The 144179-nt window shown below is 36.4% G+C and overlaps 1 protein-coding gene across 4 annotated transcripts; it reads left to right on the forward strand.

Moving 5' to 3' along the window:
* The first annotated feature begins 5050 nt into the window (after positions 1-5050).
* Positions 5051-102760, forward strand: ETV1 (ETS variant transcription factor 1). Of its 4 annotated transcripts, none has more exons than XM_053609555.1 (14): positions 5792-6324; positions 6423-6609; positions 6739-6870; positions 7662-7749; positions 9140-9187; positions 18247-18300; positions 53889-54018; positions 57112-57300; positions 61246-61493; positions 78222-78288; positions 80088-80158; positions 89923-90092; positions 95333-95434; positions 100839-102760. In XM_053609555.1, the coding sequence occupies exons 3-14, from the start codon at positions 6826-6828 to the stop codon at positions 101058-101060; spliced, it is 1434 nt and encodes a 477-aa protein (XP_053465530.1). In that variant the 5' UTR covers positions 5792-6324; positions 6423-6609; positions 6739-6825; the 3' UTR covers positions 101061-102760. The 4 variants fall into 4 exon arrangements, with proteins under 4 accessions (XP_053465531.1, XP_053465530.1, XP_053465532.1 ...); XM_053609557.1 differs by having other exon boundaries at positions 6423-6582; XM_053609556.1 differs by lacking the exons at positions 5792-6324; positions 6423-6609 and adding an exon at positions 5051-5188.
* The last annotated feature ends 41419 nt before the right edge of the window (positions 102761-144179 follow it).

The following is a 144179-nucleotide window of genomic DNA, read 5'->3' on the forward strand; positions in this document are numbered from 1 at the left end:
TTGTAACAAATGTTTGTTACGTTTAAAAAAAATTTAATTATCTTTTACTTCCCACTTTCAGAGTGACCTCATGACAAAAGAGGGATGTGTGTCTTCCCATGCCATTCGTTTTATCAAAAAATTCAGAATTCATAGGAAATATAATATCTATAATATAGAGTAAAAACATAGGTACATACCATACATTCTCAAGGGGGTGGTAGTATTGACCTTAAATGTTGAAAATTGGTTCTTAGAAGGATGGATTTTAAATATCACAATGGTCTGTGACCCTCCCAGGACTACAGGACATACAGACAGGAAGTATAACTGTGGCCTTAAAATGTAATGGAAGGAAGGTGATTAGGAATTAATAATGGCTAAAACTTCCCTTTCAGGGGCAATACTAAAAAACAATATGCAGTAGAACCTCCATAGTTGACCACCTCCCTGCACTGACTACCTCCTTAACTTGGCCTAATTTTCATAGAGTGGACAGGCACTACTGATGTACAGTGGGCCTACTTCTTCATGTTGACCACCTCTGTATGTTGACCAGTTTGTTGCATTCCCTTTGATGGAACTTACAGAGTTTCTACTGTATATTATATGTATTCATATGTTTACATGTATACGCACACATCTGTATGTACATTTTTTTCTTTTTTAATAAAAACAGGATATATGATACTGTTTATTCTGTCTTCTGCTTTTTTCCTTTGACGTGCTATGACACATGCAAATCATACAGAGGAAAGGTATGTAACATAAATAAGGAAAAAAGGGACTGGGAAAAAGTGTGGAGCATGGCAAAATGGAGAGCACATACTTCTTTACAAGGAGCTCCAGCTCGTTTATATCAGCTCCAGCTGACGGTGGCTATGTAAGAATTTAGGCCCAGTGTTATTATATTCTCTGGTTTTTCAAGCAGTACTGGAAGTCTGGATTTTTATGTGTAATCTGAATTTTAAATGTTGACACTGAATTTTCCATGAGGGTCAGCATTCTGTGAGTCAAGCAAAACATGTCTACACTAGCATACATAGCAAGTCAGGCTTTGGACTTGGAAGTCCAACCCAGGGTTTCTCAAAGAAATGTTGACAGACCAATTGCAACAAAACCTCCTGCCATAGAATTCCCAAGTGATTTGCTTCCTGCAACCCAGCACAAGCCTACTGAATCAGAAATGTTATGTATCTATCCAGGAATTTTTTGCCTTTTTTGAGACAGAGTTTCATTCTGTCACCTAGACTAGAGTACAGTGTGTCATCATAGCTCACTGCAACTTCAGACATCTCAAGCTCCTCTCCTGCTTCAGCCTCCTGAGTAGTTGGGACTATAGAAGTGGGTGAGCCTGGCTAATTTTTCCATTATTACTATTTTTTAATTTTGTAGAGATAAGGTCTTGCTATGGTGCTCTGGCTGGTCTTGACCTCCTAGGATTTAGCAATCCTCTTACCTGGGCTCCCAAAGTGCTAGGATTATAAGCTTCAGCCACTCTGCTCTGCCTATAGTAAAGTGATTTTTTTACGGAGAGTGTCTTAAATAATCTCAAATTTGAGAATCAAGGGTATAGCATGCTTTTAAAAAATTACATAATTAATTTAGAATTCCAAAATACTTGGTTAAATCTATTCCTTTATTGGTGGGTATTGAAGTTGCTTCTAGACTTTTCTCTTTATACATAATACTTCATTGAATGTCCTTATGTACTATTGCTTTTAGTTTTGTAGGACAGATTTCCCAAGAGGGAATTTTTGGGTCTAATTTTAGTGTTTAATAGATACAACACATTTTAAGATCTAGTCCATATTGTAAGCTTACTTTAAAGGGGTTACAAAAAAGTCACATTTCACCAACGATATATGTGAATGTCCCTATCCTAAGATCCAAATCTATACATATTACAAACTTCTTCAAACTTGATGGGTTAAAAACATTCTTTTTTAAGTGTAAAGTATAATATCCTGACTTGTCGTGCATTTAAGAATTTTCATCCATGTTTAAAAGCTGTTTGCATTTCCTCTACTTGAGGGAGTTTACAGATATTGACCAGCTGACAAAGGCAGTGCTGAGAGGGAGGGAGGGAACATCTAATTCTGTACAATATCCATTTCTTTGATGATTTACCTTCTTCTTAGACTCCAACCTTCTCCTAAATTTCTATTTCTCTTCCCATAGAAAGCCCATTAAATCTATTGATTTTATTTCACCATTCTGTTAGGGCTATATACATTCCTTTAGAATTCTTTTCACTTGTTCATTTCCTTTGCTAATTTTGCTATTTAATAGCATCCCCTTTTCTTATCTATTTGATGACTCTCTGTGCAAACAGGCCTTTAACAATTTGCCTTACATAGTACATAGTATTTTACTTATTTATTTATTTTTGAGACAGAGTCTTACTATGTGGCTCTCAGTAGGGCGCTTTGGCATCATAGCTCACAGTAACCTCTAACTTTTGGGCTTACTCGATTCTCTTGCCTCAGCCTCCCAAGTAGCTGGGACTATAGGTGCCAGCTATTTTGTTGTAGTTGTTGTTGCAGTCATCATTGTTTAGTTGGCCCAGGCTGGGTTCAAACCTGCCAGGCTGGGTGTATGTGGCTTACGCCGTAACCACTGTGCTACAAGCGCCAAGCCAGTACACAGTATTTTAAAAAACAAATGATAACTCCTCTATTTTACTTAATAAGCTATGCAAATTTAATAAAATTTCATTTTATTTTTAATCATAGTAGCTATGTAAAACAAGCAGTGCCTTTTTACTGTTTCCTTTTTAAAAAGTGCTTTTAGAAATTCACTTTAATAACATGCATTTTCAGCTTGATGCCATAAGTTAACTGCAGAAAAGTCACTAATGATTATTATATGTCTTGACTAAACAAGAGCAAAGGAACTATAAAGATTTAAATAGCTCTATACACAAGTTAAAAACTCTCCAAACTTAAAAATGTACTTTTTGGGGTGTAGGGTGGGGGCACTCTCTCTCAAGAACTCTTATTTCAAAACCCAAATGGGATTTCAAAATACAAGTAAATAAATGTCAAAGCCTCTTGGCCTCTGCTCTGCCATTCTATGCCTGTACTCCTGCCAAAATGAAATTTTCCATTCAAAAAGGGCTGGCATTTGCCAAACTGATTTTTAAAGACATTCCCCAAAGTAGTGGAAACTTTGTGCAACTTTTTATGTTTCTCTCTTGTAGATAGAACAGCTGTCTCTGTAGATATTTCCCACCACAATAACATTTTTTGAAAAACATATTTTCAGCCCTTCTACTTTCTTCAGCAACTGGTCTATCGGTTTTTTCCCAGTGCTAAGCATAGAAGATAAACAGCTGCCACACTAAAAGCTGAGTGAACTCAGTATCAAGACACAGAAAGGACGGAAGAGACACTGTCTCATTAAGTGTCAATGCAGAGAAAGGGCAGAAAAGTGGGGAAAGGAAAAGAGGCTGGTTCAATTGTTCGCATGCCAAGAAGGACACATTTATGACAAAATTTTATGCTGTTTAAAACTGTAGTGAGACTAGATGCTTATTTACATGACATCATTTTCTGTTACTCTGAAGATCAAATAGTTGAAAAATGTAAGTTCATTTACTATATTCAAAAAAGGAAAAATGTGGAACCCTTGCAATACCTAGTAAAACCGGAGACTTAGTAGCCCAGGGCCGGAGTGCTGGGAGAAGAAGGGTCACCGGGAGTTTATGGGGTCTCTGAAGGAGTTACAGGACTTTGGAAATGGAAACTAAAACTGTCGGCCAGCGAAAACCTGAAAAATTCCTAAAAAACGCTTTTAAAAAACCAACAAGACCCTGTGGGATAAATCAAAGTAGAAATGAACATTACAGAACGTTACTTGAGAAAACTAAAATCCTTCTGCAGCTTCAACAAGACTTGACCAAGCAGCCAGCAAAAGTTCCTATCCTTCCTTTCTCCTCATTCTCAAATCTCTTATTTTTTGGCACAGCCTTTCTCGTAGGCAGTGCACCCCGGAATTATCCCCCATTAGAGCCTGTCTTTAATTTCGGATATAACTTTTTTTTGTTATCTCTTCACTACTCCCAAGCCCAAAGCTCCTTTGCCCTTTCACATCTAGTATTTGTTTCAGCGACGAGACAAAGCGGAGGTAGCGAGGCAGAAAAAAGTTTTGTGGTTTGGGAATTGGGCCTTTGTTGTGTCATTTCCCTTGCCCCTCCACGCCCCCAACCACGTGACGAAGAAAGGCAGGAATTTTGTGAATGGAGCCGAAAGGTGGCTGATGAGGCGGGCGGAACCCCGCCCCCTTCCAGAAAGTAGCCAATCTCGTAGCGGAGCGCTGCGGGGTCAGCAATAAACAACAATGGGCTGGGGATTTACAGTTCGTTATTGGTTGCTGGGCGAACCTCGCTGGGACCTAACCCTAAGCCCCGCCCCTCGTGGTTACCCTGGATACCCGTCAGGCTCCTGCTTCAGGGAAAGTCTTTGCAAACTGTTGCTCTGATTACTGGAGCTGTGTGATCCCAGGAGTGCAGGGTGGTGGGACACCTTTGTCATTGGCTCTACGCCTGGTTGCACCCTCAGAAAATACCCGAGAACCTCACTGTTCCAGTCTCGGGGGCCAAGCTGCGCCCGGAACCCCTCCCTGACCCGGGTTAAATTGCAGTTCCCGCTCAAAATGCCTGCCTGTAGGTGCGCGCGCTGTGAACTCTGATTTCCCAGTTTCAGAGAGCGCGCGGTTTGTGTCCTGCTGTCCACAGTTATTGGTCATACATGTGTTCTTTTTGTTTTTGATATAGATCTTTCTCTTACTCTGGGCCCGGAGTTGAAAGTTGTGCGCTCGCTCACATTCCATTTTAAAGCGTCTCCATGTTGCATTTAAGTAAGGAAACTTCCAAATAGAAATTGAGAGATATAGCAAGTTTCCCAACAGGCGAAACGGCTGCGGGAAAAGGGCTTTGGTCGCTAGCTCTGGTCGCCGCCAGAACCAAAAGTGAATTTCAACGCCAAGGCGCTCCTGGTCCCATCCCCGGTTGGACCATGGATTCTTGAGTGACGCCTTACGGCTCCAAGCCTCATAGGAGGGTTAGGACAAGTGGTTTCAGAGACACTGCTCTCATTCCATAACGTCCTAGTCATTGTTCTTGAAACTCGAGCCCTCTCACCGCGCGTCCCCAACCTCGGGCTCCGGCTGTTTAAAAGCTGGAGGGGAAGTGAAAGCGTCAACTACAGTAAGTGACACCCTCCGCCTCTGTGTATACACAACAAAAGCTCAGGAAACGTGCGGGTCCCTGGGATATCCGAGCCCCTCCTCCACTTCCCTCCCTTTCCCCACCTCCTCCGAGCGCTTGAAGTTCCTTCTCCCAGTGCACAGGTCGGGACAAAATTGGTTGATACGCTTTTTCTCACCTTGATTGCTCTGTATTCTCCCACGTCTCAACGCAACCTCTGCTTTCCTAATAGACACTTTATTTTCCTGACCCAAGAACGATAGGATAGAATTTAGTTGAACTCGGCTGTTAAATGTTTTGATAAACCATGATCCATAAAGTGGTGATGGATGTTGAAAAATGGGAAAAGAACTTGGGCCAAAAGCTTAGTGGGAACGGATATGGAGAGAGAGAGAGAGAGAGAGAGAGAGAGAGAGAGAGAGAGAGAGAGAGAGAGAGAGAGAGAGAGAGAGGAGAGAGAAAGGGAGAGAGAGAGAGAGAGAGAAAGGGAGAGAGAAAGGGAGAGAGAGAGAGAGAGAGAGAGAGAGAGAGAGAAAGAAAGAAAGGAGAGCGTGCCCGAGAGAGCGCGCGCTGGGTTCCCGGTCCAGGTCAGAGTGGAGGGGCTGGAGGTCCTGGGTGGCGGGAGAGTGAGGAGGTGAGAGCTCTGTGGATCGCGCTTTGGTGCCTGAACCTGAACCTCACAACAGTGCTTTAAGGCAATCAGCCCAAGAGTGGACCAAGCACACCAGTAAAGAGAAGCGGCGAATGGTTTCAGTATCCCCAGGCGCCTCAACAATAAGCCACCGGTTAGGGAGGAAGTTGACTTCCTTGGTGGTGTTCCCAGGCTGCGGACCCCGCGCCTGTCACTCGCGCACTGGCTAGGGCAGAGGGGCGACGGAGACCCGCGGGCAGGGGCCGCAAGCCGCCTGATTGACAGCCCGAAATCTGATCTTGTGAAAGAGACGCGGAGCCAATGGGAGGCAGCGATCCATCAGTTTGGCTTGGAGGCCCCTGGAGGAGAAGTAGAGGAAAAACCACCGAATTGAGCTCTGTCAGAGGCGCTTTCGGCTTCCAAGGGGAAGTGCTGGGCAATAATTAATGTTTTTATTAAATTTGGAGGGAATTTTTTGCAGCCGTTCGCCTAGCGTGGCCTTCAGGTGGGTCTTTCCAGCAACTTTTTATGTCTCTCCAGATAATTGCATGGTTGTGGGTCGCAAAAACTATCCTTATGAAAGAGGTGTCTCCGTCTCTTTAGTCCCGTTAGGTGCAAAGCAAGTCTCGTTGATCGCCATTGCTAGTTTTGCACACGTTTGCGAATCTGAGCTGCCTGGGGTACACCGACCGCGCAGGGAAACATCGAGAGTGTAAATAAATACATCGCCTCTTGCACGGATTTTTGTTACTACCGAAAATATGTAAATTGTGAACTCTCTCGGATCCAGGTGAAGGAGGCGGTGTAGGGAGGGTTATTTTTGTGAATGGGACTGTCGGAGGGTAATTAGCTATGCAAATTCAAGAGCTTCATTCATGATTTTTTTTTTAAGCCTAAAAGCCATCTTGTTCCCCTCTAGGTTGATAGAAGTCCAGATCCCGAAGAAATCTGCAGCTAAATGCTCAAAATATAAAGTACTGAGCTGAGATTTGCGAAGAGCAGCAGAATGGATGGATTTTATGACCAGCAAGTGCCTTACATGGTCACCAATGTGAGTGATCAGTTTGAAAGTTGCTGTTTATAAACTTGACTCCGACGGGGGTGGGGAGGGAAGAGGAGAAGGGAGGGGGCAAGGGGGTTGGGATTGCAGATACTTATCTGCTTTGTTGCCACTGTAGGGCGACTCTGCTTCTAGAAGCCCAGTCTTCAAAATGAGCTTACCTTTCAGTGATTTGGATAAGGCATAGTTTTGTTTTTAAGACCCCTTTTTCTGATTAAAGTGCCCAAGATGAGTGGAAGAGGAGATGGAGGGCAGCAGCAGCTGCTGCACTCAAAGTTTTTGGCTGGGTTTGTCTGCCACATTGAAAAGAATGAAGTTGAGACAAATGCTGACGCTTTTTGTTTATATAGGGTGTTTTTGTTTCTTTTTTCCTCCCTCATTTTCTATTTTTTCCCCATTTCTCCTCTCTTTTTGCTTTTCGGGGGGAGGGCTGTCCTAGAGAGAATAAAATCCACTGTATTTTAATCTAACACTGATCCAGCCTATGAACAACTTTAAGTGTAATGCTTAATGTTGTTTTGATGCTGAGATACCATGGCTGTATGGCTGATAAATAGTAGTGTGTTAGGATCGGTACTGGAAAACCACTCTTCCTGGCTGCTAAATTCTCAGCATAAGCCTTCACTGTGTAATAAATGAAGAAAGTGAATATTAGAATTGATAGTATGGACTCTTATTTTTCAGTTAGAAAGAGGATCCAGTAGATTTATGTATGCATATGTATGTGTGTGTGTGACATCTGAGGTTTACAAATTTAAAGGATTTTATCTTTCCCTTTGTAGAGTCAGCGTGGGAGAAATTGTAACGAGAAACCAACAAATGTCAGGAAAAGAAAATTCATTAACAGAGATCTGGCTCATGACTCAGAAGGTGAGGTTTGATTTGGGGCTGAATCCCAACTCTTTACCTACACTCTACCCTCATAAAGAAAAGGAACACTTCACTCTTATGTTAAAAATAATAAACTGTTGAAATTACTGAATTTAACTACGACATTTACTTGGAGCAATTTACATAATGTGACAGTTTGCACTAGAGAATATTTCATGGTCCTGTCACAAACTAATGGAAGAAGGAAATAAAAACGAAACAGTAACATCCTTCTTTTAATTGTTGTGTTTAAATATCATTGTCCATGTGGCATATAATTAATCCCATACCCTAAGATAACAATTTAAAAATGTCCAACACAGTGGGGCAAATTCATCAACTATGTACACTGTTTACATTAAGTTAAACCGCATTAATGACTTGATTTCCCATCCCCTTTACACTTAAACCATATGCTATTATCATAATTTTTGTAGGTAATTTTGATGACCATATTATGAGGTCATAATGTCTTGTTTGGAGCCCTTAAAGTGTTCACAGAAATATAGTTAAGGCCTAATTAGTAATTATAATACAATTTGAGAAATTAGGCTGCAGGTTCTATGATCTGTTGGTTGGAGGACAATATACTATAAATTATTTCAGACATAAGGAGGCCTTCATAAAAACTTAATATACTTATATTTAATCATCAAAGTTCAGTTGCAGTTTTAATTAGCTAGGCTGAATTGTGAGACTTCCTCAAATCATGTTTATTGGACACTCCTTCACTCCCCAACATGACAATACACAGTTTTGGACTTGATAATTAACTGGTGTCAAAGAATTATCAGCCTTTGACTTTGGTAAACCTACCCATGTAGAAATTTTCCTCTAAAAACTTGTATTTTAAATAGTTTCTTTTAGTTTTGACACCTTAAACTTGAAAACATAGTACTTTGAAAATTATACCATGTAGTCCTACATCTTTCATGTAGGGTCCAGAAGATATGGATAAAATGCTTTTCAGTTTTTCTAATCTGTCTCCTAGTATTATTTTAGCAAGAGAAGAAAATGTTTAAGGAAGGTTTCCCTGAATAGACACACCTTCTTCTCAGCCTTTTTGTGAATCCTGGTTTGTGTGTGTTGGTTGGTGTCCCCAAGCTTATTTATTAAACCATTTATTAAAAAGGAGACAGAAAAGATGAGTGATTTTATTATTTACTTGACTAAAAGAATTTCTTAAAGTGTTCTTTTATGAATATGCATCAAAAGTAGGCAGTATTATTGAGATATTTAAGTTATGAATCCTATGTTGTTCTTATATTGACTTAAGGAACCTTCTTATATTGACTCAAATTAAGTTGATATTTAATACCAATTTCATTTCCATTTAATGAAAACTAAAGATCTGTAAATCTTATGTTTATGTCTTTGATTTGTTTTTTAGAACTCTTTCAAGATCTAAGTCAATTACAGGAAACATGGCTTGCAGAAGGTAAGGCAAAATTCTATAAAGAGGGGAAAAGTGACTCTAGAAGGGGGAAAAAAAAAAGTCCTGAACTTGCTGTCTTAATGTTCAGCCCAATTAATTGAGCTCTAAAAGAGCCACCTCCTGTGTCATGCATACATTAGAGCCTCTGATGAGTTTGTCTTTGGGGACTCTGGGGCTGTACTACCCAGTGTCATCACAAATTACCAGGAGAAATTGCTTCCAGCTCACAATCACATCTGCTTTTGGCAAGAACTAATGCACCAAGACTTCAAGTTCTAAGCCTCTGTTCAGATTTTAATTGCAATTGATCAGGTTTATATTATTGTACCTCCAGAGACCTCCTAGAGCCAGAACCCGGCTGGCTTGCTGTTTCCTTTAGAGCAGCGCATATCATTATTTGGTGTTCTGGTGGAGGACTTTTCTGATGGCAGAAATTAGTTTCTCTGGGTTCATCAGGACGGGATGCTTCAAGATTTAAGTGCAAGTGTCTTCTTTCCACCTTGCTCACAACACAGAACGTTAGGTGTGTATCCAATACTTAGGAAATCTATGGGTTTAAAATAAGTCTGTGGGGGATTTGAGGATTTTTAAAATGTTTTATATGTGTTCCTATTCATGTAATGTTTGTTGAAGTTAATCTTTGCTATTTTATCACTTTTATTAGAATTTATTTAATACAGTAAGGAGAAATTTAAAGTCATTTCTTTTATTTTGGGCTATTTTTTGATAAAATTTTGTGGTACAACCTATTTTACCTTGTATGGTGGGCAACTTTGTTTATAGGAATAATGAGATACTGCTTCAGTAAAGCTTTATACAACTTCAGAAATGCCTAATATTGAAGGACTTTAGTGGGCTTTCATAATTTGAAATTTTTCTGTGGATTTGGCATTAAAAATGTGAAATATTAATTTTATGTTGTGCTTTGTAGAAAACATATAAAGAAAACTGTAGATATTTAAACATTGAGTGTAATCGTGTTATATTTGTGTTCACTTTGTATGAGAAACATGCAAGTTTTGGATCAGATTTTTAAGACGGTTAAAAGGAGAGAGAGGGTCTCCTTAAATGGAACCCAGGTGCAGTAGTTATTTTGAGGCTGTCCGATGTTTTTTATCTGACGGTCTTGAATGCAGTTGATCAAGTTGGTGTTAGCATGTAAAATAAGTTTCTTTGTTTTGCTGATATTCCAAAGCTCCAAAGAGCTTTTACAGTCTTTATGAATCTTTTGAGTTTAATTGCTTTCCTAATAGTCCTTGGAAAGGGTGATTGTATTTGTTTTTTAATGAACGGTAAGTATTAGTGAAAGCTTTGGTTATATTTAAAGGTCATTTTGCTTGTCTCTGCAAATGAAACTTATTGCAATAGATTACTTATTATTGCAGTATAAGCCTTATATTCCAACATAACTTTCTCATGAAAAATTTGCACAGAAGTTTTTATATTAACTTTTTCTATTAGTTTTGCAAAGTCAAAGGTTGTGAGGACATTACATTTATGAAGAAATGTATTCGCTTATTTGAAATAACTGAAAATATGTATTTTAATTGTTTTGGAAGGTTTGTTGGTTCTTAAGATGTTTAAATCTCATTGATTCCAAGTCAGTGCACTTGCTGGCAGATTTTGAATGTGCATAGCAACTCTGTTTCTGGAATTTTAAAATGTGGAATCTGTGACAGATTCTTACCATTTTAAAATCAGTTTCAGTAATTTTTTTTTTTTTTTACTTTTGACTTGTTTTGTGTCTTATATCTCTGATAAGTGAATCATGTATCCAAGTTTTTTGTTTTTTTTTAACTCTGCAGAGAATAGTTTTACCTAGGATTATTAACATACCTGTAAATCAAATCTGATGATTTAATTTTACATAAAATAAACGTAGAAAATTACAGATGTATTTGGACAAATGCAGACTTCTACTTAGATGAGAATACCTGAGCTTAATTAAGTTCAAGAGTTAATTGTAAGTGTTTTACTGAACAGATAGGCTATTATTTACAAACTATGGATAAGATCGTATTTTAGAATAATTTGAGTATTTTAAAAGTAGTTTATATTAATTTGTCTAATCATAAGCAAATAGTTGTTAATGTGATGTTACGAGATCTTAAGAGTATTTTTTCACTGCTGTTCATAGAATCCACATTAATTTTTGTATGTCGCAATTAAATATAAATATATTATTTTGTACTAACATTTTACCTTGACTTATCCCACGTCTTGAACAATATTAGCTAAGAAGAGATCCAAAAATTACCCTAGTTTATTTGTAGCTGGATTTGTCCATTTATGTCCTTTAAACCATCCAGAAATTAAAACATTGCCAAATTGGCAAACCGTGAACCGTTTACATATTTCTTTTTATAATGCTCCAAAGCCAAGAAAGTGACCATGGAATTTTAAGGCATTTTGACCCTTTTAAAAAAGATCATTGGCAATTAACCAAGTTTCTCCCATGAGTTAGAATCCCACTGGGAAGTTAAATAGGTCTAAAAATTTTATTAGACATGAGAGTCAAGTGAGTTGTAATGTGTAACATGATGGTCATGTTTAAAAAAAAAATTATAGAAGTCCCTGAATACTTGGAAAATGATATGTCTTAGCATGTTTAACTTGGTTTTTGCTGTAAGAATTTTTATAAATTTGACCCAGAGTTCAATATATGGATTAGTCATGGGTAAATTATTATGGATTATGAAATGTGTTTTCTCTCTGAGAGGAAGTTGGAATAGTTAAGGCAGGACTATTTGAGGGTGGGGATGTAAAGTGTTTTCAGTTCACTAAAGAGTTCTCTAAAAATACACTTGCATTCTCCCTCAAAGTTAATTTCCATACAGGGAGACAGGGTTCTGAAATAATATTTCTAAAGAATATAACTTTATATCACTTTCCAAGTACTGACAAACTGCAGTTTAAAGGCTTTTAACATCTATGCCACAATTTAAGATAATTGTTTTTTTCTGAAGAAAATTGAAAAGCTAATGTTTTTAGTCACCACGGTAGCAGTTAAACAAATTGTGGAATGTGCCTATTTTAAATTTTGTTCTAGTTACTTTATATTATAATTTTACTATGTGCCATTCCTTATTGATTCTTTGCCTTTCTAATTAGAGTGCTACTGACAGAACGACAATTGCAGTTATTTGATCCTGTGAACTAACGAGTTTAAATATCAATCTTCCCAACATCATGGCAATGTCTTATTCTTAACAACCTAAAAGTCATAGTCAAAGTGGAACCTCTTGTATGTGTGAGACAGAAATAGAAAGATATACAAAACCGAATTAAGGAAGGATCGCTTTCTTCTAAATTTGCTTATTACAGTTTACCTGCTAATGCAAGTTGAAGAGACATCCTAAATTTTAGCATACATCTCATATAAATACATAGTTCCTCTTTTGACTGTTACTTTGTTGTGGGTCTAGAATATTCTTTTAGGTGCCCTTTCATTAACAACATTAAGGAAAAAGTCAACAGTGATTCCCTGTCATTCGCGTAAAATGCTTTCCAATGGTGGTGTAATAAGTCAAGTTTAATACTGCTACCATAACTTCGAGTCAAAGTTTTATCTCCAATAACAACGTTCCTACACCAAAGGTTATTACCTCATGTAAAAGGTCTTTATTTTTTTTTTTCCTTTTGATGTAATGTGACCTTCAAATAATAGTCAGGGTTACTTAAAAGCAGAGATGTCATTACTTCCTCCTCAGTTCACTTCAGTGGCTGATGCTAAATTTATATTCGAAGCCATTTTGTATCACGTCATCCATAATATACAATAATCATAATGCACTCATCTTATTTTTCACAAATTCTACTATTTTCTTTTTTAAATGGAACATAAACGTGGATATATGCTCATAACCCCAGTGGAGTTAACTGAGGAGTAAAAACTTTAAAACTGATGTTATTTTATGTGGTTTACATAAGACAGGAATTGAGAATTAAGCATTATTTTACAGAAGTCCATACAATTCCTTAGAATCTAGCGACAGTCATTTCACATGTTGTGGGGGTAGGGAAGAGAGGGGATCACCTCTCTTTGTTGTGCCAGGAAATAGTCTAAAATATGACAGAAAGAGTATCCTTTTGAATTTAATGTAAAGGTAGCAGATAGAGTAAGGGTATTTTATTTCTGAATATTCATAGTAGTTAAATAAATGTTTTTTAAACCTATGTTTTATTTATAAAATAGAAGCATTTTTTCAAAAAATAAAAAAATAATTTTAAAAAACAGATGTGGTGTAGGATAGAGTAGTTTATACAGAGGGTCCCAATACATGAACTATTGCTGAGGTTTTCTGGTGCACTTATAGGAAATGTGTACACTTTCTTGCATTTTATAATATAACTTTAGAGAAAATATTTGGCTAGAAACAACAGCTAGTTGGCTGAAGTTCTCAAGTCATTGCTGGTCAATTCTTAGTTAGAAATTGAAGCTGATTTGAGATTCAAAACAGCTCAACCTTTACTGTTTCCTTTCTTTTAGAACATACAGAAAGAATGTCTTCATCAAGTATTAAAGGCATTTCTGTCCTAGGGAAATAGTCCCCTTTTTTGTCTGTTTAAATATGTTTACACTTCAGGATTAATTAGTGCTTTTACATTGGTACAATCATTTTAATGTTAAAAGCGGATGTGGTGTAAAACCAGGCTTAGTGGAGTCATGATTATTTTGTTCCATGGCCTGTAGCTTCATTTTAGGATTAAACAGAATACCACTGTGCAAAGCTTGATTTTTCTTTCTGTTTTACTTTTATGTCAAATAAAATTTAACTTTCTTCAGAGCCTTTGATGCAAAGAAAAAGGTTACCAAGGGCGGCAATTATCTACGACATTCTTGGGGTAAAACAATTTGAATCATTGGCCAGAAAAATAAGGCATTTCTTCAATAGCTTTTGTTCTCCTTTTCGTCTTCCCATCCTTCTTTTTTTTCTTTCTTTCCTTACTCCCTTAGTTTGGTACATTCAAGTTACTGTAACAAGTTACTGTGTAAAGCAGGATGGACTATGTTCCTGTATGTGTGTTTGTGAGTCTTTTATACACAGATACTGTATAGTGTATATACAAGCTTGTCACTTATTTAAATACGTTCCTTTAAAGGATACGAGCTCCGAGATGGAGCAGTAAAATCGGTGTATTTATACTGCAAGTTCAAGTTTACTTGCTGTAGCTCTCTGGAAGGGTGTGACATGAAAAGATTGTGGTTGGGCCACATGGCTCATGCTGGACTGTGTTTTTGTGAATGGAGGCAGAGCTCCAGTTCTGCTTGCTGGTCTTGAGGAATAGCTGAGGAGATCAGCTGTCTCATTCATGGGCAGAAAGAATGACTCATACATCTTCCGCCTTGTTTGGCTCCAGGTCATTGTTACAGTGGATAGAACTGGTTTTAATTAAATATTAACCCCTTTGATACTTGATGTTTGTTTTACTTGTACTTTTTCTTCTTTCTTCCTAGCTTTAATGAAAACCTGACAGGCAATTAGTGTGTAAGAATAAGGAATTTTTTGCTTGCTCGCAGCCAACTTTGGAAAATTTTTAAATGCTTACCTTTTCTTAAGTAAGTATTATGGTTTCCAGTGAAAGTTAAAAATAGGATAAAGGCCAACTCGATTTAAAATTGCCCACCCCCAGGGCAGCATTAGTTAAGAAAGATATTAAATTTAAAATATTAAAATTAAAAAAATGAGAAATTGGTGATTCTGTGACAATATACATCATGATTAATATTTTTATGAATTTCTTTCCCATAGTATGTATGGCTATGTAGCAAAAAGAAAGTAAAAAATAAGTACTTTAGCTAATAATCTAGGCAAAGCAAGTAGCTAAGAGTGCAGATATACCCTTTTAAAGCTGAGATCCAGAGACTAGATGGCAACTTGTCTATTAATGAGCAATGGACTGATGGAGCTGCTTCAGCTATTACCAATAAAACCCACATGCTTCATCTTCTTGAAAGCCTTTTATTGGTCTTTTGGTATGTACTTTCTCCCCTTCTCGCTTCTTCCTTTTTCCCTTCCTCTTTAATTACACATTTTCATCCCTCGAAAGTGATAGTTTCAAGTATAGTTTATAATAGGTAGTAGTAAAAAAAAAAAAAATTCCTTTTTAGGCTGACCTCTATTGTTAATTTGCAGCTTTGGAGTTAGAATGGCTTGCCACACTTTTTCAGGCAGCTGGAGTTTGCTCTTTCACAGAATTCCTCTGAATTGAAGAAGAAAAAAAAAAAAAAAGGAAATGTATGATAGAGTGTGGCAATACTTTGTCATATTTTCCTTGCCTAGTTCCAACTCATGTTTTTAGTTAACGGCCTTCCCTTTACTCTAACTTGAAATTAGAGGTATACTTCAGCCTTTGTCTATTTAAGTAGCATGCGGCTTCATTTGGTCTATTCAGTTTCTAAAGATTAGCTTCTGTGAAAATGTGAGTCATATGTTTTTTGTTAAAATTCTGTAATATGTTCAGACGTAAGTGTGAAGTATTTATTCAGTATGTTAAGGAGTTAGAACAGAAATAGAAATTCTTTTTCTTACTCTTTTTACAAATTGTTAGTATGTAGCTATTTTCAGTGTATTTGTGAGGTAAAACTTCTAGATTCTTCTAGTTCTGAAGTTTCGGCTTTTTTTCAAACACATATTGTAACACACCGCCCCACACCCATCAGTGATTGTTAGGGTGCCCCCGCAGTGACAGATTATGGAATTGGAAATTTGTCTTAAGACATTCTGAAAAACAATTCTGGCTTTTTGGATATTCATACCAGCATATTCAATTACAAATTTACTTTTGTTATTTACCAGCTATTTTTAACTATTCCTGTAAAGAGATATTACATTTTTATTAGATTCTTGTAAATGTTGGCTTTTTAAAAGCATAGCAATTGCTGTGGTTGATACTTTTGCATTTCAGTAGTTATATCTGTTTAGCTGTTGGTTCAGAGGGAAAACCAAAACGTGGATACTATGGAAAAATGTGCAGTATTTGAATCTGTTTACTTGCTGTTATTTATTAAATATGTATTAAAAACACTTGTAATATTTTTTCATGTGAAGACTTAAAGTGTTCTCCTTCCTTATTAAAAATCTAAAAGGAAAATGTTACTACAGTTTGAAAAAATACGCTGTGTTAATAAGCTGAAAGAATTCTAATGTACACATTGTAAGTGTTTCTTTTTTTTTTTCTTCTTCAATAGAATTTATTAAAAGTAAAGACATTAAACTGGGTATTGTAATGATTGAAGTACTTTTTTGTGAATGACTTAAAAGAAAAGGGTGGGTGGTGGAGGATTGGAAAAAAAAAAAGTAACATTTCTTGAGTAGCTGGCATTGTGTTTTGACTATTTCATTTAATCCTCACCAAAAAATCTGTATTATCACTATTAAACTGAGGAGTAAAATGCAGTTCAAAGACGTTCAATAACGTACCCCAAATTACACAACTAGCATGTCATAAAAGCGTAGTTTGAAGTTTGCTGACTTTTACGTTGTTACCCACAGTATAAGGTATATTGGAATATGAAGAGAAAAAAAATTTTCAGTATAGGCTGATCACCTAGGCACCAGTAATAACTTGGAAATGTTCTTAATAATTTTACTTGGTGGCAGGAGAGAAGAGTGTCTTTAAGAAGGCTAAATATTGGTTAAGAAATCAGTTACTAGAAAACATTTGAATGTCAAACTGAATATTTTAACAACAGGCAAGATTATCATTGACTAGTTATGCTCTTTATAATATACCACAAATTTTATTCAGCTAAATATTTGTTTTTAAATAAATACTGTTAGATAAACTGATACAAAGAAACTTTAATTCCATAGCTATCACATTTCTTTTCATGTAATTTTTTAAACATAGAAGTCCTTTTTAATATAGATTTTTTTTATTAACTCATTCAGATACTAACTTTGAAATATTTTCAACGGAGACTGTATATTTTAATAAGCATTTTTCATATGGACTAGGATCATTTAAAAAAATAATTGACATCATTTGTAATATTATTTGACTAGACAAAAATGTTTCCATATTATATGACACTAGTAAAGTAATTCTAACTAATCAGATCATAGCTAACGTTAATGATGTTGATAATCCGTTATATTTTTATCAGATCAAAAGTAATCTAACTTCTATTTTATGTAGTATGTCTGTGTGTTTGTGTGTATTTGTGAAAATTCATTTTATTAATATTCTGTCAGTTTGAAATACTTTATTTTGACATCTAATAAACTGTGATAGAAACATTTTAGAAGTGAAAAAATGCACTTGTGTTTTGATTGCTGCTGAATGCATTAAGTCCTTGTTATTTAGTATTTTTTCTTTACTAAAAATAGGGAAGACAATTGACATTAGAACTGATGAAACAGTGATATTCTTTTTTTTTTTAAGTGCTGAACAATCTTCAGGAAATATTTTGCATAAAAAGATGGCAGTTTTGTTTATTTTCATTGTTATGAATTTAATTATTGAAATATATTACTTTATTATATGCGACCCAAATCGAGGACATTTCTTTCATCTAAAACTTTGTAGCAGGTTGGGCAAATTAAAGGCAAACATTTTTAATTATGGTATAATTTGCATGAGATGGAATATACCAAAAGCAGACATTTCTAAGAAAGCAGAGTGATATGTGTAGTCATTGTACATCACTTAAAAAAATTGTGATTATTTAGAGGGACTGCTTAAGCACTGATAGTGGGTGAATTGAAATACCTTTTCTTCTATTCTTGTGAAAAAACAACAACGACTACTCTGCAAGAAATAGAAATCCTGTAGCTTTTATTTTGCTTCTCTTTTATTTCCATCTGTCTGGTGAAAGAAATTTGGAGGGGCGACACCTGCCATCATCATATTTCTGACATATATATGTTTTATGGTTGACATCAGTGATCCCTTTTCTTTCCCCTTCTAAGTAGCGCTATCAATACCATTTTAAATAGGAGCTTATTGGCAAATAATCATGGGTTTGATCTCAGCCTACAAAGACCTTGACAGATTTTGCTTGACATTCCTTATGCGTTGGCAGTTTCTCTTTTAATTTTTTTTTTTTTCTTCTTCAGCTCAGGTACCTGACAATGATGAGCAGTTTGTGCCAGACTATCAGGCTGAAAGTTGTAAGTATAGTATGAGCCATCTCTTCTATTTTTCTTTGTCTTTCTTCCTTCTTTCCTTCTTTCTCTTTGATTGGTTTCTATCTCTAGTGTCTGTTCTTGCATTGTGCCAGCACCTTTTTAGCTTACAATCATGAGATGATTTGATTTGTCAGGTTGTAACATCAGCAGAATCCTTCTATTTTGAGCAGAATCCTTGTATCCTGATATCTGAGTGGAGCTTCCACAGTAGGCAAGGAAGATTTGATTTGATTAAAAGGTGGTCCTGTTCTTTGTATTTGGTAAATATCTTTGGAAAGGAAACAGGGTGTGATTATGAATGTGCAAGTGTTTACTTCCAGTTTGCCAATATGTCCACAAGGAAAAGTTTGGATGCTGATGGGAGATAGAGTTAAAATCTCTATCTATTGTTCTTGTATAATTTATAAAAGATTCTGGACCAAAAAATTCATTGGCTTATTGTATGATTTTACATTGGTGAACTGTCACCTGCTTTGATTTTAATTTTTAGCTTGAAATTTTCTGCTTCCTGGTTGCAATAACACAATTGGAAAGAGAAATTGGCTTCTCTTAAGGTCCCTTGTATGTTCCCTTAACTGTCAGAGAATGCATAAGAAGTGATTCATGGAATACTCACCCTTCTTTAATCGCCTACTGAGCATTTAGCCTGTACAAACATGGTTGCCTTGGGGTTTACTGCTGATATTTATACTTTGCCATTCTACCAGCTAACTGCGGCTGTTGACCTGAGGAGCAAATAGTAAGGAAAAGGTTATAAATGCCATCTTGATTATGAAACCAGCCTAATGCATTTTTTTTTTTTGTTAGGGACATTTAAAGCTCTAATTTGTTTCACTTTTTTCAGACCATTGCCAATATCAGAGAAGGCAATATCAACAGTAACAGGCGATGCTTACTACCTTACAAATTAGCAAACCCTTATTTTCATACCTTAATATCATAAACCTAATACAAATACCTGTATGACTTCAAGCAACAGATGTTTGTGGGCTGTGTTTTCAATATTTATGTTTGGTATCTTAGATTTCCCAGTTGTGAAACCCTTAGAGGGTTGTGAAAGGTATTTTACAGGTTCTCTCCAATGTTATGTTGTAGTTTCGCATGACTTAAAAAATATTGTGATAAAATACACATACCATAAAACTCACCATTTTAGCTATTTTCAAGTGTATCATTCAATAGTATTAAACATATTCATATTATTGTCACCATCTGTTTCCAGAACATTTTCATCATCCCCAAACTGGAATTGTGTCCATATAGCAGTAACTTTCCAGTCTCTCCCACCTCCAGTTCCTAGTAACCACTGTTTTATCAAATTTATTTTTGAGCTAAGAAGAGAACCGTGTGTGCCGTTTGATGCCTGAGTCCAGGTATTTGACGTATACTTTTAAGAAGCATATTCGGCAGTGATACAACCTTAATTAGAGACCCTTAGAAACACTCCCAGAAGGACAAGGCTAAGATGATGTGCGGGCAGGACTTCCCTTCTTGATTAAAATGTGGGAAGAAAATGGTCCTATTTCTAACATTCCCCTTCCTGTGGGGCACTTGAATTCTTTCTGAAAGCTCAACCTGTCCTCTGAGAGAATTAGTCTCATTGAGTCATTTTACATCTGAAGAAATTGATGACAATTCCAATACTATACCCAATGTCACTATAGAATAAACTACCCAGAGGTAATTTTTAAACTTTTCTTGTTGACTTCTTTTCAGCTCTTCTTATTTTTGTGTACTTCGTGTCTTTAAACTGTCTTCTCTTAGCCACATGGGTGTGATTTTTTTTCCCTCTTTCTTTTTTTACTCCTGTGAAGACTCCTTCTCACTCTACTCATCTTCTTCCCTTGGGTCTCTGTCTCCAAATCTTTCCTCTTATTTTACATGCTTCATGCCTGCACCTTCTCATAGAACTTTGTGTTGATGGAAATTGCCTACATCTGTGCTGCCCAGTACAGTAGCACTAACTACATTGGCCATTGGAGGTATGGCATGTGGCCAATGGCACCGAAGAAGTGAGTTGTTTTTTTTTTTTTTTTTTATTAAATCATAGCTGTGTACATTAGTGTGATCATGGGGCACCAGGTTCACAGACCGTTTGTCACATTTTCATCACACTAGTTAACATAGTTTTCCTGGCATTTTCTTAGTTATTTTGCTAAGACCTTTACATTCCACATTTACTAAGATTCGCATATATCCTTGTAAGATGCACCGCAGGTGTAATCCCATTAATCCCTCTCCCTCCACCTACCTCCCCCTGCCCTCTCCTCCCTTTCCCCCTTCTCCCTATTCTTAGGTTGTAACTGGGTTATAGCTTTCATGTGAAGGTCCTACATTAGTTTCATAATAAGGATAAGAAGTGAGTTTTTAATTGCATTTACTTTTAATTATTTTAAATCTAGATGTGTGTGGCTTTTGGCTACTGTGTTGTTCAGCACAGTTTTGAAAAGCAATGATGTCTCCCCCGTGCTTATCTCCGACTGTGGTCTCCCCTCGCACCTGTTTAGGGGTTGTCCTCACCTGATGACCACTACATTAGAAAAAGGCAATATCTCTGGACTCTGCTCCTGAGCCTTCAGCTGCATTGCCACAAAACACCATTTGCACACTAACTCCAGGCTTCCATACGGTGTTTCACGGACAGTTCACGTTCAGCAGGGCCGACGCTGAAGTGGTTACCTTTCCTGACATTGCTCTCCTACTTCTGCTCCCTTTCTAAGTTAATGGCAGCACCCTGCAAGCTGAAAACCTGTGACTTATCCTCTTCCCCTCACTTCTTTACCATGAACCTGGTAATTGCTAACCAAGTTGTTGATTCTACCTTTCAAAAATATCCCAATGTCATGGTCTCTCCTCCATTCTTATTGCACCGCTTTAGTTCACAGCCACATTCTGTCTTAACTGAGCTTTGGATGAGCCTTTTGACTGGTTTTTCTTGTCTTCGATTTTTCCTCCCTTCCAGTTCACTCTTTGTGGCCTTAACACAACTGCTGTCTGGCCTCGTTTATTTTCTCCTTGGACTTCCTACAGGACAAAGTCCTAATTCTTCAGCTGTACAAAAAATTGTTCTGTTCTCTGGGCCCTTACCACCTTTTCAGTTTTAACTCTTACTGCTCCAGCATGCTGTCCTTTCCTGGTCTCTGCACTTTTTGTTAGTTCTCTAAACAGATTGAGCTTTGCCCGCTCGTTTTGCTTTGGAAGTTTTCCCTTTTGCTTTGCAGTTTGTTGAACCTCCTATTTTAGATTCAGCTTAGACTTTACTACATTAAAGTCTTTCTAGCCTTTTCTTGCTACCTCGTCTGTTCTACAGAGTTCGCTGGACTCTCCAGCGTCTTGTATATTGTATTTATTATGTGTTTTAGGTACATATGTGTATTAGATAAGATTGTGAACTTCCTGAGGATTCAAGGAGCATGTCGCATTGAGCATGCCTTGCATAGCATAGAAACACGATAGGTTTAAATTATCATTGTATTCATGATCATCTTCTTAGCACATATTTCCTCCCTCAGTGTCTTAATTTCCTTCTTAAGGTAGAAACATATGATCATGCCTTAAAACGACAGAGTCTCATTCTAGAGAAACTTGCTGAAACCATGAAAGTTCAGCTAAACTTTTTGAGAAGGGTGAAGTTTTAATAAAGTAGTGAATACCTACAGTTTAAAAAATAAGGCTTTCCGTGAAGGCTATGTTAATCAGCTTGATGAAAATATTTCAAATTGTATATAAAACCAGCACATTGTACCCCATGATTGCATTGACGTACACAGCTATGATTTAATAAAAATAAAATAAAATAAATAAGGCTTTGAGACTTGCAAGTAAAACACCAATTATGAAAGAAACCTAAAGTGGAGATGTGTTTTATTTCAAATTTTCATGTACATGAAAGATAATTGTTCTTATGGTGACCCACTAATTTCAGTCTTCACTGAAGAGAGAACAAGAGGGAATTGATTTAAAAAGATTTAAAAAGAGGAACAGGGCATGAAGATTAGATTGTAAGGAGGATCTCTGGGTGGAGAAGGTTATCAAATATTGGAATTGAGAAGTTATGTCGTCTCTAAAATGTACAATACAAAATGTTTGATTCTTGTCTGTTTGGGGCTGCTTTATGCGATCAGAGGGCTTCTATATCTAGAAATAGAAACTCCATCCTCCCTGTGTGGCCCGTCTATAAATTCTACAGGGCTATGTTTTCAAATGAGAATAATTAGATTCCCTTACATGCCCCAATGAAATAAGATGCTTCTGTTTTTGCTTTTATTGCTTTAGTCCTTTGGTAAATAAAAGTTAGGAGAATGACATCAAAATTCTGCCCAACACAGGATTATAGAACTCACATTGACTGTAGCATATTTAAATATAAGCGGAAGAGTGGAGAAGAAAGCATCTAAAAATTGTGATAATGAGATTAGACCACAACACTTGGGAACTTTCTAAATATTTTCCTGAGTATTCTTTATTTTTATTTAAAAAATATTTCAAGCGGAAATGTGGATTCCAATGATGTTACATTATAGTTTGCTACACTTTGGAGGATGCTAAACATTGAAGCAAGTATAGACATTAAAAATGAATGAAAACAAACAACTACCTATAAGTCCATGCCAGGAAATGAATGAAGGCTAAAAGAAACAATTACATGGTTTTAACAAATTGTTTCTTAGCAATAAGTCTTTTAATAAATGACATTTGCTGGAAAAAAATGGGATTACTTCAGGATATGCTATAATCCAGAAAAAATAGAAGTATATCACATTAGAAAAGAGAAATTGAAGAGTATTTCAAACTTAGATGAGCCTTATCTTTTTGAAGTAGATACAAATTTGTGTATCAATTGCATTTTTGTAGATGTACTTTAAATTCAGTTATATCAATAATCTTATATTTTTAATTGTACTTTCAATTTATTTTTATCATTCATGTCTTTCAGTTCACCACTTTTCATTATATTCTTCATAACAATTAAGTGTTGTTTTGTATTTTGTTTAGGAACAAATAGGAAGCTATTTGTTTTCTTTTGGTCTTCATTTCAGTCTAGCGATTTACATGACAGATAATGGTCACATTCGCATTACTTCACATTCTCCCCAGAAGGCTCCCAGGAATATAGACAGGATCATGTAAAATTCCCAGCAGTATCGTGACTCTACTTTTTTCTCTTATACTGGAATGCAAGTCAATTAGAATTTATGAAAGTAAATCTTTTGTAACTTCTATATTTTATCTGATATATATATAATATGATATTAGGGTGCATTTTGAAGTTAATTGAGACAAACCATTGTGTGAGACTCAACCATTGAAAGCCACTGTTACAAGGGTGACACTTGAGCAAATGAAAATCATAGCTAGGCAGCGCCTGTGGCTCAGTGAGTAGGGCGCCGGCCCCATATACCGAGGGTGGCGGGTTCAAACCCAGCCCCGGCCAAACTGCAACAAAAAAATAGCTGGGGGTTGTGGCAGGCGCCTGTAGTCCCAGCTGCTCGGGAATCTGTCTCTACAAGAAAAAAAAAAAAGAAAGAAAGAAAGTCATAGCTATATTTTTTTAGAAATTTTTTTAAAGACTAGGATTTTGACTCTTTTTTGGTAATGAAAGTGAAAAATAAATACTTTAACAGATTATGAATCTGCTTCTTAAAAAACTGGAGTCAGATAGGTCTACGTAGACTCTGAATAATTAACTATGTTAAGATGTGCTATGTTAAGACTACAAAGTTCTGTTCACGACTTTTCTTAATGTTCTGCCTTTCTACTAATCTACCTTCCCATATTTTGTTTCTTTTCGTACACACAGCGAATACTTTATAGTAAAGTTTGTTTTTTATTGCTCATTTTGAAACCTTTTCTGACTGATGAAGTTTTTAGATATGATTGGTCAGGAAGACTTGGTTACCAAAAAGAGCACACAAATTTTCAAAGAATTGGTATTTCTGAGATTTAAGAACTTAAGTTTGTTTCTGTGTTTTGTTTTCATCTCTAAAGCATATTTTGAAGCATGCTTTAGCATGTCACCATAGTCATACTCCAACTATTCATTTCAAGGATAGTCATGTGCTTTCCCACTCCCGGTAGTAGGCCTGAGATCTAAGCCACAGCTAGTCTGTGAAGCTTCTGTTTCATATGTGGATGCTTTTTACTGTTGGTTTGTGTGCCTGTCTTTTGCTTCTTTTTTGTTTTTAACAGTTTATATATTTCATTAAAGCAGTCTTTTCATAGAGTAGGAAAAAAATACAAATACAATTTTCCCCATTCCTACAACTATGCATCTCACAACCCTCTCTGGAGGGAATCACCCCTCCACCCCCACCTTTAGTTGTCTCCTGTACTAAATAACGTGCTTGATAAAGAAACTGCATAGTTTTTTCTTTCTTTTTTTTTTTTAATCAGCTTTGATTTTACCTATTTGCCTGTGAAGATAGATAAACATTTTGGGTGGGTTTTAATTGTTTTACTGCCAGTCATCAGCTGTGTAATTCTACTTGAGTCCAGTAATGGTATTCAGACCATGAATGAGAATCATTGGGAAGCCTGTTCAAAGGCAGCTTCATGTTTTCTATCCTGCAAGAGTTTGACATGTTAGATCAAGAATTGGGCTGTCAAATCTCCAAGGAGCTATTAGATGATTCTGATGCAGGCCTTCCACAGAATACAAGGTTACCCATTTTGCTTATCCTGTCATTTACTTAGTTGTGAAATAAAGACAGCAGTATCAATCTTTTGCACTTAAATTGTAAAATAGACCCTGCTATTTTTACACATGTTCATTATATCATAGAGGCAGTTTCTGAAAAATTTTATGTACGTAATATATTATCATTTCATTGTGTAACTATATTAGGAAATTTAAAAACAAGTTTATATATGATATTCCTAAATAGTTTCTTTCCTTCCTCATCTTGCTAGAAAGATTATTCTCTATTTTCTCTCACCTTTAGCTATGAGAAAATCATTGTTGATTGTAGATCTCCGTCATCCTGGAATAACGTCTAGTTTAGAAGCATAACTCGTAAATTGTAACTCTTCCTGTGGCTGATTACAGAGGACCAAGACATGGATGGCTTTACCCTTTCTAGGGAAGGTCATCAGGTACTCCGCTTTTCCATTGATGCAGATATGTCACACTGCCCAGCAGTCACCTTTGCAACAAGGCAAAAACTTTAGTTTGGAGCTCAGTTGTTTCACAAGGAATACATTTTGCAAATCAAAATAGAAATCCAGTTAAAAATAGGCTTCATCTGGTCAGAACTTTTGTTTTAGGATAACTTCCCAGGAATCTTATCAAGTGCAAGAAGAAACAAAATCTAAATCATAGCTCTTGTGTTATGTCACTTAACTTTTATTTATCTGTAAGTTGACAGGATAATAAACCTCTCAGATTCAGGCCACATTGTGATTCTGTGACACTTTTTCCGAACCCAAGAGAGAAAGGATAAACTCTAAGCATGAATGCATACTTGAATTCAAAAGTGGTCTTTATAAAAACTATCTTTAGGGGAGAAATGTGCAGGTCGAAATAACTATTAAGGATGATTTTCTTATAGGTGGAAAATTTCATCAGTCTTAACTCTTAGAAGGTATGCTCTACTGGCTACTTCTCAATGCTTTGGTTTTATTAGTTCATCTTTGTTAAGGTAGATAGGTCAGACTTCATGCCAGAGTGAAAATCAAAAGACAAAGCAAAATTTAAAAAACCTGCACAACCGGGGTTTGCTGTTTCGTAATAGCTGAACACTAAAAGTCTGCATCTCAACCCAAGACTTTGGCTCTTTCCTTCTTATTTTACTTATCGTTTTATTTTGCCCTTAGGGTAGCAACATAATCTAGAAGTTGAATTCTGAAACAGTTAAAAGGAAGCATGTTAACAAATATTTTTTTCACTCACTTACCTATATTAGTAACAAATTACTTTGAGAAAAGTAATCCATACTATCTTTGGTTGAAACTTACCCCACATTAAATCCCACATTAAATCAGTATGCAGTTATGCAGTGACTGGACTTATTAGGTGTATAACCCAGAAATATTTATTGAAAAAATCTAGGTAAGGGATGGGGGTGAAAAATTATTGCAGAACCAAATATATTTCTTGTTCATTATTTTAAATTCATACACATACACAAACATATCATGATGTATAAAAGTATAAACACTCCATTTAGTAGTATCTGAAGCCAAAGCTAAAGCAGTCATGGAGATAAATGTATTTTGGGACTGTGACTTCATATACTATGTACTATGTAACTTTCTTGAAATGAGATATAAAGAACAAATAATCTGAGCTAAACAGGTGTATGTGGACCTTTATGTCATAGTTATATGTTTAGTGTTTGTTATGGATTTATTTATATCATTATTTTTTTTCCCTTTTTTCTTTTTATAACACCAAACATCTACTTCAGGTGCACAAAACATTTGCTTCTGCCTGTTATTGAATTTTCTCCTGAAGTAAAAATGTTGGTTTGATATTGTTGGCTTTTTAAGTCAAATGAATTATATCCCAGCAAGCACAGTATCTCACAGTAGCTAAGGGTGGTGTTAACTCAAGAACTTAATTATCAGGAATGACTAGATGAAAAAGTCTGTTTACGCAGTGTCTTATAAAGCGATAAGATAAGAAAAGTACTTTTCCAAAATGTTTTTGTGTGCAGCCCTTTGAATCTTACTGCAATCTAGGGTTTAGCAAAGAAAGTGGGTTCTTTTTTCTTTTTTCTTTTTTTTTTCTGTAAATGTGACATTATTAAAATATACACAGATTTGTTTCATAGTTACTCCTAGTTGTTGGCTTTTCAGTCCAGTTATGAGTAACTTTTGGATCCTGCAAGAGAGGTGTGAATGTGATGGCTCTTTTATCTCTTATTGTAGGAGATTCTTGAATTCACATTTCTGCTTGCAAAATTGACATGATTGCATTCTTTTAAATGAGATCCATATCCATTATCTTTATTTTTATGATTTTAAATATGAATGACAAGTCTTAACAGTAACATTCTTATTTTACACACGAGTTTAACTTAATAAATTATGTATTTATTGACTTCATACTTCTGTACAGTTGTAGTCTGTTCAGATGTTAAGTAGGTTTCTAAAACTCTGGAAGTTTATGCATTCAACAAATATGTTTTGAGTCCCTATTATGTGCCAGACTCTGTTTTAGGTCCTGGTGTTTCTGATGTTCCCTGGTGGTGGACAAACCAGAAAAATATCTCTGCTATTATGGAGCTTATATTCTTACGGCATTTAACTGGTAAAACCAAATTGTATTATCCCATGTTGAGTGATGTGAAATTGTATGAAGGTTAGTGTCTATGCATAATCATTGTGTATTCAGACTCTGATCTGTTAAATTCTGAAGAAAATGTGCTTAGGTTTTGTCTCTTTGATTTTATGTTTATTTCCACAAAATTCACTCCGTTCACAGGTGTGGGCACTGGATTTGCCAATGAATGATGACTATCCTATCTGTATTCACACCACTTTGGCCTATGCTAAATTCCTCTGACAGGGAGCTAAGAAGAATACCATATGGCTTTTTTAAAATTAGGTACTTTAATTTTAATTGTTGCTATATGCAGAAATATTGTCTGACTCCCTTGTTAATATCATATTTGTTTTTAAGATTCACTTAGGTTGGATGTGGTACCTCATGCCTATAATCTTAGCACTCTGGGAGGCTGAGGCTCATGTATCACTTGAGCTCAGGAGTTTGAGACCAGCCTGAGGAAGAGTAAGACTCTGTCTCTACTGAAAAAAAAAAAAAAAAAGAAAGAAAATTAGCCAGGCATTGTGGTGGGCACCTATAGTCCTGGCTACACAGGAGGCACCTTCCTCTCAAATAATGCTGTGATATATTTTCACTGTTACAAAGCGGTCGCGGCCCACAGGTTGAGAACTGCTGCAGTAAATGCTCTATCTGCGTCCTAATTTCAATCCTGTTTGGATTGGCTTGGAGACAATGAGTCATGTTCTACTCATATTTGTATGAGTCACATGTTGTATGTATTCATTGAATTTTGAATTGAATTGGATGAATAGCTTCTTGAGTATTTAGAATATTTTTAACATATTCAAGCACAGGTGGTTTGAATTGTTTGAAATCTAATGCAAATATCGGCTTTAATTTTCCTCTGTTCCATTTTTCTCCGAGGTTTAATGGAAAGCTGTTTGCATTTGTGTAACATGAGAGCTAAATCTCAGCTATCAGATGATAGCCCTCTAATAAATATTATTTCATACTCCTATCTCACATTATATTTCTCAATCTCTATTTAGGAGAAATACTCTGAAATAACTTGATAATGCTCCCATTTTACATAAAGAGGAATCCAGGGCATAAAATAATCAAATAACTAAGGCCTGTGAAGACTGACATTGCATAGTTCAGATCTCCAGCTCACAGTTATGTGGTTTATGGGGATCTTCCTTTGCTGACAGCCACTACTCAGACTACTAGGAAAAGACTCAAAGCTGTTTCTGCTCTGAAAAAGAAAAATCTACTGGACTAACGAAGAATATTTCTCATGCAGGACATTGCTAGTATCTGAAATTTTTTCTTACCAAGTTATCATGGATTGGGAGACCAGGAGAACCTTTGAATAGAGGTTTGCCCCAAGAAAGATGTTCTGTGAACTCGCTTGAGCTAGACCTTTAGGAAAACAAGATAGAACTGTCCCCCATCCATGTCAAGGCTACAGTGCTTGTATTTCTCTGCCTCAAAGATTTATTTACTCAGAATTAGAGAGATGTTTATGATAACATGGTGCATTTGCATTGTTTAGGTACAGGTTTTCACTACAGAGAAGTTTTAGAAATGGCATGTTTTCCTCACTGGACGAGAGGAAGGATCTGGACAAGGAGGATAGCGGTAGCAGCAACATCAGCGGAGTTATTGGTAATCATACTAGTAGATTAGTAGCCTTCATGGAGTCCCCACTGTGGTAGTAAATGTTCCTGGAAATCGCAAAGCTGCCCTTTGAAAAGATACTATGGATTAATGATATCACCAACTTTAAAGATTAAAAACTGAAATCCGCCAAAGTTATTGGTTTTTCTGATTTTAAAAAAAAGATTGTATGCTTTTTGTTGGTGTTGGGAAAAATAGCAAATAAGAAAAATACGAACCTAGATACGTTCACTTATTAGTGACCTTTTCTTTATCAAGTTCTCTATTAGCGATGTTTGAGTAAGAAATACTTTTTGCATTCATTTTCTTGTTTAAAAAAATACTTTTAAACTCTGCTACCTCACTAGCATAAATATATATTTATTGGATGGAGGGATAAATTCAATGATCTTTATGCCAAGTTTTGTTTATGTGCTTTATCAATGTTTAGTGTATCTACACATGTAATTTTTAGTTTACTGTTAAGATTTTTCACATGAATTATCATCAGAATCTATAATGTGTATAAATGTGTACATTTTGCTTAGAAAGAAATATATACTCTGCTATTTGCCTTTCCACCTTACGTTTTCAACACTGACAGTAAGTCCTAACTCGTGAAATGCTTTTCTTGGAATTCCTTCCAGCTACAGAGTTTCCAGCAAAAGTTTTGTCAAATACTGTCAAGGCTACAGGACCCAGTTAAAAATGGCCTATTCCTATCAAAATGATACTGCAGTGAGGCTCTCAGTGGTGTTCACTTTCCCTTTGAAATGGTGGTCATGCTGTGAAGTGAACTTTTACTGCCATTCAAGGTTGTTTTTCTCTGTTCTCAGGGACACAACAGCCTTATTATGTTGATTTGATTTGACTGGCCAGTCCTTGGCGCTGGGGCAGAATGTCAGGTGATGCAGTTGTCTTCACTCAAGGGTCTGTAGAGCAAGCCAAATAACTGGGTGTCACTGCTCTGTTTTTCTGGATGCTTTTGCCTTCCCGTGACATTCTGGGTTCTTGTTTTCTTTAAGGATAATCAAACCCTATTTTCCTTTCTGAAAGCTCTATTTTCATTCCCTGTTTTATTGCAGATTAAAGGCTGGTGCATTAGAAGGTTATCAGCTAATCAATAAACTTCAGCCATCTCATCTTGTGATAAAGCTGTTCCATTGATCAAAGTGGAAATTTAGGCCCTTGGCTTTTAAAGGGCAATTTCTGAAGGTTCAGATAACGGGCTTGTGGAACATACAGACCTGTGCTCTTGTGCATAGGTCTATGTGTCAGGTGGATGTGAGAATTATTTGTGGGATGTACAAATAAGCACACCTGCATTTATAAATTTTATGTAAAACAGTACATTCTTACTTTTCTTATTTTTTATCAAATTCTGATCATCGGTAAATCGCTCTCTCCTTGTATATGTCCTGTTTTTGTTGATTGGTATTAAAATGCCTCCTAAGTCCCCATGTAAAATTGTTGTAATTAAAAACATAGGAAAATAGAAATGAATGATCTGATTACAAAATTAGAAAAGATGGCCTCCTGTTTTCATAGTAATTATAGAGTCTTAAGATTGGCATCTTTATTTTGGTAAAATGCAGCTTGTCCTTTTGGTTAAATTCCTATCATGGCTCTTTTTCATTATGAAAACTAAGTTAAACCAATAAACATTCTCAGTGCTAGGCATTGTGCAGCATTGTTTAGGTTCTGTGGACTGAATAACAAATGCCCTACTAGCAGTAACACTAATCTTTTGTATTTGCTTAGGATTTTAGAGTGCATAGGCCATGTTCACGGCCCACATCCCATTTGCTTTTCACAGCGACCCTGGTGTGGACCTTGAGTGGACAAGGCTCCTGTAGGTTTCATATGCTTCCCCAAATCCCATAGGTATTGAGTGGCAGACCAGGGCTCACTCTGCAGCATTCTATCTTGCACACATTCCAGTGAAATATGCTAACTTGTCATTCATTAAATTGCTGTGAATGTATAAGAGAATAAAATACATGTGATAAGTATTTTTGCCACATGTATGTATACGTATGTGAATCTGTACTACGTTTGTATAAAGCAATAAAAGAAAATGGAAGACTTAACAAAAATGTTTCTTGTTTATAGGATTCTTGGAATTTATAACATAATGCATATATGGAAAGCAGGGGTGGGGTAGTTCCCCTCAGTTCTCTGTTAACTCGATGAAAATCTTCACTTCATGCTTTGAATGGCAGAAGTGTGGTTAACTCCTATACAGTCTTCAGCTTCAGGAATCCTGAACGTTTGCTTAACAAAATAATGATGCTCCCAGAAGACAATTTTTATGTTTTGGTTTGGACACTTTATCTTTGGGCAACCCATAATTAGGCCAGAAACATTTGCTAATATTTGCTGAAATTAATTGAACATCACATTTGAAATTTTTTCTGAAACTAGTTTTTAATTATCATTCATAATACTAATAGTATTGATAATTGTAAATGCTAAGGCTATATAATAAAAATATGATGGGATTTATTAATACAGCATACTGTATAACAGGAGGATATTGGACCTATGCTACTTGAGTTCAAATCTCTATTTACTAGGTGTGTAACCTTGTGCAAACAACTTAAGATCATTGCGCCTCAGTTTACTCTTGCACAAAAAGGGGATAACAATATTATCTTCCCTTAAAGTGACTTGAGTACTAAATGAGTATATATTTGTGTATGTTTGCATAATGTGTTTTTATGGAATATATAAATAATATATTTGGCACATACACAACACTATATAAGCTTTTATTCTATAGATACAAAAATATACAGATAGATGAAATATGCAAACTGTCATTCATATTGTATTGTGAAGTGCATTCTTTTCTAATCAGTTTTTGTTTTATTTTTTCATGCTTAGAAATTGAGTCTGCACCTCCCAACTTTTAAGATATATCTATACATAACTATAAAATAGTTGTAAGAACAACTTGACCTTTTACAGACCTCTCACACTAAATAGTTCAATGCATAAGTATAGTGACATTGTCCCAAGGAACGCTAAAGTGTTTTTTTGTTCAGTCCTACTGCTTCTCTGACCGTAGGGCTTTCCAAACCAAAAGCTGAGCTAGAAACATTCTGATAGTCTTAATACAGGCCCAGTTATAAGATCAGTTAACATCTTATGTTTAAGATTATGGGTTATGAATACTGGTTGATCAAGGACACTCTAATTTGTGGATCTAGCAAAATTGCTTGCATCTTCAATGTTTTAGTTGATTTTGAAGTTGATGTATTCATTGAAAAGGAAAAAAGTGTTGATTTTTCAATTAAGATGCAACCTTTACAATACAAAGCAATAATAATTATAGTGTTCACTCAGCCTGAAGAAAAAATTTCACTACTTAAATAGCAATAATCAAGATGAGAACTACATTAGAAGGGTGCTAATTTTATGATCATCCGTATTTAAATAATAAAAATGAATCCACGGGACCCTTGCTGTAACACTACTTGCAATGAAGTGGTATTTGGCTTTAGATATGGCCCTCTTGAAGCCCATTTTAAAGTAATTGGCTGCTTAAATTGTGAATGACCACAGATCATCCTTATAAAAGAGCTACTTCTCCAGTGAATTAATTATTAGGTAGTGGCTGGGCTTCTGTAGGACCGGATATGTCTGTCACAAAGTATTTCACAAATATTAGCATTATCATTATTATATGTAACAGATTCTTATATTTTCAACTTCCAAGGAAAATAAAAAACCACAATAAAACAAATTAGATTTGAAGAGTTTCAGTAATTGTATTCTGCATGTTAAATTTAAGAAAAATAGATTCTAGATGTTTCTTCTCCCAAATGGGGGAAGTAGCCTTACGAGATGATCAGGCACTGAAGTAAAGATCTTGAAGTAGCTATTAGCTCACAAGGCCTTTAAATCTAGTTTTATGATTTACCATTTTTGTGATTTTTTTTTTTAAGAAAGCGTCTCAAGCTGTCACCCTGGATAGAGTGCACTGGCATCACAGCCCACAGCAACCTCCAACTCTTGGGCTCAAGTTATCCTCTTGCCTCATCTTTTCTGTTTTTAGTAGAGATGGGATGTTTACTCAGTACCATTTTTGTGATTTTAAGCTAATTACTTTATTGAGCTACGTAAATAAGAGAGAAAGTCAACGGGTTGATGTAATGATTAAGTGAAATATTTTATGTCAAGAATTTGATACATAACATTGAATAGCTCACTAGCTCTATGGGAGTAAGACAATATCAATACGTATTAATATACATACTGTTTTGAAGCCAGTTTATATGCTGTAGTAACAGTAAAGAAGATTTGGAATAGTAATGTCAATAATACAGTTAAAAATAATTTACGATGATTGCATATGATTGATTTCGAAATGAAAGAGTTTGGTTTGTGATGCTGTTCCTTATACTATGTGCTGGTGGCCTATCTTTCCAGAAAAGATGCAGTTATTCATTATAGATTGTTTTCCAAAAAAGTGACCATCAGCCTCCTTTCCATGCTGCTCTATTACTGACTCAAAAGGAGGAAATACTACAGATGTAACAGCATATACATTATAAATTTGTGGACAATTCTGGTCTTTCTAAATACGGTGGGTTGATTGTGTATAGTGCTCTATATAATGTATATACATACAGTGGGTTGTTTGTGGGTTGTTTGTGTATAGTGCTCTAAATAATGTATTCATGGCTCTCAGTTGATCAAAATAGTTACAGAGAAAGAACCATTTTTAAGGCAGGACTTTAATTTGAGGACCATTTCATTTTAGAAATTATATAAATTGTTTGCAGAATTATAATGCCAAGATAAAGATAGACAAATACTTAACTATTTATTTATATCGGGCATATAATTCCTATGCATAAAATAGGTGGAAAAAAATAATGTGATTCCTGTCTTCAAAAAGCATACTGGGAAAATAGGAAGAAGGGGAAAGGTGTGCTAAGACTAGTTAAGGTACAGTGGAGTGGGAGTTCACATAACACCTAAGAGTGAAGATTCTGCAGTCCTCCTAGTTTTACTCAGTGCCCCTTCTCTGTTCTAGCTAGATGACCTTGGTAAGTCACTTAATCTAGCTAACTGCCATTCATTTCATTTGTAGTTAGGTAATGTTTTTTTTATTTTTAATGTGATAAAACTTCTGTAAGTTGACCACCCAAGGGATTGCTACAGATTGGTCAGTATATGGAGGTGGTCAACATAAGGAAAACTAGGCCTACTGTACTGACATGTACGTGTGGAACATGGCCAGTCTATGAACATTGGGTCAACTTGAGATGGTTGAAATAATGAGGTGTCAACTCCAGAGGTTCTACTGTAGTTAGTACAACAAGTAGTGACAGAGCTTCTTAGAACCTAATCTTCCCTGGTGCCTATAATTTTAATATGTCTGTGTTCACCACAGGTCAGTTGGCTGTTCAAGGTTTGTATGATTTGCCCAATGATGAAAAAGAGAAGGTTGGATAATTACTTTGAAGTAGTAACAAGCATTTTCTGTTCCTCAGAGAGATTGGAGCAGTGTTTAAATGTGCAGTAGGTGGCAGGGGGGACAACGTTTGGTAGGTCAACGTAAGTCAAATTTTATGGGTTAATAAAAATCAATTGGACATATTTGAGGTTTATCTGAAGAACAAATAGGCCAGCTTGGCAATGTCTAAGAGTGAAATTAGATATCATGTTATTGGGAAGGAGAAAACAGTGAGAAAAAGAGTATAGTACACTATTTTTCTGTAAATGGATTTTAGCACATAGGCACACTTGTACTTAACCACCTATGAAACAAAGGTGAAGTCTCCGACAGTTAAGTTTGTGAACTCATCCTAGACAAAGTGCTACTTACCTCATTGCTGAATGTCACTAGGGTCACCTGTGAAGTCCTCCCCTGAGGAAGCCATGCACTGACACCAGTGCCTGGTCCACCCTTCAAAGCAATTTTGGAACTCCTTTTTTCTGGAATGGCCATCAGAGTTGTTGTTGTTGTTGTACTAGATCTAAAAATTAAGTTTGAGAACTCATCCTAGAAAAAGCGCTACATACGTCATTGCTGAGTGAATACCACTATGGTCACCAGATGACCAAGGAGAGTACTTTGAAGGTGACCATAATAATATTTAGCAATGAGGTATATAGCACTTATTCTAGGATAAGTTCATGAACTTAATTGTTTGGCCTTGTACTTGTTAAATAATGCATGCGTATCAGAAATTGTATAATTATTTCAGTGGACTCTATGTAGTAATTTGAAGAAATGTGCCCTGGCTAAGAATTTACCCATGGACCATATGGGAAGTGGAGAATCAGGCTTTATCTGACTTAATTTTTTCCCTATGCACACCCTGAATTTACAAAGCTCCTATTTACTTCAAAGGGGTGAGGAGGAGAACGCAAACCAGGCCTGTCGTGGTTGTGATCAGACGGTTGTTTTGCAGGTGGTATCCATGTGTTTCTCCAAAACTCAGCTTTTCTGCTTGCACACTTGGAAGGAGAGCAGAGTGCTCTTTCATCTTCAGATTTTTCTAGCTTTTTGGAACTATTATTTACAAAGGAGGGCTGTATAAATCTTCTTTGTGTGTTTAAGTGCTAATATAAGCTGCTGACTATATCAGCTGGCTGCAGTATTTGATGCACCTTACACCTGGAGTTACAGCAGACTCGTTGGCAGGACTCAGTGTTCTAAAGAATTAGATTATAATTCAGAGAATAAAACAAAAGAGAAGTGTAAAAAAGAAATGCCTTCTACAGGCACGCTTTCCGCATTCCACTGTGCTGCCAAACAACAATGCTGTCTGTCGTCATTGCCTGTGACCCTCTTTGATCACTTTTCTATAAAAATGATTATCCCTATAAATAATCCATTATCCATAGCAAATATTATAATATCTCTTTATTCAAATGGACATGGTGCTAACATCTAAAAGTCTCAGATGTTTACATTGTAATAAGTGCCTTAGGTTGACATACCAGTATATACCTTATAATTTTTAATGGTTTAAAATAAGGCAGTTAACTATTAGAATACTTGAGTGTTTGGATATACTATGTCCTTTAAAATAGAGACCTGCCTTACTGAAGAGTGATCACGTTTTAAATTTCTTTTAACATTTGGCGGTTTTCTTTTTAGTCTCTTTAAAATGCTAAAAACCCACAGAGATTAGTAACTGATATTTATTTAAGAGAAATCTAAGTGATAATAAAATCAAATGCAGAACTTACTTCCCATTTGGTGACTCTGTATTTTATGAATAACAAGGAGACTTGCCTTGTGCAAGGAATAGTATGATTTGATCATTTAGATGTTACTACAAAATGCTCTGCCCAAGATAGGAATGAAAAGATTTATAATGTTCAAATATTATGTCCTCCATGCTGCGATTTTCTGTTTCCAATAACACCTGTACACCATTGCTACCTAGTTATGCTCTACATTTTATGCTCAATGTTGTAATCTAATTTTCCCTTATCTGCAGTTAGCAAGTCAAAGTAAAGAATATACATTGGAAAGTTGCCATGACACTATTGCTATGGAATCCACTTTAGTAACAAGTGAGGTGTCTTGGTTTCTATCAGACAGAGCTGGATTCTTGAAGGATCAGAATGATCTTATTATGTGGAGGTTTTTTCCTGTAATGTAGCCTCAAAGATGCACTCTTATAATAGTGTAATGGGGAGACTAAAGCCCATAAAAAAGAAACAGGAATCCTTCGAACTAGCAGCTGAGAAGTTACATCAACTACTCTACGCAGTGTAATAAAAATTTAAGGATACTTGTCTACCTACTATGGGATGCCCAAAAAACGTATATGCATTTTAAGAGACATTGTCTATGTTTGAACTTTTTGTTCGCCCTGTTCAGAAGTGTCTGGATGCTGATAGTACCCCCATGAGCCCCTCTTATAATTACAGAAGTCAAACATTGTTACCAGTATATGTCAATGCTATGATTTTAATAGTGTTTTCCTTTCTTAAAATGTGTATACCTTTTTTTTTTGCACTCTATGTATTTAAGAAGCTTTTTTGGATTACTATAAATGCCATCCAAAGTGTAAATTAAGAAAACTTTTTAGGTTACGGGTGTATTAATGAATAGTTGTATAGCACTAGATTTTACAGCTACTGTAACTTTTGTTCATCAGTATATCCTATCAACTAAGTCAAATATGATTGTAACTTTGTATAAATACATGTTTGTACAACTTGCCTACGGAAATCAGATTTCACAAGCTGTATATCCAGGATTAGTGTACTTCTCAGTAATTGCTCATTCTAAAGACTCTGAAAGTGCACCAGAGTAACTTCCTAACTCCTTATGAAATGCTGTAATATGGCTTGGTTTGTTTGTGACTGGTTACCGCTACTGAATTTTAATTAAAAATTAGACATGTCTTTTAGAAAAAATAAATTTAAGAAAATCACAAAAATTATTGACATAAGGCTAACATAATTATAAAATTCTTTGTAAGAATCAAAATTATAATTCTTTATAATTATAAAATTATAAAATGATTTTCTTGGGATTATATGTGTTAACTAAGAAAATGTGATCAGTGTATTCACTGACTTGTACATTCGCTTTCTACACTCACTGCAAAGTAAAATCTAGATATCTTACAAGGTATCTCTTCACTGTTTATTTCACGGCCCTGGTTAAGTCTACCTAAGGCTTTCTTACTTGTTTTCCTTTATCAGTACATAGCTTGTTTTGTTTCTTTTGTATTAGGGAAGTCTGGGTTTTTGTCTGTAGACATCCTTATAATTCATTATTCAGATGTCATCACGCTTGCCCTGTAACTGTTTTTAAGTTAATATTTATTGTTAAGAAATGACACAAAGGGCTTCGTTAGTTGAAAAATGTGTCCCCCATCACAGTATTTATTTTTGTATCTCATACATCTCCTTTTCCTTTTGGGGGAGTCTTGATCTGATAAAGGTAAATGAAAATTTTTTAAGATAGGTGAAATATACTTTGGGTGGAAGCTTTTCTTTAAGGGTGGTGATTCCTCCTGGAAACTCCTCTAATCTACTTTGAGTTAGATATTACCAGGAAATTTTAAAGGACAGTTCCCAAATTCATTTGGGGTAGAAATTTTAAAACTTTTGTGCCAAATTAGTTAAGATGTGTTCACAGGATTTCCTCAAATTAATGAAGATGTGTTCATAGGATTTACCCCAGCTAGTCTTAACAGCTGTAACGATTGAGGTCAGGTGACAGATAATTTCTTTTTAAGAAGGTGTTTATTGTCAGGAAAATTGCAAAGTTTCCTTTGTAATTACTATATCTTTGTTATTTTGGCAGCCTGTAAAGTTTTATTGGCATTTGCTGAAAGGTACTTTTTTTGGTCCTAGCCAGCTGGCTTTCTTTTTTTGGGCAGACTCTTTCCTAGCTCTGGTATTCAGAACATATTTTCAGCTTTGATTGTCTACTGATTTTTCTTTCTTTTTCTTTTCTTTCTTTCTTTTTTTTTTTTAACAAGGAGCCAAGTGACTAGGAACATCTGAACTGATCTCAATCCTGTCTTCAGTAGGGTGACTTCAGACTGCCGCAGGTGTACTTGAAGCATTTGAGGTTGCTACCTAACATGTCATTTACGTGCTCACTTGGTCACTTTCAAACCGTGCAGATCACAGGTTCTTTTCACATACTGACTGGAAGAAAACTGTGAAATTATAAATTAAAAGTGAAGATTCAGTAACTCAAAAGAAAATAGAATTTTTCAAGCAGTCAGTTTTCACCAAATTCTTATTGAAAGATCCTTCCTAAGGGGTAAATATTAAAACCGATAGTACACAAACACTGGAAGAAATGGAGTAATAATGGAATTTTGCTGGACTTATGAGTGTAGTGTATGGATTTTGAGTTTTAGTTGCCTTAGTGGTAGTCTCTTCCCCACTCCATTCGCCAGGCACTATTTCTCTTATCTCTGGTCTTTTTTGGAGATTGTAAATCATGCTATTGCATGTGAGTTGAATTCTAAATTTGAAATTAAACTGCTTTAGTCCTAAGGGCCCCAGTAATAAACTCATTTAAGCAAGTGTTTGCATCACTAATTACTAATTTTATTGCATTTAAAATACTGCTGGAGGAAATGGTTTGGTTATATTTTATTTCATCATATATTGATTTCACTACTTATTCTTAGCAAATAAAACTTACAAATCTTAGAAACATCTTTCCAGTAATTATTATGCCAAAGCAATGACAGGTATATTAGTAATTGGTAGTCTTCTGTGGCAATCCAATATCATCTTAATTTTGTTTCATATATTACTATGGCCCATAGTTAAAGTGATTAATGTAAAATTTTAGGTTGGAGCTTCTGTTTGTGATTTAATGAAAAAAAAAAAAAAGAAAAGAAAATCAGGGGTGGCGCCTGTGGCTCAGTGAGTAGGGCGCCGGCCCCATATGCCGCCGAGGGTGGCAGGTTCAAGCCCAGCCAAACTGCAACAACAACAAAAAAAATAGCCGGGTGTTGTGGCAGGCGCCTGTAGTTCCAGCTGCTCGGGAGGCTGAGGCAAGAGAATCACGTAAGCCCAAGAGTTAGAGGTTGCTGTGAGCCGTGTGACGCCACGGCACTCTACCCGAGGGCGGTACAGTAAGACTCTGTCTCTACAAATAAAGAAAGAAAGAAAGAAAATCAAAGATCACGTTTATCACTTTTAAAAAAGATATCTTTAAGGCTGGGCATGATAGCTCACGCCAGTAATCCTTGCCCTCAAGGAGACTGAGGCAGATAGACTGCATGAGCTCAGGAATTCAAGACCAGCCTGAGCAAGAGCAAGACCCCATCTCTTCAAAAAATAGAAAAACTACCTGGGTGTGATGGCAGGCACCTGTAATCCCAGCTACTTAGGAGGCTGAGACAAGAGGATCACATGAGCTCAAGAGGTTAAGGTTGCTGTGAGTCATGAGGACATGGCACTCTACACAGGGGTATTGAGTGAGATTCTTGTCTCAAAAAGAAAGAAAGAAAAAAAAAGATATTTCTAGATGCTACTGCCGGCATCCACTGTTCTCTGTTTTATGGTCTGCTTTCTTTTTCTGTAACACTGTATCAAAGGATGTATCTAGTACTCTTTTTTTAGCTGTTTATTAGAGATTTACACCGTTTGTGTGCAAAGAATAGCACTGTGGGATTTGTTCTGGAGCGCTGAAGGAGGCGGGGTATTCAGGGTGGAAGGAAGTCCACCATTTACGTGTGCTTGGGGGAGGAACCTGTCTGCACAGCCACTCAGTGGCCAGGGCAGAGCACCTTTGGTGTCTGGACATTCTGTAGGCCCATCTGCCGTGACATTCCTCAGAACTTCTCACTGGCCTGAGAAACCCCAGGAAGCACTGGGATCTTCCAGGGCCTGCTCAGCCTGGAATAACAGACCCTGCCCAGTCTTTTCCAAATACATGTTGCCCATGATTTGAAAGAAATTGCAGAATTGTTAGACAGAGAAGTAATCTTTAGTTTTAAAACTTTGCAGAGCTTAAAGAGTATTCATCTGAAAGCTGAGTGGACTATTTCTGTAGCAGAGGTGTTTTCCATATCCATAAAGGTCATAATTAGGTGATGGATTAAGTAGAGCAGGTTTGAGAGGTGAGGATTTGGATGGGCATCTCGATTCAGGAACTTCATTTCAATGTATTAGATCTGTTTCTCAAATAGCCGCAGCTTGTTCAGTTTCGTTCCTGCCAGTTGGATGTGAAGTTCTGTATGTTTGGGCTCACTGTGCAGCATTTGTTTCCAAAAAAAAAGTGTCGTGCTGCTTTCCATCTACTGGACCAGTAGGGGTAGGAAGATCTGATTTGAAGCCAATGCAAAAATGCAAAACTGATTAGATTTGGATTGTTCATACATTAGATCTTCCTTTCCCTGTTCTTATCCTTTTCCAGATGGAAGAACCAGTTTCCTCTCAGGGCACTTTCTTCTGGCAGTTAGACGGTGAAGATCAGGATCCTTTAGTAGGACTAATACTGAAGTATCATTATATGGAGTTTGAGTTTTAAAATTTAGAGGCATGAATCAGCACATTTCCGCATTTGTCTCTTTATTTTTCAGTTAACGATGCTTGTGATGCTTTTAAAATTAGGAATATAACGTTGCCTTTTGATTCTGCATTTCGTTTTCCTGATATAAGAACACTTCACCTGCCTACATCCCCTGAAAAACAGGTGGTCTGTGTAATCAGGTTTTAAAGCATCAGGTTTTTAAAGTGTTAACTGTTTTACATGTGCCTCTTTGTAATGTGCATTCTTTGCCCTCCTTTCTTAAATACAGTATTCATCCCCAGTGTTGCTTTTTCATGATGATTAAGGGTCATCATCATGAATATCACTGAGGCAGTGTAACACTCTCTGTCCCTATTACTAAGTGGCCTGAGAATGTTAAATGCTCATGGAATTCTGGCATCAGATCTTTATCATTTTTCTCTTCTCTCTTACATCAGTAAGCAGGTACTTACACCCAGGCATTGCATTTTAGATCTATTGAAAAAGATCACTTGGTCTAATGCTTTCAGTTTGCAGATCAGGAACCCAGAGAGGTGTGCCCAGAGAGGTCACACCATTTGCCCCATGTCACACAGCTAGTAGATTACTTGACTCCTAATCACATTCTATCAGGTCATACTGTTTGTTTTTGCCTTCTGTCAGGATATCTTACCCTAGTGAGTTTTTCTCCATGTTCTCTCTCTCTCTCTATATATAGCGTTTAATATAGATAGATAGATAGGTAGATAGATAGATAGATAGATAGACAGCTGTTAGTGTTATATATAGCGTTTAATATAGATAGATAGATAGATAGATAGATAGCTGTTAGTGTGTAGTTGACTGATAACAAAGAGAAACTGGAAACAGTTGAAATAGAAAAAAAGTAGTGCAGAAACATCTGAGGGCCAGAAGCTTTGTTTCTACTACAAGTCATGTGGTCTTCTGTATAAAAAAGTGGTCGGAGTAATAACAGTAATAATAAACATTTACTGGGTTACTTACCATATGTGCCTGGTACTGTTGTAAGTTCTTGTATGTATTATCTCATTAAATTCTTACATACATCCCACGAGAAAAGTCTGTGATAATCTCCATATTACAAAGGGGGAAACGGAGTAACGTGGACCTCACCTAGCTCACAGGAAGTCCTGTTGGTTAGTAAGCGGCAAAACCAAGATTCAGCCTCTACGTCTTAATAGCTCTGCTTTCGTCTGTCTGGGACTTTTGTGTGTTCTCCTCCCACTGTCCTGCTGTCGTGCCTGATGGCTCTGTGTCTGAGTAATAACACCACCAGCAGCTCACTTTAGGGAGGACTCACTTTACACTTCACCCAGAGAGCCTCCTCTCAGCAACTCCACTGGGCAAGTGCCATTATCATCCTGCTTTAGACCTGGAGAAACCAAAGCACAGAGAGGCTAAGTGGTTTACCCGGGTTTACAGCTTTCAAGTGACAGCAGCAAGATTTGTAACAGGACATATTTAAGTACCTGCTAACTTTGCCACTCTGTCTTATTGCCTGAGACTGAGTACTTGAAGATCTAACCCATGAGTGTGGCATGAGTTTTTTAGTATTTATTTTTGCCAACTAGAGGTGATGCATGTGTGTGAGTGACGCGCACATTCTCATCCACACGTGGACACACGGTCGCTGGTGAGTTCTTAGCTATGTGTTAGATAAGGGCTGGGATGCTCATACGCCAAGTGGATAAGTGAGTGAAGTGAATTTAGCGCAAATGACATGGGGAGTGGTTGGTGGGGACTGTGGCAGATAGGAAAACAGGTCCAGGCCAAAGGGCAGCTGATAGTGGCTCATCCAGCTGCTGTCTTGTTTTTCTGGCTGGAAAGTGGACCCATTGTTTCTGGATTTTGTTTTTTGCTTGTTTGTTTTCACCAGTGAGGCCAGAATTTTGTGTCTTTAAATCAGAAAAAAAAAAAAAAAAAGATTTTGAAGCTGATTGTTAAGTGCTCCCAGATAACTGAAATTATTTGAAAGTATTCTGCGAATGGAACGGAAATGTTGGGGGCCTCTGATTTAGATCCTTGGGACTGGAGGAAAAGAGACCTTTAGAGAGGGCGAGTTGGCCACATCTTGGTATTCCTGCTATTCTGAGAAGAGAGGAAAGACAGACCCAAACCCACAACAATTACCCCTTCTGATCTGTCTGGTAAGATGTTACCCTGGTGTTTTGCATGAGACAAACTTGAATTTCAGTTTGCTTTTGCCTCGTGGTGCTGCTGCAGCCATCAGAATGATCTCCGCTTCTGATTTCAGCTCTGTCCTCAGCACTGTTTTCCAGGTCTGTAGAAACTTCTGGACTTTTTAAAAACTGCAAGCCCTTCTTTATTCAAGGACACCCCTTGAATAGCAAGACCATGTAGGAATCTTTGCAACAGACTATGCAAAGGTTGTGACTAGTAAGAGTTTGGTATTCACTCCCCGCCATCCCCAACTCCCTGTCCTCAGAAAACAATCTCTTCTGACATTCTCTCCTGAGAAATGAGTCTCTTCTCTGCCACTCAGGCCTGGTTTTTCAACTTTTCTGCGAGTCCCTTGCAAGTGCTAAGCATCTCCTTCAGGGAGCAGGTGGGAACATTCGAATGACTTTGCCTTTCTCCATAAAACCACTTTATCTGCTTTACACATTGAGCCTTCAGTACAAAAGTTTCTGAAGCTAAAACAAACACGGGCTCAAGCCCGAAAACATGACCAAATCTAATGTCTGCTTCAATTCAGACATTAGAGACGAGTCAGCAGGGGCAAGAGCCTACCTTGCTTCGTCTTTCATTGCTACTAACTGACATCTTAACGTGTTGCCAGAATAACTTCCCTGGGCAAGCTAGGTATGGGGTCTCTGTAAACTGATACCGTTTCTTTAAAAACGTAGTTGTGTTTTTTATTTTTTTTTAATAGCTGCTTTACTTAAAGAATATTATTTAAGAAAAAAATAAATATCGACTTGCTGTGCTATGGTCTAAATTCCTGTCTCAGAACTATTATAGGGGAATGTATTTTCAGATGCTGCAAATAATGAGAAATCATGAAACCTAGAATCAGGGTCCCTGTCCTTAAATGTGTTTCAGTTTGCATTTTGATAGCAGTTTAGAAATGTTATCACTTGTTTTGTCACAGACATAATTCACATCTTTCTTCAGGCACTGTAAACAAGAGAAATGGTTTAATGGCCCCATAAAGGCACTCTGCTGCTGGCTGAGACTCGGCCCTTTAGTAATGGATGTTGGTGTGTGTATACGGTGGGGATGGGGAGGGCTGGTCAGAGGTAGATGAGGTAGAAAGGAATCTTTGAGAGGCTCAGTTGCAGCTGAAGTGCCCTCTGCTTTTCTGTATCTTGGAAGATGGATTTACAAAGCATGTGACCCTGTGGTCTTTATTTGTATACACGCCTTCCCCTTTGCTTCTGGTATTTAACTGAGCACTAATTGAGGTCACTGCCATCCATTTATCGCCTGAAATTGAAGTGATATTAACTTACAGTGAATGCTTTTCATCTACTGAGTGTATTCCTAACTACATGTATTTGTATAAAAGGCTGCATGCATTTTTCATGCCATGCTGGTATCTGGTCTTAAATAATCTAATTTATGTACACCATTTCTTTACCTTTTAACAGGGATTTTTTTTTTAATTGCTGCTGTAGCCAAGTGAATTTTTTAAAATTTTTTTTCTAAGCACTTTGGTGTCCCAAAGCATGATTTATTTCACTTTTTTAGTTACAGTTTTTAGACAAGTATAAAAAATTCTCTGTGTTATACATCACTCTGGCCTAAGCAAATGCCTTGGAATTCCTCAGAGCACATACTTTTGTAGTTTTTTAGAGTCTTAATTTGTATCATTTTTTATCAGCTAGTTTGTGTATACCCTTGTAGAATTGGCTACAGAAGGCAGCACACATTGAATTTTGAGAGGCCGAGGAAACAAGAGTTAAAAGATTAAAATGAAGTGTCCTTTGTTGATTAGTTTAGCTGTCTCTTACAAGTGTCACTGTTTCATCCAGGTTCTGTCATGTTTTCTTTTTCCTTTTTTTCATTATAGACTATATTGTGGAGCAGACAGCAATACATTTTTCTCTCTAAAAGCTCAGCTGGTAAATATTTTACGTGTTGTGAGACTTACGTATGGTCTATGGCAGGACTCAGTTTGGCCCTTGTAGCTCACAGTAGCCCTAGATTATATCTAAATGAATGGGTGAGTGAATATTCTACTAAAATTTCATTTACAAAAACAGGCGGTAGTTTGGATTTGGTACGTGGGCTGTAATTTGCCAGGCCTTGTTCTAGAATAACATGCAGAAGATTATTCTGAACAGAATTTTTGAACAGACCCAAAATCTCAACGTTAAAGTACGGATACCATCAGGGCTCTGTATTCCTAGCTGGGTTCCCTCCAGAAGTACAGCTATGATTCAAGGACATGGTTCCGTTTAGAGAAGAATTAAAAATATTTTGTGTTTCTCTTCCCAGGGTATTTGTTTTATATTATACTAACAGAAATTGCTACTCTATTTCACCCTTAATGATGAGAGTTGGGAGGAAAACAGAGTGAAAGGTCAGAGGCCAGAGAACTTCTCATTGTATTTATATTCCTGGTCCACATACAGGAGACCTTTCCCTCACTTGTGACATTTTGGCTATCAGTGTGTAGGGGAAGCTTTGGATGTTGGATAGCAACAATTTTTCCTTCAGTGGAATATGAGTGGTGTGAATCTGGTCACACTAATAAATCAAAAGAAAGAAGAATGCCTAAAAGCAGGCACATATTCTCTGAGAAGAGTTTTGCTTTGATGCAAGTGCTAAGAATATATTGCTAAGGTCATGGATGTAAGTGCATGTGTTTTGACATACTAGAATGAATCAAACCTTAAAAATACTGGCAAGTATCTTTATTAGGGAATTTTAAAAAGCCTGAGTAAAGCTCTAATTGGACTTGGATGAGCCTGGATGGCAACACTGTGTCTTGCTATTCATCTTCATTCCACGACCCCACATTCCCTCACTCTCAGGATCTGGTATGGTATCTGTTGTGTAACAGATGAATTAATGAAAAAATCAATGAATTAATTCCTGAAGGAATGAATGGATGATGAAATATTTCATAAATGTTATAGTGGTGCTCATGCATGAAGGAAATCATCAGTGTGTGCATGTAAATAAATTTGAATTATACCCTCCTTGGTTCAAGAGTTACATACAATCAAAACCGCAGGGCTCTAATTCTTCAACTGTTATAATTTTGTGTTAGTCTTTAGTTAGACATGACTCTTCCCGTCTTTATGCCATTAAAAAAAATCTATAAAATGGGAATAATACTATATGTTCTTGTTTTGAATAGTGAGACTCTAAAGACTGTAATGACTCCTCAAAAAACGTAAGATAACTGTGTAAATTTGAGAGTGTTATTTAAAAAAGCATTATAGTTAGTGTTTTCTGTTAGGATTTCAAACTTAACCAGAGTTTGTTCAGTTGGTACCTACAGTTAAACATGTTTTTAAAATTCACAAGATATAATCTTCTTTGTAGAAATAGAAACAAAAACATATATGGCATATAGATTTCATTGTTCATTCTCTGGACTAACATTATTCTGTCAGTTACATTAATAATAAACAGGATCTGTTTTTAATTTAAGGACACAAATAATGCTCCACTGTCATGATTGTTTTGAAATTATTCCCCTATGAGCAAATTTTAAATTCATTATCTTCATCTATATTTCAGGTATTCTCTTGTGACTTTATATTCTGTATTTACCCTCAAACAAAGAAGGGTTGTATATAAGTATTATTGTTCTTGGAAAGCTGAGGGCATTTCCATGGTATAGTAGAATGATGATGACAAGACTGTGTCCCTTTTCTAAAATGTAGGTGGCAAAAAAATGGAAGCAAGATGATATGTCATAGTTCATAGTTCTAAAATGAAAACAGTTACTGATTTAACAGACACTTCAGGGTGAATACCATAACCTCAAGTAAACTTTGGGATTAAGAAGTGGTTAAGTTTATTTTGTAAGTGCATTTTTTTTTAAGTCCTGGTATTTTGGAACTCTTAAATTTAACTATTAGAAGAACTCAGTCATCATTAGTCAGCCTTAAGATGTGGTTTTAAAGGTCAAGTTTCCATCAAAGGAAAAATGCAAGACACATCTCTTGAGTGTGCTTTCTGCCTTTCCTCCCCCACGACTGATTGTCTGGAGGAGTCATGGATCATAAAAGTTTCCATGGAAAATGTGTTTAAGAAATGCCTGAGGAAGACTGCATAGTTTATAGATCATTTATCTGAACGGTCTGGAGTGAAGGATTGGGGATGTAATAACATTTTGAGCTATCACTTCTTTGCAAATGAAATGAAGGAGTTAACTCACTTGATTTGATACACTTGAAGAAAGAAAGATTCACTTTAATTAAAACTACAAACCATGCAGATGCCTGTAGTTCTCTGTTCCAGACCCAGCGAGGACTGTATGTAAGTGAAAGGAAACGTACCTAGCAGCCTCGGCAGCAGGCTGGAGCCGTGTTCAGCAAAAGTAATTTAATTAGTGTTGATCATGACTCCAGATGATGGTGATTTGATAAGGAATAATTTAGTACTTAACAGCCTTTTACATGCACCAACTCCATGTGGGAAGGTAAAGCAAATTGCACAAAATGAATGTGCTGCTTTCACTGTGTCCGTGCCAATGAACTGGAAAACCGCCTGTTAGAAGACTCACACTCTCAGCCCTGAGACGGAATACCCAACGTGCTTTCAACTCAGCCCCCTCCGAGGGGATCTCTGTACTACCCTTATTTAAGATTAAAAAAGAAAAGAAGAAAAGTCTTTTTTTTTTTTTTTATAAAATAGAATGTCTAGGAAGTAAGAAAGTTAAATGAGGACAATCACAAATGTAGCCTGTGGTTCTTGTGTGAAAAGTTGAATACCTTTTGGTTGGCTTTCTCTTTTTTTCTCACATGCAGCAAATAAAAAAAAAAAGTCCTTGCCAGCTTAGATTCATTAGATTACATATTTGGCTTGTGATTAGAAAATACCACTTTCAAGAGCTCATGATGGATAAGAGGCCCACACACATGGAACACGTTACAGAGAGAGGAGGGGCACTCTGTACTGCTCTAAGAATCTGCGATGTTGGCATCTAAGATGACAAAAAGATGATGTTGTTAGATGTTTTTAAAGAAGTCTTTTAGGCAAAAAGATGACATTGTTAGGTGTTTTTAAAGAAGTCTTTCAAGTACCGGATCTATTTGAACACACTGGATCCAGGTATTGCCAAACCCAGGCATCACAATGGACTCAAAATTTGCCCAAGTATGAGAATCACCTAGAAATTATTACATGCTGTAGAATCCTCATGCGTCCCAGCCTTAATACATCAAAATTTCTGCAAGTGATATCTTGGTTTGTTAGGGCTGCTGTAACAAAGTACCACAAAGTGGGTGGCTTACACAGCCGACATTTTTTGTCCGATAATTCTGGAGGCTAGAAGCCCACTGTGAGGTGCCAGCAGTGTTCCCAGGACCGTGTGAGAAAATGTATTCCTTGTCTCTCCCAAGAATTCTGGGGGTTTTCTGATAATCTGTAACATTGCTTGGCTTATAGAAGCTTTACCTTTAGCTCTGACTTCATCTTCCCATGACAGTCTCCCTGTGTGCATGTCTCTATATTCCAATTTCCACTTTTAATCAGGGCACCAATCATATTAAATTAGTACCCCACTTAATGACCTATGTCGATTTAACAAATCTTCCAAATAAGGTCAGATACCAAGGTGCCTGTACTTCATTCAACATATGAATGTGAGGGGGACATAATTCAACCAGTAATAAATGGGGTCTGGGCGTCCATGTTTTTTCGAAAACTCCCTGGGGAATTGAATGGTGAGCTGGGTTTGGGGCTCTTGTGTTTAAAGAGTTAGCTTGCCTCTGATAGCACTTTGTCCTCCAATAAACTAAATTTTTTGTCCCCTAAATAATTTCCCCTGTGAAGTTGAAGCACGTTCTCAGATGTCTGCTTGACCAGAATTTTCAGATATCTTAACTTGTATAGATTTCACTGATGCCTCTCAGATTTCTTTTAACTTTTTTATTATATATTCATTATAATGCAGAAATCTGAACTGCATGGCTTGATGAATTTTGCATAAGTATATATCCATAGAACCACCACCTAGAGCAGACATAAATCATTTCCAGCATGAGACGGTTTCTGTTGCCTTTTCCTAGTCAATAACACACCCATCTACCAACAGACGGAGATTCTTTCACTCTCAGTTAATTTTGTCTGTTCTTGAAAATCTTGCACTGCATACTTTTTGTGTTGGGCTTCTTTTACTCAACTTTGTACCTGTGAGATCATATATATTTTTGTGTGTGTCAGTAGGTAATTTGGCCCTTGTTATTCCTGTATTTTATTCACTTCGTTGTATGGGTATACCATCCTTTGTTTGTTCATTCTCCCACTGATGAGTAGTTGAGTTTTTCCAGTTCTTGCTTTAAACATTTTCACACGTTTTGGTGAACATATGCACACCTTTTTCTTGGATATATACCTAAAGGTGTAACTAATAGATCATAGGGTAGACTTATGTTGCTTTAGTAGATGTTGCCAAAAAGTTTTCCAAAGTGAATATAATTATTCATATTCTCAATGACATGTATAAAAGTTCCCATTGCTTTATGTCTTCACCAAAACTTGGTAATGTTAGTCTTTTGCAGCTGGATCATCCTGATGGGTATACAGTGGTAATTTCACATGGTTTTACTTGCAAATTCCTGATGAGTAAAGATTTTGAAGACCTTTTCTTATATTTTTATTGTTGATGTTCATTTGTTGTTTTGCCATTTGTTGTTTGCATAAGCTCTTTTATGAACTGCCTGCCTTTTGCCCATTTTAAAATGGTCATTTGTCTTATCTTATTGATTTGTAGCAATTCTAATATGTTACATAGGAACTCTTTTTCAAAATCTTCTATTGCAAACAACTTGTAGCTTGTGACTTTGCCCTCTTTTAATGGTGTCTTTGGAAAAAAGAGTAGTTCCTAATTTCTATGAAGCCCAATTTGTTAATTTTTTTCTTTCATGCTGAGTGCTTCTTACATTCTGTTTATAAATCTCTTCCTATGTCACAGTCTCCAAGAGTTAAAATATACTAATATTAAACATAATAGTCTCAAATACATAGTATGCCTGACATTTTGATAAGTATAAACTTTACTTTATACTGCATATTTTATAAACTACCAAGGTCTTAATAATTTTTATTCATATAAATTCAATCAGATTACTCAGGTATAATGCCCCTTTTTACTTCACTTGAATGGCTTATATGTTGCTGCTACTTTTCCTTAAGAAAATGTAAAACCAGATACTTAATACAAATACAAAGTGCTAAAACTTGGATAAATACTTTTCGTTATATATGTTCAAATATGCGGTAAGTTCAGTAGAACCTTCATAGTTAACCAGCTTCCTACATTGACCACCTCCATAAGTTGACATGATTTTCATAGGTCAGACAGGCACCACAGGTATTTTATCAGTATGGTAGGCCGACTTCTTTATGATGACCACCTCCATATGTTGACCAGTTTGTTATAATCCCTTGGACAGTCAATTTACAGAGGTTCTGCTGTAATTAAAACAATCTGTTTAAAAAAGCAACAAAGCATGGTTAATGCAAAGTTTGTGTCATTGAGCATTTGTTGCTAGTTACTATAAGATGTAGAATGCGCACAACCATTCTCATAAAGAAAGAATATTCTTATAGAATACTGCTTTACGTTCTTTGTGGGGTTTTTGTTTGTTTTACATTTTAAGAGCTTTTTATCCTGGAAGTTTAGGGCTTTAAATAAATGTAAAGAGTATAATGTAATAAACCCCCCACGTACCCTCCCATCACTTTTTTTTCTAGTTCTTCTTTTTCCTATTTACCATTATTCTATTTCAATATACAAATATCCATTATATACCATTAATAATTAGATCATTAAAGTTAACATGGCAACACAAAATATGAAATACGTGGAAATAATTCTTCACAAATATATAATGTTTCTACATGGAAAACTAGTTATTATTGAAAATATAAAAAAGGCACATGTCTGTATATATTGCAGAATTATTATTAATGATTTTTTATTTGTTTCGGTATTCCTTCTGTTATAACTTGAGTTATTGTCTTTCTGGGGCCTCTCTGATCCCTTTTTTACCATTTTTCCACCTTTTTCTGATTTGATTCATTCACCCACATGCATAATTTTTTTTAGAATATTTCAGAAAATTCCAGACATCTTATGATTTATCTGTAAATACTTCATGAATCTCTAACATTAATCTTTTGTTGTTGTACCATTATCAAGCCATTATTGCATCCAACAAAATTAACAATGACTTCATAAACTCCCTAGTACCTGGTCTATCTTTAGATGTCTTATTTATTGCATAGTTGTCTTCTTATAGTTGGTTTGTACAAAGAAGAATCCAAATTATTTCTCATAATTGTTTCTTGAGATTGTTAAGCCTTTCTATGAGAACTTAGTAAATAATGAACTTCTGATTGGGTAAAGTTAATGCACGTGAGCATTCCTAACCTGGGGATACATTTAATTTTGTTTCCACTTTTTTCTTTCTACTGCAAATAGGCATAGTGAGCATGTATGCACACATACAAACATTACTTTAAGAAAATACTTTGAAACAGAACATACCAGTATAATTATTCTATTATGATTTAAGCATTTTTAGGTTATGATTTAGGTGAAGTGTGCATATTTGGCAAATTGGTTTTCTAGGGTATTTCATATGGCTCTTGGGTGCCTTTGAATATTGCTATCAAAATACTGTTCATAAAGAAACAAATAGTATTTGTTTTCCTGAAGCTTAGGAGTTCACGATATTAAATTTTATATTAAAAATTATATATGACATTCAAGCTAATACAAATTTATAATACTGTTTTGGCATAATCAAGATCGAATGGCATCATAAAGTTTTTTTTCATATCTTTATATAATGCAGACTTCACATATTTTATTTTAATTACCGTTTTTAAAGGATCTGGAATAAAGCTCCAGCATGTGTATCTTTTTGTTGTTGTTGTTGTTTATCTCTGATTAGTTATACTTGTGGATCTTGTACATAAAGACATAAAAACAAAACCCATTTTTATGCCTATTTTTCTTTCTTTTATTTTTACCAGTTTCCCATTTGTATTGACACTTTGATTATTCTGATAGGATCTAATATGTATTTTTTTAGTTTCATATAGAAGAATAAAAAATACATAGAGATTTATCTGTTAGTTTTAAATCTATGAATCCCCCATATACATTTTTCTTCTAGTCTTCCTATTTTACTGTAACACCTTTGTGTTACAATAAACATAAATAAATAGAACAATAGTATAATAATTAGTCACAGAAAATAAGTAGAAATGTCATTTGATATTTAATAATTGTTTTATGGCGGATTACATGTGACAAACAACCTTCACATATTTCATCTTCACAGTTCTGGTAAGTAGGTAGGCACCTGCTATAATTTCTAAATATTCTATTCTATTCATTTATTTTGAGACAGAGTCTCACTGTATTGCCCCAGGCTAGAATTCTGTGGCATCAGCTTAGTTCACAGCAGCCTCAAAGTCCTGAGTTCATGGGATCTTCCTTCCTCAGCCTATAGTCTCAAGTAGCTAGGGCTATAGGCAGCACCACATTGTCTGGCTAAGTTTTCTGTTTTTAGTAGAGACAGGGTCTCACTCTTGCTCAGGCTGGTCGTGAACTCCTGCAATCCTCCTACCTCAACCTCCCAGAGGGCTAGGATTATAGGTGTGACCCACCAGGCTGGGCCTGTTTATTTATTTTGGAGACAGGGACTTACTCTGTCACCAAGCTAGAGTGCAGTGGCATCATCACAGCTCACTGCAACTTCAAACTCCTTGGTTCAAATGCTCCTCCTGCCTTAGCCTCCTGTGTAGCTGAAAGTACAGGGGTGCACCATGCACAACTAATTTTGTTTTTTTTTATTTATTGCAGAGACAGAGTCTTGCTATATTGCTGAGATCAGTCTTGAACTCCTGGTGTCAAGGGCTCCTCCTGCCTTGGCCTCCCAAGGTGCTAGGATTATGGACACAATCGCCCGCACCCGGCCTGATCTCTATCTTATAGATGAGCAAAATCCTCAAAGATACTCAGTTTCTTGCTTAAAATATCATCAGTTACCTCTGGACCTGCACCTAAATTTTATTTATCACAGTCTAGGTGTCGTTCCCTTAAACCATAATTGATTTTCCTTTCAGTAATCATAAAGTAATATTCTGGTTTTCAGTTTTGGTTCTTGGTTAATCAGTTGCATTTTTTCTGCTTTAATTATTGAAAATCTTTCTGAAATGTTTTCAAAACGTACTATCTTGAACTGAGCTTTTAGCATTGTTAATATCAGCTGAGCAAATTACAAGTGATTCATTTTACTTTTAAGTAATGCAAGAAAATTCAAGCATGCATGTATTACAAAGCAAAAAAAGAGTATACAAAGATTCTCAAGGACTTTTCTACCACTGACGTGCATCGAATGTGATTTTTCTTACATATAGAAGGTTAATATGAAATGTTAGTGACATTTTATATGAGAGAAGTAAAACAAAAATTAATATGTTTACTTCCTAACTGCACTAAATTTTTGTGGGTATTTTTGTTCTGTCTTCTAGTGGCTTTTCATGGCCTGCCACTGAAAATCAAGAAAGAACCCCACAGTCCATGTTCAGAACTCGGCTCTGCCTGCAGTCAAGAACAGCCCTTTAAATTCAGTTATGGAGAAAAGTGCCTGTACAATGTCAGGTAAAGCAACCAGGTGTATGGGTATAAAATGCGGTTTTTATTGAAACAAAAAGTCCAGAAGGATATAAAATCTGAAGTCATATTGTATGAGTTACATTTTTCGTATGTAACAAGCTAATTAGGTAATGCATTTAGCAGAACCCTAAAGAACCATTTACCATCCAATCACACAGTTTTAGACTCATTTTAATGCAATAATTTTCATCCAAATTGTTAGCTGCTTTTCTACTGTAGCGATGCATGTTGGGTTTGAAAAGGGGTCTTATTTGGCACAAGCAGCTTTTGAAAGGTCCATTAGAATGAATGCATTATGCACTTTAGATAGTTTGTCGGGGGAAAAAAATGAAACATTTGGCAGGTCTAAGCAGTACATTAGTTATCTGACAGGCTTTGCAGATGATCTATAAGATGAGTTCACAATTGCAATAAAACTAGAATTTCATAAGGCTCAGCAGAGGCTATTATCTATTAAAAAGCCAGTTGTTCTTCTGGTGATAATAAAGGGTGGTACAGTAAAAGTACATCGTTCCTTTGTTAGAAAATTTGATAAGATATATGTTCATTAAAAACCCTTCGCAGTAAATTGCATGCTGCTATTTTTTATAGTGGCCTTTAATTGCATAAAGAAAAAGTTGGCTCTCTCTATTAAATATTATTGCTCTCAGTTACAGTAGAAACTTAGTTCGTAACAGGAATTAGTTGGAAAACTTATAAAAATGATTGCAAATATTTGCACCGTTTTATAAGTTACATCAGTTCAGGTTCATAGTATGCTGTAATCCAAAGGGGTCTTCTGTTTCCTCCTACATTTGCTACACACGCTCTCTTGGTCCAAGATACACAAGATGAAAGTAGGTGCCATGGTGACAGCTGACCAAGGAGCCTCTATTCTATTACTATTTGTTCTTGCAAACTTTTGTATTTGCTTTTCTAAGAGCTTCACCAAAGCCTAAAATCATGAGTTAGCTCAATTGAAACTGCAAAGCTTTTATATAAAAAAAGATCTTTTACAGAGGCTATTAAAGCCTGCTGAGTTCAGATAAGACAGTGTTGATCAATCCGAGTTTTATTTTATATTTTGGTTTTATTTTTGCATGTTCTTCTTACAAGTACAGTGTATCCACAGGATAATTATTTAACATAGCGAGGAATTTCTAGTCAATGGATTACTTTGATATAGAACTGTTATTGCGTTTTATCATTGATCAGAATTGTGACTGTAAAATCAACACTGTTTTGTAGCACATATCTGCAATCCATAAATTAACAGTGTAGGAATTGTCTGAATATTTTGAGTTTCTCTTGGGGACCGATACTTCCCACATTAATGTATGATATATATTCTGGTCCTTCCATCTCTATACAAGCAGTACAATTTAGTACAACATTTCATGGGGAAAAAACGTAATACATAGGACAGAAAATGCATTGTTTTTTTCCCTTCATTCATGGGAATGAGTCAGATGAACCATTTTACAGAGAAGTGGTTTTTTATTCAGACATACAGTAGAACCTCCATAGATGACCACCTCCCTACGTTGACCACCACCTTACATTGACCTAGTTTTCATAGAACAAACATGAACCATGTGCCATAGGGATGTATCAGTGCAGTAGGCCTGGTTCTTTCTATTGACCACCTCCATATGTTGAGCAGTTTATTACAGTCCCTTGGGAGGTCAACTTACAGAGTTTCTGCTATATTGATAAAGAATATAGGTAGAACCAAATTTGAGGTTCTTTTTATGAATACTTTTGACTTGCTTTAAACCAAGAAGAGGCTTAGGCAGCATATACTCTTACTTATGTAAATATCTTTGTACTTGGATATAGTTCTCTTGTATTGATGGTGTAACATAATAAATTCTTGCATGTCACTTCAAAAAGAAGTATTTCCTTTTAATGGAAAAATGTATACTGATAAATCCTTTTTTATTTTATTTTTTATTTTATATATTTTTTCAGACAGAGTCTCACTATGTCACCCTCAGTAGAGTGCGGTGGAGTCACAGCTCACAGTAACCTCAAACTCTTGGGCTTAATTGATTCTTTTGCCTCAGCTTCCCAAGTAGCTGGGACTACAGGCACCTACCACATTGCCCGGCTATTTTTTGTTGCAGTTGTCATTGTTTTTTTTTTAACTGGCCCGGGCTGGGGTTCGAACCCGCCAACCCAGGTGTGTGTGGCTGCCGCCATAAGCACTGTGGTACGGACGCCGAGCCAGTGCCTTTTATTTTAAAAGGAAATATAACCTTTTCACCTAGAAATGTCCTATTGTTCAGAAATTTAAATAAAATTTGGCTTTAGTAAAATATTTTATAAATTACAAAAATTAAATCACATTTCTGAAAGCTACACATACGAATGTACTTTAAATTCATAATATAAAATCAACCTTACTCGTTTTGTTCATTGTAATTGTCAGTATTTAGAAGTCAAACTTTAAAAGGATTTTATTCTTAATAACATTATTTTGTACTCATTTTTATACTGCCAGAAAGTATAATTAAATATATCAGAGACATTTTAATTTACCTCATTTGTCTTCATTATTGCATGTGAGGAAGTTAATGTCAAGCATCATTTATTCAATATAATAAAATGAAAATAAAGTAAAAGCATTGTCATCTTAAAATTCCACCACAAATAAAAGCAAGCTAGGTATTGTCTCCATCTTATAAAGCTGATGTTAGTTCTTCTTATAAAATTTTATGTAATACAGAAGAATTATAATGTCAGCACTAATGATTTAAGAAGAATCTATGCAACTTTCTCAAAGAGATATATCAAGAATAGATAGAAATCATACCATTTGCCTTCATTGACAGTGAACAAGTTTCCCTATACTAAGTTGTTCGAATACGTATTATACACATTTTGTATTTACACCATTATAAGATTTTATATTAATTTTCCTATTTTCTGTTTAAAGGCATGATGATTTTGAAGTTTACATGTTCTGTAATGAAAGAACACGTACTGTTTTAACTTTTTATTAACTTAAAATATTTTTTCTTTCCTTCAATTGGAAACTTTTGTTTTTTAGTTGCTTCAAAGAAACAGATGTTCTCTTTTCTTTCGTTCCCTTGGTAGTGCCTATGATCAGAAGCCACAAGTGGGAATGAGGCCCTCCAACCCCCCCACACCATCCAGTACTCCAGTGTCGCCGCTACACCATGCATCTCCCAACTCAACTCACACTCCGAAACCTGAGCGGGCCTTCCCCGCTCACCTCCCCCCATCGCAGTCCATACCAGAGAGCAGCTTCCCCATGGACCACAGGTAATCTGCAGAGACCAGTCGGAGAAACTTTTTGTAGCATTCTTGGAGGAAATTCCTATTACCAATTCAGAAGACCTATAGTAGATTTAAGGTGACCATACTAATTTTGCACATCTGTGCAAAATATTTTTAGAAAGAGCTTGCTCTGTCTATACTGACTAATAATTCGTAGAGAAGGTCATTTATAAACATTCCTTTATAAACATTTAAATTGGTTGCTAAAATGGAAAATTAATCTATCTACTGACATTTGAACATTTCCCTTTTGCTTTGCCTGAATTAAATTGCTTCACTTAAACTTTAAATCAGATGATCCCATTTTTATGAGCATATGTGTGTACTTGTTCTGTAAAGTTAGGAGCCTAATTTTAGTAGGTGGCTTATGGAATTAGGTTCTTTACCTTGGATTGAATGGTTTAGCTGTACATAGTTTTGCAGACTAGAACTTACTTGATTAAAACTATTTACCATCGCTTGCAAGTGATGAATATTTAATGTCAGTAGACGCATGACTCCTGGACACTGAATATATAGTTAAAGAGGTAGAGGCTGAATTAGTTGTATTTAGGAAGGAACAAGATGCAGCTAGAACATAGAGCGAAGGAGAATGCTGTGGTGGGGGGTAATTCATGACTCCTAGAGATGAAGAAATTCATATTTAAATAAAATATTGGAATATCTTTTGAGATACTGAGATAGTGCCTTAATATACAACTTAAAATGCAGGTTGCTTATATACAGCATTCCTCTTCCTTCCTTCTACTTTGCACTCCTATATCACCAGTGGTGCGCTGATAAATGCTTAACAGACTGGATAGGAGGAAAACAAAGAAGGGCTTATCTGTAGCGTCTGCAGAGTTTATGATATAAATACTGTGCTCCCCATGGCTGACTGTGCACTATCACTGGCACCCCTGAACGTGGAGTTGGAAAGAGATAGGGAGTGGTGCACCACAGATAGTATTTCTGTCGTTCAGATGCAGTAAACATGAGTAACCTCAAGAGCACAATTAGTGAAATGTAGGAATATAATTAGGAAGTGATGAGTTTTGAGTTTCATTGCCTTTAGTTTTTAATATTTTTTTGATTTTGAAGTTATATACTTTAATTCTTCATAATGGCTGTGTTTAACAATGGCTCGAATAATTCCTGCAAATTGAACAATAAGCCAGTGAAAGCTGGCTCTGACACACCGTTGTAAAAATAACCAAGCCAAAGGAATCTTCTAGATCAGCAGAGAAAAGCAGAAGATATGCCACTGGCAACTCCTTGAAAACAAGGAAGCAGTCAGATCCGCTTTTTATAGGATTTTTCATGAGACTCAATCTCTAATTCAGTAACTCATTTTGCTATAAAGGGATGAGATGAAAGCCTATCTTCCCATCTCTGTTCCCATCAGTAAGTCTTCTTCTGTTGTAGTTATTAAATGCTCCCTACTATCTTTTTCTCCTCACCCTGTGGACGTAAGACTTTGTTGGAGTCTGATGGTCTGTGCATCTGTGTAAACAGTTTTGTAAATACAGATGAAAGAATTCTTACTTGCAGGGTGGGCCATTAAACAGATGCACATTGTGTAAGACGAAAAGCAAAAAAGAGTGTGAACAAAAAAAATAAGTTTTATTTTGTCCACTTCTGGTAACTCGCCAGAGTTCCTGATAACTGAGTCTCTCACTCTTCAAATGAGCGCCAGAATTAGAGACTGGTGTGCAGACCAGCCGTTTCTTAGGGAAGGTGGCTGCTGAATAAGCAGTGTGCCTATTTTCAGGTGACCTAACTTAAAATGCTCTAGCCAAGTCCATTTTAGTTTCTCTACTTGAAGTCAAATATCTGAGACTGAGAACAGCCGGCCCGGAACTCCAAGAGGGAAGCTCGGGGTCTTTTCCCACTGGCCCCCAACTGAGTTTTGAGGACAGTACCAGCTGGCCCATCCTAGGAAAATCTCTGAAGCCGTATGTTTCTGAGGAGGATTTCTTAGAGGGCTTTGGCCAACAACTGACAGTCCCTGGGTTATAAATGGCATGTTTGCTCTGGGAACAGATCCTTTCCCCAGAACGCCCCCTCCAGCCCAGGCACCCCACTTCACTCTGGGACTGTTTGGTGGCCAGCTGGCCTGCACCCCACTTCCTCTCCTCAGTCTCACTCTGCCCCTCGCACCAGCCCATTGGCACTTTGCCCTCCACCTGCTTTGCAGGAGCTCCGTCTCTTTTTCTCAGTGTTTCCACATTTACACCCTGTTTATCTAACGGTTCCATCAGCAGGCTCTCTTCACCTTTTAACTCTCTTCCAGAAGCTTCTTGAAACACTTTCTCTTCACCACTGGTCAGTGCCTCTCAAGAATGGTACCTAAAAGCATGCAGCTTCCTGGGGAGCGTGTGTGCCTCACAGATACGTGTTCCCAGCAAGTCCCCACTGCAATCAGGTCGACTCGTAAAAACAAATGCCTTGATTCCCTTACAAAGCTCGCAGTACAAGTATTATTAACTTCCTTTGAAGGCTTCACAAGGGAACCAGTTTCTTATTTTAACTTCAAGTTACAATTTTCTGATTCACTCCTTGACAGTTCTTAATGATAATTTCTGTTTCTTTTTTTGGCTAATGAAATAAGCAAGGGAAGGAAAATGAATGCAGTGCCAGTCAGCCTCACGGTCTCGCGGTTTCTGCGTTCTAAGTTTCTTTTCTGCAGGTGTATGGAGGTAGGAGTTCAGCGCTTTTCGTGACCACCAGTGAGCTTAGAGTTAAGTCATAGCATGGAGTATTCTTAGAAATGCCAAAGGAATTGCTTTGCCATTCTTTAGCTTTTACCTGATTTTCATTTAATATTACTGAAATTAAATGCTAACTTTACAAATTAAAGTCTTAGGCATGCTTTTAGTGGGAGTGGGGGAGGGTTTAATAGTCTTATATTTGCTCATAGAAATGTTAGGTTATTTTTAAGCACTCCTGGGGCATTTTTAGAGCACTTTTAAATCTTTAATTAATCCACGTCTTTGTGGTGGGTCAATGATATTATGGCTGAGAAACACAGAACAGAAGGTTATGTGATCAGCTAATCGTTACACAGTATAACCAAGAGTAACAGAGCCCAGGACTCACTCCAGCCATCCGCTAAGGTCTCAGAACTTCCTGATGACCTAACAGCATGGCTTGCCACAAACTAATGCACCACATACATGTTATTTTCATCTTGGGATGTCAACTGTATATTTATGCTTATTTTTGTCAATCTGATATTTTGTTTGAGGTTATTGGAAACCAGTATAATAGGTGTTACTGTTTGACAGTAAAAAAGTGGTCTTTTTAAAACCAGCTCCTATTGGATACTCTACAATATCCAGTTTTATTTCTCACTAAAGCACAATGTTGATTAGGACCTTGCTGAGAAGTCAGAAGTCTGTCCAGTTTGAGGAAAGAAAGTCATTTCTCTCTTGCTTCCTCAGTAACCGATAGTAATGGAAGGAAAACCAGTGAGTAGGTTTTTGTTGGGTATGTTTTTTGTTTGTGGATCAGTTTGATAACAGAATCAAAAGAGGATGCAGTTTGAGATCAGACTGTTTTCCCTCTTATTCTTCTAGATAATTATGTAAGACCCTTTTTATATGGAAGTTGTGTCAGTTATCCAATTGACTAACACCTGTGCATTTTAGCCTTAGAGGATGCATATATTTTCTCAGAATAGTGCATTGCTCTTCTGTCTATACTCACAACACAACTTTCTCTATTGAAATGGCACATGAAGGAACTGAAGAGAAGGGAATGCAAATTATGATATGATAAAAAAACACAGTGCTACTGACCTAGAACAGAGAAATCCAGTGTTCATTAAGGATTTATACTATGGATCAGCTGGTATCGTGTTCATTCACCAACCAGTGAAAAGTTGAACCAGTATTTTAAAGAATATTCCATTTTACCATTTCATCTGAAACACGCTCTCTTGTTCCCTAGATTTCGCCGCCAGCTCTCTGAACCTTGTAATTCCTTTCCTCCTTTGCCAACAATGCCAAGGGAAGGACGTCCTATGTACCAACGCCAGATGTCTGAGCCAAACATTCCCTTCCCACCACAAGGCTTTAAGCAGGAGTACCACGACCCCGTGTATGAACACAACACCATGGTTGGCGGTGCAGCCAGCCAGAGCTTCCCCCCTCCTCTGATGATTAAACAGGAACCCAGAGATTTTGCATATGACTCAGGTAGGCTCATGCTTTGATGGAATCGCATACAAGGCATCTTTTCACTTCCCTTGTCACTTGGCATAGTGGTGGTGTCAGATTGGGTGGCTCTTGACCATTGTGGTGTGTGTGTGTGAGGTCTTTCTGATTGCATCCCTTCAATGAAACTTCACATATGAAAGGTTGGCATATCGAAAATGCAACCAGTCCAAAAAAAGGTTCAGTTTACAAAATTATGCTTCCAAGCACTGGAAATTTTTTCTTGATTCTGTCCTTTTTTTTTCTATTTTATTATTGCAGTGCTATTTCATAACAATGTTTACAAGAAATAATATTCTTCTGGACTGAGTCACTTATTGTTGTAACTTTTTAAAGAAAAAGTTATTGGTGGCAAAGATGCCAAAGGCTCATAAATATGAACTCTCACATATTTGAAGAAGAATAGCAAGATACAAATGTATAGTCTGTTCACAGAGCCCAGCTTTGTCTCAGTGAACTTGCGAGTAGTACAAAGTAGTATGTCAAAGGGGAGAAAGAGGTTTCCTGAAAGGAAGGGGGGCTTAGAATCTTTGGCAAATGTTACCATAAACTTTGTCAACATTTGAACCTTAAGACCTTAGAAGAATTACTTAACTGGTCTCTACTGAAATTTTCCTGCTCTAGTCTTTGAAATCAGGACATCTGCTTTTCACACATCTCAGACATTTTGAAAAGATATATGAAATAAAAGTTAATATTAATAAAAAGGGCACCATGTACTACCTGCGGTGCATCTTTCAAGGATACATGTGAAACTCAGTAAATGTAGAATATAATTGTCTTAACACAATAACTAAGAAAATGCCAAGAAGGCTTTGTCAACCAGTGTGATGAAAATGTGTCAAACAGTCTATAAAACCAGTGTATGGTGCCCCATGATCGCATTAATGTACACAGCTATGATTTAATAATAAAGAAAGAAAAAAAACATTATTGTAGCTGTGGTCTGATGGTTGTAGACATGGAGATATTTGAAAAGAGCACCATTTCCCAGATACAAAGTTATGGTCATTCTTTATGAAGGAAGAATTGGTTTCCTAGTAATAACTCAGCTGGGTTTTTATATCCATCCATTTGAATAAAGAGAACTATCTCCAGGTCTCAGTTTTCAACTTGAATAAAACTATGTGCTTTATTATGAACTGCCGTTAAAGCTTGGCAAGAGGGAGACCCGTAATTTAGAAGTCTCCCTCTGGACATCTTTTTACTGTACTCTCCTTCAATGGGCAAGAAGTTCACAGGATGAAGGGGACTGAGCCCCCTGAGGCATGCCTCACCCTCCAGAAGGCATGCCAGCTCCCTAAGATTCGTGACTTCTCCATCCAGTTGAGTCCACTGACCAGGTTCATCCCAGGCAGTGTTTTCTAAAGGCACACAGCTCCTGAGTCTGTACACAGCACTGGGGCCATGGGAAGCCAAGGGGCAGCTGTTTGTCAAGCGACAGCGCTGGAGCTTGGATGTGCCCCCAAGCTTGTGAGTCCCCTGTAGTCAGCCACAATGTTGAATTGAAGGCTAGAGAGGCAGGAAGGGAAGTGGGCTGGGATCCGAAGATTGGACATTGTCTCTCTCCATACCGTCTTATTCTAGGGATAAATAATTTGGAGATTTCCTCAACTGCTAAATTTGACCTGGACTGTCAGTTTGTTTGTTAGCATGGTATGCAGAATATTTTCAAAGATGTGGAGGAGAAAACACATTTATCAGTTTGTTGGTTGATTTATCATTTAAAACATTAATTCTTGCCTCAGAGCCTATAATTTGGGAACAATCTTGAAATGTCCCATATTTGTTTTAATGTGAACTTTTAATACCCATCCATTGATATACCTAATTAAGAACTTGCAATATAACAGATTTTATTATAGATAGAATACATTTCTCTCCGTAAATTTCAAATCCTGTTAAGTGATATTACCCAAATTCTCCAAACCACATTTTAATTTTTTGCAGTTTTTTAAATTCATCATGTTTCAAGAAATGTTATATGGAAATCCTATAAACTAGCCTAAATAATCATTTCAAATCACTTGCATAGCCTAGCACTTGAAAGTGTCTTTATTTTCTAGAAGGTAGAACAGTAATTAGGGCGCTGGCCACATACACCAAGGCTGGTGGGTTTGAACCCGGCCAGCTAAAAACACCAGTGATAACTGCAACAAAAAAATAGCCTTGGAAGGCTGAGGCAAGAGAATTGCTTAAGCCCAAGAGTTTGAAAGTTGCTGTGAGCTGTGATGCGACAGCACTTTACCCAGGGCGACATAGTGAGACTCTGTCTCAAAAAAAAAAAAAAAGCATAGTCCAGTATCTTTTTCTGAAGGTCTGTAGAGCACCCTTTGTGAGTGTGCCATACATCTTACAAATGACTTGTAAAACAAAAGCTGTTAAATTTATGTGACTTTCTTCCCTCTAAAATGTATTTCAAATTGCCAAAATTGCACACCACCTTTGAATTCTAGGTTTGATAATGCCAATAGGCTTGAAAAGTAAAATAGTAGAAAGGTAAAGATGTATTTTTGGGATATGGTATAAAGGAAATGTAGTAACAGTGTAACCAGGGCCATGAAAAATTAATCTCTGGGTATCAAAAGATGTTTTACTGGCTACCAAATTGCTGCAATTGAGTTGACACATCTATATTTGACATCAATGGGTATGATTTCTAGATATATTGTTTTATTGTTAATTAATTCTTTCAGCCTTGCCGAGAGCATTTTAAATAACCTTTTATGTGATCAGATGTATTTATCACTGATTCACTGATTTCCTTTTTTGCCTGTTGAACTTGACCAAACAGCACATTGAGAAATAGTTTATACATGGTTTAAAAACAATGCAAAAACCGTTTTCTAAGTCAGTTAACTCAGCATCTATGATCCAAAGGTTACCCTTTCAGAAGGCTGCTAGAACTCTCTATTGCTTGATTCAATATACCATAAACGTTGTGAAAATAAAAGAAGGCTTGTAGGGGAAAAGGCAACATGATTGTGCTCTAATAAAAGCTGACATTAATTACGACATGGGAAATGGAAGCTCTATTAGTTTTAATTATAATTATAGGAATGCAATTGCAATTGCTGAATATTTAAGATAAAAAATGCAAAATATTATGTTGGTAGAACAGAAATTTTTATTCAGGAGAAGGGAATCAAACGTGGATCAGAAGACAGTGAGTAGTTGAGAAATAGATATTTAGGGCCAACTTGGTGAAGCAGTACAGTGGTTCATGATTATACCTTGATAGGAAGTTCTGAAAGAGCCAGGCCAGGACATCTGTTCTTGTGCTCCCCTACTCTTTTCTTCTAGGCTAACAGTGCTGAACAAAGCAGTAAAGCTTTATTTTATTTTTTGGTTTTGATAAATTCAATGTGATTTCTTTGTCTTTCTTGCCCATAAGGCCAAGTGACCACATAAAAAAGTTTAAATATGCATTGAGTGCTTCATTGGGATTGCCTCCTGCAAGTCCCTTATGTAATATTCCATTTTTATAGAGTCATGGCTTTATCATGCCAATATAGAAGGTTTTGCAAGTTTAGAATACCCAGGGAGGTGAGGCTGAGGCAGATATTTTAGATATTTATCAAAATATATTTTATTAAAGTTGCATATGGTTGTTGGTTGGTTGGTGGTTTGCTTTATGTTGTTTCATTTCATTTTATTTTATTTTCCAATATCTTAAGAAAATTTTTGTTGTTTTTTGGTTTTTTTTTTTTTAGTGGGCATATGAAACTAAAGTTTGAAGAAAATATCAGCACATAATTTTCATATACTTAGATGGGTAATTTCACTCTCTAGAAGTTATTCTAAAAAATAGTAAGAGATACACAGTGAATGAGAGACGAAGGAGGAGAATGTTAAAACATCATAAGTAAAATCATGGATGTAAAAATATCAGTAATCAGAGATGTAGTAAACACATTACAGGTGAAATAAATTATGGCTACCTATAAATGAAATGTTATGCAGCAATTAGGAGTCAGGTTTTTGAAAAATATTTAATGAAATGAGATTATTGAGTTTAGGGGGAAAAAAAAAGACTATTTAAAGCTTGACTCGTGGAAAATAAGACCCCGTACAGAAATATCCTGACTATACAGGGGTGGTAATATAGGTGCTTTGTATTGTGTCTATAAAGTGCTTTGTATTTTAACAATACTTATGTACTGCTTTTCTAATCAGAAGGATAAGTATTATTTTTAAAATTATCCACCTATTTGGAGTTGAATAAGACAAATGTCCAAATTAATCACTTTTATAAGTGAAAAGAATGCTAAGCGTGCCACACCTTCTGGGGGCAAGACATGATTGCAAGAGGGACTTTACCTAACAAATGCAATCAGTGTAACCTGGCTTATTGTACCCTCAATGAATCCCCAACAATAAAAAAAGAAAAAGAATGCTAAGTGAAGGATGATGTCATAGCCTCATACGTTGCAAGTTTAAATGACTTTTTATTAGGGTCTAGAACCACCTTAAATGAGAGAGGAAGAATTAATAATGCTAATTGGTGGATTCACATTCATCTCCCCACAGTACTTACCATCCCAACATTAGTACTGTGTTCTTTGCACTTTGTTGGGCATGAAAAATCTTAAACTGGGATTTTGTTGAAGGGGTAGTGCATTGATAAGATGGTTGAAGCCATTGCGGCCTTTTCTATTCTTCTACTTAGTTTAAAGATGCTTCCCAACCATGTGGTGGAGTCTTATAGAGGGCTGAAGAACTTCCAGGGACAAGAGGAAAATGGCAGAACTAAGCAAATAAAGGGCAGCGCTTCGTGCCTTGAGCTCAGTTAGGGGGTAAGAGAGAGACTCTAGTGCTACGTATTTGCCAAAGAAAATATTTTTGTATTTTTTAAACGTGATTTTTAGGGCCACGCCTGCTGTTACTGATGAGGGCTTCTTTCAGTTTGCAAGCAGTCAACATTTATGGGGAGACAAATATTGTTGATGCTATTTTAAATTGGAATGTTGACACACATAGGTGTTTCATAGAATTATAAATCTTCACACTCATGAAAGCTCTTGAAGCTCACCTAACTAAAATGCTTCTCCCCACCCAGCTTTTACAGATAAATAGTGGAGGCTCATCCAAGTTAAGTGACTTACTATCGGTTCCACAGATACATTGGAAAGCAATCTAAACTAAAATCAAAACTTTCTAATTCTCAGTTTAGTGCACAGTTCTTGTTTTGCCTTTCTACATAATTGTTTATGCTAATGGGAAATACTTTGTAATTTGTTACATATATTATGAATTATTCTAATCTAGACTGAGGAATATCATGCTTTTAAAGGCTGTACATCATCCAGAGCACTAGAGAACATCTGTTTTAAGACTCGAGGTGTGTTTTCCCTCATTTGGGAGGAATACATTTCATGTTTGCACCCAAATGTTATTCTAATTGTTAATTATTGTTCACTGCTGTGAGGTAGAAAAATATAAGACCTCAAATGACATGTTATTATAGTGCCTTCTTAATGTTTTAAAATACGCCATAAACCAGTTTTTCAACCTTTTTAATCTCACGTCCCATTTGAACCTTCCATGACATACTTAAATTATGTTGCTCAAGAAAGTAAAAAGAAGAATATTTTTACTCTGCTCTGAACTTCTTTTGAAAATAATTTAATTAATGATCTTTAAAAGTTTTGATGATATACGTAAGATCCTGTCGCAGAATACCAGTGTCCCATGGCACACTAGTTGAAAATCACTGCCATAAACACTGTTAAGAAAGAATTTAGATTATTGGCTGGGTATGGTGGCTCAGTCCTATAATCCTAGCACTTGAGGAAGCCGAGGCAGAAGGATTGCTTGAGGCCAGAAGTTTGAGGCCAGTTTAGACCACATAGCAAGACTGTATACAAAAAAAAAAAAAAAAGCCATGTATGGTGGCTTAGCCTTTAGCCTGTAGTCTTAGTTAGAGGAGCCTAAGGCAGGAAGATTGCTCAAGCCCAGCAGTTGGAGGTTGCCGGGAGCTATGACTTCCTTACTGCACTCTAGCTTGGGCAGCAGAGCAAGGCATCTTCAAAAAAAAATCATTTTCTTTCTAAATAATGAGTAACAGAAAAAGTGCCAAATTAATGGAATATCCAGTTCTAAAATTCTTTGATTATGTGAACTTAGTCTGAGCCTTCTAATTGAACTTTACTCTTTTTTTCTTAATACCCTTGGATAGCTCAGTGGATTACAACTTAAACAGTTGTTTTTGGACTTTTGTCTTATTTAATCCATTATTTATAAGCAAGCTTTTGAGGGACAGCAGAACCCAAAACAAATATAGAAAAAGTTATTTTGGAAGAATAAGTTGCATTATTTTCTTTTTTTCTCTCTCTCTCTTTTTTTTTTTTCTTTTTTTTTTTTGCAGTTTTTGGCCAGGGCTGGGTTTGAACCCGCCACCTCTGACATATGGGGCCGGCGCCCTACTCCTTTGAGCCACAGGTGCCGCCTTTTTTTTTTTCATTTTAAATCTATCCTTGTCTTCACCCCAGCAACCCCTGTCAAAGTCCACATACATCAATTCTTTCTTACTCTGGGGCTTTTGACTCACACATATCTTCTAATAAATGTTTCTTATTTCCTTTCTGAACAATTGGGGCACATGTAAACAACCAAAAATATACAACAATAGGACAACAATAGAGAAGCTTGCACATTTAGAGAGTGATTATCTGTCCTTAACTCACAGAAAAATTGTGCACAGACAGAGAAATGGTGAACTAAATAAAAAAAAAAATTACTCTAGGTTAAATATGTTAGAACTAGAACATGTTTAGCTTTCATCTGTCAGAGCTGACAAATATATCTGGTATTCACATAGACCCAAACTGGCACTTTAATCAAGAGATTTAAATACTCTTAGGTTTTTGAGATGGCAAGAGAGGAAGATTTTATGTTGTAAACATGATTCAGTGTTTTTCTGTGTTGGTGGATACAGATCCTAATCAAATAGGAGAGTGGTAAAGTAATTCCTTCTGCTGCCTCTGGTAAGCATTGCTTGGACTTCCCTTTTCAGGGTTTATAATATGGTTTAAATTGAAAGTTATAAGATGAAATCATTGGGTAACAGAGCAAAAATTACATGATTATTTTCTAGATCCACCCAGAAACATAAAAAATAGTGCTTTCTGTGTTCGAAGATGATTTGTAAGACCCTGAATCAACAGATTTAACTTGCACAAAAGAAATAAACAAAGAAAAATACAACAAAATTGATAAGGCTGAAATTACCCAGTAGTTTGTTTCTAAGCTGTTACTGTTGTGTTTGTTACTGCTCTTAGTATAGCAATATCTCAGAAATTCTGTCATCACAATATATTACTTTAAAAAACAATTTCTATAGGTTCTAGAAAAAACTGGCCTCATAGCATACTTTCTGATAAATTTTTCTTACTTATTTTCTTAATAATTGGGGAATGTGTAAACAACCAAAAATGTTGTCCAGGAAACCCAAGGAGCAGAGTGAAGATTCTAAAAGGAAGTTATTGAAATATGCTGGTTAGAGTCAGATGAAACATGGAAGGAGAGTAGAAAGTAAAAGTAACTGATACTTATTTTGAATATCTCAGATCTGTCCTAAAGTAGAAAATGTCATTATTTTAGGGCCATGCCTGTGGCTCAAAGGAGTAGGGTGCCGGCCCCATATGCCGGAATTGGCAGGTTCAAACCCAGCCCTGGCCAAAAACTCCAAAAAAAAAGAAAGTATCGTTATTTCTAAAATGGTAAGCCCCCACCACGGTCAATAATTTCTTCCTCTTCAACATACAGAAGTCACTTATAATTCAGTGTTTTTACATTGAACAAATTATTTCCATAGCTTAGTTATTTTTTAAATTGTATCATAGTTAAGATTCTAATTAGATAACTAAAGAAGGGAAGAAAGTGGGGTAGTATTTATCAACTTATAGCCCCTTAAAAAGTATAAAAAAGTCACCAAGTTCTGGCCAAGTATGTCTTTTCCTCTTCTGAGAAACCTGAGTGATCTATCTTGAGGACTAACTCCACCTTATATAAGTAAAGGGGAAGTCCTTAAAGTTATGGAAACCATAATATCTAGAACTCTTTTAACACCTAAAAAAATTATTTCAGCATAGATATTGAACATAAATCAATTTATTTTGAATGTTATATATGGCTCCTAATAATCAGGAACTTGTATTCCATATATTACGATCATCAGACTTTAAACATATTGAATAAAGAAACTTATGCAACATATTAAACTTTTTAAAAATACGAAATACTTTATTTGAAAATATTCAAGTTAATTACATCCTCTTTTATTTATGTATTTTTGAAGCACCTAAAAGGGTAATTTCTAAAAAAATACTGAATGCTTTTAAAGGCTTGAAAAACATATGTTGAGTTAGGAAGTAATAAATAAATAAATATATCTGTCTATCTATCTACATATAACCTTTTCAGTGATACTGCTCTGTTCTATATTTTTTCTGGATGGTAGGATATATAGATCATCTCACCTGCTTCTGTGAAGTTGGGCTCCAACATATGGCCATAATTTTATGTTTTACAACTTCACTTGCCAGATATTAAAATTTAGAAGTTAAATATTAAATTATCATAATGTCATAGCAGACAGGTTTTCACAAGTTTAACGTCAAAGACTAGACAATTTTTATGCTTCTACTCGTCCCTTCTACAGTCATCGCAATGATCCCACCATCGGTCATTTAGACATATACACAGGGACTGTTGAGGGTACTTTTCCACATAGCTTCCCATCACTGGAAGAAAGAAGTGTTTTCTTTCCTCTGGAGTCAAGGACCAAGTTACAGGCAGCTTTTAAAAGCTGTTGTATATGACCAAATAAAAAATAATAAATAAAAAATAATAAAAGCCATTATATATTTAACACTATTCAGCATAGGACTAACTATTCACAAATCATTTCCATAATTGCTCAAAATTGCTTTTTTTCCCCCCTAAAAACTCTAAATGTTTTAAGTTTTGCCGTCTCTAGTATAATTTCCAATGAGGCAGGCAGTGATTGTGGTTTCATGAATTTCGGCCTTTTGACCCGATATGTAACACTCCCAAGGGCCAAGCACTGGCCCTGTTATATTACAAGGCCTCTTTTACTTATGGCCACATTTTCTCCCGTGGAACGTGGCAGCTTATTTTTTCCCTCCTAACTCTAGAACTATTGCTTAAAGAAATTCAAGTGGAGAACCACTTGGGAACTTTAAAGAATGAGCTATTGATCCTTCTGCTTCAGAAAATGTTAACATCCTACCTGTTTCTCTTACTTTTACAGATAATTTTCTTTTACTCAGCCAGTGATTTGTGGACTAATAGATCACTTAATCTCTGATTTGGGGGTGTTTTAGTTGTGGAAAGTGACAGTGATGACTTCCTAATTGATTTTGTTAGTCTTATAGAGGATAGTAGAGGTCATGGATTGCCCTCACAATTTGGCTTTGCTTTTTTATTGCTTAACATGTCTCATATGAGATTTGTTTGTTTCTGAGTTAAAAATTGCAAATCTCCCAAACCAGTACTCTGGTCCACTATATCAGTTTTTCTAAGAAATACTTAAATAAGCTCTAAATCTCCAGTTACAGTAAGTGGCATTGGCTAGTGATTTGATTTGAGAATTGAGACTATAGTCTGGATTTACTCTTTATGCATTAACACAGGTCAAATGGACAGGGATTGCATTTTAAGTCACTAATGGAAGGCTGAATACTGTCTTAAACCAATCATATCAGTTTTACCCATGACTGATTGATCCCTAGGGGCAGAGCCCTGTAAGCATTTTTCTTACATGAATGGACGCTATAGAGCCTGGACTTTCATTCATAAAATGGAGACTGAAAGGAAACACACACATGCACACACATACTCTGGAATGTCCATTTATACAGAGTTGAAGGGTGTAGTATTCCATCGGCTGCTGCTTTTGCCAGTTGACTGGAAGTAATGATTAATGCTTCTTGGTCCTGCTTGCCTGTAACCCGACACTATTTATGGCCTTGCCGTGTTCCTAATGTATAGTGAATGAGAAGACAACATTCTCAAATCAGAAACATAAACAGGAACTGGTGGGTCTGAATTCCATTCAAATATGTCATTTCAGCCCCACAATGTTTGTCTAACTTGGATGTTACAGGCAGGAAAGGGGGAAGGGAGGAATAATCTGCTTGTGAGTTGTACTAGCTTGGAAAAAGGAAATTAGAAGGGGGTGGAGTATACTTTTATAGGGTGGAAATTTTATTTTGTATTTTCTCAATAAAACAACCAGGACACTTAGGCCCAGAACTGCTTCTTGTGAGTGGGTGAAATGAATATACAAGTGCTTTTAGAAATAGAACTGAGATTTGAAATTAAGTGAGACAATTTAAAGATGCATGTTTGGATGTCGTGTGTGTGTGTGTGTGTGTGTGTGTGTATATGTTTATTTCAGGCATGTGGACAAAAGTGGGAAGAAAATAACAGTTTTTAAAATATATACATATGTGTGTGAGTATGTTTTTAAGTTTAGAATATTGTGAAAGAAATTTTTACACTTCAGAATCCTATACTTAAGTGAGTTAACTATTTGGTAGGTTTGAGGAAAAGGAAGGCATTTTACTTCATAAAGATATTTTCATCTAGGATGAAAATAACTTGAAAATGATTTCAAGGAATTTTGGTCCGATCTAATAGATGATTATTGTTCATCTCGTGTGCATGTGCGCGCGTGTGTAGTTTCTGTTTAGTGGTTTCTAATACAATCTGGAAAATTTTACAAGGATAAGTAATTGAAGGATAAACATGATAAGAATCAAAAAATAAAGCCAAAAGAAAGTAAGTGTGTGTTAATGGTATTTATTTAAATATTCTTCTTAATGTAGAAAAGTGTTTTTGAACTTTTCATTCTGTTAACTTTGTTTTTAGTGTTTGGATCCCTGCAGTTCACTGCTTCATCTACATGATTTGTTTTGATTTAGTCTTAGCATTAAAAAGTAAAACCATCCCCTTTGTGTGACACTGGAAACATTTTACTAAATCCTGGGCCTGGGAGCGATGGACTATTTGTGTCATATTGAGCACATTTGTAACCTCTTTTGCCCTCAGTGTCCTCATGTAAAAAAGGGGCTAATAGATCCCATCTCCCAGTGTTTTTGTAAGGATTAAATATAGTTATGTTTGCAAACTTACTGCATATATATGTATTAGGGGTGTGAGCAATTACAAAGGATTTCCCTTGGTATGGTTTTATTTTGTCTAAATATTTCTTCATAACTGCTAGTCCTTTAATAAGATGCCATTATTATTTCCAATAATTAAAAATATGCTAGTTGGAGCTAGAAGATAAAAGAGAGATACTTTTAAACAATCATATTATGCACGTGTCCAGCAAGATACTGTTGTACTGAACTTATTACCAGTATTATTCTTGTTCAAAGCAAATAGAAAAGTCTATCTGAATATTGTAGTGACACAAGGAGAGATGAAAGTGAGAAGGCAGGGCTGTTTGTGGTGTGGGTTTTTTTTTTATTTGTTCGTTTATTTGTTTTCCAATTTAGTAGATTCCAGCAGAGTAGAAATTCAGAATGGAAGCTCCAGGTTAAAACTTCAGAATTTTTTTCTTTTGTGCGGCCCATTTTGGCAGCTAATGGCATCCTTTCTCCTATTTTCTTTTAAGCCTCTGTTAATTGTCAGAACACAGTAATATCTGTTAAATACTCAAAAATTACAATTGTGCTTACATTTCCTAGCATTTCGATATTAGTTTTAACTTTGGCTTAATAAAACCATCACAGACTTGTGAAAGTTGTAAAATTGTAAGCCTGTAGATCATGTAAGCTAATCATGCTAGAATCAGGCCATTATTTGTGTGGGATACTGTCCAAAAATCCCCCAGATTCTTGTAAGAGAAATGTGTGATTTTGTAGGTAAAAATTCGATGCTGGTATTTAACACTGTATAGCCCTAAAGTTGTTGTTGTTGTTGTTGTTGTTGTTGTTTTAAGACAGAGTCTCAGTATGTCACCCTTGGTTGAGTGCTGCGGCATCGGAACTCACAATAACCTCATACTCTTGGGCTTAAGCGATTCTCTGCCTTAGCCTCCCAAGCAGTTGGGACTACTATAGGTGCCCGCAACAACACCCCACTATTTTTTGGTTGTAGTTGTCATTGTTGTTTAGCAGGCCGGTCTGGGTTTGAACCCGCCAACCCCCACGTATGTGCCTGGTACCCTAACCACTGAGCTACAGGCACTGGGCCGGCCGTAAAAGTTTTATAAAGCTACTCAATTAAGGTAAGTGCATTTATTTACTTTACTTTTTCTTTTCTTTTTTTCCTGTTCTTTTTAGATTTTATAAGTGCTATTGTAGGCATATGAAATCTAACTAAAACTAGCATAATTCTCTTCCTATGCTTTAAGTCTATTAATGGTAGATTCAGTATATAAGCTATGCTGAAAGTAATATCTCTGCAGATTTTACATGATTTATATTCACAGTTTACTGAAAACTCGGAAGAGAAAGATCACATCTTAAGTGTGAATGAGGAAATACTATATTCATCACTCCTTTCTTAAGATTTAAGCTATCTATGAGGTTCAGTAACTAAGATGTTATATTCACATTGAGTTTTATGACTGACAACAAATAGGTTTTATAAAACTTGACTTTTTTCCTATCACACTTGTTTTCTTTTTCACGTGAATTCAGACATACTAACACTGGGCCTTACTTTAGGATTTATTTACTTTTAGTTTTATTATTTCTTCCCATTAGCATCCTTTTAAGGAAACTTTATAAATTATATTTTTTCTGATGGCCTATACCAAATGTATATATGGGACAAGCAGAAAAACAGACTAAAAGCATGTATAATAAATCTTCAAAAAACTCATTTATGCATTCTAAGAAAATCTTTGAATTTTAAACATAAACTGAGAAATTACCAGGAAATAAGAAGACATAATCAAAGAAAAAACAATAACGTACTAAATTTACGAAATAAGACATTGGCAAGAAATGTCATAATGTTTACCTCACTTGAATGAGATTAGTGTCCTTAGATCTTTATATTACTCATTATTCGTTTACATAATGGATACACATATATGTTTTTGAAAAAGTAATTGAAACTCTCGGGTGTGCACTGAGGTACACACACACACGCGCACACTTTTTTAGGAGTACTTGATAATTTCAGGTGTCTGTTTACATACACATTTTGGCTCTGGATATTTAACATGATAAATTTTCTTTCATTACCAGTATACAAGTTTATGGGGACTTGAATTTAGTCACATACTTACACAAGGAGTTAGTCAAGTGGATAATAAATTCATCTTTGTATTGATACTTACATAAAGGCAAAACACAACATCAGACTTATTCCTGTTTTGTTGGGATTTCTCTTTTCCTCTTAGACATTTCAATGTGTAACTTGAACACAGCTCATTGCTACAGGAGTTTAACCAGAAGCCTCAAATGAAATAGGTTTATTCCCCCCTCCCCCTTATTTAGAATTTACAATGTGAAATAAATCAAGATTTGCATAATATTTGATAGAAAGCAATTTCAACCACCTCTGTAGAGATATCTCAGACAATCGAGGCTAATCTTTCCTGTCTGTTTTGGCCTCTTGTAGCTCCTGGAAGTTTTAAACAAACCATTCTGTACTACTGGGGAGCATATATGTAAATCAGAATGCCTAGCAGCATTACATGCGCAAATTCCAAACTGTACTTAGTGGTCAGATCCTTGGTAAAGCTTCCCAAATCAGTATTATGTTTCTCAGCACTCCTGGAAAATACAAATCAAGAGACAGAGAAAGCCACATTTTTTTTTTTAAGGTTCTTGCCTCTGTATCTCAATTTATAAAGAATTTTAGTAATATTACTAAAGGTTAAGACTAATTCTATTAAATAGGCTAGGGTGTTAGTTTATTTTTCTTAACTTCCCCTACATTGACCAGTGCATTAAAATGACAATAGTGCTTTGCTCCTTTGACTTTTTGTAGCATATTAGATCAGCTTTCATCACCATAAACTCATCTGCAACAAATTATAGGCAGTTACATTTCTGGAAGCTGATTTGGCCAGTTCTAATAGCATGTCATAGAGCTCTTTGATCCACAAGTTTTGAAATAAATGAAATTCTTTGTCTTAAATTAGATTTACATAATTAAATTTTTAGATTGAATTTAAAACTTTTAAAGCCAAAGTCATCAAAGATCTGACATCCGGGGGTTATATTGTAAAAAGAAACTCAGAAGAGGTACCCCTAAATGGTTAAAAATTCTGTTGGAGATTCTGGCTTAAACCTTACAAATCACAAATTTCTAATTAATGTTAAATCGGTGTATTTTAAATATTATAGATTAATGGATTTGTGAAAAATGTTTCAGAATAAGAACACTAGTAAGCAACAAATCAGCCATCTCATGTCATTGAAGAATAGCAAATTAAAATACAAATGTAACTTATTTGGATACCTAATTATTTCCTGGTTTAAGTAGTGTGGTTCACTCAGTTTAAATACTCATGAGGATTACTAAAAATAGATTCTAGTTTTAATCAGTACCATATTAATATATCCTTATAGTATGTACATAATGTGTGAAATGTATAGGACTTACCCAATATGGCCCTCGTAGCAACGCTTTTAAGGGTATCATTGTTACTATTCCCAATTTACAAATGACGTTGAAAAAGTTGTTAAATAACTAACAAAATATCATACTCTCATGAAATGTCAGACCTGAGAGTCAACATCAAGTCTATTAGATGACAGTATGAGTATGTCATCATTCTTTGTTGTTGAATTTTGTAAATTTTATTCATGAAAAAACAGAAGTAAATACAAATGCAATGTCTCCATTCCCTGCTGCAAAACATTGGCCTTTGAAGTAGCCACTTAGCTAGTTTAGATCTCAGTTGAGCATTTAGCAAAAGTTAAAATGTAATGCCAAACTTCATTGGTTGGATTTTTTATTAGATAAGGTAGAAATGAAAGCAGCAGGCAATTTAATTAGCAGTAATTTTTCTGGGCAAGTCATTACTTTGATGAACTTCAGAGCAATGTTTATGGCTCCTAATTAACCATGTTAGTCATTTGATTGAATAATCACTTTGGAAATGTTTCTACAATTTGATTAGAGTCTGACCCACTCTGATAGTCATAAATTAACTGATATCACTTTAGAATAACATGACTTTAGTTACTTTATGGGAATAAACTCCTCTTAGCCATATTTTTTCAGGCATCTCTGAACCGTATAAGGATACCAATTTAAGGACAGGCTGAATTTAAGCAATGCTTGCCAAGTGTCTCAATTTTAAGAGCAAGATGTTAGTTTTATTTATTCAAGAGTGTAATGTAATGAATAGTATTAGGGATTGGCAAAAACACCATTATATTCTCATATATGTACTTTTTTTCTAAATTGCTGTTCTTTGCTTTTTTTAGAATTTATACCGGAAGTTGGGTATTTGGAAATATAATGGAGATGCTGGTGTTAGACTTATATAAGTCATTAATTTATTATAAATTTTAAACTGGCATATTCTAAAATAGATTAATAGAAATTGTGAATAATTTGAGACTAAATACAGACGTGAACAAATCAGCCATTTCAGTAGATACATATTTGTGAAATTATTCATGAGATCTTATATTCGATGTCAATTTTATAGTTTTCCAGGAGTACGTTAATTTTGTATGATGTTAAAATGCTTTTATAAGGTGTTCCTTCACTTTTGAATAATAGCTTTCTCAGAAATGTTTGCATTTCCTTTCTTCCTCCTTTTTCTCCCCTCTGGGAAGAAAAGACTGCATTTCGTCACACTTACATGTAATAGAATTTAGCCTGTATGTTTTCCTCTAGCTGCTTCCAGAGCCAGCCAGCTGTTTTTACAGCCGCACTCCAGGTGTGCAGCAGTCAATAAAAGTATTTTGTGGCAGGATGTCAACCTTGGTACAACAAAATGCTTTCCTCCATGCAGCTGCTGAGCTGATGGCAGAGTTGTTAACACTGTCCCATCCAGGCCCAGATGCTTTGAGAGGGACCTCATGCTTGGCAATAAATCAAAATAACATTAAAAATTAACTTCAAGTACTATTAGTTAAAAAGTTGGGCTAAAATGGATTGCTAAGTACTGAAGATCATCTGTAATGCAACTCTTTTATAAATACACATATCAGTACATAAGGTTAACTCTGCCTTTTGTAAGATCAGAACTACACACCACAGAATTTATGGACAGAAGGCATGATGCGATAAAACTTTTGATAATAATCTTACACTATTTTCAACTTGTAATCTTTTGAAAATTTCCAAATGTTACATTTTTTAAGTGTAATTGGTATTAAAATGCTTTTGCTATATACATAGAAGGCTATAGGATGTACAAATTTATTCCATAGACATTCTGAAACATATTTGGAACTTGTGAAGCTGTTGCAAAGACATCATCACATTCATTGGGGTTACTGTTTGATCCAATTTTAGCAAAGTTGATTTGGGTAAAACTTTGAACTCACATCCTGGTCAAGAGAATCAGCATTCATTGTGCTATAAACTTTATTTTTCCATTTCTCTTGTGTTTGCTGCCTAACATGTTAATTTCCTGTTGATGTTCTCTTCACCCCGACACATGTCAGTTTCTGTAACTCCTCTTTCTGCACCCTGTCCATTGATCACAGAGTTTTAACACCAGACTCTTCTCTGACCAGTGTTTTCCTCTTTCAGAAGTGCCTAGCTGCCACTCCATTTACATGAGGCAAGAAGGCTTCCTGGCTCATCCCAGCAGAACAGAAGTTAAGTTTTCCATCATTGAAATTCTATGTAAATATCTTTTAGAATCATTAGACATCCCAGGTTTGCGGTCACTTGATAAATCATCATATTCTTTGTAAAAAATCATTGATGTTTCCTAAACCATTATTTTAAAACCATCTATTTAAAGTAAAAGGGAGATTTTTTTAGGTCATGATATCTTGATTGTTAACATGAGTCACACGCATAGAACCACCTGAAAAGTGAATTTCTATGTTCTTTTTTTTCCCAACAACCGCATTGTTTAAAATCAGAAGTTATGCTTTATAGATTATAGTGCTCCTTCATACTGCTCTACTGAAATGTTTTGCTTTTCAGACTGAACTAATAATTTTGGAGTAAAACCGAGTAGATTTAAAAGTTTTAACCTTTAAATTTTCTGGATTTTACGTTTTGGGGCAAGTCATTATTAAGAGTGAAATTTTACCTAAGAGTCCTAGCGGAGTTTTTCTTGTTGACATGATTGTGGTAACCATGGTGGGAAGGCTATGCTCTAAGGGACTTTGATACCAGCAGAGTGACAGATAAAAATGTCATTTGTCTAGATATAAACCCCACTAACGGATTTCTGGATATATGTGCATGGTTCTTACCCTAAAACCTCTATGTCTCTTTGGTAAGACTAACTTAGATACATCTTTTTAAGTTAGATCTAATATTCATTATTTTGCATACATGATACTAATAGAAATTTAAAGGGTGGTATGAGATGGTAATTCAAAAAAAGTTGAGACCAAAAGTTTTGCACAAAATTCAATATAATTGCTGCTGCTGCTGTTAATATGATATACCCACCATTGAGACCAATACATTTGAGAAATTATAACTAAACTATGTGAAATTTCTTCCTGGTAATTAAAAATAACAATTAGGATAAGGTCCACAGTCAAAGATATTTGGGATAGAAAATGTGAAAGCTGTGAATTTTAAACTTTTCAATGGGACAGTTATGGTACAACAAAAAAAGGGGAAGTTTTGTTTTTTACTATCTTGTTTATTGAAGACAAGGAAGGTAACCTACCTAAATATAATAGAACCTCCATAGTGGACCCACCCCTTTACATTGCCCACCCCCTTAAGTTGACCTCATTTCCATAGACCAGACACACACCATATGTACATAGAGTACAGTAGGCCCGGTTCCTTATGTTGACCACTTCTGTATGTTCACCAGTTTGTTAGACTCCCTTGGGTAATCCATTTACACAGGATATCTATAAGGTAGACACATCTGCTTAGACACATCTACCTTATAGATATGTATAAGGTATACACATCTACTGTATATCTATAAGGTAGGAAGAAGATTAAAATGAATCTCTTTCAGAGCCTCAGTGTAATAATGCAAAGTAAATACCAGTATTTCATTTTGATTTTCCTTTCTTCATATTGAACAATGAAACAGACAAAACTGAAAAAGTAAATGATATGTTATAAACACTAGGGTTTTCAGTGTTTACATGAGTTCCATGAGCTCTAACATGAGTCGGTAATAATAAATTCCTAATAAATAAATCACTCTGTGTGGGGAACTGAATTTCATATATCAAACCATTAAATCTCTAAAAGGGATTAAACCTGACAGCAGCTATCATCCCCATTTTATAGATGAGGAAACGAGGACACAGAGGTAAAATAAATATCGCGTCCAGGGTCAAAGAGCTGAAAAGTGGCAGTCAATTTCTATCACATTTTTATACTAATGGTTCGTATTTTGAAGTATTTGTGAACTTCATTTCTATCATGAATAAATGTATTCCATTTCCCTCTTCCCCCAACAGGCTGTATGTTTGAAAAGGGCCCAAGGCAGTTTTATGATGACACCTGTGTTGTCCCAGAAAAGTTTGATGGTAGGTTTTTTTCACTGGGCTTCATGTTTTGATTTTCATAAAAGAGAATGATTATCCTTGCCTCTTCTGAAAACAGTTGACTTCCCCACTTAAAGATTTCTGTGCCCATCCTTTATCATTCACTCATTCCAGCTAAACCCCACATATTACAAATTTTCTCTTTCTTCCCCCCATTAGGAACCTTTTTTCTTTTGTCCCGTGAAAGAGTTCATTTTGGAGGATGTAGTCAAAGAGCAACGTTCTTGCTGAGCTTTGTGAAGGGTAAGAGGGGCCTTTCCATTGCCCTGCCGAGCTCGCGCAGCTGGTGCCTGGAGAGTTACTGAAAGCTGATGCCGTAATTAACAAAGCTGTGCAGAACGGTGCTACTGTGGATGCCTGATGACTAATGCGCCTCCTCTCTTTTATTGTTCCTGAAAAGATGCATTATGGAACCCAGGAACAACATAACTGTCCATTTAGTTAGTGATTGTTAGTCCCTCTTTTTTTTTTTTTTTCCTGAGATGTTGTACATTGCTAATGTGGCATTACTTTGTAATTACTTAAAAGGGAGTTGGGAAAAGCATTATCTTTTAAATACCACTCAACATGACAATGAAGAGTTTCCAGATTTTAGAAAAGGGTGGAAAGGGTGTCAAATGTGAGAGAATATCTTTCTTCTTCTTCTTTTTTTTTGACAAAGGTGGCAGAAGTGGTCATCTACTAGGAAGCCTGGGTAAAAGCAAACAGTTAATTGATTTAGTGGTTCTTCAGCCTGGTCTTCCTATTTCCTGCTTTGATTGTTTAACAGGAAATGAGCAGGGGCCCTTTGATTAGCTGATTGCACAAACTTTGGGGATCACTGCTGTAATGACTTGGGAGCTCTCAGAAGTTATTAATTGTCATTATTTAAACAGCAAAGTACATGCTCAGATTGCTTTTCAATCTCTAATTAGTTGCTTGAAGACTGTGCTGTGTTCTTGAGCTTTTTCTATTCTTACTCTTCTCAGAGGTAATGGAGAGTCTTAGGAAGATATGCTTCCTTGGGCTCTCTTTAAATCCTATATTCATTCAAGGTCACAGGGGCAAAACCCCAATAGGGGTCACTTTTTGAGTCGTAGTCTACAATAGATGCTAGTTTTAAGCTGTATTTCTGAGGTATGACTGTACTATTCAGCACCATTAGCAGAGCATCACAATACTTAAAACACAGCTTTTTCTCTTGAGATAAAATAAAAAGCCTCTACTCTTTAATGACCTTCATTATTTCTTTCATTTTGGGGGAGCTGAGTATCTTCAGAAATCTTGAAAATTAGTAAGGCCATGTCAAGGAAAAAAAAAATCTCAAAAAAAGTCTCAAAATTATGGACAGAATTATGATGTAATCTGCCAGGTCCCAGTCATACTAATATTTAGGAGATAATCTGCCTTTATTATTTATTCCCTCTGGCTTTTAAATACTCTTCAATTTTATACTAAAATTGGAAGATAGTATTTGTCTTGTATTTTGTAAGTAATGGAAAACAGGGAGAAAGAAAATTAGTGGATTTTTGTTCATCGTACATGATCACTGACTGCAATCAGTCACATGTATAAGCAGAAGCAATACTAGAGACTCTAAAATTTATGTGTTTTACTCTAGCTGCGTAATTGCTCGGTTACACCCGTAAAAAAATTTGTGAATCTCAAAAGGAAAAACTGATATAAATAAAACTGTCAGTGAAATCGATATGGATATACACTTCTATAGTTGAGACCAAAACAGCATAATGATTTTTAGCAGCTATTGACTGAACAATTTTTCACTTTGGTTTCGGTTTTTAAAGTGTTGCTCTTTCTGTAATTATTTTTTATTTTTTTAGTTAAATCATAAACTCATAGATCATGTATACATTAATGCATTTATGGGGTACAATGTGCTGATTCCATGTAGAATTAAGAATGCTTACATCACACTGGTTAATATATACCTCATCTCATTTACTTAAGTGTTGTGTTAAGATATGTATACTCTAAGAGGGATATGTCAGAGGAAAGTTTGTGATTTACTCTCTCTTTTCAGAGAAAGGTTGTGATGTAGTCTCTTTTATAATTCACACTTAATGTGCCTAGATTGGTTTGAATATGTTGTCTGAATTGTTTCTTCAGTGGAGAAGAGTGATTTATGTACTAACAATGATATACCTGCCGGACCCTAGACACTCTATCCCCAATGTGACCAGCTGCACATTATTTTTAAGATGCTTGACTGGAGACAGAAGTAAATAATCAGAAGTTACAAAATTAAGTGTGTATATATATATATATATATTTTTTTTTTTTTTTTTGTAAAGTCAAGATTACTGGCTAGATTTATACCAGAAGCATCGCAAGACTAAAACTATATTACTATAATCTATTTAACAGATGTTTATACTATATATCAAAATCAAACGCATACAACACATATCATTCTTGTGTAAAACTATACATTTATAGAAAGCTTAAGTGTATATATTTTTAAATTGGACTTTCAGAAAAAAAAAAGAATAGCAAGCTAAATTCAAGTGAGAGAAATATAAATAAGAGGTAAAGGAAAATGAGAGTATTTTCATTTGTAGAGGAAACCAGGTGTGATGGTAACCCACTTTGCCCCGAATTACCTGCAAGATTTTCTAATTTATATATAACTCAGACTATTTTTCTTTTTAATTGTTGGGGATTCATTGAGGGTACAATAAGCCAGGTTACACTGATTGCATTTGTTAGGTAAAGTCCCACTTGCAATCCTGTCTTGCCCCCAGAAGGTGTGACACACACCAAGGCCCCACCCTCTCCCTCCTTCCCTCTCTCTACTTTTCCTCCCCCACCCTTGACCATAATTGTCATTAATTGTCCTCATATCAAAATTGAGTACATAGGATTCATGTTTCTCCATTCTTGTGATGTTTTACTAAGAATAATGACTTCAACTTCCATCCAGGTTAATATGAAGGATGTAAAGTCTCATTTTTTTAAATAGCTGAATAGTATTCCATGGTATACATATACCACAGCTTGTTAATCCATTCCTGGGTTAGTGGGCATTTAGGCTTTTTCCACATTTTGGCAATTGTAAATTGAGTTGCAATAAACAGTGTAGTACAAGTGTCCTTATGATAAAAGGATTTTTTTCCTTCTGAGTAGATGCCCAGTAATGGGATTGCAGGATCAAATGGGAGGTCTAGCTTGAGTGTTTTGAGGTTTCTCCATACTTCCTTCCAGAAAGGTTGTATTAGTTTGCAGTTTTGAGATTTTGTGATGTGGGCCATTCTTGCTGGGGTTAGATGGTGTTTCAGGGTGGTTTTGATTTGCATTTCTTTAATAGATAGAGATGATGAGCATTTTTTCATATGTTTGTTAGCCATTCGTCTGTCTTCTTTAGAGAAGGTTCTATTCATGTCTCTTGCCCATTGATATATGGGATTGTTGGCTTTTTTCATGTGGATTAATTTGAGTTCTCTATATATCCTAGTTATCAAGCTTTTGTCTGATTCAAAATATGCAAATATCCTTTCCCATTGTGTAGGCTGTCTATTTACTTTGGTCGTTGTCTCCTTAGCTCTACAAAAGCTTTTCAATTTAATGAAGTCCCATTTGTTTATTTTTGTTGTTGTTGCAATTGCCATGGCAGTCTTCTTCATGAAGTCTTTCCCCAGGCCAATATCTTCCAGTGTTTTTCCTATGCTTTCTTTGAGGATTTTTATTGTTTCATGCCTTAAATTTAAGTCCTTTATCCATCTTGAATCAATTTTTGTGAGTGGGGAAAGGTGTGGGTCCAGTTTCAGTCTTTTACATGTGGATATCCAGTTCTCCCAACACGATTTATTGAATAGAGAGTCTTTACCCCAAGGTATGTTCTTGTTTGGTTTATCGAAGATTAGGTGGTTGTAAGATGTTAGTTTCATTTCTTGGTTTTCAATTCGATTCCAAGTGTCTATGTCTCTGTTTTTGTGCCAGTACCATGCTGTCTTGAGCACTATGGCTTTGTAGTACAGACTAAAATCTGGTATGCTGATGCCCCCAGCTTTATTTTTATTACTAAGAAATGCCTTAGGGGGTTTTTCTGGTTCCATACAAAACGCAGAATCATTTTTTCCAAACCTTGAAAGTACGATCTTAGTATTTTAATAGGAATGGCATTGAATAGGTAGATTGCTTTGGGAAGTATAGACATTTTAACAATGTTGATTCTTCCCACCCATAAGCATGGTATGTTCTTCCATTTGTTAATGTCCTCTTTTATTTCCTTTCTGAGGATTTCATAATTTTCTTTATAGAGATCCTTCACCTCCTTCGTTAGGTATATTCCTAGGTATTTCATTTTCTTTGAAACTATGGTGAAGGGAGTGGTGTCCTTAATTAACTTCTCAACTGTTATTGGCATATACAAAGGGTACTGACTTGTGGACATTGATTTTATATCCTGAAACATTACTGTATTTTTTGATGACTTCTAGGAGTCCTGTGGTTGAGTCTTTGGGATTCTCTAAGTATAAGATCATGTCGTTAGCAAAGAGGGAGAGTTTGACATCCTGTGCTCCCATTTGGATTCCTTTTATTTCCTTGTCTTGCCTAATTGTATTGGCTAGAACTTCCAGCACTATGTTGAATAGTAAAGGTGACAGAGGACAACCTTGTCTGGTTCTAGTTCTAAGAGGAAAAGCTTTCGGTTTTACTCCATTCAGTAAAATATTAGCTGTGGGTTTGTCATAGATAGCTTCAATCAGTTTCAGAAATGTGGCACCTATGCCTATACTCTTCAGTGTTCTAATTAGAAAAGGATGCTGGATTTTATCAAATGCTTTTTCTGCATCTATTGAGAGGATCATATGATCTTTATTTTTGCCTCTGTTAATATGGTGGATAACGTTTATGGACTTGCATATGTTAAACCAGCTTTGCATCCCTGGGATGAAACCTACTTGATCATGATGTATGACTTTTTTGATGATAACCTGTAATCTATTGGCTAGGATTTTGTTGAGAATTTTTGCATCTGTATTCATGAGTGAGATGGTCTGAAATTCTCCTTTTTGTTTGGGTCTTTTCCTGGTTTTGGTATCAGGGTAATGTTTGCTTCATAGAATGTATTGGGGAAGATTCCTTCTTCCTCAATTTTTTGGAATAATTTCTGCAGTACAGGAATAAGCTCTTCCTTGAATGTTTGATAGAATTCTGGTGTGAAGCCATCTGGACCAGGACATTTTTTTGTTGGAAGATTTTTTATTGTTTCTTTAATCTCAGTGCTTGAAATTGGTCTGTTCAGGAGCTCTGTTTCTTCCTGGCTAAGTCTAGGGAGAGGGTGTGATTCCAAATATTGATCCATTTCCTTCATGTTGTCAAATTTCTGGGCTTAGAGTTTATGGTAGTATTCAGAGATGATCTCTTTCATCTCTGTGGGATCAGTTATTATTTCCCCTTTATCATTTCTGATTGAGGTTACTAGAGATTTTACTTTTCTATTTCTCATTAGACTGGCCAATGGTTTATCTATTTTATTTATTTTTTCAAAAAGCCAACTCCTTGTTTCATTAATTTTCTGAATGATTCTTTTGTTTTCAATTTCATTGATCTCTGATTTGATTTTGGATATTTCTTTTCTTCTATTGGGTTTAGGCTTAGATTATTCTTCTTTTTCCAATTACATAAGATGGCTTGTGAGTTTGTTGATGCGCTCTCTTTCTGGTTTTCGAATATAGCTTCTAAAGCGATAAATTTTCTTCTCAAAACTGCTTTTGCAGTATCCCACAGGGTTTGGTAGCTTGTGTCTTCATTGTTGTTAGCTCAAGGACGTTAATAATTTCCTGTTTTATTTCTTCCTGCTCCCATCTGTTATTTAACAGAAGGTTGTTTAATTTTCATGCCTTTGTGTGGGGTCAAACATTTTTGTTAGAGTTGAGTTCCACCTTTAGTGCCTTAGGGTCTGAGAAGATACAAGGTAAAATTTCAATTTTTTTTTATTCTATTGATATTTGTTTTGTGTCCCAGGATATGATCAATTTTGGAGAATGTTCCATGGGGTGATGAGAAGAATGTATATTCTTTGTCTTTGGGATAGAGTGTTCTATATGCGTCTATCAAGCACAGTTGTTCTAGGGTCTCTTATATCTTTGTTTAATTTCTTTTTAGAGGATCTGTCCAGCTCTGTAAGAAGAGTGTTAAAGTCCCCTGTTATTATGGTATTATTGGATATCATATTGCTCAGACTGAGTAAGGTCTGTTTCAAGAATCTGGGAGCATTTAAATTGGGTGCATAAATTTTTAGAATTGAAATATCTTGTTGTCGTATTTTTCCCTTGACCGTCTTTGTCTTTTTTGACTTTAGTTGCTTTAAATCCACATATATCTGAAAATAAGATTGCAACTCCGCTTTTCTTCTGAATTCCATTTGCCTGAAAAATTGTCTTCCAACTCTTGACTCGGAGTTTAAATTTGTCTTTTGAAGCCAGGTGTTTTTCTTGCAGACAGCAAATGGATGGCTTGTGTTTTTTAATCCAGTCAGCCAATCTGTGTCTCTTCAGTGGGGAATTCAAGCCATTCACATTTATTGAGATAATTGATAAGTGTGGTAGTATTCTATTCATCTTGTTTTGTGAGAGTCCATTGCTTAATTTTATCTTTTGCATCAGTGTGGAGGTTAGGTTCTGTCCTTTAATTTCTGAGTTCTTACTTTGCTGCTGATCCATTGTGATGGTCAGTGTGTAGATCAGGTTTAAGTATTTCCTGTAGGGCTGGTCTTGTTGTGGCGAATTTCCTCAATGTTTGTATATCCGTAAATGATTTGATTTCTCCGTCAGTTTTAAAGGTTAGCTTAGCAGGGTACAGAATTCTGGGCTGGAAATTGTTGTGTTTAAGTACATTGAAGGTAGATGACCATTGTCTTCTTGCTTGGAAAGTTTCATTAGAGAGGTCTGCTGTCACTCTGATGGCTTTGCCCCTGTAGGTCAACTGGCGCTTACTCCTGGCAGCTTTCAGAATCTTTTCTTTTGTCTTGACTTTGGACAGGTTCATCACAATGTGTCTTGGAGAAGTTCGGTTAGAGTTGAGGCCACCTGGGGTCCGATATCCCTCTGGAAGCAGTGTGTCAGAATCTTTGGTGATATTTGGGAAGTTTTCATTTATAATATTCTCTAGTATGGCTTCCATTCCTCTGGGGCATGCTTCTTCTTCTTCTGGGATTCCTATAACTCATATGTTGGACCACTTCATTAAGTCCCATAATTCTGACAGTGAACATTCTGCTTTCTCTCTCTTCTTTTCTGCCTCTTTTACTATCTGAGTTATCTCAAGAACTTTGTCCTCTACGTTCGAAATTCTTTCTTCTGCATGGTCTAATCTGTTGCTGATACTTTCCATTACAACTTTGAGTTCCCTAATTGACTGCTTCAGTTCCTTCAGCTCCGCTATATCCTTTCTGTGTTCTTCATATTGTTCATCTCTTATTTGATTCTGTTTTTGAATTTCTTTTTGGTTATTTTACGCTTTATTAGCAGTTTCCTTCATTGTTTCCATCATTTTCTTCATTGTTTTCATCATGTGTATTCTAAATTCCCTTTCTGTCATTCCTAACATTTCTTTATAGGTGGAATACTCTGTAGTAGCTACCTCATGGTCCCTTGGAGGGGTTGCTCTGGACTGGTTCTTCATGTTGCCTAGAATTTTCTGCTGATTCTTCCTCATGAGTGATTTCTTTTATCTGTTTCCTTGCCCTAATTTTCCTTTCACTTCCTCTTGCTCTTTAAGGTCCCATGCCTGTGGACTAAGGTTTCAATGAGTTCTTTTGGTATAGGACCAGAAGGATGAGAAGGTTGAAGGGCAAGAAGGGATAAAGGAAAGAAAGAAAGAACAAAAAGAAAACAGAGAAAGGAGAGGGCATGGATAAAAGGTAATAATGAGAAAAAGAAGAGAGGCACAGAAAGAGGGAGACAGAGCAATATAGGTGTACAGTAGGGTACTTTGACACAACCTTAAAAAAACCCCAACCTCTGGAGTTGCCTGCTTGGGTGGTTCCCTTGAGGTCAGCAGCTCTTTGCTAACCTGAGCAGACACAACACTCCACCTCCACCAAGTAGAGAGGAAAGACAAAAATGCTATAAATCAAACCAAAACAAGCAAACAGAAAACTTTATGGGATAAAATTGGGTGAAAAACCAAATAATATGGGTAGTAAACACTAGAAAAAAGGAAGTTGCAGTTATTGAAAAAGGCAGCAATGGGAAATTGTATTTAAACTAGAAAAATGGAGAAAGAAAAGAAGGAAAAAAAAGAAAAGAAAAATCTGTACAGAAAATGTTGAAATTAAAAAAAAAAAAACAGCAACAACAACATTAAAATAAACAAAAAACAAACAAACAAACAAAAACAACCCAAAACTAAGCAGTATATATATCTTGTTGAATATTGTCTGGGCAACAAGTGGTCTTCTCGGGTATGAGATGTTAATCACAATGCTGACACGACTGGAGGCCTCTGCTGATTTCTCAAACCCCACAGGGTGGACACCCTAAATCTCTCTTCAGTCCTCTTAAAGGGCACTTTAAACTTCTAAACTTGGCTAAGCAGAAGCTTTCCCAGGAAAGTGCTAGTTGCTGGGATCACTGCTGAAGTGGCTATCCACTTACCCAGTGTGCCAAAACCGGTCTCACTCTGCCCCTGAGGGTTAAGGCTGTAAGGTGGCTCAGTCCCTGCCTTTAGGCTGTTCAGTCACTAGGTTACTAGCTCCCTCCTGATCCTTGCTCTGCGACCCTGAGGGTAGAGCTTGCCACTGCAATTCTCTCACAATGGGTCCCTGTGGCCCACAGCCAAACACAATTAGCTCTGTATGGCTCAGTGGCTCAGTCTGGGGCCCTAGACAATGCCCAAAGTTCTCCTCACTCCTGCTCAAGCTCTCCCCAAGGCAGTTCAACTGAGTGCCAAGTCCAAAAACAACAAAACAGTTCACAGGTAAGGCCTTTCCCATTTGCAGTCTCACTGCTGCTGTACTTACAGCTGCGGGCGGGATTAGACCAATTGAACACACGTGATCACTTACCAGTTTTTCACTGTTTTTTGTCCTCCTCTTGGGATCCAGAAGTCTCTTGCTGACTCCCTGTATCATCAACAGGATGATTATAGGCAGATCCCACCAGCCAGAGATGCCTGGAGTCTTATCTCCCCAGACTCACGGTGCCCAGATGCAGGGAAGCTGTTACTCGGCCGCCATCTTGCTCTTCTCTCCTATAACTCAGACCTGAAGATATTATTACATTTGCTCTGAAATATTTGCATTAAAATTTTAGTAGTTTGTCATTTGCAGGTCAGTGAGGTGTTTGCAAATATAATTTGTACAAATAAATTGCCCAGAACCTAAAATTGATTACTCCCCTTCACTGTTGCTTAGAGCAGTGAGTAATAGCGTTAATAGTAACAACAAAGAAGTGTGACTGCATCCTGTGTTTTTTAAAGAAATCAATTTTTAAAAAGATAGTTATACAAAAGTTTTATAAACAAATGACATCTGTGGGTCATTTATGTTGACACATGATTTATTCTGCACCTGTGTGCATTTATATTGACCCAAATGTGTTACATATCACTGTGTGTTGTACAGATTCCTGCTCCATATTCAGCCATTAACTATTTTAAACTTCCTGTTTAATGGTAGCATTACATTTCATAGAAACTCATAAAGTGGTTGTGTTTTAACCCTGTTAATGCTGTTTTTATGAAATGTTATTTAAATAATATAATTTGCCTAATAAAAGACACTTTGCAACTTTTTTATTTAGGGGACATCAAACAGGAACCAGGAATGTACCGGGAAGGACCGACATACCAGCGGCGGGGATCGCTTCAGCTCTGGCAGTTTTTGGTAGCTCTTCTGGATGACCCTTCAAATTCTCATTTCATTGCCTGGACTGGTCGAGGCATGGAATTTAAATTGATTGAGCCTGAAGAGGTTAGTTTAGTAGATTTTAGGTAGAAAAATCAGCTTCATTATAATACAGAGAAACTAATATATTTGATTAGTATGCCAAAAATGTATTTTTTTAATTTTAGCTGAAAAATCAGCTTCATTATAATACAGAGAAACTAATATATTTGATTAGTATGCCAAAAATGTATTTTTTTAATTTTAGAACTTTAGGAAAACTTTCTGAATTAGAATGTATGCAGAGAGAAAGCATGTCTACATTTAAAATCACCAATGTATTGCATATTCCTTCCAGTTGAATATAATCCTACAGATTTGATTTTGAAGAGTATCAATCAGAGCCTCATTAACATAAGACTTAATTCAAGAATGCCTACTTGAGAAGTTTCCAAAGGGGCGTTCTAAGTTAGAGAAGTAGGGGGGAGTGTTCATGGTCTTTTGAGAAAAGGAGGAGTGTCTTCTAGCATTCAGCTAGTTCTGGAGATGGAGGAATTATTCTTTCAAATTAACAGTCATTATTTGGACAATCTAGATTTTGTCAAGAGGGTCTGAGAGAAACTTTTAGGGACCAAAGTCATGTGCAAGAAAGTAGTGTGTGTAGGAACAACATCTATAGGGGATGAAGGCAAGCAAGGGCCACACTGGAAAATTCTCAATCCTTAAGTGTCTCTTCTGAGACATAGGCCTGATGAAATCGTGACTTCCCTTTGATTATCAATGGCATGTGTTTCAAGTCAGCTGGACTGTGCACACCCATTGGAAAGTTGAGAAGAAGTTTAAAATGTTGCCCTAGTTTGTAAGACATCACCAAAATGAAAGGACTCAGATATCTAGAATACTGTAGGGATAAATGGAACACAACTTGAACCAATTGTTCAGCAATCATCTCCATCCCACTCCCCCGCATACAAATGGAGGATTTCCATGAAGAATATCTCAGTTCAGTTCCATTCTTCCCAGGACTAGTTAGAGTGAAGGGTAACAAGTTTACTATAGTACAACTCGTCAGTAGCATTTTGGACCTTTCTGACTCATCAGTAGCATTTTGGACCTCCGAGAAAGTTGACTATTACATGAAATTTTTTTCTCACAATTAAAATTGAATTGAGTTTACATCAGCCATGACAACTATGGGAGATTTTGAGCTAACATACCTGATAATGCTATAGGATCTAATCCTCAGTAATATGGGAATAAATATTCAGTAAGGCTGAGAAAATTTTGAACCCAAAGTGATGAGTTTCATATGCATTGGGCATCCACAACTTAGGCAACTGGGCCCATCCATCTTTTATTTTCTGTCTTTGTGAAACCATGTATTCAGTCATAATCAGGTGATATGGCCTAATTTGACATTCAGAAACTAGTGTTACATCGTGCATTAAAATTTAAGAGATTATCTGACTCTGGAATGCATAAAATTATAAAATAAGAGGAGCTGGTTAACTTAAATCGACTTCAGTTTACATCAATATTTGAGTAGCACTAGTGTTTTAGCTTTTCAGTATTTCCTTTGTCCTGCACCAGACATACACAATTAGGGCTAATATCGGAATTTGAAAATACCCATTATCTAGGATGGTGTTTGGGTGTTTTAATTTTATAATGTGTTTACAGCTTAATTTAACTGTCAAAGAAAATTAGTTTTTCTGTAGATGTACTTAATGATGTGAAAGAACCACAAAAAATGTGGAAGCACTAACAAACTAAGACTAGAAAAACTTAACCAGGTAATGTGAAAGCCTTTAACATGGTGGGAACGTGTGTTCTTCACCTCATGGAAGATGTTAATAGTCCCTGCAAGAGTTAGTTTGTGCTAGAATGAGGATGTTCAACAGGGATTTGTGTCAGTTAAACAGTTATCTTCTCTCCACCTGTAATTAAAATAAACTGAGCAGAAATAGCATTTTAATTTTTGCCATATATTTCTTAAGATAGGGAACATTACTGAATTATGTCGGTAATTCTTGAACCAGTCAGAAGATTAAAAATTCTATGCAAGCGATTAAGTTATTCATAGAGCCACTGTTGACTTTTATGATGATCAAGTTTGAATAAGTAGATTTGACCAGATGACCATTAAGCTCCATCAAATTCTGAATTCCTGTGATTTTTATGTGCAGGGAAGAAATACATCTGTTCTATACAACAAACTGACATTCAGACAACTGTTCTGTAACAGACTTATAAAATAAAAAAGGACTGGGTAATTCCGAGTCAGTAGACCATTTCCAAATAATAACTAACTCAGTGGGAATTGGGCAATAAGGACTGAATGTCTCCTAAGGCTTTTGTTCAGAATGAAACCTCTCCCATTTCTGATTACTGCATTGCTCACTGTTGCAGTTATTTCCACAAGGCAATGACTGTGGTGTCTTGTTTAAATTTCATCTTTGGAAAGGGTTCACGAAATTTGTTTAGCCTTTGTGGCCACGGTCATTCTCTTCCGTCTACTGCCTCGCAGCTCCTTGGCTGTCTGTGTCACACAACACATGAAAGATGTTTCTCAAGCCATCTTGTGGAAATTACTCCTGGGTTCCATTTCTGTATGGTTCACCTTGATGTCTAAAATGATATTTGAGTGAGATTCTAGACCTGCACTCATTATCTGCTTGGTGTATTTGGATAACTTTAGCAAACACATAATCTTTAAAATCTCTCTTTCTGAGATATTTGATATCAGAGATGTTGTTTTTTCCCTCATCATGAATCCTTGGGGAGTTGTTCCAGGAAATAATTGTGAGCCAAGTGAGGCATCTATAAATCTCAGTGCAAGTCTTTTAAGCTGGAAGACTTAGCAGTTAAGTCTGATAGTTAGGCTCCGAGCATGGTTTCCCAGTTTGCTGTTATCAGATGCAAGTATGGATTTTAAACAGAAGTTGAATAATGCTTGAACTATTAGAACATTCTAGTTATTCCATTTGACAATAATGGTGAATGCCATAATGCCATCCTCTTTTTACTCCCTCACTAACACCCTAAGGTTTCACTTGAGTCACTGGAAGCATTCTTATCGTCTCTCCCATTCCATATTGAAAATTATGCCTTGGCTTTGAGTAGTGCTGGGTACAGTGATGATTACTGGGTCATATGTGAAGGTTGAGTAGACTTCCTTAGTTGGTGGGTGACCTACCTGGTCTGGGAACTATTTATGTTACCTGTCAATTTGAAACTTACATTTTGTCTTTATCTCTAGGCATATTGCTATGTCCCATTTCCTTCAACGTATAAGGAATATGACACTAAAACAACTCTAAGAATACATTTCATTATTTTAAACTGTCTACCAATACCCATGATACTGAGAATTAATTGGCATCATAAGAGTCAAACTCTGTTTATGGCATTAAAAAATCATATTTCTCTCCCCTAGAGACCTCCACATTATTTTCTTAAAGTTTGTTGCAAATATTTTATTTTCTAGGTGCATCCTGGGGTGTTTCTAGAAAAGAATCATTTATAAATGAATAAGTTTTGAGAAATTGTTGTTGTTCAATTTAAGGAGATATTAATAATTTATTTTCATACCCCCTCAGGTTTGCATTCTTTTCAACTACCATGTCTATTAAAGATTCACTGATGTCCATTGTTACGTTTTTGAAAGACATTTTGTTTAGAAAATGCTTCTATTTCTTACTGCCACCCCACCCTTATTTCATTATTGTTCAGAACATTTACATTAAAATAAAGTTTATCTTTGGACAAATAAGATGTACCACCTGCCACTGTGTGCTTGGATTTATAATCTTGGATTGTGCTTGGATTGTGTGCTTGGATTTATAATCTTGTCCCAGTTATATCACATCCTTCTAGTCTTAAAAAAGCATACTAATGTATGTGACCAAAGTATATTTTTTATTTTCATTCAGAAAAGACAAATTAATAATAGAGAAAATAGTAAGGATTTGTGTTTTCAAAAGAAAAAATAAACAATCCTGGAGACAGGTTATTCCTAATAAAGTGAAGAGAAACAAAACGATCTGTTTGAGAAAGCATTCTTCTATTTTGGTAGATGTGCAATAGTGACGACTTGGAATTTCAGGGAAATGAAGGAACACACTAACCCTATTAGATAATACTCTCTTGGGGTTGTCTCTATTTGTATGGCAGCTGCAGTTTCTGCTCAGACTAATAAAAAGTGGAAATTAATGAGTAAGTGACTTTAGCTGGAGTAGCAAAACCAGGCTACACTATGCTGTATCATGCGCCAGCCTGCCTGGGGTGGTGATGAGGTGGGGATATCTAGTAGAACCTCCATAGTTAACCACCTTCAACTTCCTACATTGACCACCTCCTTAACTTGACCTAATTTTCGTAGACCAGACAGGCACCACATATGTGTCAGTACAGGAGGCCTAGTTCCTTATGTTGACCACCTTTGTACATTGACAGGACCAGTTTGTCACAGCACCCTGGGTGGTCAACTTGCAGAAGTTCTACTGTATATACTGCATACATCGAAGAAGGAGGTTTTCCAAAAAGTTTTATTGAAGAACTCTGCCATAATCAGATAACACTGCTCCTTCGAAGACACATAATAAGAATTTTTTACTAAACAACAAAGTAGACATTCTGCTTTAGCAATGTTTGTATGTGGACTCATAGGTAGTGACCTTTTCTACTTTGTTCTTATTTTTAGCAACCAATTACAGTTCTCTAAATGCATGTTTAATTCTCCAGTGAATATTGGCTACAGTTTTATTCTGATGCTGTTTCAGGCAATAAAAATTATTGATGGTTTAGTTTATTAATTTGTATACCATGTCCTCTGCCTCATATAGTGCCACTGTTCACCCATTTATATATTATTGAAACACGGTATCATTTTTCTTTGATTTGTCATAACCTCAACAAAACACCTTTACAAAGGGATCACACAACTGTTCTCAATGTATAGTTTTTGTTCTAAAAATGAAGAATTTAAAAACAGCTTATCACAGAACAGAAAACTTGCCTCATTTTGGTGAATGGCAGCCTGTTTATTCCTATTGTAAACACATTCCCTTATTTCCATTTAATTTTCTATCCAAAACAATAGTGACAAAGAATTCTATTGTGATGTTTCATAATGATCACTGCATGCCTGATTTAAAAAGCAAACCAGGACACGGGAAATTCAGATTACAATAGTGTTTGATACATTACTTATATCTTTGATTTGGGCATGTTTTGATGGGTTTGGAAGTAGTTAACTAATTAATTTTTATGAAATACACTGCCTAATTCATACTTAACACTACAATGTAATTCTCTTTTGGTGGCAGGTGGCCCGGCGTTGGGGCATTCAGAAAAACAGGCCAGCTATGAACTATGATAAACTCAGCCGTTCTCTCCGCTATTACTATGAGAAGGGAATTATGCAAAAGGTGAGCAGCTAATACAGCATTAAAATTCATTGAAATGTTGCACATTAATCTGTGCGTCATACTTTAAAAGCCACATATCATTGCCTTGCTGAAGCAAGGTTTTCACTCATTTTAACAAATGCTTAGCTCTTGCTTTTGGTATTATAGGACTTTCTATTTATAAATTCATGGACATTGTAGATAAATGTGTAATCTATGTGCAAAATAATTGGCTTTCTGGAAGTTTCTACTATACTTGCGTGGTTTAAAAAATGGTGGTTTCAGTATTAATATTGCATCTATATATCTCCAAAAGTTGTTATTTTGCTGCATTCTCCACAGTTACAGAATTTTGAAGTGCTTTTATTTATAGAGTCTAATAAAAATAAAGAAGCTTAGACTAGCTTAAATCTTACTTTTTTTTCTTGGTCTCATTCTCAAAACATTTAGACATTTCTTGTTCTCATTTGTACAAACATTTTTTTTCCTTGCCTGAAATCTTGCCTCGTTGTATCATCTGACAGTTTAACATCCTAAACCACTTATTAAAAAAGAATATTTATGTACTTTGGTTGGTAAAACGAAGTTCAATGTATTTTGTGTCAAATGAACTTCCTGTAATATTTGAAAGTGACTTTTTTTGGAAAAAGAAGAAATAAAACAAGTGAATTATACTTATAATAAAATATAAAATTTTACAGAAAAGAATGACTAGATGAATAAGTAAAGATAAAACATTTGGATCTTCGTGTTTATTGTACTCTTCAGTCTTACAAGTGTTTTCAAATCTAATTGCCTTGACTGCTAACCACGTTTATGATTTATCCACTGGAATATTATAGTTTTATTATATATCCTTTGTTTATTTGGGGATTTGTAAACATAGTCACATGCGATAGCCTGTGGCATATTTTTATGGCACCATAGATGTACCAAGAACAGATAGACTAATTGCTACATGGGACGTAACTGAACAGGGGAAAATGGCAGTGTTGAGTTTCCTAGAACAGAGGGAATCAGTGCTCTAGATGCTGTGACCTCAGACGTGTGAAACTTCAAAAATCCTTACAAGAGAAGGCTGAAGAGATTGCCAGTTGCTTGCAGTTTTCTGAATCTTGCTTTCAAAACAAGTCACTATTTCTACATGCTACATGCTCCTCCTGTCTTTTCCATCTCAGCCCGGGGGTCATTTTAAATTCTTCCATTTCTCTCACCCAACATAGCCATTTATAGCCAAATCCTCATTTTCTTTCTTTTTTTTTTTTTTTTTTTTGTTGTTGAGACAGGGTCCCACCCTATGCCCCTGAGCAGAGTGCAGTGGGCGTGGTAGCTCACCACAACCTCAGACTCGGGCTGCGGGCACCCTGCTGCTGGGATTACAGGCGCTGGCCGCGGCGCCCGGCTGGGTTTTTCCATTTTTTTCACCAGTCAGGGTCTCACTGTTGCTCAGGCGAGTCTCGAACTCCTGAGCTCAAGCGATTCTCCCTCCTCAGCCTCCCACAGTGCTGGGATTACAGGCGTGAGCCACCGCGCCCAGCCAAATCCTCATTTTCACTTAATGTAGGTGTACCTCAACAGGGCTGTCCCCGAAGGTGCTTGGCAGTTTCCCTGGGCAGTATTGCACAGTGGAAAAGACAGTGCTGTCATGACTAAGGTTTGAACGCTTACTTCCCATGGGATCACCTTCTTGAACTCAATGGAAATATTTGTATTTCGTCAAAGTTGCTATCATTATTATTATGAAATAAAACATAATGTACTTGAGATGTTAGGCATTGTACCTGACACAATAAACATCTCCAATCCATGGTAACTCTTCCTGCAACTCACATCTTGAAGGCAGTGTAAGCCAAGGCGAATTTGGCTGTGTATCCTGCCCTTAAGTCTTTTATGTAAGGCACCATTGGTAGAGAGCCAAAAATTATTATAAGATAATTAATTACACCTCAACTTTTAGACAGAGTGGCTGACAGGGTATCTCCAAGATGTCACACTGGGTGTTAAATAATCTCAAGCGGCCACCCCTTCCCCATTCCCACTTATCCTCTTATCCCATCTCCCATTTATGTACTCTCTTATTTTAATAAATCAATAAGGCAAAATGCTATCAAACAATGACATCGATACTGAACTATAGATAAAAGTGTTGATCGTTACATTTTCCCTATTAGACTATAACTGCCAAAGGGAACCGTATACAACTCATTTGTCAGTTCATGGAGGAAAATGAAATGCTATGGGTGACACATCTTTTACAGTATCACTGTATAATGTGTAAGAAAGGGCAGGTCATTTAATAGTCAAATGTGCAAGAATTAAGACCTGTCACTTGCACAGCAGTCAAGGCCCCTTACAAGTTTATTCTTCTTCACATTCTATTTGCTGCTCCCTGACACACCCATGATCCCCCTAGTGCACCACTCACATTCTTCCTTTTTTATATTTCTTTATTTTTATTTTTATATTATTTTATATATTTTATTTTTATTTTTATATTTCTTAATTTTATTATTTTAGAGAGGGGTCTCTCATTATATTGCCCAGGCTGTTCTATTTGCTGTTCCCTGACACACCCATGATCCCCCCAGTGCACCACTCACAATCTTCCTTTTTTAATATTTCTTTATTTTTATTATTTTAGAGAAGGGGGTCTCATTCTATTGCCTAGGATGGCCTGAGTTCCTGGGCTCCAACAATCCTCCTGCCTCAGCCTACAGAGAGACTACAGAGTACTCCACTGTACTGGGCTACCCACGTTCTTTCTAGAGTGCCCTGCCCATTAGAATGGCACTAGAAAAAGAATGTTTTACCATTCTGATGGTTAAATAAATTCTAGTATAGTCGTTCAAGAGGTAAATGATGCCCTCCTTTTAGGTATTAAAAAAACTACAATATAAAATGTTATATTTCAATATAAAGAGGAAAATAGTTATATAACCACATTTGTTCATTGACTCAGAACTATTCGTAGTCTTGTGTGGTATATACAAAAGAATTAAATTAAAAGGCTAGAGAATAAAATAAAAATAAGTGAGTCTAAACATTTTAAAAAATGAAAAACTGGAAAAAAAATGAAAAACTGGTAATAATTGTCAGTAGTTATGAAAGAAATAAGAAACAGTGAAGTAATGCCTATTATACTTACAGACAATGCACGTGCATATTTCCATTTCAAAATTGAGAAATGCCTACAAAAATATATACCAATATTTTAACAGTTATATTCTGAATGGTATAATTATAGGCTATTATTTCTTTTTGCTTAATATGTAATTTCTAACTTAAGATCCAATTTCCTTGTATATAACTTCTGAAATTGTAAAAGTCAAAACAAAATTTATTCAGCCACTGAAAGCAAGCTCAAAAGCTACATCCTTGTTTACTTTGTATTCATCTCCCCTGCAAAATTCCTGTTTGTTCTATCTCAGTGTTACTATTTAGACAAACTTAATATATAGCATTTTTCACATTATGATTGTATATCTGACAATGGAAGACATCATTTCCATGGTTGGTTATCAGTCTTGGTTCTAAGCTCTGCAGCATTTAACATAGTGCAATACGTATAATATTCACCTTAAAAGTGTTTATTCAAAAGGAAAATGGAAGAAGTGAATAAAGGCAGAGTCCTTAAGAGATTTCATAATCTCAACGCCTGTTATACAGTTTAATTCATTTATCACATCATTTTTAATTATAGCCAATAGCAACAGGTTGGACAAAAGAGCTTCTGTACCTAAACAAACCTTCAGCAGCCCCAAACAAAATAAAGCAGGTTATGCCACTAATTTTTGTTTGCTCTCTCAAAATATCTCCAACAGAGAAGAAATAAAAGGAAAGCTAGGATTTATTTCCTCAGCTTTGTTTCTGATATTGCCTCTTTTTATTTTTATGGCAATTTCACTGTTTCACCTTTAACAACTGAATTTCCATCATGTAAAGAACTAAAGTAGATAAACTTACGCCAGACTTCTTTCTCTGTTCCCTGTATACTGTGCCAGAGACTCACCGTATCAGCCTTACAATAGGCTCACGGAGGAGCCATTTATTTCTCCATTTCACTAAAGAAAGAAAAAAAAAATGTGTTGGGGGGGGAAGAGATTAGGGATAGTTTAAGAAAATATATCCAAACTCATAAAAACTACTTGATATTTTCAAACTTGGGAATATTCAGATTATTTGAATTCTCTAAAGTGATTTCTCCTCCTTAAGCTCAGGGAAAAAAAAAAAAAAGTTATAAATTTGAGTCCAAAGCAATGCTCTTTGGTCATCATTCCTTTTCCCCTAACTTACATCAATGGGTGCCAAAAAAGGGGGATACACTTAAGAAAGTAAAAAACTGTGTTAAAATTATAATATTCAGTATATACTGATAACAAAAGACGAATTCAAGTCACGCTGAGCTGAGCACCTCCTGTAATAGCAGAAGTCAACGGTGACTTGAGTATCACAAATTTCCCTTTCTTTAAATGTGTATGCATTTTTTGGCACCCTTTATAAACCAGGGATTGTTCTCCCATGTCACAAATCAAGTAGCAGCACCTTTTTGATGTAAGCGATCGGGAAGTTCTGAGTAATTTTCTGCTTTGTAGAATTCCTGATTCCACACGCACAATTACTGTCAAAGCGAACACAAGAGACTACAGTATTTTTGTCCACCAGCCACCCCCTTGCCCCTGTTTTTTGAGCATCTCTGCCTTGTGTATTAACAGAAGGCATATTTGTCTCACTCAATCGTTTGTAATTTTCTAGAGAAACATCACTCTTCAGAATTTAAGTTTGGGGTATGTCATTCCCTCCAAATTACACGACTTCTCTTTTGTTCCAGGGAGTTGTCACATTTCTCTCATTTCCTCCCAATGCATTGTGTATTTTAAATTCCTTTCACTCTTTTTACACCTCTTACTTCTCTTTGACACTTTACACACATCCTTAACTCTCGTCTAATGTATCATGTCTTCATTTTTAAAAGTGGTGGACCCAGGATGCTTTCCTCTCCAACCATCTTTCATGTAAAGAAGGCTATGTGTCTTTTTGAGGTGAGAATACACAGTGCCAAAAAAAAAAACTTTACTCTGTGAATCACTGAATTACTAGTCTGATCTTGAAACAAAGCACATTTTTCTTTTAAGGTTTGTTATGTCTAGTAAAACAAGCAAACTTCAGAGCTTTCTAGCTACGCCTGGAATGAATGAATTATTACTCAAGGTCGATATTTTGCATTTCCCTTCATTGAACTCCAGTTTATTTTAAAATGTTCAGCTGTTCAGACTTTTCAAAAACAATATATGGATATGCTAATACTTGGTTGTTCTCTGTTGTTGTTTTTATCCATTAGATAACGATATACCAGAGAGCCCCAGTAAGCCATGTTTTTGTTTTTTCCCTTCCCTGTCTTTCCCCATCCTTTCCGTGATGTCATCAGGTGGCTGGAGAGAGATATGTCTACAAATTCGTGTGCGATCCAGAAGCCCTTTTCTCCATGGCCTTTCCCGATAATCAGCGCCCGCTGCTGAAGACAGACATGGAACGTCACATCAACGAGGAGGACACGGTGCCTCTGTCTCACTTTGATGAGAGCATGGCCTACATGCCCGAAGGGGGCTGCTGCAACCCCCACCCCTACAATGAAGGCTACGTGTATTAACGCCAGAGACAGTCCAGCAGGGCGTCCTTGGGCTTTTCCTTTTTTTGCAAGATACAGAGAATTGCCGAATTCTCTTCAATCTTTGTTTTATTTTTGTTGTTTGTATTTTATTTTTAAATAATAATACACAAAAGGGGCTTTTCCTGTTGCATTATTCTATGGTCTGCCATGGACTGCGCACTTTATTTGAGGGTGGTGGGAGTAATCTAAACGTTTATTCTGTGTAACAGGAAAGATAATGGGTGAGTGGGCAGATGGATTTAGGGATTACTTTTACTTAAGCTTGGGGTAGGGTCCTACAGGTTTTAAGTATGACAAAGCTAGATCATGTCTATTTGATTTCATACAACATAAGATAATGTTTATTTTCTTTGGGTATCTATGGTACAGTTAATTTTGAATTGTGTAAATATCCACTGCTTGGAGACTATTTGCCTTGGGCATTTTCCCCCATCGTTTCTGAGTCTCTGCAGGTGTACAAAGAAAACCCAATCTACTGTAAATGGCAGTTTAATTGTTAGAAATGACTGTTTTTGCACCTCTTGTAAAAAGGTATTTAGCGATTGCATTTCTGTTTTGTTTTGCTTTATATATGACTCACAGAGGATAACCATAAAATGGGTAATTCTCTCTGAAGTTGAACAATCACCATGACTGTAAATGAGGGGCACAATTTTGGACTCTGGCTCCAAACGGAGTCATAGGCCAGTAGCATTGTATGTATGGTGCCACCTTGCTGTTTAGATACAAATCATACCGTCTTTTAAATATTTTGAAGCCCATTTCGGTTAAATAATGACATGTCATGGTCCTTTGGAATATTCATTTAAATCTGGACTCACAATGAATCAAAAATCTGTCTCCTTTTCACTTCCTTCAGTACATAAATACATTATTTAATCAATAAGAATTAACTGTACTAAATCACATATTATGCTGTTCTAGTTACAGCAAGCACTCTTTAAGAAAAATATCCAATACACTAAATAGGTACTATAGTAATTTTTAGACATGGTACCCATTGATATGCATTTAAACCTTTTACTGCTGTGTTATGTTGATAACATATATAAATATTAGATAATGCTAATGCTTTTGCTGCTGTCTTTTCTGTAATATTCTCTTTCATGCTGAATTTACTATGACCATTTATAAGCAATGCAGTTAACTACAGATAGCATTTCAGGACAAAATAGATGAGTCAAACCATTTATTGCTTAAAAAATAGCTTATGCCATGCTATGCTCTAAGCAGCTTTTATGCACATTGACAAATGAAGAGTAAGCTTCAGCTTGCTAAGGACAACTGTGGAAACTTTTGTAACTTTTGGTGAAATGGAAAATTATTTACAAACTGTTGAAGAATTTGAGGAAGTTGCCATATGACATAGTGCTGGCACTGATGCTATCCATCATCTCATTTTGGACACTCCTGTAAATGTGATTGGATTGTTTGAAAGAAGATTTAAAGATTGAAAGTTGCAAAGTTTTTTGTTTTGTTTTGTGTTTTTTTTTTTTTTTGCATATGGAGAAAATACTGAAAGCAGGATATGTTGTTCTACACTTACCTAGAAAAAATAAAATAAGTAAATGCTATTATGATATCTCTAAATAGCATGTTAAAAGATTCCAGCCAGGAACATGAATTTTTTCCATCTGTCAATATCGTAAAGGAACAACCATTTTTTTTTTAAGAGTCTAGCAAAATGCTTTAGAAAAAAATCCTGAATATTAAGCCAAAATAAACCTATTAAAGTATTTCATGATGAGCACAGGAAGATTGCTAAACGATGATCACCCCAGTGACCCATTTTCCAAGACTACACAGGTCACAGCTTGTTTCTCTAAATTGGACAGTCATCGAAAAATCCATGTACCAAAATCAATACTTATTCACGTTTAATCCTACAATAAAAACGTACTCTAATTTCAGAATATGTATGTAAACTGTGATCTCAATGATTGTTCTATACATATACATCATGTATAATTTGGCCCTTTGTGGGCTAAAAAGTATGCCTTAAAAATCAGAACTTTCTCCCCCCACTATGCTCACATGGCCATTTGCAGCACTTAGAATAAAAACAGATGTTAAAATATTCAATGATAGTTTCATTAGTGGAGAATTGAAACAGATGATTGAGATAATTTGGTGACATTGAAGGGGAAATTTTAATTGAGTCTTTAAAAATGTGTTCTAAATGAAAAAACAAGTATTGAGGACTTTTTTACTTTTTTCCCTTTTCTTTTTTTGCCTTTCTCCTTTTAAATAGTCTAGTTCAAATCAGTCAGTGAGGAGAATTGGGCCATGAGTTATCTTAACAGATCTGAGGCAGAAATGGTACTAATTATATAATGTTTAAGGACAAACTATATATTTAATATTTTGCTGTTTAAGGTAGTGACTCACTGAACTAAATAAGTAATTGGGTAACATTAAATATATTTCCTATACAGAAGGGTTCAGAATATTGCATTATAAGCTCTTTTGAGAAATGTATCTGAATTTTTTTTAATTCTGTTTTTATTCTACTTTTTGGTTGTGTGTTTATGTTTTTATTTTCAGGTAGATTAATAAATCTGGCAGCTGATTTCTGCAAAATCCTTGTGTTTTGAATTTCTAAAAGAATTGGCTTCTCAAACATAGAAATCATTCGTTAATGATACAATGTCTTCTTTTAATTTGGTAAAAGAAACTAAAAGAAATATTTCCACTACTGTTTGCTGTTTCTTGATGACTTGCTAATAGATCAGTTACAGCAAAAATGTTACATCTCAGATAACTAGTGTAAAATGATTTTTCTTAAGTTATAGCTTTCAAAAATGTTTCAAAATAAAAATTGGCAAAGCTAACAGTGCAAATGGTTCTTAAATCATAGAAATACCTTTGAGGTCTAGTTTCCTAGTTTTGCTGTAACATATTAGCACAACTTAAATAGTTTAAACTAATACAAGTTTATCTACTTATAGTTCTAGAGGTCAGATGTCCAACATGAGCCCTAAGAGGCTAAAACCAAGATGTCCATTGGTCTGTTTTTTTCTGGAGGCTCCAGGGGGAGATTCTTGCTTTTGCCTCTGGAGGCTGCCAGCATTTCAGGCTAAACTTCAATCTGCTTCCACGTTCACATCTTCTCATTTACTATAATCGGATCTTCTTTTGCCAGCCTTTTACATGAACACTTGCAGTTACACTTAGGTTATAGTCAAAGAACCCAGGATAATTTCCCCATCTCAAGAGCTCTAACTTAATCACTTGTGGCACATCCTTTTTGACAAACTATTAACAGCTTTCCAAGATTAAGAAATGAATGTGTGTGTGTGTGGGGGGGGGGGCCCGGTGGAGAGAGGGCTTTTACCCAGACTACCACACAGATGAAAATGGTGTGTAGCAAAAATACTAATTGATTTACCCATGGCCAAGAAGGTTCTATTGAGGGAGCTAGGATTAGGAAGTATTGAGAACTGGTTTTGTGTACCACTCAGATAGTCTCTCCTTCTTCTGCATACTTTTGAAAGCTTCTTATATTAAAGCTCATCTATTCCACCAAAGCATCTGGTGATTACATCAAGTGTTTGGAATATTTAAATCCTTCTCCCATCCCCAGATAAATACTTTGTAAGGAGGGAAAAAAATAAAGTATGCTAATAAAAGAGTAAATGGAACAGCTAAATCTGTGGTCTAAGTCAGATTATATTTTTTTAAGACATTTCCCTTTGTGTTAGGATGAGTGGTTACTGTCCGATCTTAACATCTACAAGTTATTATTTTTTTTAGATAAGAACAATATTATATAGGATACATCTCTGTAACTCAAAAGAACAAATGAGTCAACTTACCTTTATATGACAAGAAAAGAAATCTATTTCCTGAATTTAAAGCATTTGGCCAGATCGTAGGCGTTTGTCAAATGAGCCGCTTTATCTGTCACGCAGCCTCTTCAGAGCCTATAATGAGAAATGTTACAGAGAAGGCCATTTACGTGTTTATTGGAATTGTGAAAGGGAAAAAGTAAAATTTAAAAATAAGAATTGAGTGAGCTATTTTCCAGTCACAATTTGGTATGGAGAAGAGAAAATGTTGTAAAAAACATACAATTTGGGTAAAAAGAATGGTGGGAAGAAATTAAAAAAGGTAAATGTACATATTAGGTAGTTGTGATAAGAATCATATAAAAGCCAAGTTTCAAAAACATACTAATGTTAAACATGATACTAAACAACTTGACCCAATTTATTCAGAACTCAACTTGTACTTTTAGAGCTTGATTTTTAAAAAACATAAGACTCACTTAGACATATTAAACAGTTTATGGAAAAGTATAGTTTAAGAAGAGAATTTGATTAGACTAGTGGATATCTTTATAGAAATACTGATGATTTTAGAATGTTCAGTTCAAAGTGTATATATAATACAGTGGCTATGGTTATGAATTCATATGTAAAGGGATTTTTGCATACAGACTCCAATATTATTTTATTCCTTACTAAAATTATATTTCTGTTTCTATGCGGAAGAAAATTTGAAATCACTTTGTTGTACTAAAATTATACTTATGGTTTGAGTAAACATGCTATGAAAATCATGTGATTATATCAAATTAAATATGCTCTAAATTTAAACCTAAAATAAAAGCCCAGAAGTTGAAAATATTGGACTGTCATGATCACTCTGGAAGGTGGCATACCTGAAATTGATAAATGTCATCTAAATTTTTGACTGCCTTCCACTCATCTTGTCATTTTTAATAGTTTATGACCAAGGCGCTTGAGTAATCCCTTTGTACTACTTCTGTCATTTCCTCCTATTATTCTCTTGCTGGATAACCAGGACACCTGGTAAGTGTTTTCCCAGTTTTATACTCTCGTCTCTTTAAATGCTTTCTTTCACATAATCCCTCTAATAAATATATCAGGGAGAAATTTTGAGAAGGGAACTATCTAAATTATTTCAGCGCCTCTCAGGTGCCAGACAGGATGGATACTTATGTTATTGCCCCCAATATCCCTTGGCTTTGTCCCCTGAGAGCTGATGCTAATGGCCAAACCAAAGTGTCTTTGTGTCAAGATGTCACGTGATCACAGGCAAATTCATAAACCCCAGTTTTTCACCTAACTTGGACCTAGCTATTTTCCTGATTTGATTTCTAATGACAAAAATGTCTTTAACAAGGACCTATTTGGCTGAAGTACAGTGTTATTTAAAATTTTTTTTACCATCTTTGGATATTCCTTACAGACAAATCTACAAAAGGAAACAAACTGAGTTTGGGTTTTTTGTTTGTTTGTTTTTTAATAAGCAATTATTTTATTATGGTGAAAGGCTCAACTTTTTTTCACATGTTTAGTAGTGATGTTTTCTTACACGAATTTTTTATTTGGTTGTATTTCTCTGCTAAAATTTCTATTGGTGCATTAGTGGTTTTCTAAAGGGTTTTAAGATTTAACTGTTGACCCCTTAAACAACACGGCTTTGAACTGTATAGGTCTACCTGTAGGAGGTTTTTATTCTTTTTTTTCCCCCAACCAAATGTGCAGATTGAAAATACAGTGTGCATGGGATGCAAAACCTGTTCAAATAGAGGGTGGACTTTTCAGATACACATGGGTTCCGCAGAGCCAACTATAAGACTTGAGTATGTGCTGATTTGAGTATTTCCAGAGATCTCAGAACCAAGGCCCTGCATGAACTGAGGGATGAGTATACAAGTGTGCCTTGGGCTAAGGGTATTGACCCTTTGTCTTATTTGTGGCTTTTTTTTCCAGCCAGTGTTATATTTTTATATCATTTAATGTATTTTAGGGAGTCTAACTGATCAATTATTTTCCTTTTTTTTTTATTGTTGGGGATTCATTGAGGGTACAATAAACCAGATTACACTGATTGCATTTGTTAGGCAAAGTCCCCCTTCAATCGTGTCTTGCCCCCAGAAGGTGTGGCACACACCAAGGCCCCTCCCCCTCCCTCCTTTTAACAGTCTTTAAGCATTTGTAAATCAAACCGACTGACATACCTCCTTGTTATTTTCTGTTGGAGAAGGGTAGAGTTTAATGATCCCAAAATAGATGTACTCATCAAATTTTTTGAAAAGTTGTAAGTATTGTCCCATGATTTACACTATTAGACTTGATGCCTGAAAGTAATAGAGTTCCAAGAAAACTTTTAAAGCATTCAAGATTCAAAGTCACGTGATTCAGAAGAAGCATATGTTGGTTTATAAAGTAGAAAGTGGAACTGAAATCTTAGACAGTATTGTATGTTATGTGACATTTTAATATTTAAAATAACCAGAAAAACTATTTGTCCTATGGAAAGAGTAACATGTCACCTTGATTGGCTAGGTGTGTGGAAAGCAAAAAAACAAGATTAAGCACGTGACATTACTTTTTACACTGCAACTGCTGTGTTATTTTATATGACCACAAACATAGTTTTCTTTATTCTTTAGAATATTTTAAAATACTAACTACAAACAAATTTCCTAGACTATAAAAAGATTGTGGTAAAGTATAGAAAACATAAAAGTTGCCCTTTTAACCATTTTTGAGTGTATAATTCAGTGGCATTAATTACATTCACAGTTTGTGTGATCAGCACCACTATTTCCAAAATGTTTACATTTTTTATCCTTAAAGCACTGGTAAAAATACTCAAGCAGATATTTTCTTATATATTTTTACAATTAGAAATGTAAAAACATGACTTTATGCTAATAATTTAATTATAGTACCCTTACTAATAGGTTGTCCTTGATTTTATGCTATAGTTTAATAGCTTTATTAAAGAGAAAAACTTCATTGAGCATAAAACCTACTGTGTAAAATCCTATTTTACATAGATTTAATAAGTATTGTAGGATTGTTCATTTAGATAGCTTATTGGATATTTTGAAATCACTTGGTATTTTAAATTTACAGCCCCTTACAACAATCCACATCAAACAACAGCAAACCAATCTTTTGAACACATGTTTCTTTAATTTGAATTGACAGATTAACATATCATGAAGACACATACATATTGAAGCTATAGGTTGGGATTAAACTCTTTAGGACAGTGCAAATTTCAGATAAGATTGATAAATTTTAGGGAAAAATTCCAAAGCAGAAATCTGTTGGATCTTTATAATAGTATTTATGTGAAATCAGGCAACAAGAAAAATTTGTGCCTCTCTCCAATAACCCCTCATATATTTCTGGTTCAAACAGTAAGAACTTCTTCCTAAACTGAATTTTTCTTATGACTTTTCAAATCTTATAGACTCTTGTGAAGGAATGTCTATTTCTTTCTGTTTCTTGAAATATGATACTTACATTTAGAGTGAGTTCCCTTGTTTAGATCATTTAGGATTATACTTTCAGTTTTTAATGAATGCAAACTTTTATTTAAAATTCTATCTCTAATAGTATATGAGAGAAAAGATTTCATTATTATGCTTATTTTTTTTCTCAGATATGTACAGTTGACCTTTGAACAACACAAGTTTGAACTTGTGGGTTTTACCAAATATGGATCAACTAGGAAGAGCTTATTTTTCACAGATGAGGGTCTCACAGGGTTAATTGGATTCAAGATTTGGTTACGCCCAGATTCAGGTGTATGTGGGAGTTCTGGAGCTGATCCCCCAACACCACATATGCTGGGGGACAATTGTAACATCAATCCCAAATGAGATATGTTCTGAATTTGATTATTATTTCTGACTTGTTTTCTTTATGAAGAGCTTGGTTGATTTGCAGGTGTAAATAGTAAATATTACGAATAATTTATAAAATTTTCATTCAAATTATTTCACATGCTTACTGCTGAAATGCAATATCAAGGAAATTATTAATTTACTGTTTATTTTCACAGGAATTTGTGATTATGTAGAAACCCTGAGGCAGTATTTCTAAAATCAAAACAAGGAGAAATATGAAAATAAATGTTTGAATATTTTAGATACTAACAGAGGAAAATATTGTGTACTGATTCATTCACTTAGTGGGTATTAATTCACCCAGAATAGACCCTGGATTATCCATTTCAGTGTGTCTATGGTGGAATCCACTTATTTACTCCTTCAAAATCCTCAAATATGAATATTCCATAAATAAGTATTAAACATTGCTACAGCATCAGCTGATTATACATTTCCTGAGCTTTGATTAAGGGTTCCACTCATAGATAGGCTCTATCTATGGAAGTTTCAATTGATTATACAAAGAGAGTCCTGTCTTCAAACTAAATAAGACGAACTCACACAGATCTAATACATACTTCGATGACTATATAAATATGGTATCTCATTTAATACTAAATAACATATTTAGACCCCAACTAAAAGGGGTAAAGAAGTAACTTTAATATTGCTGATGACAATATGAAGCCAGTAGTAGAGTGAGGACTCCATGATACTTTTTGGGACTTATGATCTCTTCAACCTATGCCAGTTTCTTAAATTATAGTCAAGTGAACTTGACAGAATCCATAAAAGTGAAACAACCATCCATCATATGTGAGTGTAAAACATAAGAGATAAATTGCAATTATATTTCTCTTATATTACATGACTGATATAAAAATTATAAGTATAACTGAAGCATTGGTCTTTGTTCTCAATAGAGATAGTTTTTTTGTCCCTTCACAATTGAACAGTTATATTAAAAAATGTTACAGAAATATAAGAATAATTCTCTTAAATATAAGAATATAAGACTAAATATAAGAATCGTGTAACAAATTTAATGAAAATCTAAAAAATAAAATGTAGGGGTAATGAATATGAAAAGGAGTAATATGAGAAAAAAATGTTACTGTAATAAAACTACTATGCTTTTTCTGTTCTTGGCTCTTGAAGACCTAGAAATTAGACTTGTGCCAGGAGGGAATCTATGAACAAAAACATTATAGACTTTTCTGAGCTCAAATGAGAAGTTAGATGAGGAAATTTGTGTTGAGCACTACTTATCACTTAAGCACCATTGAGCAATAAGCAGCATGGGTTTGCGCAGAACAAATCATGCCAAACAAATCTGATTGCTTTTTTTTTTATTGAATTATGAGGTTAGTGGATGAATGCAACATGGGAGATGTAATACGTTTGGATTTTAGCATAACATTTGATACAGCATCTCATGAACTATAAAATGAATTCAAATAGTCAGAAATATTAACATTGGGGTAAGGAATGGAAATTCAATGAAGAATTGCAAAGAAAAAGAAGTACTAATCAAGCATGATATGGCAGCTTGGGAACACAACGTTATCAGGTGCTACAGTGATCACAGGGTTTATTCCAAACATACTAACATTCACACAGCTTTCTTGAGGTTGATAAAAAGAAATGGAATAAAGGACTCAGAATGCACCCTATGACTTCAGACAATGTGTACAATCAATTCAGATTTAGGGAAAGAAGAAAATAGACTTGGCTTCAAAGATTTTTGCTGCTTTTGAAAGTGGTGACTTGCATCGCTGGATCATTTAATTCACTTCATGCTCTAAAATTCTGTCATGAATGCACTTATTTGATCTTTTTCTGTGTCTTAGGGAGAGCCAATTCTTTGTCATCTTGTCTGTCTGGCCTAATGTCAAAGATCCATGGAAAAGATAGCATAGGCTTTCATGGTTGTATGATGTTTTAGTGTTCTTTATATGTAGATGGCACTGGAGTGTGTGGATACTTCATGTGAGATACCGTCCTCAAGGTGCAAGTTAAATATGATACCTAATTAAATAAATAGAAGAAAGTGGAAGTGTTTCACTGAAATTCACAGTTGACACTAAATTGGGAGGTGCTGCTAAAAGCAGTGGGGCCAGTAAAATTATACCAACACCCTGGCACAGGCGAGAAATGCGTATATTAAGTGTGAAGTGCAAGAGTAATTTATGAGGGAGAGAAACCTGCGGCAATGATGGCAGAGTACACAGCACGTTGACAGGAAACAACAACTTGCATGTGAGTTTACAACGCCAGGTAACACCCAGGAGATGCAACATGATGTTTGATGTACTACATGAGGTTGAAAAAGATTTATCAGTTTCTGAACGTAATATTAAGTTCCGTCTGGAAGACAGAATTTATTCTCTTTGGAAACATTTCTTTCTGGAATAACAGGAAGGTGCAGAGGAAAATCAGAGCGTAGCAACGAGGATAATGAAGTGGCAGGATTAGCTTATGATGAAAGATCAGGGCATGTAGGGTATTGTTAAACAAAGGGGGAAGGAGCCATAAAGTCAGTCTGCAGATGTGTAACATCTGGTACGGTTAGTCTTAGACGAGAACCAATATTTCCTAAAGGGCAGGAAAAACAAACCACAGGAAAAACTGAAAAGGAATAAATTTACACTTACATTAATAACAATTAAAATCTAAACGGGAGTACACCATAAGTCAAGCAAAAGTCTTCAAATATCACCCTTTGATTAAACAATGGGCTTGAGAGTGTACATACAATTAGAAATGCAGGGATTTTCTGAACAAGGATTTAGCAGGAACATGAGAGCATCTGTGACAAATGACCTGTTTGAATTAACATTCGAATTCCAGTATGCACTTTTGATAAACTGACTATAAATCCAACTAGTGAATCTGCATGTTTTTCTCTGGTTTGCAGCGTCCATTGCACTGTCTCTCCACGAGAGCAACGGACATTTGGGTTGGACAATTCTAGGCTATAGCAAGTGTAGTGCCTAGGCACTACATGCCAGAGGTCCTCCAGTAACTATGAGAGCCACGCCCCTCCTTACACACACACACACACACACACGTATGTCTAAGTGTCCTTCTTCTGGTGACCCTTTCTCCAAAAAAATTAATTTTTTTTTTTTTTTAGACAGAGTCTCACTTTTTCGCTCTCAGTAGAGTGGTGTGGCATCACAGCTCACAGCAACCTCCAACTCCTGGGCTTAGGCGATTCTCTTGCCTCAGCCTCCCGAGTAGCTGGGACTACAGGCACCTGCCACAATGCCCAGCTAGGGTTCAAAAAAATTTTCAACTTACCATAGCAAACCTAACATTTAAGATTTCTGTATTCAAGTATATCGCCATATCTGCTTGGGAAACTCTCCAGTTGCTTATGGTTATTTAAGGGTCTATATACTTGCAAGAACTTTTTTATCAGTCAAGTTGTATCAAACTATGCTAAGTGGTTTGCAAAAACACAAAGTATTTCATTCTTTCTCCACATATCCACCACAGGTCAGCTGTCATCCTGTTTCAGTGGTATACTCTCAACCTTTATACCTTCTAAGGTGGTACAGCCCAAGACAGAACAGTGATGGTTGTTATGGCACAGGGAAAAACTATTTGGTGATCATTTGCTGGCTCCTCAAGCTTCTGCTCTAAAGAACGTTCAGCACCTCTGTTCATATTTCAGTGAGTTAGGGGTATGTGATGTTTTTGCAGGATAGTGTATTTAATATGTAAAATCAATCTACCTTTGGGCCTTAATACACCATTTTAAATTCAAGGAAAGTAATGGAATGTAGCATAAAGTTTCTCATAGTGTAGATAAAGGTTATTACACCGATATTCACAGTGCAAAATTCAGGAAAACGTGGATAGAACTACTTTGCATCTGGCCACACAGAGTCTGCTGCAAACAAGAGGGTTAACATCTCAACATCAGAACATGTCTCAATTACTACTCTATCACTATTAGAGAGTGATTTGTTTCATTGTGTTCATAAAACATGTAGTTCTTAATTACTAATACTCCAGCAGTTTATCAAACAGGCTCTGGACATAAACATGAAGATGAAGACGACAGACATAGCGCCTTCTTTTGAGAAACTTAAAATTTAGTAGACAAGAAAGACACAGAGGCCACTGACTATAATTCAATGTGGGAAATTTTGTATTATAAATATCTAATAAGTGTTTGAGTACAGTTATGAGAGCAGTTAATCTTGCTTGAATGTGGATATGGAGACATTTTTATAGATGAGTTGATATATGACCTGAGCATATTAATTTGATGGACAATTTCAGATGGATAATGGAGACTGGCAGGTGGGAGGAAGAGAGAGAGAGAGAGAAAGAGAGGAAATCTGGGATTATTTGAATCTTCTGGAAAACTTTCTTGAACTATACACCCCAGTCCCCCAACTCCAAAGATACAGCAGAAAAGCTACAGACCTGCTCATACTGATCAAGCTTCTAAGACTTTAGTGCACCTTACACCTGTTTGACCACCACCACCATTCCACATTTTGAGCTACTAGAGCTGTGCTCTCTAACATTTGAATCACTTGGGGTTTGCTTTAAAATAGAAATTCCTGGGTTTCTGACTCAGTTCTTGAATAGGTGTAGGATCTGATTCCTGTACATTGACTTCTCTTGCAACAGGCAACCTTCCCTTCCCAGATACAGAAATCCGGGGAGCTTGTCCTGCCATCTTGTTGTCACTGACACCTAATCTCCAAGCGCAAGGCCTTTATAATCCATCCTTAGTGGCCATTTCTACTGCCGCTGCTCTATGTTAGGTCCATATCCATATCTCAGATATTCAGACACTTTCAGACCCTTTCAATGACCATTTTCAAAAGCCAGATCCAATTCCTTAGAATAGTATTCAAAGGCCTTCATTATTAGACCCATGCTAGCTTTCCAGAGGCATCCAATTTATTACACACACAGAAACACTTTTTCCTTCTCTCCAGTCTTACAGGACAAGTTACATTTTCCTGAACACACTATTTCCCCTAGTGTTTTGATGTTTTTGTTTGTTTTCTTCCATCTACAGTTTTTCCTACTTTATGCTCTAATTCCTACTTATGGTTCAAGACTTTCTTCACACACTTTAAATGTTTTTTCTCTTAGACCACGTCTACAGAATGAATGAACTATCTTTGTCTAGAAATTATGCTTTAGCTAGTTTCATCAAAATTGAAAACATTTACCAAAATCTAAAACATTTTATCATATCATTAAAACTATATATTTCATTTTATTTATCATATAATATAGCACTCTCATTAATGCATAGAAAGAAGCAGTGAAAGATTGAGTGAATTAATGAATAGGTCATTTACTCGGTGTCATAGCAAACAGGCTTGGGCTGGGAATCTTTTTATTATGACAATGATTTCTTGTCCAGGTTGACCCCATACATTACTTAGTATTTGTTGTGTACTAATGTAATCTATGAGACTCATGTGGTAAAGCTGCCCAAAAGTATTTACTACAGCAAACCCAAAGTGAAGGGAGAACACACTAGAATCAGACAAGATGGGTATATGGGCTAGCCTACCATCAGGGACTAACTTATAAGGGTTACGCAGTCAACTAAATTTCAGTGTGTCTGCTTCAAGGAGTTTGGTATCTCCAAGCTTAAGTTTCAGTCCTCCTATGTTTGACCTAATTTCTGCAGAAAGTGTTCACAAATCCATTTGAAAAGATCTTTAATTGGTAGTTTGTTGGGCTCAGTATTTCTAAGGACTGGATAACTGTGCCAGGTTGCTGAAGGCAGAGTCATTCATTCATTCACTTAAGAAAGACTTACATGCCAGGCGCTTTGTCAGTAAGACAAATACAAAAATGCACATACCTCATGGATCTTATGTTGTAGTGGAAAGAGATAGAAAATATGTGATAAAGCTAACAAAGTAAAAAGTATATTATAAAGTGTTGAGTCATATGGGAAAAGATAGAAGAGAGAAGAGGGTGGGAGTGTGTGTGTTCGAGGCAGATAAAATTTTAAATGCAATAGAACCTCCGTAGTTGACCTCCTCCTTATGTTGATCACCTCGTTAAGTTGACCTAATTGTCATAGACTGGACATGCACCACATGTACTCAGTGGGAGTTCCTTATGTGGACCACCTCCGTATGCGTGGTCCTTGTTGTTCTAGATCCTTGTTTGTCAATTTATGGAGGTTCTACTATAGTGTGGATAAAGTAGGCCTCATGGAAAAGGTAACATTTGAGAAAATACTTGAAGCAAGAAAATGAATAATGTAGGTAAATATCAGAGAAATGAAATAGCCAATGGAAATATGGTAACATGGTGAATACCTGCCCTATTCAAGAGCAGGAAGGAGGCTAGTGTGATGGAAGTAGAATGAAGGTTTGGGAGAGTAGCAGGACATGAGCAACTAGAAAGATGCAGCTAGCAAAAATTGAGATGTTGAGTAGGGAAGATCAAGAACTCAGTTTTATATAAGTTAAGTTTGAGATACCCAAACTTATCTACCAGATACCCGATAGAGGTACAACTTATTCTTGGCTAGAATGTCTGATATTTATGTGATACAAAAACCACTTTGTGTGGTAGGAAGTGTCTAATTATTATTTCCTACAAAACAGTTTAAGTAGGAATATCAATCCAAGGGGAAAGAATTGACATCATGAACATAAATTTTATTTTTTGACATGTAGAATGGTGTTGAGTTTGATTTCTTAACACTATATATATTGGGATATTGGACTGAATTAATAAAATAATTAATTGGTTTAAGCAAAGGAAGTTTGTTGGTGTCAGTAACCACAAAAGTTAAGAGGAAATGAGTGATTCAGGAATAATTTGATCAAGATTATTCATTCTGTAATTCTCCCAATTCTGTCCTCTTTTCATGTGTCAGCTTCATCCTTGATTTGGCTTCCCTCATGGTAGCAAAATGGCTGCTTGTATTCAGAGTCTCACTATCATTCACTGTACTATCCAGAGAAAAAGAATTCTTCTCTCTGTCTAAATTCCCAAACACAAATCCTTGTTGATTGGACCATCAATGAGACGTGGTAACACGCTGTGCCATCAATGAATCACAGAGTCAAGGATAGTGAAATTCCTTTAATTTATGTATTCCAATCATAACCCCTTCTTAGAACTGAGGATGGTCAGTACTAACCAAATTAATTGTAACAACTTGGGAAAAGATGGGAGCTTATGCGTGCTCTGTACGTACCCACAATATCTACTACTTTTTATGAAAATTGGAATTGTGTACACATGACTGTTTACCTGAGATGGGCCTGTGCCATTAGAATGCATTTTTATTCCAATTGTAGACAGTCCATTTTTCCTCGAAGTTTACCTATAAATACAGGATGATGTTTGCATAAAAAGTTGAAACCCTACTTTTGGGTAATTTGTCCTCTCTTCATGTACTACTTCTTCCAAGAAGGGTCTACTTTCTTCTCTACTTTAAAGAACATGTTCATTACTGTGTTCTTTGGCCAGAACAAATTCTATAATAGTATTGCCAGCCACTTTCTTCCAAATGTTCCTTCTGTTCTTACTCCATTAAATAATTTTTCTCCCTTTTTTTGTACAGCATAATGTTTAAGAACAGAGACTTAAAGTCAGGTAGATCAGCACACAAGAACACAGCCTTGATCTAACAATGTGTATAAACTAACCTAAATTGTTATTTTTGAGCCTTGATTTCTTCATGTGTAAAATACATTTACCAGTAACCACTGCCTGACACGTAGAGGAATTTGAGGATTAATAAAGAAAATATACCAAAGGGACTAGCATAGTATCTTCTAGGCACAAAATAGCTGCTGCTATTGTGATTATTCCTTTTTTTTTTTTTTTTTTTGTAGAGACAGAGTCTCACCTTACCGCCTTCAGTAGAGTGCCATGATGTACACAGGACTCACAGCAACCTCTAGCTCTTGGGCTTCCGCGATTCTCCTGCCTCAGCCTCCCAAGCAGCTGGGATTACAGGCGCCCGCCACAACACCCGGCTATTTTTTGGTTGCAGTTCAGCCGGGGCTGGGTTTGAACCTGCTACCCTCGGTATATGGGGCTGGCGCCTTACTCACTGAGCCACAGGCACCACCCTTTAATCATATTCTGAGTTGTCCTTTATTGCTTTCTCTATCCATTGGCAGTAAGCCTTTCTCAGGATAAAAACAAAACACATTTTTAGGTTTTCTGAATTTCGTAGATGTGTTCATAGCTGTTGATTTAATTGTGCAACTTACTGAAGCTTCCCCAACACTGCTCCATCTTGCTCTTTTGCCAGGATTGTGGTTTATATGATGAAAGACTGACCCACGTGATTTTTCCGGAAAGTCTGTGGTCTATGGTAGCAGTGACTGCAAAGGCAGCTAGCCTGTTTAGCCTTTTGTCTTCACCCAGTGCTTTTCTTGGTTTCATTTATTTCTTTTCTCTTAACTCTTCTTTTAAAAAAGCACTTTACATTTTTTCTTTTCTCTTTTATATATGTATATATATATTTCCTTCCACTCACATGTTAGTTTCATGTCCTAGCCTAAAAAAGCAAACATTCTTTCTTCAAAATTTTTTCTGCATAATCATCTTTTCATTGTCCCATATCCTCTTTTTTTCTATCCTATCCATACCATAAAAGGAATAGCAAGAACATCACTTGTGTGCCAAGATACTGAGTTTCCCATTCAGAGCTTCAAATGCATAGGAAGATATCCCTGGTGTCTCTGATTGAATTCTGAGCTCCTTCAAGACTCTGTAGACATGTCTTTTGTCAGGACCTTGCTGATTCCTACCAGGCTCTTTCTCCTGTCTTCTTCACTCGGTCCAGGGGCCAGCACACCTCCTGGCTAGCCACATCAAGTTTCTTCTACAATCTGCATGGAGGACACAAAAAGAAATTTCTGAATGAAATATCTGCAGGTCCACATCAGGGAAGTCTAGAAAAGTTAAGGAGGAAGAAGAAAAAAGAGGAAGAGAAACTAATGAAGTGAATTGTTCACATAAGCTCAGCTGCTGACCTAGACAGCTGCTTATTGGTGCTGGGAAAGGAAGGGCATATTGGTTGTTTCAGAGAAAAAATTATAAAAAGAATAAATTTATCAAAGAAAGCTTATACCTTAGTGGGGGATAACTGAATATTTTACACTTAAAATATTTAGTCTTCATTTTAAAGTTATTGTAGGTTATGTCAGCACACAATACTATACCAAATCCAGATACAAAATTCCTCTTTCTAGCGTTTTTCCTATTAAAAGTTTTGTTCAGCGGATGGCAAGCATTTTGTTATGTTAAAATGCCATTTTTTTCTTTGTAATGACTCTTCTGGACTCTTTTAGCTCCTCAGGTTTTAGACCATAAATGTGCCAAAAAATTTCACCTGTTGTGGGCAATTGGTGCACTGGACGCTTGGGTCATAGTTGGGTTTTGAGTTGTGACACTTCTGGGATAAGCAGTTATGATTTTAAAATTTCATATGGAATTCTCATCCTATTGGCCACCAGTAGAAGGTAATAAACTCATTGTTTAGTATTAACTTGGTTTTCAAGGTTAGCCCATGAGTTTATTGCCTACTAAGTAGTGTTTTACTAATATAAGCTCAATTTGGAACTGAAAATCACAACTGCTATTTATATTATTGATTCACAGGAAAAATGTATTAGTTTCTTGTTCTTCTTTTATAAAACTAGTATTTTAAAAAATGAATTATTTAGTAGCGGTATAGAAGTTTGGAAAAACATATGGCTCAGATAGTATCCAAATGTTTCTGTGTTACTTTGCTGTTCAAACCTCTTGTCATGAATCAAAGACCGTTAGACACCTTAATTACCCTATGGGAATATAATTAAATTGTCAAATATTTAATCAGAAGACACTCTGTGCCAGAACCTGGTCAGAAATTAGAGTCTCTGTATTTGACTAGTTCACTCTGCCATAATTTTTTTATTTTTATTTTTATTTTTTTATTTTTAAAGACAGAGTCTTATTTTGTCGCCCTCAGTAGAGTGCCATGTCACTGCTCACAGCAACCTCCAGCTCTTAGGCTTAGGCAATTCATGCCTCAGCCTCCCGAGTAGATGGGAGTACAGGCGCCTGCCACAATGCCCGGCTCTTTTTTGGTTGCAGTTTGGCCGGGGCCAGGTTCGAACCTGCCACCCTCAGTATATGGTGCCAGCGCCCTACTCAATGAGCCACAGGTGCCACCCTCTTCCATAAATTTATATCCTTGAGTCCCGCTGGGAAAAGGAAACCCTGCAATGTAGAACTAAGACAGGTGTACATTAGCATAGGCTGAATACCCATATTCATCAAGTTCAGGATAAATCCTGAGTTTAGTCCTGATCCTTCGCACTTCCTGTCAGTGAACTTGTAATACTAAGAAGTCTCCAAACCAGCTGTTCTTCTAGATCAGGGTTCTTGAACAGCTTCAGGATACTGCATCTGTTCACCTTTCACAAACATTTATGGATAATTGCCTCTACGTCACGCAGTGTAGTAGATGTGCAAAAAAAGGCAGAGCCAAATAAGAAGAAATCTTTGTTCTCTGAGTTTATAATACATTAGGGGAGATGCCTTATCCAATTCATAAAATGAATGTTTAAGGCTATGTGGAGGGAATAGCTCTGCTTTAATAGTGAGGAGGAGAATGCTTGATTTGGTAACTGTGCTGTGAATAGAAACTCAGGTGGCTGGAAAAAAGAGTATGATCAAGAACATGAGGGTGTGAAACAAATGAAAATGAACTTGTTTACTAAGTTCTAGAATTCAGGAAAGTAATTGAGTTTGGCCATGCAAAGTGGGTTTATTTCAACATAAAATTTTAAAAGGAGGAAAGTATGACTAATACATTCTAAGAAATATGGTAAAAATTTATATATTGATGGTGTCTCTGAGGACAGGGTCAGGAAAGCCCACAGTTGTAATGGTTAAGAGAACTTGCCAAGTAGGCTACCAATTTTATTCTCAATCATGACAGTCTGTAATATGAGTTATAAATACAGTCAGCAGTGAAATGAATGAGATAAAAAAAAGTGGACCTACTTTTACAAAGAAATAAATCACATCAAATTCACTTGTAGGTGGGAGTTGAAGGCCAGTTTTCTGAGTGACCTTAAACTGAACTTAGACTGACCCAGCTCTCCCCACTTTCTTTCTTACAATTCTCAAGAAGAGTCACAGAATGAGCTGAGAATGCAGTATGTTGAGACAGGAGGGGAGTAGCCAGAACAGCCAAGCTCTGTTCCAGTCTCCCTCCCCTCTCTAGGATAGGATGTCTTCAGTGCTTCAACCCACACAATTCTGGGACCTTGCTGTATAGAACCCAGGGTGGGTTCCTTTCTGGGGTTCCTCAGATGCAGTTAAGGCAGGGCACATGCAGATGAGACTGTAATTTTTGGATAGCTTTCCTGAGTATTAGGGGACTGGATGACAATGAATCCTCGGTTTCTATCGTCTTTTGCTGCCTGTTTGTAAATAATAAACTCTCTTCATGTAACCTGTTGTAAGTGTGGGTGTTCTGTGTTACTGGACTCAGACAAGCTGGTAAAGTGTTTGAGCTTGAATGGTGGAATGTAGGAACGTCAAGCCCATGAACCTTAAAACAAATCTTTTCAGATGAAGAACATCATAGATTCCTACATTATTTAGCTTAATAAAATTCTACAAGCCTTGGGTGGCACCTGTGGCTCAGTTGGTAGGGCACTGGCCCCATATACTGAGGGTGGGTGGGTTCGAACCCAGCCCCTGCCAAACTGCAAAAAAAATAGCCAGATGTTGTGGTGGGCACCTATAGTCGCAGACACTCCAGAGGCTGAGGCAAGAGAATCGCCTAAGCCCAGGAGTTGGAGGTTGCTGTGAGCTGTGATATCACAGCACTCTACCGAGGGTGACAAAGTGAGACTCTGTCTCTAAAAAAAAAAAATAAAATAAATAAAAAAATAAATAAAATTCTATAAGTCTTGATGATGGGATATGGGAAGATGGACAATGTAAGATGAATTTACTCATAATCTTTAAGATGATGACCAGATAGATGCAAAGAGGTGAAGGCACAGGTGCATGTGTTGATTATAATTTGTTGGTTATAATTTTGTGCTCAGCTAATAAAAACTCCTTGCTAGAGAATAAATTAAAGATTTAATTACACAGAAGTATATAATAGATGAGCTCCCAGAGGGATTTTCACTCAGGAATGTGAATGGAGAATGGAAGACTAGACCCTTGTAGAAATTAGCTACCTCCTTAGAAAACACAAATTAAGACTATGAGTAGAATGAACAAAGGAGTTAACACAGTTAAGGCTACAGAGATTTTTTTCTTAAACATTTTTGCCACATTCACCTTAGGTAGGTTAGAGTGGGTGTCCAGTGTCATATAATGGGAATGACTCAAATATGTAGAGGCATCTTCGGTGGCAGAAATTAATATGCTACCCAGCTCTTGAAAATCTTCCAAAACTCACCTTCCAAATATATCTCCATGTTTGTTCTACTTGTATTCTCTGTTGATGTCTTAAAAGCTAATGGAAATAATTTGTTTAAATTTGACCATTTCAAATACTAAGCAATTACTGAATAATCATGTTCCAGAACTAGTTTGATAAATGCAGAAGAGGACAGTGGGACGCTGGAGTTCCAAATTTTCTATATTTTTGGGCATGAAGAGCAACAGTTGTAAAGAAGCCGGGAAGTCTACAGCAAATCTGTCCTTTGGATGTGTCCCAGGAAAGGCACTAACTTGTCTGTTTCTGTCCCCCATGCCTCTATCATCCTTAAGCAGAAGATAAAACCCATGAAAATCAACTGCAAACCACTTTGGTGGCACATATACTGACATTGGCACAATCCAGAGATGACTACTATGGCCTCTGTGAGGGGATTACATGCAAATACGTGAAGCATGTAAAAAATATACAATTGAAAAAATATAATTAAATATTAAATAATTATCCTGAGTTATGCTGTGTATTTTCAGACCTGACTTTCCTTCCTTCCTTCCTTCCTTCCTTCCTTCCTTCCTTCCTTCCTTTCTTTTCCTTTCCTTTTCTTTCCTTCCTTTTTGTGATCTCGCATTTTATTTTCATTTCAATAGGCTTGGGGAAAAGAAGGAGTTATAACTATAAAGCTTTGCAACATTTGTGTCTCTCATGTATAGTCAGGATCCAAAGGATCAAGGTGCAAAATTTCTTTTAGTTTGGGATCTAGATCACCACTGCTGCTGGGGGCTGAAGACCACCATGCCAAAGGCAGGAAATGGGGATGGAGCTGACCATGGAACACAGGGGTTCCATCAAGGTGCCTGAGGATTCTGCATGAAAATCACAGATGGGGGAGGCCACAGCAGCTCCTAAAAGGGTACAAAGATGCCACCAGCCTGGAACTGGTACAGGGAGGTAGAAGGTTGCCAGTTTCCGCACAAGAAGGACCTGAGACATGATTGTCCTCCTAGTTATATCTAGAGATCCGACATGAGGCCTCATGAATAGTCCAGTACTGACTTATCATCATCTGGAGACACTGTTGCCAGTTTTTCTTTTCTTTTTTACTTCAGGGTTAATTTGAGGGTGCAAAGAATTAGGTTACACTTTGCATTTGTTAGAAATAGTCCCTCTTGTAGTTGTGTCCCGCTTCCAGGAGGTGTGCGTACATCCCCACATTGTGCACATTAAATAGAAGCACACCAGTCCCCTCCACTTCCCCTTCTCTCCATCCTCCATTTCTCCCTCCTCCTATCTTGAATTGGATTGAGCTTTTCTCCTATGTGGATGTATATTAGATCACCTACTGGCTTCATATTAGTATTGAGTACATTGGATATTTGCTTTTCCATTCTTGTGATACTTTACCAAGAAGAATGTGTTTCAGCTCCATCCAGGTTAATACAAAAAATACAAGATTTCCATCTTTTCTATGGCTGAATAGTATTCATTGGTGTACATATACCACAGTTTATTAATTCATTCCTGGGTTGATGGGCATTTAGGTTATTTCCACATTTTGGCAATTTTAAACTGAACTGTGATAAACAATCTAGTGCAAATGTCCTTATGATGAAATGCTTTTTTTTTTCTTCCAGATAGATGCTTAGAAATGGGATTGCGAGATCAAAGGGAAGGTGTATTTTGAGTTCTTTGAGGATTCTTCATACTTCTTTCTAAAGAGGCTGTATTGGTTTGCAGTCCCACCAACAGTGTAAAAGTGTTCCCTTCTCTCCACATCGTCATTAGCATCTGAAGCTTTGAGACTTTGTGATGTGATCTATTCTTATGGGATTAGGTCATATCTCAGGGTGGTTTTGATTTGTGTTTTTCTGATGATTAGGAATGATGAGCAGACTTAGTGGCAATCACAATGACAACAAAATAAAACCTATGGAACTTAATTAAGCTGAAAAATTCTGCATAGCTAAGGACACACAATTAAAATAAATAGATAACCTTCAGAATGGGAAAAGATATTTGCATTTTGTGAACCTGGCAAAGGGGTGATAACTGGAATCTGCAGAGAACTCAAATTATTCAATAAAAAAGAGCAAAGAATCTCATGTACTGTTGAGCAAGAGACATGAACAGAGCTTTCTCTGAAAAAGACAGACAAATGGACCATTTTTCTTTATGCCCCGCTGCTTGAGACATTGGGCAATTACTTTTGCCAGATTTTGTTTTTTCTTCCTCCTCCTAAAGCACACTTCGTTTTCAAAAAATTCCCATTCTTCCAGGAAAGTGTGGATCTCATGGACACTCCAAGATGTGACCAAATGGCCAGAGAGCTTTCTGGGTGCCTGGATTTCTTTTTCCTTCTTTACATTCTGAGGACTTCGGATACTTTTACTTTGCAGTGTCATCATTTCCATTTTTCTTCCTGTTTATTTATTTATTTTTTTTTTCCTTCTACCAATTATATTCTTCTCTGAAGCCATAGAAGCTAATCTGGACATGGCTCTCGGTTTCAGCTTCTGGAATCCCAGTGAGTAAGAAGGTCCCAGAGTCAAATGTGTTTGTTTTTCTTTGCTTCTGCAGTCTCTCCTGATTTGCTTTTTTTTTTTCACTTTGTTCAGGTATATCGTGGGCCCTTCTATAGAGGGTGGTATAAGTAACTTACGCTGCTTTGAGAGAACTCGGTCATTTTGGCTCTAACATTAGCTATATCCCAACTTCACCTGTTGACTGGGGGTAAATCAAAGGAATAGTACTATGTTGTGTTCTTTGATTCAGCAGTATACTTACACTGGTTAGCAAGAATGCTTACAAAAATTGACCCATGGTGATAGGTTAGAGAAGAGGGTTACAAACTGAATACACTGCTGAAACAGGCTCATCCTACCCCTGAGCTTGGTAAGGTCCTGGGTTGAGTCTTTGATGTGACAAGGCAGAGAAGTTGAATATGGTGAAGCTCTGAACCTGTCAAGTGGCCATGAGGAAGCTCTTCTTATAAAAAATAATTATTATTAAAGATTATTAATATATAAGACACTGTGTAAAGACTGATATTGACCTAGAAAGGATAGAAAATAGAAAAGTCTTTTGAATTTCCTATACTTTGTCTGCAGTTTCTCTCAAGATCCTTCCTGATTTTCTGCTTTGGGCTCTGTTTTGCTTTTATGTTTAGAGCAAGAAATGCTATCTAATCCCGACTTTTGCTACCTAACCTGGGAGTAATTCTGGAATAACCAACTGATAACTTTATTTATTGACCTGAACAACTTTCTGTATTCTTAATTATTGGTATAGAATATAACTTTTAAAGGTTATGTAATATTTAATTGTATAGATGTTTTACAATATTTAACCTTTTTTTTAATGTTGGATATTTAGTTGCTTCTGGGTTGTTTTTATTCCTTTTGTGTAACTATAAACTACAGATAGATTTATCTTTGCATCCTTATTTCACACTTTTCTGTTAAATTCTCAGAAGTGGATGTGCTGGGTCACAGGATTAGCTGTTGTGCCATTGTTTAAACTTCTGTTGAAGTTTAATCAACCAGCAGGTGAACCATGTCAAGGTCGTTTTAGAGAAAATAACAAAGCCATATTCCTGAATAAAAGGTAACCATGCAAAAACAAATCAATGAAATCTTTTTAGTTAAGGTAAGTGACTGTGGAAGTTCAGGGTAGTTTATTGAATATCAGAGTAATCGACTTAGTTCTAGCTAAAGGGAGATGTAAATACACTTTAGGCTTAGGAGGGACGTTGGTGAAGGCCCAGCAGCATTGTCGCTTTTCTGCTCCCAGAGGAAAAGTAACTTTTATTAGAGTGAACAATATCTCATATCCAGGCAATCATAGAATCCAAAAGCACATGCAGACCTAACTGTAAGTGATGGCACCAGAAAAGGGTAAACACAGTGGTGTAGCTCCCACAGGAGAAAGTAGCAATACCAACCGTGTGTTTAGATTTGATATAAAATATAAAAGGAATAAGAGGAGGAAATATTTGATACCAGAGGGCAATAAGAGCACAATCTGTCCAAAGGAGACAAAGAAAACTGGTAGTTTAGGTTGGAACACACAGGTGCAGAAAGTGAAGGATCAAAATGAGTACATGCAGAAAACCCAGGCAGGGCACAATAGCTCACGCCTTTGGTGCTCACACCCTGGGAGGCTGAGGTGAGGGAATGCCTGAGCTCAGGAGCTTCAGACCAGACTGAGCAAGAGTGAGATCCTATTTTACTAAAAATAGAAAAAAAAAATAGCTGGAGATAACTAGAATCTACAGAGAACTCAAATCAATCAACAAGAACAACAACCCTATTTCTTTGTGGGCAAGAGACACAAACAGAAACTTCTCTGAAGATGACAGACAAATGCCAACAAACACATTAAAAAATGCTCATTGTCTTTAATCATCAGAGAAATGAAAATAAAACCACTCTGAGATATCACCTAACTGGTGAGATTAGCCCACATCACGAAATCCCAAAGCTGCAGATAGTGGTGTTGATGTGGAGTGAAGGGAACACTTCCACACTGCTGGTGGGATCGCGAACTATTACAACTTTTACAGAAAGAAATATGAAGAATTCTTAAAGAACTAAAAGTCCACCTTCTATTTGATCCCACAATTCCATTACTAGGTATCTACCCAGAAGAACACAGATCTTTTTACCAAAAAAGACATTTGCAACAGAATGTTTATTGCAGCTCAATTCATAATTGCCAAGTTTTGGAAGCAGCCCAAACGCCCATCAACTGTATGTATACCATGGAATACTATTCAGTAAAAAGAAAACATGGAGACTTTACATTTTTTTTTTTTTTGTGTGGTTTTTGGCCGGGGCTGGGTTTGAACCCGCCACCTCTGGCACATGGGACCAACGCCCTACTCCTTGAGCCATAGGCGCTGCCCTGAGACTTTACATTTTTGATGTTTACCTAGATTGAGTTGAAACACCTTCCTCTTAGTAAAGTACCTTAAGAATGGAAAAAATATATATTCAGCATAGTCAATACTAAGATGAAACAAATATTTAAACAACTACACTCTCACAATAATGATAAAATACAAATGTAATCTAGCAAGGAGGAGGGAAGGGGAGAGAGAGAAGGGAGGGGAAAAAGAGAGAGAAAAAAGGAAAGGCAACTGGTGGGATCTCACCCGATGTGCACAATGTTAGGGTGTTCAGCACACCCCCATGGGTGAAGGGCTCAACTACAACTTGAACTTCACCTTAGAATTGAAAATGTAACTTAAAAATTTGTACCTTCATACTAATTTAAAACAAATAAATAACAACAAAACAAAACAAAACAAAAACGCTCTGGGCATGTGGCCAGGGCCTATAGTCTAAGCTACTCAGTAGGTTGAGGCAGGGGGATTGCTTGAGCCCAAGAGTTTGAGGTTGCTGTGAGCTATGATGCCAGTGCACACTGCCCAGGGCAACGAGTAAGACACTTTCTCAAAACAGAACAAAATAAAACAACACAAAACAAAACAAAAAAAAGAAAAAAGAAAGAAAAGAAAGAAAAGAAAATCTAAATATGCATCATTGGTAAACTGTTAGAACTTACAAAAATTCAGTGAAGTGCAGGTTCAAAATCCCCATATGAAAATCACTAGCTACTTATGGTTACTGGCATCCATATTTTTATGTCTTAAGAAGTCAGCGTTTTTGCCCAGGAGAAAATGATATAAAATATGCAACATAAAGCAGAACTGAGCTAGGAAAAAAAATTACCTCCATATTGCATTTTATCTTAAAGAAATGGGTCCAATGATAATCTGAAAGATCTAAACCCAGACTTCCCTGTCATAATAAATTACAGTAATTCAAATAAGCTTCCTTTTCTTCAAGCTTTATTCTGAAATTGTAGGGCTTGATATACTATATTTGTCAATTAGATTAAGTGGGTTAATCATGATTTTTAATTCTTCTGTAACCCTACTGATTTGCCTGCTTATCCTATCAGTTTCTAAGAGAGTTGTTTTAAAATCTTTCAACATAATTATGAAACTGCCTATTTCTCATCAGAGTTGAGTGAAATTTTGCATTATGTATTTTGAGGCTATGTTATTAGATGTGTACAAATATAGAATCATTATATTTTCCTAGAAGCTTGATCATTTTATCATTATGAAATATCTCTTTGATCTATAATAATATGCCAAGCCTTTGATTCTACTTTGTCTAATAATAGTGTTGTTTCAAAAGTTGTTTTTAATGTTACTCAGCAGTTTTTTTATCCCTTTTTGGTGAGACAGAATCTCATTCTATTGCCCAAACTACAGCGCTGTGGCATCATCTCACAGCAACCTCAAACTCATGGTTTCAAGCCATCCTCCTGACTCAGTATCCGAAGTAGCTGGGACTACAGGAGTCCACTACAATGCCTGAAAAATTTTTCTGTTTTTCATAGAGACGGAGTCTTGCTCTTGCTCAGGCTGGTATCTTCCTGAGTTCAAATGATCCTCCTGCCTCAGCCTCCCAGAGTGCTAGGATGATAGGTGTGAGCCACTGGACAAGCCATCACCTTTTAAAAAACTTTTATGAATTTTTGTATTGAAAATATTTCTCTTATAAGCAGCCTTGAGGTTAGCTTTTCTGTTGGAGTATTTTAATTTTAATTTTTAATTGTAATTTTAGTTCCTTTACATTTAATGTATTTACTAAAATATCTGTGTTTAAAACAACCATCTCAATTTTCTTTGGTATTTTCTATGTGCATTTTTTTCCTTCTAAGTCTTCTTTTGTTTTTGTTTATTAAATTCATCACCCATCAGCTAAAGAGTAACATATTCTTTCACTATTTTTATTACTATCCCATTAACATTTTAACATATTAACATTAACATATTAACATTTAACCTACAGATTATGACACTCTTAACTAATGAAAGTGTAATATAAATTAAAATTTTTACCGTTTCTCAGAGAATGCAATGACTTTAAAACCATAAATATATATACTACATTTTTACACCTAAAACATTCTATTTCTTTTATATGGTTAATATTCATTTAGGTTTACATTTACTGCTGTTCTTCCATATATTTTTCCTTAATTTCTATGCTTGCCTCTTTTAGTGATTTCATCTGCCTGAAGAACTACCTTAGTATTCTTTTAGGAAGACATATGAACTTAGAGCATGTCTGGTTAGAGAGGAACACAGCCCTTTGTTGGAGAAACAGATCACAGGCCATTTATAGCTGTGCCTGAGTTGTTTCAGTTGAGAAGAGGGCAGCAGTGCATAGGCAAACACCCTTACAGATCTCTTCTGGTTTTTGACCTTCTAGCATTTTCATGTCTTAGAATTTGGCTTCATTCTTTAACATTGCCAGTCACACTTTCAGATTATTCTTTTTTAAATTTTTTGGAGTTTATTTTATTATTTTTTAAGTTTTTATTTTTAGTTTTATGGGTACATAATATTCGTATAGAGGTATTCATATGGTACATGTGATATTTTGATATAGGTATATTGTATTAATCAAATCAGGGTAATTTCTTTCATTTCTTTGTGTTAGAAACATTCCAACCCCATTCTTTGTTATTCTAAAGTGCATACTAACTTAATTGATTATAGTCAATTATAGTCAATTAAGTCAATTAATATCACTTTGTTGTGATATTAAATATTGTTCACTCTACCTAACTAGCTAACTGTATTTTTGTACACATTAACCATTCCTGCTTTAACCTCCCCTCCCCACTACTCTTTCCAGTGTCTGTTAGCCATCAACCTATTCTTTATCTCTATGAGATCAATTGTCTTTATTATTTAGCTCCCACACATGAATGAGAACATGTGAGAGTTGTCTTTCTGAGCTTGGCTTATTTAATTTAACACAAGGTCCTCCAGTTCCATGCATATTGTCACAAACAGCAGGATTTTATTCTTTATATAGCTATATAATATTCCATTGTGTATATGTCACACATATACACAATATCTTTCTCCACTCATCAGCTAACAAACACCTAGGTTGATTCCAAATCTGGGCTATTGTGAACAGTGATGCAATAAATATGAAATGATCTTTTCGATATACTGATTTCCCCTGTTCTGGATCGATATCTAGCAGTGGGATTGCTGGGTCATATAGTAGTTCTAACATCAGTTTTTGAGGACCCTCCACACTGTCCTCCGTAGTGGTTTCACTGATTCACGTTTCTACCAACATTGACAAGGGTTCTCTTTCTCCACATCCTTACCAGCATTTGTTCTTGCCCTTCTTCTTGATAAAAAAACACAGTAACTGAGGTGAGATGACATCTCACTGTAGTTTCGATTTGTATTTTTCTGATGACTAATGATATTAAGTATTGTTTCATATGTCCGTTGGCCATGTGTTTGCCTTTTTTTGAGAAATGTCTATTCAGATTCTTTGCCCATTTTTTAATCAGACTATTTGATTTTTTTCCTATTGAGTTGTTGAAGCTTCTTATGTCTTTTAGTTATTTTTCCATTGTCAGATGGGAGGCCTGAAAATATTTTCTCCCATTCTGTGGTTGGTCTTCTCCCTTTGTTGGTTGCTTCCTTTGCTGCCCAGGAGATTTCCAGCTTGATGTGATTCTATTTGTCCAACTTTTGCTTTCATTGCTTGTGCTTAAGGGGAATTACTCAAGAAGTCCTTGTCGAGACCGATGTTCTGAAGTGTTACTTCCATGGATCTGATCTGTTTTGTATCTGATTCCTTTAGTAGCTTCATAGTTTAAAATCTTAGATTTATGTCTTGAATTCATGTGATTTTTGCCTATAGTAATAGACAAGAGTCTAGATCCATTCTTCCTACCGATGCAGATCTCTGTCTTAGATTCCTGGACTGAGAAGAGCATTGCTTTATTATGTTGGCAATGTATTTGACTTCTGTACTGCCAAACCAGCCTCACAGGGACAAGATTAATCTCATTAAACTCGAACTCAAGAGATTGGAAGTTTTAGTAAATGATATTTATAAGCTGATTTATACTGAACAAAAATCACTCACTAAATAATGTGTATTCTACCATATAAATCATATCACTACTTCTGTTTTATACTCAATCATGCATATAACTAATTTTCCACGAAAATGCTGAATTCTATTGCAGATTTTATAAAAGTAAGACTATGTAACATTGCTAACATTGAATTTCAAATCTGTTCATGTATACACATTCTAGCTTGTCATAAAAAGTTACTGACAATTGTTCAATGGGTTTTGTCCAGTCTATTCAGCGATAACATCCTTTAGAGTAAAAAAAGCACTTCATGTTCTCAGCATAAAGTTCTTTGTAACTGAGAATGTGCTTTCCCCCCTCTCTGAACAGTCTGAACTGAGTTTTATTTCCAGTTTTGTATCTGTTTCAAAGATTGTTGGCACACAGGAAAAGCTTTATGAAAATACACAGAGGTTGTAAATCCCATTTTTAAATTCTTGAAATGTGTCTATAAATGAAAGATGATTATTGATTTGTTGGTATAAAAAAGCACAAAAAGTACCAAGACCTGACTGACATCTTAACTCGTATATGTCTTACATTTAGCAGAAAAATCACAAATATTATCCACTTTTCAACTAGAGCTTTTAACAATGGAATTGATGGTGCACTTGTTCTCGTGCGTCCTCCACTCTCATTCTGGTTCTTGGACTAGTCTCATAAGGATGCCCTTTACCAACTCTGACTCTCTATGACATACCTTGAACTGAAAACAGGTAAAATGATACTTTATAAAGGATTATGTTTAAAAAAAATGCTTTTAACAAGTTGATACACTGAAGAAAAACCAAATACAACTCGCAAAAAAAAAAAATACATCTTTATCTCTTTGATTCTATCAGAGAGATGAAAAGTAGCTCCCCTCTCTACCTTTACCTAATCAAAAGCTGAAATCTGTTCACAGGCGTTACAGCCAGCATTGTACTATCGTATATCGATTGTGCCGGAGGGCACCTCCTTGTGGAGAACAATTGATTTTTCTTTGTTAGCAAAGCTATTTTAATAGTCTTTCTACAGTCTGTCATGTTTCAAGGCCCCAGAAGCGAGATGCACCTGTTACAAGAACTTAGTGATCAATCGTTCAATCCACAGAAAATGCTACTCTCTGCTGTGTGAAACACCTCCACAGCAATTATTCAGAAGGTGACTTTAACTCGTTTTGATAAATACGCTGCCTGGGAGGCTCAGGTGGGTTGCTTATGCATTTTTTCCTTCTAAGCCTGAAATGAGATGTTTTGTTAAATTGCCATTAAGATAGCACAGTCACAAGACAGATTTTTGCCATTTAATGTTACATTAGCAACTTCATGCCAAACTTCCTTGCCAAAGAAACTAGCCCAAAGGAAAGGTCACTGCTTTGAAGAGTGAGTGATGATAATAACTCTATTTGTATTGCCCTTGATATTTGAAAATGGCTCTTCTGGATAATTGTGTGGCCGTGACTAAAAAGTCAAAGGTAGGATCTGTAGCTTAATTCGGCACAATTGCTATCTGTTCTCCTTGACCAATAGTGACCACGGTTTCCTTAATCTTAAACAAAGTGTCTGTTATCTTGTTTTCCTCTTCATGAATCTGGCTCAAAAAAAGTTTTTTCTCTTGTGTGTGGTGGTTTCTCTGCGACCTGTAGTCATATGGAAGTCTTTATGAACTTATTACAAGTCTTTAGAAATGTTGTCGGCCCTGTCAGGAAGGCTACACTCCTCCTAGGTAACACCATTGTTAGCTCAATAACATTGGCCTACCACTGGTTAGGAGGTGTATGTATTAACCAAGTTTCAATGGAGGGATTACACAGTAAGTTTTACAAATGAGAAAATTTGAGAGAAATGTTGCTAGATGTTAAGCAATGTTATCAGGCTACATAAATACATACATACAAAAGTGACAGAGTAAGTATTTGATCCAAGTCCATTCTCTTAACCAATATCATACTGTCTCTCAGATGGTGATGTAAGTATGTAGAGCTAGAAGTCTAGAGATCTTCCTTGGATCTCAACCATATTAAAATCCCAGTCACCTTTAGTGGGTAGAAGATCTTCTCTTCAACTCAGCAAACAGTTATTGATGTTTACTGAATATTAGACGGCATGATTGACTCTGGAGTAAAGCAGTCCATTACCAAAAAACTCCTGAAAAACAAAAAAACAAAAAACAGGGTGGTGCATGTGCGTCAAAGGAGTAGGGCACCAGCCCCATGTACAGAAGCGGTGGGTTCAAACCCAACCCCGGCCAAAAACTGCAAAACAAATAAACAAACACCTACCACAATCCCTAATTTCAAGCAATTGGGCATATAGTGGAGAGGAGAAATTACCACTAAGAGGCTCAACTGGGGAAAACACCTCCTCAGCCTTCTGTTCCTCAGAGGAAGGAACATTTTTCATGGATGATATTGCTTTTGTATAAGGCCTAGAAATACAAATATGGCTGCAGTGGGCTGAACTGTGTTTCCTCCTCAGTACATAACTTGACATTGTATCTCTGCAGGCCTCAGAGGGTGAGTGATCTTATATAGAAATATGGTCTTTGCAGATGTACTCCAGATGAGGTCATTAAGCTGGGCACTGATCTAATATGACTGAAATTCGTATAGAAAGGGAAAATCTGGGCAGAGACATAGGGAAAGCTCCATGGGAAGAATGGATTTATGCTGCCATGAGCCAAAGAATGCTAAATATTGCCAGCAAACAACCCAGAGCCAGGGGAGAGATAGGGACAGATTCTCCCTCACAGCCCTTAGAAGGGACCAACAACTTTTTCAAGTAGGCTTCTGGAATGTTGATAAGTTTGATTTCAGTCTGCTAACCTGTAGAACTGTGTGGCGGGACATTTCTGGTGTTTAACCACCCCACCCCGCCCCCTTTGTGGTACTTTGCTATGTCAGTCCTAGCACAATATAAGGATTTTGACAAGACTATTGGCGGAAAGATACAGAGGTTTTTTTTTTGTTGTTGTTTGTTTTGTTTAGTTTTTAAGCAATGGGAAAAGAGAAGCAAAACTTAAAGATGAGCAAATGCTTGTAGTCTGAGGAAGCAGAGAGGAGCCTCTGAATGGGAGTGAGCAGCTTCAGCGAAGTTGGTCTAACATATGTGGGAAAGCTGGCAAAGGGCAGACTTCACTCTCCTTGAGACTCTTCTGTAGTTGAAAGTTAGCAAAAATGATGGGAAGGATGCTTGTCTTGAGGAAATTATTTAAAACTGAACTTGTTTAAGGGTATAATCAACTCTGACCTCTAAGCAGATAAAGATGTAGACGTAGATGAAGAAAAAAGCTGAAGCTATTTTGCCTGAGGGATCAGAACCAAGAATAGGGATGCAATATGTTAGATCAATAGAAGGAAAAACATTTTGGGAAGGCTTCTCTCACTTTCTACATGTGTGGGACTGAAGGAGTTAGAAAGGACAGTGAATCAGCAGAGAGGATTTCAGAGTCAGCTCTGCAATGAAGCTCAGTATGTAGCTAGTTAGATAAATTACTCCAAGTTTCTTGATTTCAATTTATTTTTTGTGAAAGAAAGTGGTAAGTGTATTGGTAATTACATTTTGTCCAGTTCTAGTAAACAGTCTTACAAGAAATGTGGTGAGTTTACTTTTACTTTAGATGTGTCTCGTTTCATCTTGAATCTGTTTCTCAGTATTTGTGTGCTGTATTAGCACAATTTAAACTTTTGAAGAAAATTGAACCCTTAAGAGTTAGTCTAATCACCACTAATTCCCTGATCACCTGAAGTTCAAATAGCATTGTGGTGTCCACAGAGTCACAGATGCTAGAAGTATAAATAAATGTGCTGCAATCAGAACCATGTAAAGAAAATTAGAATAGCAAACGTAGTAAGAGCAGAGAATTTAAGGAAAGAAATTAAAAGTTCGAACAAAAATTACCATTTTCAAATAATAAATAGTAGGCAGCTAAGCAGAAAAAGGAAAATAAGAGAGGGGCTAGCACAGGTGCAGGAAAAGATGAGGGTAACTGTGAGCAAGCAGCATCAGGCAGTGAACAGGTGTGACGAGCGGCATGGAAAGTAACGCTTTATTATGGAAAAGTCACAGCAAGGGTCTATTTCTGGCTCCAAAGGAGGCTAGTCTCGGTCTCTGTAGGTGAAACGTATCAGGGTGGATTACCCACATCTAGCAGTTAAGGAGAGGTTAACAGTAATGTAAGGGCAAGTGGCGACGCAGGCTTAAATGCTGTTTTCATAAGCCATGTTCTCACAAGACTGAACAAAGCATTGGCCATGGCAATTAAATGAAGGCAGGGGTCAAACTACGGCCCTTGGGCCAAGTCTTGCTGACTTCTGTTTTTGGAAATAAACTTTTATTGGACCCCAGCCATAGCCATTTGTATACATGTGTCAATGGCTGCCGTTGTACTACAGCAGCCAAATTAAGTAGTTGCAAAAGAGACCATATGTCTCCAAAAGCTGAAAATATTTACTGTCCAGGTTTTTTCAATAAAAAGATCTCTGGCTTTTGCTCTAGAGGGTTTCTAACATACATGCTAGGAAATTCACAGTCCTGAAATCTGATTCCTTTGGTTAAAATACTTTCTCTTCTACCTACTAACTCTGTGGTCTTGGACGAGACATTCATCACTTTTCAATCCTCAGTTTTCCTCATTAATAAAATGGGTATAATAATAATCCTTCTCTTATAATGTTGTTGTTAGGACCAAATGAATAGTTAAGCATTCCAAGCCCCACTGTGCCCACTTTCCACATCTATCTACACTATTGTTGTCTTCCAGGGACAACCAGGTCTCAACCATGTGGACATTTCACTCGGTACTTTGTGAACATCAGGCACTTACTGGGGGGGGTCTTACAGTTCCAAAGCTTTCCGATTATTTTCAGCAGTTTAGAACAGAATGTCTTAGGCTATCATTTTGTTTTAGAATTTGTTAGAGGCATACAAAATAATACAAACTGTGCTCCAAAGTTTTAAAGTTTCCAGTCAAATTGTTCTTTTGGTTTTAAGTCAGAGTCCTCTCTCTCCATTAGGACTCAAGCCAATGACAGTCTGACATGAGACTATCCTCAGAATAGCTCTTCCCTCTGAGCAGAGCATACGGAAGGAAGTTGGTCATTGATAGCTTTCCTCTTGTTGGAATGCACTTTCAAGCTCTTCAGGCAGAGAGTCTATCTAGTTTCTCGTCATCATTTTGGCAGATATTACCAGAAATATCTGAATTCCAACATACTCTGACATAGTTTAAGCTGATGCTAGTGACTCCCTTATCCCTTCCCACTACTTCAACTTTATAGTATCCAAAAGAGGGATTCTTGCATATATTTATAAATAGTTCACATACTTAAAATAATGTCAGTTGCTAATGTCTACTGGATATTTGCTGTATGCCAGGTACTGAGCTAATCATCTGATGCATTACCTTATTTTAAAACATTCTAAGGTACTACCATTATTTTTTATTTCATAGATGAAAAGTCTGAAGTTAGTGTAACATATGTGGGAAAGCTGACAATTAATTAAATGGACTGTAGTCACAGCTGATGATGGCACAAGGTTTTAAACCCAGGCTTTTCTATTCTAAAGCCCATGGTCTGGAGGATCAGCCCATATTTCCCAATAATCCGTAATTGTTATGGGTTCAAGTGTGTGCCATACCAAAAAAAGATATGTTGAAGTCCTAGCCCCTAGTAATTTAGAATGTGATCTTGTTGGGAAAGCGGGTCATGGAGGATGTAATGAGTTAAGAGGGATCTATAGTGGTGTAGGGTGGGCCATTATGCCTGGTTTCTTTATAAGCAGACAACCATGGGACAACAGCATCTAGCAGAGGAGGCCGAGGTGGGATTCATGCAGCTGCAAGCCAAGGAATACCAACGTCTGCCGGTAAAGCACCAAAAAGGAGAAAGAGGCAAGCAAGGGCATCCTCACGGCTTTCAAAAGAAGCACAGTCCTGCTAACATGTTGAATTTGGATTTCCAACTTCCACAATGATGAGATAATAAATTTATGTTGTTTTAATCCACCTAGTTTAAGGTACTTTTTGAAGCAGCCTTAGGAAAATAACACAGTAATAGAGATGAAGAAACTCCAAGCAGAAACATGATATTACATCATGAATAGAGGATCCAAAATATAATATAGCCTATGGAGGACAAGGGACTCCAAACATAAAGCACACATCTCTAAGTAAGAACAAAGAGGAACAAAAACAAACAAAAAAGAAAACAAAAAGCTACTATGATTGTGAAGTAAGATCTCTAGATTCCTGGTGGCATCTGATCTTAATGTTATATCTGTAAAGAATGAAAAAAGGGATATAAAAGCAAAGTATGTAAGTGGAGATAACTCATTATTAACATATATGGGTTTGGCCTTGGTGATCTGGTAAGAGGGTTATAGCTAACTAAAGGTAAAAGATAATTAAAGATTAGATTTAATATAAACATCTCAAATTTAAGATAACAATCATATTTAGAAATGGCATCCAAAAAAATGAAAATAAAACTAGAGCAATAGTTTAGATCTGCAACCATAAATTGCCTGATGGAAAAGTGTCCAAAATTCTTCTCTATTGAAATGGTCTATAATTGTCACCTATCTCATCTTAGCTGAACTCCCCCCTTTTCCAAATACTGGAATAAAGCATTAGTGTATACTTAGTGTGCAGTAGGCTCAAACCAATTACTGTCGGTTTCTGTGTGATTCTGGCTAATAGACACATTATAATATGTTTTCAAAGACTAATAGAAATGTTTTTATGAACATATTTTTTCAACATTAACTAATCAGACAATAGTCAATGTATCTATGAAAGTTACTTGTGTATATGAGAAGTGTCTGAAGAATCAGATGTGCAAATGCCCTGCATCTAACACCATATTCCTTTATTTTTGCCTTTGCATCTGCTTGAATTCCTTTCTTCTGACCTTGTCTACCTGACAAATCCTATTCTTCCTTAAATATACTGCCTAAGAACCACTTTCACTGTCAAGCCTTCCCTAACTGCCTATCTCTTAGCCCATGTGGCTAATCCTCTCCTTTGTGCTAATAGTGCATTTCTTTTATATTATTTATTATATTATGCGGCACATTTGTGTGCGTGCTACCTATAGAAAGAGAGCCCATTGAGGGCAGGGCCAAGCCTTTTTTTTTTTTTTTTCCATATTTACATACCTAATATCTTACACAGTGTCTGGCATATAGTAGCTGCTTACTAAAGAATGAGATTTATTAACGTGACACCAGATGCACAGGCAACAAAAGCAAGAATAGACAAGTAAGATTGTGTCCAACTAAAAAGCTTCTGCCCAGCCAAGGGAACAATTGACAAAGTGAAAAGGTAACCCATGGAAGGGGAGAAATGTTTTTAAATTTATATTTTGATTTCTTTTATTGTTTGGGATTCATTGAGGGTACAAATTTGTTAGGTAAAATCCCTCTTATAATTGTTTCCCATCCCAAAGAGGTGGGCCTATACCGTGGCCCCCCAACCCCCTCCCAAGACCCCTGTCCCTGCTCACTCATTCCTACCCCCACTTTGTATTAGCTCATGTACTGCCTTCATATTAGAATTAAGGACACTGGATTCTTGCTTTTCCATTCTTGTGATACTTTACTAAGAGAATGTGTTCCACCCCTATCCAGATTTATACAAAAGACGTAATGTCTCCATCTGTTTTATAGCCACGTAGTATTCCATGGTATACATATACCTCAGTTTGTTAATCCATTCCTGAGTTGGTGGGCATTTAGGTTATTTCCACATTTTAGTGATTGTAAATTGACCTGCAATAAAAAGTCTAGTGAAAATGGCCTTATGATAAAAAGATTTTTTTTCTTCTGGGTAGCCCAGTAAGGAGATTGCAGGATCAAATGTGAGGTCTAATTTGAGTTCTTTGAGGGGTACTGGAATGGGAGAATTCTTTTTTTAAACCGTGCATTTGATAAAGGGTTAATTTCCAAAAATATATAAGAAATTCCTACAACTTCATAACAAAAATCTATACCCTGATTAAAAAATGGATATATGGCTTGAATAGACATTTCTTTAAAAATGATACAAAAATGGCCAACAGGGCTGGGCACGGTGAGTGACACCTGTAATCCTAGTACTCTGGGAGAACAAGGCAGGAGGATCCCTTGAGCTCAGGAATTCTAGACCAGCCTGAGCAAAAGTGAGACCCTGTCTCTATGAAAAATAGAACAAATGAGCTGGGTATTGAAAGGGCCACCTGTAGTCCCAGCTACTGGGGAGGCTGAGGCAGGAGACTCACTTTAACCTGGGAGTTTGAGGTTGCTGTGAGCGGGGCTGATGCCATGGCACTTTAGCCTCAACAGAGTGAGATTCTGTCCCCAAAAAACAAAACCAAACCAAACAAAAGGCCAACAGATAAATGAAAAGATGCTCAATGTCACTAATCATTAGGGAAATGCAAATAAGAACTATAAGGAGATATCACCTCATACCTGTTAGAATAACTATTACCAGAAGTCAAAAGGCAAATGTTGGTGGAGACATGAAGAAATTTTAACCCTTGTACATTGTAGCGGGGGATGCAAAATGCTGTAGCTTCTGTGGAAAGCAAAAGGGACCTTCCTCAAAAAATTAAAAATCAAGCTGTCATATCATTTGGCAATTCCAGTTCTGAAATTGAAATCAAGACCTTAAAGAACTGAAATTAGGATCTCAAAGAGATATTAGCACTCTCATGTTCACAATAGCACTGCCCACAACAGCCAAGATGTAGAAACAAACAAAATTTCCAGGACAGATAAATAAATAGGAAAAAAAAGTGACATATACATACAATGGAATATTATTCATCTTTAAAAAAGAAGATTTGCAATATGTAATAACATGGATGAACCTTAGAGACATAATGTTAAGTGAAATAAACCAACCATAGCAGGACAAATGCTGCATGATTTCACTTATATGACTTCATGAGTTTAAAATAGTCAAACTCATAGAATTAAAAGAGAGGAATGGTGGTTGCAAGGGATTGGATAAAGGGAAAATAAGGAGTTGCTAATCAGGAAGTATAAGTTGTAGTTATTTCAGATGAATAACTTCTAGAGATCTACAATGCAGCATTGTGCCTATATAAAAGGATGCTGTATTATACACCCTCAACATCTTTCATAAGAGATTAGATTTTGCCCTGGTGCAGTGGCTCATGCCTGTAATCCTAGCACTCTGAGAGACCAAGGTGGGTGGATCGCCTAAGCTCAGGAGTTCCAGACCCTCCTGAGCAAGAGCAAGACCCTGTCTCTAAAAATAGCCTGTGCTGGGCACTTGTAATCCCACCTATTTGGGAGGCTGAGGTCAGAGGATTGCTAGAGCACAAGAGACTGAGATTGCTGTGAGCTGTGACACCATATCACTCTACCCAGGGTGACAAAGTAAGACTCTGTACCAAAAAAGAAACAAACAAACAAAAAATATTAGATTAGATTTAATGTTACATATCTTACCACAATAAAATGAAATGAATTATAAAAAAGAATGAATGAACAAATGTAATTTGAGGAAAATATTAGGGAAAATGTCAAAGAAGTTATCGGTCTCATTCAGATCTACAGATGATCAAAGTAAGCTCAGCACTCAGGCAGAGAACAGTCAGTGAGAAAGTGGAAACGCTGAATGCCTATTCTAATTCTATCTTGTTAAAAATGAAGCCAAGGTCGTATTTAAGAGGGTTTGTGATGTATGATCAGGGAGATGGTAACGAAAGACACTAGACTGCGTTCTATGAATACAAGTTTCTAAGACTAGATGAAAGACACTCTAAAGTTCAGAAAGAATAACTTTCTGAGTCACTAACTTATGCTGATTCCTTCCTCACAGCGTCAACCAAGAACTGCAACAACAACAACAAAAAAAATAGCCGGGCGTTGTGGCGGGCGCCTGTAGTCCCAGCTACTCAGGAGGCTGAGGCAAGAGAATCGCCTAGGCCCAGGAGTTGGAGGTTGCTGTGAGCTGTGTGACACCACGGCACTCTACCAAGGGCCATAAAGTGAGACTCTGTCTCTACAAAAAAAAAAAAATATTTTTGCATAGCCTTTATTGTTATCATTGCAGTCAAATACTGATTATCATGTACTTTTTTTTTTTATTGTTGGGGATTCATTGAGGGTACAATAAGCCAGGTTACACTGATTGCATTTATTAGGCAAAGTCCTTCTTGCAATCATGTCTTGCCCCCATAAAGTGTGATACACACCAAGACCCCACCCGATTATCATGTACTTTCAATAATACAACGACCTAATTTTTACTTCAATTCCCCACCTCAAGCTTTTGCTCTTTCTAGTACATTTTGCATACTGCCCTGCATGTGCCATCCCCTACAGAGTGAAGTTTGTTTTCTTCAGCCTGGCATGTCACGGCTCCTGCAAAATCACTCATCTCACATCTTTCCAACATCATCTCCCATCATTTCTGGGAAAGTTTGTATTTCACTTCATTTATTCTTCCAATAGACATAATTCTTCAAATGTATCATTAAATACAGTTGGATTGTTTTATTTTTGAAAGAATATTTTAATTATTTTATTTTATTTTAATTATTTTTAGAGACATATTTTCAGTCTGTCACCCTGGATAGAGTGACTGGCATCATAGCTCACAGCAACTTCAAACTCCTGGGCTCAAGAGATTCTTTTGCCTCAGCCTCCCCAGTACCTGGGAGTATAGTCACCTGACACTGTTCCTGGCAAGTTTTTTCTGTTTTTAGTAGAGATGGGGTCTCACTATGGCTCAGGCTGGTCTCAAACTCCTGAGCTCAAGCAATCCACCCAACCCGGCCTCCCAGAGTGCTAGGATTACAGGTGTGAGCCATGGCACCGACTTCTGATGCTTGCCTCCACCTGTCAGTGAAGGACTCAAGTGTCCTGCAAAGCTCCATTCCCTCTCCTGCTCCTTGTATGTTTCTGTGAGTGCCCCTGAAAGATTTTCCAACCTTTATAGTTCCACCAAATTTTCCTGCTTTGACCAAAGAACCATCTTTCTGGTGGACAGAACCTTGAGAGTGATGTGAGTCATAGTTTGAAGTGTGTTGTCCACTGCTTTAGAATGTCACAGATTTACTCCAGCTCACAGGTGGATCAGAAGTACAGTTCAATGTCACTGTAAATCTCATATTAATTAATTCATGTGGCACTTATTGCAATCTGCATATTAGTTTAATAATCTGTTATCAGCATAGCATTATAATTGCTCACTTTATTATAGGGAAGACATTGGAACTCCAGTTCTCAGAATCACCTTCCCTGCAAGGCCCTGGGTCAGAGTTTGTTAACAGGAAATACTTGCATGAGTTTAGAATATGAAGAGGAATGGTTGTTATTCTTCTCAGGCAGAAGCAGCCAGACGTAGGGACAGCTGTGATTCACCTTGCAGCCCCAGGTTGATTGTGTTAGTCTGCTGGGACTGCCAGAACAAAATATCATAGACTGAGTGGCTTAAACAGCAGACATTTATTTTCACAGTTCTGGAAGCTGAGATGTCCAGGATGAGCATACCAGCATGGTGAGGCTCTGCTGAGCGTCCCATCCTGTCTTATAGATGCCCACCTCCTTACTGTGGCCTCACACGGTAGAGATGGAAACCCTCTGGTGTCCTGTAAGAATGTTAACCCCTCATGAGGCCCACAATCTCATAAACTCATTTAAACCTATTTATCTACCAAAAGCCTCATCTTTCAACATCATCACATTGGAGATTCAATATATGAATCTTGAGGATACACATTCAGTCTGTAGCTGCTGAGCTACTGGTGGGATTATTCCAGAGAGGATAGCGTGACCTTTCTGGAAGAGTTCTGGGAATCATCCTTTTGGTGCTTTAGCTTGAGATTGCCTTACCCATTATTATATAAGTTCATAATTCCCTTAAAACTCTTTAAAACTAGAATGCATAGAATAGCTTTTGTTTTTATTAACTGAACTCTGGTGGCTACACCAAATTCTATACTTCAAAAGTATAGAATTAAGAAGTTCTATTGGAGGGCGGCGCCTGTGGCTCAGTGAGTAGGGCGCCGGCCCCATATGCCCAGGGTGGCAGGTTCAAACCCAGCCCCGGCTAAACTGCAACGAAAAAAAAAAAAAATAGCCGGGCGTTGTGGCGGGCGCCTGTAGTCCCAGCTGCTCGGGAGGCTGAGGCAAGAGAATCGCGTAAGCCCAAGAGTTAGAGGTTGCTGTGAGCTGTGTGACACCACGGCACTCCACCGAGGGCAGTACAGTGAGACTCGGTCTCTACAAAAAAAAAAAAAGTTCTATTGGAGTAACTTCTTCTATTGACTCTCCAGCCTCCAGCCAACCCAGTCATCTCCTTATACCTCTTCTCCCTGACTAAGCAGGATGCTGCTACAATTGCTGCTGGTGAGACAAGCAAAGCAGATTCAACCCCGAGAACATGTGACACTTTGGTGACACAGTGGTTAACATGTGTTGGCCTTGTAAACACAGAAACGTCACTTTGCCACTGTGATTCATGCTATAGATATTCTGTACCTTGCCTATTTTCTAATCAAGGCAGAACCTCATTTCACAACTAGAATTCTGAGCTATGCCAACAGCAAACTGTATCCTTCCTTTACTCTAGAAAAGAATCCTCCTGTATGAACCTGGGGATGCCTAGATGTATTCGAAGGAGATGGTTGAAATGTTGAAGGGAGACTGATGGGACTTACTGCTTCAGTTAACACATGATATTTCTTTTTTTTTTTTTTTTATTGTTGGGGATTCATTGAGGGTACAATAAGCCAGGTTACACTGATTGCAATTGTTAGGTAAAGTCCCTCTTGTAATCATGTCTTGCCCCCATAAAGTGTGACACACATCACATGATATTTCTAACATTGTAGTCTAGATCCCGACTGGTGATATGAGAATGTCCTCCAAAGGGTCTCTAGCCCTCCTGTGTGCATTGCCAGTATGCCACGGATGGAAGGCACTGTGGCTATTTAAGGGAGCTATGTGTTTACAGAGAGCAGCCTTAGGGGCCTGGGCACTGTTCTCCTCCGTGACCAGCAGCAGGCTTGCTCACTGCTCACCATGACGTAGATTCCCTAAGTCAGTGTTTCTCTCCTGTGACACAATCCACGGAGCATGCAGGCATCTATCTGGACATTCTGCCATCACCCCCACAGACTTGGGAGGGGGCAGCAAGAGGAATTGGCAGAAACATGCTGGTGCCATTGCTGCTTGCTCTGCCATGCATGATTAATGAAGTCCTTTGTCTCAAAACCAGGAGTCTCCTGTCTCCTGCCAGCATCTATGAAGCAGAAACAGGCTAATTTATTTAGTTTTAAGTAAGATAAAATCAAATTCCAGACTTGACAACTGGGACACACAATTTGCATCTCAAATACTGAGGAGGGGTACCCAGGTCCATGCCGTTCTTCCTCTGTTAGCTTCATGAAGACAAGGATGCCAATTTATTGCCTTCCTTTTTGTAGCCCAATAGCTTTACATATTTTGCAAATATATTAGCATCCATTAAATATTTACTGAATGAATCAATAAAAGAAATTCACATTGCTTTCATCTCTTCCAAACATTTGTTAGAATACCTCACAACCTTTGTGGAAACATAGATCAATATGCTTCATCTCTGAAATTCTGATTTTGTAGAAATTTTGACTTTTTTTATTGTGAGGATTAAATAAACCAGAGTTTGTGAATTAACACCTAGGTTACAGGTTCTTAATATGAATTACCTACTTCTCTACCCCTTATTTCTGAATCATTCATTTTTTAAGACACAAGCAACTTCTGTTATCTGCATTATTATTTATTTTATATTAAGGATTTTAACAATGATCAAAATTAGTTGTAAATTTTTTGTTTTTTTCCAAAGATGCTAACTTTCCTGGCAAACTCTATGTGGAATAAAATCAGACATTTATAAAACGGGTTCAAGGAACTGCTACTTCCTCTGCTTTCTTAATGTAAACGCTCCATCTCTATTAACTACTGTTGTCTTGAGAAGCCCGTATCCCGACTGGGAGAGATGCTACGTCTTTTCTATCTTTTCTGCATTATCACCTCTATTGGAATATTACTACCTTTAACAT

Source organism: Nycticebus coucang, chromosome 11, assembly GCF_027406575.1.
Source record: "Nycticebus coucang isolate mNycCou1 chromosome 11, mNycCou1.pri, whole genome shotgun sequence".
Lineage (NCBI taxonomy): Eukaryota > Metazoa > Chordata > Mammalia > Primates > Lorisidae > Nycticebus > Nycticebus coucang.

Bases quoted from the DNA above. Each gene is read 5' to 3' on its own strand.
- ETV1 (XM_053609556.1), top strand. From the start codon at position 6,826: ATGGATGGATTTTATGACCAGCAAGTGCCTTACATGGTCACCAAT. The intron at 61,494-78,221 runs GTAGGCTCATGC...TTCCTCTTTCAG, and splicing joins AGATTTTGCATATGACTCAG to AAGTGCCTAGCTGCCACTCC. The intron at 80,159-89,922 runs GTAGGTTTTTTT...TTTTTTATTTAG, and splicing joins TGTCCCAGAAAAGTTTGATG to GGGACATCAAACAGGAACCA.